The 140,137-nt window shown below is 33.4% G+C and overlaps 16 protein-coding genes and 2 pseudogenes across 30 annotated transcripts; 12 read left to right on the top strand and 6 right to left on the bottom strand.

Moving 5' to 3' along the window:
• The first annotated feature begins 2,436 nt into the window (after positions 1-2,436).
• Positions 2,437-9,637, top strand: LOC118053969 (uncharacterized). 2 transcript variants are annotated; one of them, XM_073412295.1, is made up of 8 exons: positions 2,437-2,595; positions 2,682-2,880; positions 2,969-3,208; positions 3,762-3,873; positions 3,971-4,145; positions 5,015-5,255; positions 5,514-5,830; positions 9,402-9,637. In XM_073412295.1, the coding sequence occupies exons 2-7, from the start codon at positions 2,697-2,699 to the stop codon at positions 5,804-5,806; spliced, it is 1,245 nt and encodes a 414-aa protein (XP_073268396.1). In that variant the 5' UTR covers positions 2,437-2,595; positions 2,682-2,696; the 3' UTR covers positions 5,807-5,830; positions 9,402-9,637. The 2 variants fall into 2 exon arrangements, with proteins under 2 accessions (XP_073268396.1, XP_034921289.1); XM_035065398.2 differs by lacking the exon at positions 9,402-9,637 and having other exon boundaries at positions 5,514-5,854.
• A 1,956-nt stretch (positions 9,638-11,593) lies between these two features.
• Positions 11,594-16,601, bottom strand: LOC118053965 (ubiquitin receptor RAD23b). Its single transcript, XM_035065395.2, has 12 exons — positions 16,416-16,601; positions 16,167-16,328; positions 15,287-15,322; positions 15,107-15,183; positions 14,973-15,014; positions 13,421-13,598; positions 13,206-13,346; positions 13,048-13,119; positions 12,493-12,540; positions 12,298-12,407; positions 11,978-12,056; positions 11,594-11,865 (listed from the first exon to the last, which is right to left on the bottom strand). Exons 1-12 carry the CDS (start codon positions 16,479-16,481, stop codon positions 11,749-11,751), a joined length of 1,128 nt encoding a protein of 375 aa, XP_034921286.1. The 5' UTR covers positions 16,482-16,601; the 3' UTR covers positions 11,594-11,748.
• A 10,318-nt stretch (positions 16,602-26,919) lies between these two features.
• LOC118053964 (uncharacterized) lies at positions 26,920-34,795 on the top strand. The gene is made up of 21 exons (XM_073406177.1): positions 26,920-27,384; positions 27,851-28,105; positions 28,339-28,463; positions 28,949-28,993; positions 29,081-29,162; positions 29,253-29,321; positions 29,425-29,595; positions 29,698-29,763; positions 30,403-30,471; positions 30,570-30,701; positions 30,810-30,877; positions 31,123-31,269; positions 31,508-31,620; positions 31,757-31,959; positions 32,029-32,085; positions 33,577-33,699; positions 33,786-33,834; positions 33,919-33,965; positions 34,085-34,146; positions 34,252-34,303; positions 34,429-34,795. The coding sequence occupies exons 1-21, from the start codon at positions 27,226-27,228 to the stop codon at positions 34,450-34,452; spliced, it is 2,118 nt and encodes a 705-aa protein (XP_073262278.1). The 5' UTR covers positions 26,920-27,225; the 3' UTR covers positions 34,453-34,795.
• A 1,696-nt stretch (positions 34,796-36,491) lies between these two features.
• Positions 36,492-38,845, top strand: LOC118053993 (deoxyhypusine synthase-like; annotated as a pseudogene).
• Positions 38,846-39,891: 1,046 nt separating this feature from the next.
• LOC118053992 (fasciclin-like arabinogalactan protein 14) lies at positions 39,892-40,866 on the top strand. The gene has a single exon (XM_035065420.1). It carries the CDS (start codon positions 39,892-39,894, stop codon positions 40,864-40,866), a length of 975 nt encoding a protein of 324 aa, XP_034921311.1.
• Positions 40,867-43,292: 2,426 nt separating this feature from the next.
• LOC118053963 (putative glucose-6-phosphate 1-epimerase) lies at positions 43,293-47,877 on the top strand. Of its 2 annotated transcripts, none has more exons than XM_035065388.2 (9): positions 43,293-43,592; positions 44,038-44,112; positions 44,979-45,035; positions 45,116-45,276; positions 45,586-45,726; positions 46,008-46,110; positions 46,216-46,315; positions 46,848-47,093; positions 47,617-47,877. In XM_035065388.2, the coding sequence occupies exons 1-8, from the start codon at positions 43,476-43,478 to the stop codon at positions 47,075-47,077; spliced, it is 984 nt and encodes a 327-aa protein (XP_034921279.1). In that variant the 5' UTR covers positions 43,293-43,475; the 3' UTR covers positions 47,078-47,093; positions 47,617-47,877. The 2 variants fall into 2 exon arrangements, with proteins under 2 accessions (XP_034921279.1, XP_034921278.1); XM_035065387.2 differs by having other exon boundaries at positions 43,294-43,592; positions 47,568-47,877.
• Positions 47,878-50,537: 2,660 nt separating this feature from the next.
• On the top strand, positions 50,538-51,584 carry LOC118053991 (uncharacterized). Its single transcript, XM_035065419.1, has one exon. The coding sequence runs from the start codon at positions 50,538-50,540 to the stop codon at positions 51,582-51,584; it is 1,047 nt and encodes a 348-aa protein (XP_034921310.1).
• Positions 51,585-54,037: 2,453 nt separating this feature from the next.
• Positions 54,038-56,467, bottom strand: LOC118053962 (uncharacterized). The gene is made up of 2 exons (XM_035065386.2): positions 56,054-56,467; positions 54,038-54,522 (listed from the first exon to the last, which is right to left on the bottom strand). Exons 1-2 carry the CDS (start codon positions 56,133-56,135, stop codon positions 54,326-54,328), a joined length of 279 nt encoding a protein of 92 aa, XP_034921277.1. The 5' UTR covers positions 56,136-56,467; the 3' UTR covers positions 54,038-54,325.
• A 6,653-nt stretch (positions 56,468-63,120) lies between these two features.
• On the bottom strand, positions 63,121-69,570 carry LOC118053961 (ribulose bisphosphate carboxylase/oxygenase activase, chloroplastic). The gene is made up of 12 exons (XM_035065385.2): positions 69,093-69,570; positions 68,904-68,989; positions 68,065-68,074; positions 67,351-67,413; positions 66,881-66,994; positions 66,472-66,533; positions 65,805-65,859; positions 65,392-65,593; positions 64,835-64,941; positions 64,670-64,725; positions 63,722-63,814; positions 63,121-63,590 (listed from the first exon to the last, which is right to left on the bottom strand). Exons 1-12 carry the CDS (start codon positions 69,421-69,423, stop codon positions 63,483-63,485), a joined length of 1,287 nt encoding a protein of 428 aa, XP_034921276.1. The 5' UTR covers positions 69,424-69,570; the 3' UTR covers positions 63,121-63,482.
• A 2,996-nt stretch (positions 69,571-72,566) lies between these two features.
• LOC118053960 (E3 ubiquitin-protein ligase RSL1) lies at positions 72,567-74,345 on the bottom strand. Its single transcript, XM_035065384.2, has 2 exons — positions 73,251-74,345; positions 72,567-72,994 (listed from the first exon to the last, which is right to left on the bottom strand). Exons 1-2 carry the CDS (start codon positions 74,099-74,101, stop codon positions 72,922-72,924), a joined length of 924 nt encoding a protein of 307 aa, XP_034921275.1. The 5' UTR covers positions 74,102-74,345; the 3' UTR covers positions 72,567-72,921.
• Positions 74,346-75,226: 881 nt separating this feature from the next.
• On the top strand, positions 75,227-77,621 carry LOC118053959 (uncharacterized). The gene is made up of 4 exons (XM_035065383.2): positions 75,227-75,886; positions 76,410-76,798; positions 76,918-77,159; positions 77,293-77,621. The coding sequence occupies exons 1-4, from the start codon at positions 75,555-75,557 to the stop codon at positions 77,389-77,391; spliced, it is 1,062 nt and encodes a 353-aa protein (XP_034921274.1). The 5' UTR covers positions 75,227-75,554; the 3' UTR covers positions 77,392-77,621.
• Positions 77,622-77,878: 257 nt separating this feature from the next.
• On the top strand, positions 77,879-81,747 carry LOC118053958 (uncharacterized). 3 transcript variants are annotated; one of them, XM_035065381.2, is made up of 6 exons: positions 77,879-78,878; positions 79,047-79,351; positions 79,850-80,304; positions 80,421-80,668; positions 80,930-81,072; positions 81,161-81,747. In XM_035065381.2, the coding sequence occupies exons 2-6, from the start codon at positions 79,194-79,196 to the stop codon at positions 81,432-81,434; spliced, it is 1,278 nt and encodes a 425-aa protein (XP_034921272.1). In that variant the 5' UTR covers positions 77,879-78,878; positions 79,047-79,193; the 3' UTR covers positions 81,435-81,747. The 3 variants fall into 3 exon arrangements, with proteins under 3 accessions (XP_034921272.1, XP_034921271.1, XP_034921270.1); XM_035065380.2 differs by lacking the exon at positions 77,879-78,878 and having other exon boundaries at positions 78,896-79,351; positions 80,424-80,668; XM_035065379.2 differs by lacking the exon at positions 77,879-78,878 and having other exon boundaries at positions 78,896-79,351.
• A 3,932-nt stretch (positions 81,748-85,679) lies between these two features.
• Positions 85,680-89,196, top strand: LOC118053957 (4-coumarate--CoA ligase 1). The gene is made up of 5 exons (XM_035065378.2): positions 85,680-86,815; positions 88,006-88,204; positions 88,329-88,542; positions 88,642-88,744; positions 88,859-89,196. The coding sequence occupies exons 1-5, from the start codon at positions 85,820-85,822 to the stop codon at positions 88,967-88,969; spliced, it is 1,623 nt and encodes a 540-aa protein (XP_034921269.1). The 5' UTR covers positions 85,680-85,819; the 3' UTR covers positions 88,970-89,196.
• Positions 89,197-90,046: 850 nt separating this feature from the next.
• LOC118053956 (histone-lysine N-methyltransferase, H3 lysine-9 specific SUVH1) lies at positions 90,047-94,606 on the bottom strand. 2 transcript variants are annotated; one of them, XM_035065377.2, is made up of 4 exons: positions 94,478-94,606; positions 92,161-94,338; positions 90,617-90,640; positions 90,047-90,444 (listed from the first exon to the last, which is right to left on the bottom strand). In XM_035065377.2, exon 2 carries the CDS (start codon positions 94,219-94,221, stop codon positions 92,221-92,223), a length of 2,001 nt encoding a protein of 666 aa, XP_034921268.1. In that variant the 5' UTR covers positions 94,222-94,338; positions 94,478-94,606; the 3' UTR covers positions 90,047-90,444; positions 90,617-90,640; positions 92,161-92,220. The 2 variants fall into 2 exon arrangements, with proteins under 2 accessions (XP_034921268.1, XP_034921267.1); XM_035065376.2 differs by lacking the exon at positions 90,617-90,640.
• A 5,133-nt stretch (positions 94,607-99,739) lies between these two features.
• LOC118053954 (cytosolic sulfotransferase 15-like) lies at positions 99,740-100,920 on the top strand (annotated as a pseudogene).
• Positions 100,921-109,444: 8,524 nt separating this feature from the next.
• LOC118053955 (cytosolic sulfotransferase 15) lies at positions 109,445-110,950 on the top strand. The gene has a single exon (XM_035065375.2). It carries the CDS (start codon positions 109,619-109,621, stop codon positions 110,576-110,578), a length of 960 nt encoding a protein of 319 aa, XP_034921266.1. The 5' UTR covers positions 109,445-109,618; the 3' UTR covers positions 110,579-110,950.
• A 1,894-nt stretch (positions 110,951-112,844) lies between these two features.
• LOC118053953 (protein NCA1) lies at positions 112,845-116,473 on the top strand. 3 transcript variants are annotated; one of them, XM_035065373.2, is made up of 8 exons: positions 112,845-113,012; positions 113,188-113,475; positions 113,586-113,817; positions 114,159-114,304; positions 114,940-115,027; positions 115,116-115,262; positions 115,731-115,880; positions 115,970-116,473. In XM_035065373.2, exons 2-8 carry the CDS (start codon positions 113,204-113,206, stop codon positions 116,024-116,026), a joined length of 1,092 nt encoding a protein of 363 aa, XP_034921264.1. In that variant the 5' UTR covers positions 112,845-113,012; positions 113,188-113,203; the 3' UTR covers positions 116,027-116,473. The 3 variants fall into 3 exon arrangements, with proteins under 3 accessions (XP_034921264.1, XP_034921265.1, XP_073260847.1); XM_035065374.2 differs by having other exon boundaries at positions 112,849-113,002; XM_073404746.1 differs by lacking the exon at positions 112,845-113,012 and adding an exon at positions 113,085-113,108.
• Positions 116,474-116,653: 180 nt separating this feature from the next.
• LOC118053952 (uncharacterized) lies at positions 116,654-137,223 on the bottom strand. Of its 8 annotated transcripts, none has more exons than XR_012167992.1 (31): positions 137,035-137,222; positions 136,525-136,780; positions 136,266-136,423; positions 134,744-134,809; positions 133,823-133,940; positions 133,608-133,717; positions 133,390-133,485; positions 132,089-132,212; positions 130,597-130,664; positions 130,226-130,312; positions 129,869-130,021; positions 129,690-129,779; positions 129,434-129,493; positions 129,213-129,331; positions 128,995-129,082; positions 127,058-127,162; positions 126,876-126,980; positions 126,738-126,790; positions 126,530-126,593; positions 126,308-126,442; positions 126,077-126,189; positions 125,907-126,000; positions 125,382-125,601; positions 124,669-124,799; positions 122,193-122,339; positions 121,892-122,020; positions 120,507-120,605; positions 120,220-120,258; positions 119,067-119,182; positions 117,861-118,417; positions 116,654-117,057 (listed from the first exon to the last, which is right to left on the bottom strand). XR_012167992.1 is itself a non-coding variant. In XM_035065370.2 (31 exons), exons 2-31 carry the CDS (start codon positions 136,763-136,765, stop codon positions 116,987-116,989), a joined length of 3,240 nt encoding a protein of 1,079 aa, XP_034921261.2. In that variant the 5' UTR covers positions 136,766-136,780; positions 136,982-137,222; the 3' UTR covers positions 116,654-116,986. The 8 variants fall into 8 exon arrangements, 7 of the variants coding, with proteins under 7 accessions (XP_034921261.2, XP_073260839.1, XP_073260843.1 ...); XM_035065370.2 differs by having other exon boundaries at positions 118,377-118,417; positions 136,982-137,222; XM_073404738.1 differs by having other exon boundaries at positions 118,377-118,417.
• Positions 137,224-140,137: the final 2,914 nt, after the last annotated feature.

The raw sequence follows: 140,137 nt of genomic DNA, 5'->3' as shown, positions 1-140,137 counted from the left end.
GATCGATAATCACTCACAAAAAAGATCGAGAAACTACAAGAGAAATCAGTCCGGCCAAAAATACCCTGCCTAAGCACTTCAACAAACAAAGAGCTTAAGCAGTGAATTGTTCAGACAATATCCAATTGAAAGATCCAAGTGGGCCAAAAGGAATGACATTTATAACAACGACTTATTAAAGACCGTCAACAATGCCCGCATATCAATGAACTTGTGTTCTATCTAGTAATAACGAGCACACCGGCGAGGGAGCTGTGTGTAGAGCAATGACTGTGGATTAGTGCTGATTTCACAAGCAATCACGCACTGACATGAGTCATAAGACTGCGTGAAAACAGGAAACGAATGCAATGGCACATAATGCCTGACTATAGATCCAATACCAATCTATCATTAATCCAGAGCAAGCAGCAACAATGAGCACTTGAGAAACTCCAAAATACATGTCAAAATCAGCATCCACAAAAAGCAGATCTTTTTCTTATAACCAGTCAGTAAAGTAGACAAGATTAAGAATCAAAGTCATATTTTTGCACATAGATGGGCCATCTGAGCACTGCCCATCCCAATTGATTTGAATAAATTTCACATTGACAGCTAGCTATGGTTCAAATTCTCTAAAGATTTATCACATTAATAAAGGAAAAAAATATACAAAAACAAACGTCCAACCAAATAGCAAAACACCCACATTGCAAAAATCAAACATAAAGCTCCCAAATTTCACATCCATTAAAAAAAAACAAAAAAAATCTGGGAAACACCAATCAGATCTGAAGAAAAGAATCAGAAACTTGCGGTTCAAAGAAGATCAATAAAATCAGGTAAGAGAAGCTATAGCTTTTATCTTTCTAGAAGAAGCTTGTATCGTTTTACCTTGTAACAACGATAATGTCTTGTTTCTTCTCCGTTTTTCTCGGCAAAAAAGAGAGTGAAAAGGAGAGATGGCTTGGATGAACGTCTATGCAACTCCCCTTCCCTTCACTGCCCTCAAATAGGAGAGGAAAAAACAAAGAATCGTTTTTTATATAGGAAAAAAGGGACGACTCCTACGTGAAAAGTTAGTGAGAGACTGGCAGATTGGGCGTCAAAGGCTTTGCTTTGTGTACGATCGATGTTGGTTTGGTTTTATGAAGGTTATAAGTTGGGCCATAAGAGCATCATGCTATGCTTCTTTTAGGTAGGTTGGCGTTTGGAAATTTCAAGCGACGGATTAGGATTTAGGACGTGTTCCACATCAAAACAAAGACAAGAGGCTCTCCTCCATATACCATCATTGATTAGTACTCCCACGTGGACAGACAATGTATTTATTGCACAAGAGCCGATGTATACTTGTCATTCTCGCGATACATTAAATGTTCACTAGATTTGCAGGATGTTCAATGAATCGTGAAATTAGTCGTGGTACGCGTAAACTGGCCCGGATACCCACATAAATTATAAAAAAATATAATTGTTTAAAACTAACTATGACTAGGTTCAATAAAGTCTCACCTTGGATTTTTTTTTAGTATAGAAAATGGTTGTGCAATAAATACATGTTTTATTCCCAATATATTTGAAAGAATTCTCGTTGGGGTGTGTTTAGTTAATATTCTAAATAAAATGAATATATACAAAAAAAAAATAATAGAAACTTATTTGATTAGAGAAATGAAAATAAATATATGAAGTAAATTTGTTTTTATAATAATTTTTAGTGAGTTTTTATCCTTTTAAAATACAAAATACAAGGAGGCCTATTTCTATTATTTTTATTTTTTATATCTCGAGATTATAAATAAACACTTCTAAAAATAAAATTAATCTAGCAAGATGCATTATCTCTCTCAAAATTAAAAAAGGGCTTTTAACTAAAAACTTAGATTGAATAAATTTTCTCTTTGTTGTTTAAATCAATTGTTAGAAACTTTTAGATAAATAGTTAGAAATAAGTGGAATTTGTAGAAGATGAAGGTCAAGGGCTTCAAATTCATGTGAAAGCCTAGACATGTTGATTTGTTATATTTTTAGTGTTTATGGTGGTTTAAATATTTATTACAATCATAAATTGTTGTATTTTTTGTAAGAAAAAAAAAATCTATCCCCAGTTAATAATCCATTGATGCAAGGAAAATTGTAAAGATAAAACAATTGAAGTTGATATTTTATTTATAGAATTAAGATTTTTAAATGGTTGCAATTGGTGTTCTTATGATTTGGTGATCTAAATTCTTCAGTCCTTCTTTCCAATTCCATTAGGATAAAACATCCAAGAGAAAAATTCAAACGAAACTAGATGAATGGACTAAAACTACCAAGATTTTATTATACATCATAAGGGCTCGATTGCACAGTTGATAGTACAGGGCTTAACGTGTAAGGATCTTTAAAGTACAGGGACTAAAAAGGTTATAAGAAACTATAATCCCTACCGTACATAAATTGCGACTTCACCCGCACAACCACGTAATCCAACGGCAAGCATAACGAACTTTCTCGGAAAAGCAGAGAACCACGCCGTAGAGGCCAAAAGCACCAGTCTTTCTTGAGCGAGAAAACAAAAATTCGTAATCAAGGCATTAAGAACACCTCTTCCTCCAATTCTCTCAGGTACCCACAATCTAGTTTCTCCTTCTCAAATTAGGGTTTTAATTTTTTTCAATGAAGTTTTGATTTTTTTGAAATACTTTGCTTAGACTGTTGAAAACAAGATGTGGGCAGCTTCTTGCCTGGCGTCATGCTGCGCTGCCTGCGCGTGTAATGCATGTACGACTGTAGTATCTGGGATTAGCAGACGATCCGCCAGGATCGCCTACTGCGGTCTCTTTGCTTTGTCTTTAATCGTTTCCTGGATTCTCCGGGAAGTTGCGGCTCCTCTCATGGAACAAATACCTTGTAAGCCCTTTAATTCCCGTTGTTTTTTACCAATTTAATTGTGATGATGATGCTGGTGCTAACAATTTTTGCTGGTTCTGAATGGTAGGGATTAATCATTTTCATAAGACGCCGGATAGGGAATGGTTTGAGACAGACGCGGTTTTGCGTGTTAGTTTGGGGAATTTTCTTTTTTTCACTATATTGGCTATTATGATGGTTGGTGTGAAGAATCAGAAGGACCCACGTGATAGTTTGCACCATGGCGGATGGATGGGCAAAGTTGTTTGCTGGTGTCTTTTGGTGATCTTCATGTTTTTCCTTCCGAATGAGATTGTCAGCTTCTACGGTAATTGGTTGTGACTTGCTGGGATGCTGTTTATGTATTTAATTGTGGTTTTGTTTAGTAGCTTTGTTGTTTCAAAGTGTGTTGGCTTGTCATTTGTCAAGAGGTTTTTTCAGTTTGTTATGCAATTTCTCGAGGACTTGTTAAGACTTAAGTATACTGAATGTCAATGGCAAAAAGGTTTCTGTTTACGTACTCACTTAAAGGGTGATATATTTGCAGGTCAATGACCTACTACTTTGAGGAAAAAAGTATTAGCCAATTTGAGTAGGAGTGACAGAAATGAACTTATTTTAGGACTTGAATATCCTATATTGTGTCTGTTAGTTGGTTCATATTACTTTCCAGATTCTGTTTGGGGTCATTGATAGATATTAATTTGAATTATTGATATGATGTTTGCTAAGGCGACGCCTAATCTGAAATTCTTAACTTGTGCTAACTGATGACATGCTATGGCAGATTGATTGTCTGCTTTTGATGTTCCTGTGTCTTTCTTTTCCTGTCAAACATTTTTTTGTCTGACAAACTGACAAGTTAAATTTTTTATTTGCAGAGTCAATTTCCAAATTTGGCTCTGGATTGTTTCTTCTTGTTCAAGTTGTGCTTTTGTTGGATTTCATTCATGGATGGAATGACAAATGGGTTGGATATGATAAACAGTTCTGGTTAGTTTTGCTTTTTCTTTCTTTTCTCTTAGTTGTCTTCTTGTTTCCATTCCACAACCAGATTAACCAATTCTATTTTGCAATTTTATTTATATAGGTACGCCGCTTTATTTGCTGTGTCGTTTGTCTGTTATGTGGGAACATTTGCCTTCTCAGGACTTCTCTTTCATTGGTTCACTGCATCTGGACAGGACTGTGGACTAAACACTTTCTTTATTGTTATGACCCTGATCTTCGCGTTTGTTTTTGCTGTCATTGCACTACACCCTGCAGTAAGTTTAATTCTTTTTGTGTTCCAACTTCCAATAAATCCAACCATTATGACTATTCATTTTACCTTGTCACAGATGTTGGTGAAACTGATACATTGTAAGAGGGATGTGATTGATGCCACAATTGTTTTGTTTATATATGTTCTATTCTAATGTAGTTTGAACAGGGTAACCCTTCAAAATTATCAAAAAAATGGCTAATCATCTCTCATCCAAATCATCAAGAATTACAGTTGAACATGTATTCTCCAATAATAATAATAATAATAATAATAATAATGCAATTGGTCCAGGAATGATACAAAAATGAGAGCAGGATTTAGCTTGATCAATTAGACCACTGGTCCTATGACCAATGTCATGAGATTTTAAGCTTTTAGTAGTTCTAAGTCACGTTAACCTATTATGGTTATAGGATGTTTTACTGGCCAGTCCATTTTTATTTCATAAAAAGGCTCTCTTCAATGTGTTAATAAACTTTGGAGTCCTGTACTCTTTGCATATGTAAATGCAAGATGTATCTAATATTGTCTCTGTATCGAGAGACTTTATGTTTTCCATGAATGATAATGTAAATGTTGGAACTTATATTGATTTCCCAGATGCAACTGAATTCCTCATGGTCTGCAGGTATAAAGAAACTGCTGTGTCATGCTCATTTTATGTGTTCTTTGTCAAAGAAAATCCTGTTTTGAGTTCTCTCTCATGAGGATGCATATAGTTGTTCTATTTGCATGTTTGATAATTTCAAATTATTGTTTGTTATGTTAGTTTTGAGATGCCTAGAGTGCATAGCTTCACTTGCTTCTTTCCTGGTAATAGAACTCTTGGTTTGCCGTCTCATAGGCTGTCACTTTCTTGGTACACAGGTAAATGGAAGCGTTTTGCCTGCTTCAGTTATATCCTTGTATTGCATGTACCTATGCTATAGCGGACTTTCCAGCGAACCAAGGGAATATGAGTGCAATGGTCTTCACAGGCATTCAAAAGCTGTTTCTACCAGTACTTTTACCATTGGTCTGCTTACAACTGTTCTATCTGTAGTCTATTCTGCTGTCCGTGCTGGATCCTCTACCACCCTGCTCTCCCCACCAAGTTCACCCCGTGCTGGTAAATCTTTAGCAAACATTTCAGACTTTTGATATGTAATAAAAATGTTTCTACACCTGAAAGTTTCCAAAACTTAATCTATTATGTCCGTTACTGATATGAGGTAATTGAGACTGCCTGCTTTACTGCGGATGTTTTTTTTTTTCTCTTGGTTAGGACCTTATGTTAAATGTGCTTTCATGAGACTTTGTTATCACTTCCCCTATCCCATTGATATGACAATTTTTGCTTGGAATCTGACATTGGCTTCTGGGTTAGGTGCCGACAAACCTTTGCTTCCACTGGACAGCAAGCCAAGTGAGCAAGAAGAAAAGGAGAAGGCTAAGCCAGTCACATATTCTTATACCTTCTTCCACATCATCTTCTCTCTTGCGAGTATGTACTCTGCAATGCTTTTGACTGGATGGTCAACCTCGGTTGGGGAGAGTGGAAAGCTGGTAGATGTGGGGTGGCCCTCTGTTTGGGTTCGTATTTTGACTGGGTGGGCAACTGCAGGTCTCTACATCTGGTCTCTGGTTGCTCCTATTCTGTTCCCAGACAGGGAGTTCTGAGTCTCCTACTCTCCTGGGTGGAAAGTATTGTAGGAAAAAAAGAGGAAAGTAATACAATGTTAGTGATGAAAAAAAAAAAGTGCAAAAAAAAGTTGGAAAAAAAAGGTGAAAAAAAATAATAATACACTGCATTACTATTGTAATGCATGCGCAATGGTGTGGATGAACAGTAATTTTCCCACGTCCTGCTTTGTGTACTAGACACTTGACCCGCGCGATGCCGCGGGTCAATTTTTTTTACATAAAAAAATATTAAAACAAATAAAAATTTAAAAGTTTTGGGTTTTTTTGCAAAGTTATACCCAAGAAACTTGGGTTTGACTGCAACACCTGATCTAAGAGTAATATTTATAATATTAATAATAAAATTAAACTTACATGACCCAAGTTTAAGTGAGTCTGGCTGCAACACCAGACCCAAGAATATTGGATGTGGGTCTAGATATAAGGTCGTGTCATAAAAGTGTGATAATTAAATAGATTGATTAAAAAAAAACAAAGAAAAAAAATCAACAGAAAGGAAAAAACTAATAAAGAAAAAGGAAAAAAAAATGAATTAATTGGGTTAACCCTTTAAACCAGGTTATCCCGTAAAACCTGTGATTCACATCATGAAAGTTTGATAACTAAATAGAAAATCAAATAACGGGTTTACCCAGAATTAACTAGGTTAACCCATCAACCCAAGTTAACCCGTCAAGCCCAGGACACGTGTCATGAAAGTATGAAAGTCTGATAATTAAATTGAAAGAAAATTAACTTTAACAAACTAAACTAAATGAAAAAAATAATTTGTCAAATCAGGCTAACCCATCAAATCCGAGATCCGTATCATGAAAATCTGATAACAAAAAAAAAAATAACATTAACAAACTAAATCAAACAAAAAAAAATTCATTAAAAAAAATTACAAAGAAAAAAAAAAGGAAAAAAATAGTTATATAATATAATACAATGTAATTATATTTATAATTATAATTATAATATAATAATTATAATAATATAATATATTAATAAGTAAATATATTAGTAAAAGGCGTGACATGCCCGCGTGATGCCGCGGGCTTGTGGCATGCTTGTGCATTATTGTGGATTTGTGAAAAAAATCATATAAAAAAATGTTACCATCCACAATATTTTAAAGGAAAAAACTATAAAGCTATATTCTCAACCAGCTCAATATTAAAAAAAAAATCAACAAAAAAAAATTATAAAAAAAACAACAAAAAAATGAAAAAAAGAAGATGACAATATTGGAAGAAAAAAAAAAGCAAAAAAAAAATAATAAAAAAATGAAAAAAAAAAACATGTGGGGAAAGTTAAAGCTAAATTTTCAACCAGCTAAATATTAAAATCATTTAAGAAAACACTGTAGCAATCTATAATGTTTTGTGAGGAAATATACAACTATAATTCTCAACCAGCTCAATATTAAAAAAAAAATAAAGATAATTTTGACAAATTTTTTTAAAAAAAAACGAAAGGAAAAAAAAACATCCATGGAAATACTATAACAATCCGTAGTGTTTCATAAGAAAATCTACAGTTGTAATTTTTAACCAGCTCAATATAAAAAACAATAAAAACCACAAAGACCATTAAAAAAAAAAAACATAACAAAAAAAAAGTATATGGGAAAACACTGTAGCAATCAACGATGTTTTAAGAAAAAAAAGCTAAATTGTCAACCAGTTCAATATGAAAAAAATAAATTTGACAAAAAACATATTTGAAAAAAAAACATCGAAAAAAAAAACATGTGGGGAATGTAGCAACGCAAAAATCATGTGGGAAAACACTGTAGTAATCTACAGTGTTTTAAATAACTACAAAGCTAAATTCTCAATCAACTTAATATAAAAAAAAAAAAAATTAAAAAAGATAATTCTGAAAAAAAAATTATTTAATAAAAAACCATGTAGAGAAACACTACAACAATCTAGTGTTTTAAATAAAAAAATTAAAAAACTAAATTATCAATCAGCTCAATAATAAAAAAATAGAATCAACAAAAATAATTATGAAAAAAAAATATAAAGAAGAAAACAATTTTGGGAAAAATAATAATAAAAAAATATGAGGAAAGCTAAAGCTAAAGCTAAATTCTCAACCAACTCAATATTGAAAAAAATAAATTCGACAAAGATAATTTAAAAAAAAAACACGTGGGGGAAACACTGTAACAATCCATAATGTTTTTTTTTTTTTGAAAAAAGCTACAAAGATAAGTTCTCAACCATCTCAATATAAAATAAAAAACCTGACAAAGACTATTTTTTTAAAAAAAGTCAATTTTGGGTAAAAAAAAAAAAGAAAAAAAAACATGTAAAAAAAAAGAAACAAAAGCGAGAAAAAAAACACGCGGGGAAAGTTACAGTGTTTTAAAGAAAAAACAAAAAAAACTAAAATTTCAACCAGCTCAATAGCAAAAAAAAAATAAAATCAACAAAAATAATTATATATAAAAAAAATATGTAAAAATGACAATTTTTGAAAAAAAAAGAAATAAAAAAAATAAAAACAAAACATGTGGGGAAAGCCAAAGCTATATTATCAGCCAGCTCAATATTGAAAAAATAAATTCGATAAAGATAATTTTTTAAAAAAATATGTGGAAACACTGCAGCAAAACAAAAACCATATAGGAAAAATATAGGGAAAACATGTAGCAATTCATATTGTTTTTTTTAAAAAAAAAAAAAACTACAAAGCTAAATTTTCAACCAACTTAATATAAAAAAATAAAATCTACAAAGACCATTTTGAAAAAAAAAAAGAATAAATAAATCATAAAAAGAAAAAAAAAAACAATGTATGAGAACATTATAGCAATTCACAATGTTTTTTTTTAAAAAAGCTAAATAGTTAAATTTTCAACTAACTCAATATTTAAAAAAATTAGTAAAGATAATTTTGAATTTTTTTTTAAAAAAAAGAAGTCAATTTTGGTAAAAAAACAAAACATGTAAAAAAAATGAAGAAGAAACAAAAGTGGGAAAAAAAAAGCTCCAGAAAAAAAAAAAACAAAACAAAAAAAACAAAAAAAAAAGGTACAGAAAAAAAAACAAAAGCATAAAAAAAACAGAAAAAAAAAACAGAAAAAAAACTGCTACAGAAGAGGGAAAAAATATATATTATAATATAATATAATAATAATTATTATTATTATTATTATATTAAGTATAATTAAAAGACGTGGGGAAGCTACAGTGCTTTCCCATGCCTTTTTAAAAAAAATTAGTAAAGATAATTTTGAAATTTTTTTTTTTTTAAAAAGAAGTTAATTTTGGGCAAAAACAAAAACATGTAAAAAAAATGAAGAAGAAACAAATGTGGAAAAAAAAAAGCTCAAGAAAAAAAAAACAAACAAAAGCATACAAAAAAATAGAAAAAAAAAACAGAAAAAAAACTGCTACAGAAGAGGGAAAAAAATATATATTATAATATAATAATAATAATTATTATTATTATTATATTAAGTATAATTAAAAGGCGTGGGGAAGCTACAGTGCTTTCCCCGCGCCTTTTAGAGTTCTTTAATAATATATATTTCTATTCTAATTCACTAGGTGTACAATGTTTTCAATGAATGTAGGTGAACAGTGTTTTCTATGATTTGAATGAGACGTCAACAATGCACTGTTAACTTCACTGTTTGAGAACGATGGAGCATAAGTGAAGTTATTTCCAAACGTTTTTCAAAAGGAATGGAGATGTTTTAGATTTCCCCCACCAAACAATCATATAAAAAACATTAAAAGAAAAGGTTGGAGCACGATTTCCTTTATTATGTGATTCATCTTCTCAGTTAATACCCAAAATGTTTTTTTTAAAAGAATTTTTGTCATTTAAATTTTTTTATTTTCTATTTAATATTTCACTTAGTAGTTTACTTTGAATTGAGTTTAATGTTTTATTTTGTTTTGGTTGGTTTTACAAGAGAGGCTCTTGTTGTATTAAAAATAAATTTTGATATTGAGTTAATGCTTGATTAGTTGATTTGGTAAAATAAAATTTAATTTTATTGATTCAATATAATTAAAACTTTAAAGCCTGATTTCAAATAAAAATAAATATTTAGTTTTTTAAAAATAATAATAATATTTTTATCTCTGCTTAGCAACTTAATATTCGATTGAAATCAACATATTTATTATTATTATTATTATTATTATTATTATTTACTAGCATAAATAATCATAGTCCCACTTAACTCGTGACCGCGAACTTACACCAAGTCGACTTCCGTGACTTTTGTGTCAGATTTGAAAACTATATAATAGATAACTTTTAAAACCCATGACACTACTTATTGAAACAAATCATTATACATAAGATCTAAAATAAAAATAAAAAATAACAATTAAAAGAATAAGAGTAAAAATAGAAATAAAAAATAAATTAAAGAAAAAAACAATTCGATAATCAAATGGTTAAATTGATAAAAAAAAAAAAATATTAAACATAAGGATAAAAAATTTAAAAAGAATGAGGATCAAATTATAACTCAAACTGGGTTGAATAAGTCAGTTTTATTTCAAGGAAATATTAAAAAAAATTGGCAATGATAGTAAAATGAATAATTTAAAAAAAAAAAAATAACCACGATAACCTAGAAAAACAAATACATGGAAGTATATAATTGGATAAAAAAAACTAGGCTCAAGTAAATGAAGATGTTGCATGACAAACATATAACCTAGATAGTGAGAAGCAAGTCAAATTAGGTTAACCATAAAAATCTATGAATCAGATAATAAGATTGAGATAACCTGACAGATCACTTTTTTAAAACTTGACCTGACTCAACAATTTCACTTATGACCCGAGTGATTTAAGACATAGGTCAAGTCGGGGTCCAACAAAAAAAAATTGACCCGGTATAATCTGATCAAACAACTTTATTAATTAAGAAATTAACTTTCAATATTTATGAAATTCACCATAAAACCTATTTGAAAAGGTCTAAAAGGCAATTGGGTTCAGGGTTCATTTTTCCTTCATGGAAAGGGCAAAGTTGACTTTTAACTATATATTTAAAGAATGAAAAAAAAAATATTCTTGGTCGACAACTTTTTTTAAAAAATTAGAGGTAATTAAGTAACTTAATTATTTAAAAAATTATGAACAAGATATTTATATCTTGTACAATTATTAAATGCCTAACAGACCATGTAAAAAAACCAAGATATACCCTAAATTAGGGCTTATTATTTTCTTGGGAAGGGCAAAAACATCATAGCGGTGAATAGAAAAATGTATTTATTTCTATAGGAAATTTTCCTTCCAATTTAATTGTTTTTTTGTGTGTTTTTGTGCATAATTATTAAAAATATATATCATATTGACAAATCAAGTATTTTAATTATTTAAAAAAAAGAGTTGAATTTTCGCTAATGAACCAAGCAAAATAAATTGACATCTGAAATTTTAAGGAACGCAGTCTCAATCAACCAAGCACAATTAATTGACATCTGAAATTTTAAAGAACGCAGTCTCAATAGAGAGCACTTTTGATCCCCACAAGTTTCTCCCTTCCAAATTCTAATTCACTCTTGAGCACGCCGGAATATATAGTGGATAATTGCCTGTGTTGTGGTGGAGAAGGGAGTTTAGAGGTGATAATGACAGCGGCAGCCGCAATGGAATAGTGGTAGCAACGTGCACCTAATCAAAGTGCATTGAGTCCTTATAAGTGCATGATCTATCCAAACCATTGATTGTGAGAAGTAATTCATTCGCTATCATATTTCAGCTAGACATTAGAGAGTACAAGAGATGAAGAGATAATTTAAGGCAGCTTTTATCAAACGCCATTCCAAAACCCATTATCAAAATTAATTTTCAGGATTCATAGTTAGAAACTATAAAGTAAACCAAACACTACCAAACTAAAGTTTATCACAAGGACAAGGACCCTTATATAAAATCAAAACTACAAATCAATCTTCAAAATCTGCACCATTTTCCAGTAGATAGTTGGCTGCCAGCTCCTCGTTGCGATCACAAGCCAAAAATGCCTCGATGACGAGGGCTCTATCGAATCCCATTGCCACAAGCTACAACAGGGGAAGAATAAGTGTATGTAAACACAGAAAAACAGCAAAAGTGTCAGAACAGAAACCAAACAAACAATACAGTTCAGAAACGGAGTAAACAGAGTAGGCATACCCGTTCAATAGCCTCTTGTTCAGCTGGGGTCACGTTGATAGCATGGGGCATATCTTGGTCAGGTTGATCGAATATATCCCTGAGAAAAACCGATCATGCCATACTGTGGCATCAATATTCTATCATAGAAATTATGGGAAAAAGATTTATGTAGCAAATATGAAATATATATATATATATATATATAAAACTATCAAACTCAAATGATGATGAAGACCTAATTAACCACCATCAGCCAGATCGCTTTATCTTTTATGAACCAAGATACTTGCTTAGAAGACTTTTCAGATTTCACCATATACACCAATTAAGTTACTCACCCTTCAGAACCATCAAGCGGTTCATTTATTAACTGAAGAAACTCTGCATTATGCTCTTGAATCATTCTTAAAAGCTGGGGGTTTTGCTTTCCAAGCTCCTGGAGCATGGGCTGTAACAGAAGTAGCTGATTTAACTTTGAGACAACAAATGTCATCATAAAAAATAAAAATAAAAAAAGAGAAATGAAAAGGTACCTGCAGGATTTGTGGATTTGCTTGAACCATTGAACGCAATGCTTGAAACTAAAATGCAACAAAGATGGAAAAAACAAAATTATTTGACGTCAACGTACAAACTTGATAATCACTGGAAATCCTAAATCAAATAGTGTCTATGGTTATTTGGCAATAGGCAGTAAATGAAACATAGAAACTTGATAAACATTATAGATCCTAAATAAAGCAATATCAATGGGTAATTTGGCAATTGGCATTAAATGAAATTTAGTATCCACCCCGAAACCCATCTAAGCATATCAAGCAAAACAGTTATACACTTTAGTTATAAATCCATACCTACATATTTCCTGCCTTTATTCATGATTTTCTCACAATTTATTAAACTATTTTTAGATCCAATACCATGAAAGAGCAAGAGAAGTAACTTTTTGTGATAAGATAAAAATGGCCCAAGCACATGCACATGCACATGAAGATTGGTGTGAGATGTGAAGACCAATGGGTTTAGCATTAAATGCATTGCATTTAAAATCCAATACAAGAATAACAACAAGGTGTAAGGAACCATACTTGTTGATTGTTTCTAAGGAAATCAAGAGAGCCAAGTACGAGGCCAGCATCGCCTCCACCACCAGAAAGTGTCTGCCAGACAGGTTTCAAATGAATAACAGTAACAAACACTATACAGCTAATACATGATAAAAACCCTCTAAAATCTGAAGCTTTACCTCAGGAAACATATTCAATGGAGAAGAATTAGGTCCTCCTGGTGCAAGTGCAGGTGCAGCCGGAGCTGCACCTGTTTCAATGCCCTGATCTGCAGGAAACCGAGCCACTGGGACAGCAACTTCTGCTGTTTCTGGAATGCCCTGAGACAGAATACTGGTGTTAATGCTAATCTAAGCAACGATTGCTACAGGCTACACACAGGATTTAGACTTACAGAGTACAAGTAGTCCACTGCCCGCTCTGGGTTATTATAGGCAGCTCGAAGTGCGCGAGTAACTGTTTCTTTGTCCCAGTTTCCACCACCTATATCCATTATTTGCTGAATAGTCTGCTCCAAACTACTGCCAGCAACTAAATTGGAAGCAGCTTGACCATAGGTATCACTCTGTGCACTGCAGCAATTACACAGTATTATCACCATTAGAATAGGCAAGAACAAAAGCTGCGGATTATAGATAACATGTTTCTTAAAAAAGGGTAAATTTTATAAAATCACCCTCAACAAGATCAGATTGTTAGCCCTCAATTGTACACAAAACAAGAATTACATCGAACTGAGCTGGATCAGGCATTTACAGCATGCACGCACTAGTAGGTTTTAGTCAATATCGAGAACCAAAAAATCAACATTTTCTTCAAGAAATGCTAATGGCGACATTAAGAGAATAAAAAGAAAATGTATACTATGAGATTGTTAGAATAAGATTTCCTTAGAATATCACACACGGACTTAAAATCCGTGTAAGGAGGGTAACACGCATCTGACCACTCTAATCAATTTTGGTATTGACAGATATTGTCTCTCCTTGACCACATTATCCAAGAACTAAAAGATGGCAGAACTTAGACCAGCAGCAAGTTACCAAACAAAAAAACCATGCCCTCTACAATGTCTAATCTGGTTTTTTACAGAAAATTTACATGGGCCTAGGATTTATGCTTTAAATGAACTTTAGCTTCTTATATTCAGGACAGCTCACACTGACAAGTGATGGAACTATCCATAAGAAGCCCTTTGAATCAATTGGATTGCTGATAATCCTCTCTGAAACATGCATGGTTGTATGGAAAATTGTCATGCCATCCCTAATAGCAAAGAGTAACTTTGTTATGTAATTTCAAACAGGAGCTTCCAACTCTGGTTAGAAGTTTGAGGACATATCTTAAAATAACAAGAATATATGCGCAGAACAAAATCTCATCCTCTTAATGAATAAAATCCTGTCTTCAAGTTTCTTGCTATGTAATTTTAAAGATCTCATATATGTTCCAACTTTGGCTTGAGATGGTGAGAATAAAAGGGAAAACTTATAAGCAAAGCAGACCACTTGAGGTTGTTGCTAAATTTCCAAGGCAAGTACAGAATTCTTCCTCAATACAAAACATATAAACCAGTAGCACCAGTGTCCCCCACAGCAAAGCTGTCACCAGGAACTAAGTTACACCTACTAGACCGGTATAATGCATTTACTACCAAATATTATGGCTTGAGTTTGAGAGAAGAAAAAGGAGAATTGCACTATAAGCAATGCAAACCGCTTGAGGTTGTTGCTAAATTTCCATGGCAAAGTATATGATTCTTCCTCAATACAAAACATATAAACCAGTAGCACTGGTGGTCCACAAGTCAAAATAGGCCGAGAAATTAACCAGTAACTAAGTTTCATATACTAGATCGATATCGTGTATTTACTAACAAATATTATGGCCATATTGTCTTAAAATAACCAAAATATATATAATGCAACTAGAGATAAAGCATGTACTTGGCTGTTGCTGTGTCAGAAGCAGATGCACTCTTTGAGGCCCTGCAATGACAGATTTATTATATAAGAAAGATAAATTCCGTTATTTCAGAATAGTTAAAAACAAAAGGTATTTGTGGTATATATAAGCTTACTGTGCTTGTGCATCAGGTGCGGGAGCATCAGGAGTCGAATTTGAAGTTGGTGTGGTGGTAGGTGGTGTAGAAACAGGCTGGTGTACATAAACATAAGAACGGGATTAATTAAAAAGAATAAAAAATATACAAGAACAAGACACTACCAGGAGAAAGGTAAAAACCAAGGATGAAAAATACCAGGGTGGATGAAGTCCCAGCTGCAGCTGTTTTACTCTGTAACGATAGCAGATTGATGGAAGTAAATGTTAAGGGTCAAGCAAAAAACAGGAGCATTAAAGCATAAAGTCCACAACTGCTCATGCAGTTCATGAACAAAACACATAAAAATGATGTTGATAACAAATGTGGATAAACACAAGCCAATGTGCTTGCAAAAACTATGCAGTTTCTACAAAATATTAATTGGAAAAGGCTAACAGGGCCCCTTAGGGAACTCTTTAAGTGATTAGCAGTTAAAAGTGGTTAAGTGTTGTAATAATTAGACAACTTTGATTTCAAATTTTCATCTAACCACCATTACCTACCCGTCAATTACAGGTTAACAGCCACAGATTTCATTTCCAAATTTGTAACGCTGTTGGATGAAATGCTCGAAATTCAACTGGTCTAATTATTAAAACATTTAAAGACCGTAAGCTACGACAAATAATTCGGATACTATCAAGAGATCAGTTATCGGTAGTTATTAATTTTACACTGGATTTACTCACAAGGAAACTACAAAATCTCTCAGCTCCACATAAGAGTCTTTACCTGAATATATTGTTCACCAAAACAATCAAAATACACCAGTAATGCAATACATGATCGCACACTAAAAGCCACGAACAAAAACATCCTAAATTTCATACAAAAAAATCCCAAAACACCAAATACAAGCCCCGAGGAAGTTCACATTGACGTCATCAAAATCATCAACATAAATATAGCAGGGATTAAATATTAACAAAAAAAAAACTACCAAAATAATCAATTAAACATTAAAACCATAGCATAGGATTAGCAAATTAAAGACTGGAAAAAAAGAAAACAAAAGTAGAACAAAAAAAACTATTACCTTGCTAAGCATGACAACAAGAAAACCATCTTCGGTAACCTTATTATCAACTAAAGTAGTCTCATCTTTCAAGACTTTCCCATTATGAATCAACAATTGTTGTCCACATGGGTAATTGTCTTTTCCTTGCACGTCTTCGATATTCTTCTTTACACCCATTACCTTGACATTTTTTAAAAATATTATTGCTCAAAAAAATAAAAAGAAAAATGCAGTGCTAAGAATTATAATTAAGGTTTAATTACTTACAGTGTCGGTGGGTTGAACCTTAATTTCGAAATGGCTGCCTTTCAGTGTCTTGACGGTGAGCTTCATTGTGGCGGGGAGATGCAAAACCGACAGCGTTGTTAGGAGGAAAGAAACCCTAGAGAGGATCAGAGTGGGCTGGTTGTGGCAGGTGCAGCAATTTATAAAGAGCTACCAAATTAAAAGAAAGAAAGAGGTGAATGCGCGAGTGGATTTTTGGGTTTAATTTGCTGCCTGCAGCTGCACGCTTTGGTCACGTGACTTCAGCCATTTAAAAAAAAAACAAAAGAAATAAGAGCTACCATAAAATATTAAATAGGATATTGATGGCCAATTCTTAAAATTTGTTTTTTATTTTTTAATTTTCTACTCTTGCAAGAATTTTAATTAATTAGTGCAGAAAAGGCATTAACCATGTTATGTTTTCGGAAGTAAAAAATGTTTTGAAAAAAAAAAAATATATATATATAATAGTGCATTCAATAATCATGCATTTTTTTATATAAATTTCGAGATATAATTTTAATTTTTTTTTAGGATAAACACATTTGAATGTATCTTTTTAATTAAAAAAGTGTATTTAATATTTTAATTTTTTAATTTTTTATATCAGTATATTAAAATTATAAAAATAAATTAAAAAATTAAAACACGCCAAAAAAACATAATCGTACTTGGAACACTTAAAAATTCTTGATGGTATATTAAAAGGCAATTATGATATCAAATGTTTCTTATAATTTATTAATTTTGTTTATATATTAGCAGTGTAACTACACGTGTGGGATTCAAACTTAAGATATCACTCCTTTTATCTTTGCATGGGTATTATTAAGCATATAATTAAGCAATATTCTAATACACTAATTCACTTACTTATATTAATTAATATAAGATTAAATATTTACAACAATAATTATACAGAAGCCGTGCATTAGGATTGGAGAGTGGTAAGACATAATTCAATGGAAACATGGATCCCAAATTTGTTCTATGAAACTTGTTACGATTTGGATAAGGATATCTTAAAATGAATCTTTAACATTAAGTTTTAGCCATTTATAGCTTAAAATTATTTCCTTGTCAGGAAAAGGACTTGGATTCTCCAACGCATCAAAATTTTCAAATTCTATGCAAGAGTTAATTAGATATGCCAAGTTTAACGGTTTATTTTTACATTTTAAAAATATTTTTAAAAATATTTGAATTTATTTTTATTTTTTTTATTTTATATTAATATTTTTAAATTATTTTGATGTACTGATGTAAAAAATAATTTTTAAAAATAAAAAAAATATTATTTTAATATATTTTCAAATTAAAAATATTTTAAAAAGTAACTATAACCACACTCACATACATAGTAATTATTGATTGATTTTTCTAGAAATACTTATGTTTATAAAAAACAAAAAAAAAACAAAGAAAAAATAATAATAATAAGAAAAATATTTTTAAATTTGGATGAAAATATTCTTATAATTTTTTTATAGTTAAATATAATTTTATCTTTCATAACCTATCTATGTGTATTTATTTTCAGAGCACACTAGAGTTTTTCTATTTAGATTTCGTTTAGAGTGTTTTTTGGTACTACGCATGTAGATCACGTGACTGACGAAAATTAACTATTTTTGTATTTCTCCGTTTAAAGATTATTGCCAAATATGCTCCCTTCTTTTAAACCTGTGACTAGACTTGTTCACATGCTAAAAGCCCATCATCCAGGCCCAAGGTTTTGATAAGGTCTGGACAAGGATTTTTAAACTCCAGGCTCCGCCCAATACAGTTAGAAATAGAGCTTGCTCGGGCATCATTTATTAATAAAAAAAAACAAAAAAACAAATTCAAGAATGAAAATCTAATCTAAATAGCAAATCAAATCAAATTAAATATTAAAATATAAAATAAAATACTAATAAAAATATAGCAATCAAAATAATAAAAATCGAATCTAAACTTTAAAAAGATTCAAAATTCAAATAAATAATAATTAAAAAAAAATGACCAAAATTAATAAGATGGAAGACACAATTGTTTTTTTGAAAATTTCAAAGGTGATTTTTTAGGGAATAAGAGAGAAAAAGGAAAGAAAAAATAAAAACCTCTACTTCAACCTAACCAAACCTCCTTTGTGAGCATATGTCATACCGCCAAAAATAGAATGACGCATCACTCCTAACGTCGAGGTGGAAGTAGGATTTTGGTTGTTGTACGGGCTCTCATGTGCCACTTGAATGGCGCGGTGGCTGTCACGCGCCAATAATTTTTTTTAATAATATTTTTAAATCTAAAATTAACAAGATATCCTGTCAAAATTCAAGAATAAAAAAAATCTAAAAAGACCAAAACACCCTTGTAATTAGCCTTTGATTTTTCAAATTCCAAAGGTAATTTTGCCATTTAAATATTTTAATAAAAAAATGATAAATAAACCCCTTTATCCATGTATACTCTTACTGCTTTTTTTTTTTGTTATTATTATTATCTTAAAAGACAAAAGAACTCCTTACTTAAGGATTAATTTTTTGTGCTTCCAAGGGCAAAATAATAATTATATTGCAGCAAAAAGAAATTTACATACCATTTTACCCCTAGTCAAATATACAATATCGAATGTATCTTATGAAAACATATTTATACTCCTAATTAAATGTTTAGTAAGTTTTTTTAACAAGCGCAAAATCATATTTACATTACCTCAATTTACAATAATTTGTGTCATGGTGAATAAAAAGATCGATGACTTAATATTGGTTTTTTTTTTTAAAAAAAAAAAAAAAACTCTACAGCCTTCGTAACATGCATGTTATTGAATGGTTGAAATATCCTAGGCGGTAGCCATGAGAGAAAGAAAGGATATTAACAGCGTGTTTGTCAGATTTTAAAAAAATTAAAATTTTTATTTTTTTATTTTAAATTAATATTGTTTTAATGTTTAAAATTGTTTTAATAAACTAACATCAAAAATAATTTTTTAAAAATAAAAAAATTATTTTAATATATTTTATAATAAAAATAACTTCAAAAAATAACTACTACCTATTATAATTCAATAATCTCACCTCCACTAACATCCGCTTGAGTTTGTCACATACTCTGTCACCACCAATTGAGATCCCATTAATACCGCCATATATAGTAAGATAGTCGAGCTGGATTATCCACGATCGGCATAGTTACCGAATCACGATTATACTGTGGAAGTAGACACAGATCGGAGTAAAGTTTAGAGCATTCACCTGGCTAACAAGTGAGTGTTCACCTCGATTAATTAAGACCCAAGACTCCTGTGACCCTTCCTCTTTTTGATCCACGTTATCATCTTCCTGGGAACATCCGAAAACCATCCGGTCAAGCATGACTGCACTGGTTAACGTCGATGACTCATCAGAAGCTAGCCACCTCACCTCTGGTGCCATGTCCGCACGCCTAGCTAGGTCATCTCACAGTCACAGGAATAATCAGTACTGTTGCGATAAATAAACTTCCCTTCTTTGCAAAAGGGATCATCGCATCTAATAAAACGACGGGGAGATGAATTGCTGGGATCTTACATGGGAAAACTCTCAATCTTAATACAATCTTTTGCATGGATTGCATCGCCACGAAGTGAGTTCATCAGAACCCGTGTCGACCAATAAGAGGGGTGCCTGCAGCTTGAAATACTGCTACATAGGCTCTATCTTTATCATACAAAAAACTAAAATAAGGAATATAAAAAAATATAAAAAAAAAATATTTTAAATTTTGAACTTAATAAAAATATAAAAAATCTTAAATTTTTTTAAAAGTGTTTTTGAAACATAAAAACAAACAGAGAAATTTTTTCCCGAGATGCTTTGATATATTTTTTTTAACAGGCCGTGAGTTTTTTTTAATTTTCCATTTAGGTTTTTTTTTAAAAAAATTATTAGTTTGTTTTTAAATTATCATTTAATATTGAATTTGATGATAAATTACTTTTATATTTTTTAATATTAAATTGATAATAAATTAATTTTATTTTTTATTATATAAATAAGTTAATATATTTCTTTAAATATTTTATAAAAATCTCTCGTTATAACTCAATAGATTGAAGCTTGCATGTCTTATCCTAATATCACGGGTTGAACAACAAAGGAGCAATATAACATCAAACCAATAATAAACAATATATTGTTAATGAGTTTTTTTAGAGTTTATTTGATATGATGATAATAATTGTTTTTTTAAAATATTTTTATTTAAAAATATATTAAAATAATATTTTTTATTTTTTAAAATTTATTTTTGATATATCAGAAAACATAAAAAAATTAATTTAAAATAAAAAAATAAAAACTTTTCAATTTTTTTCAAAATCTTTTTAAAACACCAAAACAGAAGTTATATATATATATATATATATATATATATATATATATATATAAAGCGGGGAGACCCAGCGACGATAGGCGACTCGAGCCTGCATGCTAGGAGCAAACTCAAGTTACAGTTAGCGAACGTAACTTGAAACAAGTGTCAAACCCCGGTCAACACCTCGGGAACATCCAAAAACCATACGGCCAAGCATGACTGTGCGGGTTACTGTTCTTAACTTATCAGAACCCACTTCACCTGATCACCTCTCTGATGTCTCCTCCATCCTCCTGATTTATCTGATAGATACAAGAATGATCCCTGTTTCGACAAAAAGAATCTCTCTGTTGTGCAAATGGGATCATCACAAGTAATAAAATTAATAAAATGATGAGAGGATGATCTCCTGGGATCATACATGGGAGATTTCCTACGCTGGATACAGTTTCTGCATGGATTTCAATGCCACCAAGTGAGTTCAGAACCCGAGCCAGCTTGACATACTGCTACATAAGATCCAAAATAAGGAACATCATAATCAGTGGGGTAATCTTGAGGCTCAAAACGAGAGGCTCTGATTTTCTTGATCCTTGATATGTCATGGCGTATAATACGAGCTTGAACAAGGGATTTATGGTCCAGGAACATGGATTTGGTAAATAACTCTTTGTTTATATACAGGAAGGCTAAGGGAGGAGGATCGATGATGCAGACGAGATAGGGGAAAAGATTGGATTCTGCTGTGTTGGCTGACATAAAATGATCAATCGTTTGTGATATATATATTCTTGTATCATTGAGAATAACAGTGCTGATTTCTCTGCTCGATGATAAAATCACAAGAAGTGGAGAAGATATGAGGATTGACAAAATAGTTAGAAATTAATAGATATTGAAAATCGAGTTGTTGCAAAACAAATTCGAGTCCCTCTGGTTAATTTGTTCCACGTTAAATAATCAGTGTTTTTTTTTTTTAAAGAAGTAGTGGCTAATTAGTACTGAAAAAGATAATATTTTATTAATCCAAAGAATAATTAATATATTGTATGCACCATAAAAATTAACATGGAACATCATTAAAGTTCCATTATTAATTATAAATCTTTTATAAGAGAAAATATATTTTTTAAAAGGAGACTAATGCAGGAGTTTTTTTTTTAAATATACATATATAATATATATATATTTAATTTATTTTTTATTTTGTATTATTATATTTATGTATAGAGTTTGTAAGGCTTCTCTATTACTTTGCTTAATTTCTAATTAATATAGAGTTGATTGACCAAGATTTTATTGATATATTTTTACCAAAATATATTAGATAAAAAAAACATATGAGTATAATTTTCTTGAATCCTTGGGGTGTGTTGGGCTGGCACATGCCAGCACCAAACACGCCTCAATGGAGGCGCACTGGTCTGGCCAAGTTATATTCTTGTTGGGTATGATGTTAATCAGACCTAGCCATAATTGGACTTGGCATTGTGTCAAGTCCAGACGTATTGATCAAATCCAAGAGATGATTGCGTTTAAACACCATTAATTCCATAAATTTTTATATAAAATTTTAGAGGATTAATTATTTCTCAACAAATAGACTTAATTAAATAAATTTATACTCTACCAATACCATTAGATGTATCAAAGTCTTTCATGACCTATCATATCTTCATTTTTTAGCCGGATAAAATATATGAAATACAAATCAAAATATTATAAAGGTTAAAATTACATTTTAGTCCATTATCTCCGCAAAATAACAAGACTCATGAGTTATAAATATACCATAAGACCTTCAAAACAAAGGTTTATGATTTTCATTTTTATTGTATATATATTTTCAAAGAATCTCTCTTTAGAATATTATTGTATTTTTTTCTCTAAAAATATACTTATAATTTAAGCATAAGATAGTCTCCACTTCCACTAAAAAAAACCATTTAATTTGTAAGTACTAGTCATAAGCTACATTGGCCTACAAAGTATCATGTATAAAATATCAACTACCTTGACTAGAAAAAATAAAATAAATTATTAAAATAAATTGATTATTCGATTATTCAATTTGTAAACCTTCATCTTGAAATACTTGGATTTTTGAGACTTCATTGATTTTTAAAAACACTTAATATTCGTATCGTATGTTTTGATCACTATCTTTCAATTTGGGAGAATTCTGCGGTCTCAGATTGTAAGTTAGTGAAAGAACTGCTTGTTTGTTCATGTCCAGTGTTGAATTGATAGTAGCTCAACAGATTGAAAGTTAATGAAATAACTACATAAGAATTTAAGATGGAACATCATTAAAGGTTCGTTATTATGATTTTTTTTATATAAAAGATTTAATTAAGAGATATTTTCTGCATTTAATTCTCCTCTTCTTTCTATTTTTTATTTGCTTGATAGTGATTTCTCTCTGTAATTTTTCCCCCTTTTTATTTCCAAGAGCGTGCTTCGTTAATTTATTGTGATCTTTTTGCTACCTCTGAATAGAGAATAAACCAGACATTTCAGAATTATTTATGTCAATAAATACAAAAAATAAATAAATCATTAATTAATAAATTATTTAATTGTTGATGAACAAAAGAATTTAAGATGGAAAGTCACTGAATTTGCATTCTTATAAAATATTTATAAAAGAAAAATTAGTTAAGGGAGATTATTTTCAATTATTTTTTCTCTTTTACTATCTTTATATATTTGCTTGATTGTGATTTGTTTCCTGTTTTGTTCTTATTTTCCAGAGCTTGCTTCGTTAATTTATCCTGATCTACGGCAACGCTGAATGGAAATAAATTATGGTGTCGTCTAATTATAATTACATTTATTATTAATGGTAGGATCCACTGCATCCATGGGTCCTATACCTTCTAAATTGTAGCCTTAATTATTATTAATTCACATTTCTTTTTCTCACACTGTACTGAAAAAAATAAAATCCCCTTCTAGTTTCAGTTTTGCGGTGGGATCACGTAAGGATTACACATATAATTAATAATTCTATTAATTGTATCAATTAAAAAGATAAAAATTCTTTGATGGTACAATTGATATTACATTAAATATTATTAATGCTGATAAACTATAAGAACTAAGTACTAATGTTTTAAGTAAATGAGTTGTCAAATTTGGAGAATATATAATAATTTGATCAAATATATGAAAAGAGCGAGTAACGCATTAGAATGTGGATTTTACATGATTTATTTGTTTGCAAGTAAATATTATATTGGTAGCACTTGCTTGTTGAATATTATAAAATTCTCCTCTTTCTTTAATTATGATATTTATTTTGAAAGTAGATTATTGATAAATAAAATTATATTTTTTTATATTTGAAATAAATAAAAAAAATAAATTATCGATAAATTGTGTATTTTCTTAAATTGAGGGGTAAAAAAAGCACTTTTCAATGTTTGGTTATGTCATGGAAAATAAGCTGGAAAATAATTTATTAAAATTTTATTTTTTTTCAAGCTTATTAAAATAATGAGAAACAAATCTTACAAATTAAAAGATTGAATGAGAATGAAATTGAAAAAAATAATAATTTAATAAATTATCTCAAATGAAATAAATAATAATCAAAATAATAGAGATTAAATTTAAAAAATAAAAAATTAAAAGATAAAGAAATTAAAATAATAATAATTAGCATTTTATAAATTATTTCAAATAAAATAAGTAACAATTAAAAGAATGAAGACCAAATTTGATAGATAAAAAATTTCAATTAAAAAATATAAGGGAAAAGAAAATAAAATTATAAAAATTAAATTGTAAGGGATGAAATTGAAAAATAAGTATTCAAAACAATATATATATATATATATATATATATATATATATAAAGTTTGAGGACCAAATTTGATATAATCAACAAATAATATGATTTTTTTTAATTTTTTACAACTTCCAGAAAGTGTTTGCCGCCCAAAATAAAAGGAAAATACTTTTCTGAAAACAAAGTCAAATTTTTTTTTACTGGAAAGTATTTTTCATTGATCGAAAAATATTTTCCATTGATTAACTTTTTTAATAATAAATAAATATAAAAATAATTTAAAAATAATTTTTTAAAATCACTTAGAAACAAATACACCTAAATGCCAAAACATTCCCACGGTCCTGTTTTCTTGGGCAAGTAAAAAAAGAGAAATAATTAGGTGAAACTACAATAATTAAATGAAACCAATTAATATCGATTTCAACTATTCAATTTTGAATAGTTAAAATACTAGTGGATTAGTATCTTTTAACACACACGTACATGAAGTTCTCATGAGTGTCAGGTGCTTGAATATTAATCTAGCCACACGTGCAATGCATCTAACTACTATCCAATAATATTTTGATCTTTCTGTCTATATATAATATATAATTATATATAGATGAATCCCTTTAATTATGTTTTCTCACAAAACAAAAAATACAATTACCAAAATATCAAACACAACACTGTGACAAAGTGTGGTATATGTTATTAAAAATTTCGTTTAGACGCCTATTTAAATCGGTTGCTACGTTTAATCAAAACTACGTATTTTATATTAATGTAAATATACTAAAAAATAATTTTTTATAAATTTCGATTCTAAAATCCAAAATTAAAGAAATTTTTTTTTTCTTATTTAATTCTTTTTATCTAATCAAAACTAAAAATATCTCCAATTAATATTTTTCTTTACTAATTTTTTAAAATAAACACTTAAATTAACTGATATAATATCATTAGTTATTCTTTAAGTACTATAAAATTTCTCTCATGATATATATATAAAAGAAAGATATATTCCGAATTCAAGATAAGTTTATATGAAGATTATAGTTTGAAATTGTTTTCTAACCACTATTCAAGATAAATAAAAAATCTATTTTAGGAAAATAATTATCATTAGCATTTCTTAATAATTAAAAAAACTAATTAAATCACTGGAAAGCAAAGCTCAGCGGATAACTGAGAATCAGCAAAGGTCTGGCCATAACCGACGGAGGAGGAGCTGGAGCTGGAGCTGTCAGTGGTGGAAGAATGATCGGTAGTGGTTTTTTGTGGTGATATTAATACTATCAAGATCACTGAAAAAATCATCTGTGCCATTATATCATCATCACTAGGAAAATCCAAGAGAGGTCGTCTGCCGTGAAATATATGCTGGCTGGAGCTTTTCTTCTTCGAAAAGAACCTCTTTTTATATATATATATATATATATATATATATATATATATATATATATTCTTAGACAAATTTTGATGCACTTAAACTAAGGATATGGAAGGAGTTTTTTCTTCCTCAACTTACTGACTTCTTTTCTTGGAATTGATATTTAAAGAAATTTCTTCTTTTTAATATAAAAGATGGATGTGAAGATGCATTTTGAAATTCTTAAAAAATAATTTTTTTTTTTAGTAAATTGACTGATACCGTTTACTAGTTAAATAAAAAAAATATCAGTAATTACCATTACGTGATCCATTAGTGTTTGTTTTAACACTATAATCTGATTATTAAAATACTTTTAAATGAGAAAAAATTAAATTTATATTCTTAAGTATTTTTTTATGATATTAACATGCTGATGTTAAAAATAAATAAATAAAATTTATAAAAATATTATTTTAATATATTTTTAATTAAAAAAATTCTTTTAAAAAATATCAACCCTTTTTTTATAACTAATTAACTCCAAAATACTCCATAACAACCCAAATTAAACCCTAGATAGTTTCCTTAACATAGATTTTATTTAATCGAAAATAGTAGTTTTCAAAACTTCCTATCTTAAAATGAGTGATTGAATGAGATTTTTCAGTTAGTAAATCCAAAAAGAAAATAAGATAAGATTAGCATTCGTATTCCTATTGCCATTTATTTACAATTAAACTAAGAAAATAAATCAATCTTTTACTAATTATCTTAATTAATCACCTTAATTACTTGATGCCATTTAATCTTCACACGACACCTTTACTCAAATTCAAAGTTTAATAATGAATCCCTCTCCTTTAAGAAAAAGAAACCTAAAAAATAAAAAAATAAAAAATCGTAACCGACCATAAAAAAATAAGAAAAAAAAAATCAGGTGGCCGGAGTAAATCCATAACAAGAACAACAACATATATACATAAAACCTACGTAAAATAACATTAAATAAAAAAAAAAAAACTAAGTACCAGTTTGAGCGGCGATCCGTTTGCCTCGCCTCTCTCTCAATCTCACGAGAAAGAGAAATCTTTGAAGTCAACAACCTCGTCATTAATGCACGATCCTCTTCCCTTTCTTTTCACTCCTCGTCGTCACCTCCACCACCATGTGAATATCTAGCAATATCTCTGCTTCTTAGAAACGTTATTATTGTCATGGATCTTCTTCTTCAAATTACGAGCTTATTTAACGTGTGAAAGAGCTTCTTCGGTGTGATTTTTTGCAGGGTGAAGGAAAATAATAAAGGGTTTTGTAAGACAATGGAGAAGAAGAAGTATCCCATTGGATCCGAGAATTATCTTCTTTACGAAGAGGTTGGTCAAGGTGTTAGTGCTTCTGTTCATCGTGCCTTGTGTGTTCCTTTTGATGAGATTGTCGCCATCAAGATTCTTGACTTTGAACGCGATAACGCTGATCTGGTAAAGATTTTTTCTTTCTTTCTTTCTTTTGTTCTTGAATATTGTTTTCTCGTGATCATATATATATATATATATATATATATATTAGTTGTAATTGGTTAAGATTGGATTTTTATATTCAAATTTCGTTGTCAATATCATAGCTAGACTGAAACCTTGTGTGTGTGCGTCTCTTGTTCTGCAGATACCTAAAAGCTTGCAAATATTAAAAATAAAAAAAATGATGCACTCGAAAATTGTGGGCTATCGCATTATGCGATCATTAGAACAAGGAATAAAATTTAATTTTTTCATGTTGGATTTTAATTGCACAGTATGATTTTGTAGGAAAAAAAATTAAAAAAAGTATGTTTCCATTTTTGTTTTGAAGTTTAATACTTGCAATAAGGTAATAGTGTGTTTTAGATCATTTTTCCTTGTGTTTTTTAATGTTAATTTTGGTTTATATGTACTGCTGTTCTGACAGAGTAATATTTCACGGGAAGTGCAAACAATGATCTTGGTGAACCATCCTAATGTTCTCAAATCACACTGCTCCTTTGTCAGTGATCATAATTTGTGGGTTGTTATGCCATTTATGTCTGGGGGTTCTTGTCTTCACATATTGAAGGCAGCTTATCCTGATGGTTTCGAGGAGTTGGTGATAGCAACAATACTACGTGAGGTATTGAAGGGAATAGAGTATCTTCATCAACAGGGCCACATACATCGCGATGTTAAAGTAGGTAATCCTGTCTTTAGAACTTCATTAGCTCCAAACGATCTTATCGCCTAATTATATATCTAATTACCTCAAGAAATGGGACTTATTTGTATGTGCTGTCGTTTCAATTTCTAATGTTTCTGTCAATAGTTAGAACCTGTTTTGGTTTCTGGAATTAATGTTAGTTTCTTACACAACTATAAGTCATTTATTTTAGTTCTCTGATTGAGATCATGTTATGTTTTTTGAAGGCTGGTAATATTCTCGTTGATGGACGTGGCGCAGTCAAGTTGGGAGATTTTGGTGTTTCTGCTTGCCTTTTTGATTCAGGAGACAGGCAACGCATGAGGAATACATTTGTTGGGACGCCTTGCTGGTATGATTTTAAGAATTCTAATATATATTTTAAATTCTTGATTTTGTTTTCGACCCACTTATTGTATGTTACAGTAAATAAAAGCTAGCCTTAATATTCATATAATTATCAAGGCTTAAAGTATGTTCAATGGAGTCTACTGTAGAAATATTTCACTTTGTCAGGAACCTTTTTAAATGATATCGAGAGATTTCATAGAATTCAAACTGTTGGACGAAATGATAAAGGAATACTCCAAAACATATCTACACAAGTTTTGTATTGGATTGATCACGATTCACAATGAAGATCATACCTATACGATTTTGACAAATATAATCCATTTTGTTATCTTAGAAAAATATTTATGTATTTATGAGAGGGCCTATCTTGAAATGAATAAAATGAAGTCTTCAAGAGACAGATAATTTGCAAGGAGATAAGAAACAGTGGTGTGAATACTGCAATAGTACTTGTGCCTTATACCTCTGTCTTTTGTTTTTCAGGATGGCACCTGAGGTCATGGAGCAGCTTCATGGATATGATTTCAAGTAAGTCCACTCTTTTTTCAAGAGTTTCTCCTCCTCACAAGGTTTCGATTTCATGGAGTTGATGTTTTGCTGACAATTTTCCCACAGGGCTGACATCTGGTCCTTCGGGATAACTGCTTTGGAGCTTGCGCATGGGCATGCTCCTTTCTCAAAATATCCTCCAATGAAGGTGCCTAGACTCTACTAAAACTATAAGTAACATATTTTGTAAAACACCATGAATTTTATCTCAGTCCGATTTAAATTTTCTCTTGTAAAGGTGCTGCTTATGACCTTGCAAAATGCACCCCCAGGCCTGGATTTAGAAAGGGATAAGAAGTTCTCTAAGGTATGCTTTTAACAAACTAACTAGCAGAGTTTCATACTAAAAAAGAAATGAAAACTAGCAGAGTTTCATACTAAAAGATATGTCTTTTGTTCAATCTCCCCAGTCTTTTAAGCAGATGATAGCAAGTTGTTTGGTAAAAGATCCTTTGAAACGACCTTCTGCGAATAAGTTGTTAAAGCATTCCTTTTTCAAGCAAGCAAGGTCGAATGACTATATCGTACGGACATTATTGGATGGATTGCCCGATCTTGGTGATCGTATCAAGGCTTTGAAGGTTAGTGAGTTAAGTTTTAAGGACATTACTGCAACAATAAATAGCATTTTCTATTCTGACTTGCATTCGTGAACTTAAAAATTGCCTTAATTTGAAATGCAGAGAAAGGAAGAAGATATGCTTGCTCAAAAGAAGATGCCCGATGGGGAAATGGAGGAACTATCACAGGTTTGAATGTTTTGTTGTCTAAAGCAGATATTAATTTGATTTCTAGTAAAACTACAATATTTTTCTATCTGATTTTTTCCCTTCTAATTTGTATGTTGATTTATTATGCTTCTTTGAAATTGTAGCAGTGTATTTCTACATTTCAAGTGTAGATTTCCTTCTGCATATTTTTCCAATATTCAAATGCATTTTTGTGTTCCATTATCAATCATCACAATTTTCTAATAACATAAACTGAAAGGATGGCTATCCTATAAAGTAATGGAGCTTTCCAAGTTCTCGACCATCTTGAGTACTCTTACAGAGTTTTCTTCAGCTTGTCAGGTTTAAGATTTGTTTTTTTTTTTTTTTGTATTTATCAAATAACATGATATTGGGCGTGGCTGTTGATTTCTGTCATGTATTTAACTTTCGCATGCCTATTAATCACTATTTGTTTACAGTATCAGTTTTGTGGTGTTAAGTTGTAGTCTGTCCTTAGTGTTATGGCTGCAAGCTGATCTTAACAAGTCTATTATAGTTTTGTTCATGGATAGTATAATATACATCCAAGGATGTATTTGTTCACTTACATACTGCTCTTTTATTTGCAGATATCTCATTATACTTTAGTAATATCTTGCTTGTAATCCTATGTAGAATGAATACAAACGAGGAATTAGCGGTTGGAACTTCAACCTTGAAGATGTGAAGGCTCAGGCTTCCTTGGTACCGCAATGGCTGATACCGTCTCAGTTAAAATCAACTTGGTAACAGTGGTCAGGATTCCCTGTCTCAGGCCCTCTTTTTTTTTTTTTTGGCTTCAGATACCAGATGCAGAGGACCATTCGACCGATAGTAATCCGGGAGGAAGCTCGAGTTCTTTGTCTACACTTGATGCAGTTGAAAAGCAATCAGAACCTCGGAATTCTTCCCTAGGACAAGTCACAGAAATGATGGTATTTTGATATCTGGTTCTTGCACAGCTTGTAGAGAGATAGGTGCTTCAATTTTCATCTTCTCATTTACTTGGTTTCTTTGGTTCTAATGCTCATAATTTTTGACAGGAGGATAAAGACGTGCAAAATCGAGCTGCACCACTTCCATCAGTCAACTCCGCAATAAATATTACGAGGTGTGTCCCTAACCTATGCTTTTATCTTTATTTATTTGTTTAGCCACTTATAAGAAGTAATCAGTGAGCAGCAGTGCTTCTGCATGGAAAAGCTAATGCTTAGCATTGTCTTTAAATAAAACTCAACCCAATTCCAAAGTGCTTGTGTTTATATTTCTCTGTAAAATTTATATCTTTAATTGTCAGAGAATTCGTTAGCTATACATTGACTGAACTCTAATAAGAATCTTATGATTTGTTTTCAGAGTTAGAAGTGTAAAATCCGATGATGACTCAATCAATGCAAGTCCATGCCATGAACGGCGTGTTTCGCAAAATTCTTCACTTTTTTCAGATCGTGTTGAAGGCAATGCAACTGAAAGGCCAGCTTCTGATATCAACGGAAAACCTAGGTTTGACAGCTGATTCTGTGTATTAATTCGAACTTGGAATGGTTTAATTCTTAGAACATATAATCTGTCTACCATCCTAGTAGTTTTACTGTCTTGTTTCATTTTATCATTGATTGTATTCTACATTCTTGGCATCCCATATACTCTAATATGTGACTGAATATTCTTTTTCTCATATGAAAATTTATTTTTAACATCCTTTGGCATGTTCTTACCAAGATTTTCGGAATCTATACAGTGACAAGTTGCAAAATCAACCACCCAATAATTCAAATATCAACGGAGCAATAATTAATCAAGATGGAGATGATGCACCTTCTGAAAATCCTTCAAAGCCATTCAAGTCATCAGGCAAGTGCTTAAATTCTTGTCATTGTTGTAGCATTTCTTTTTCCTGTGCAAAGAATTCCCAGTTTCTCATTGATTGGTACATGATGGCTTTCCTGTCTTATATTTTCTTCTTTCTTCTTGCATTTTCTTCTAAGAGGGAAACAAGTTCCCAATTTTGCATTAATTACTGTATCATACCTCTCTCTCTCTCTCTCTTATGAGGAGATTTCACTTACCCGTATATTCAAAGAGCTGTTTGCAGGGGCAAGCAGTGAGGAACTAGATGAAAAAGCAAAGCCTCCAGTGGTTCAGCAAAGAGGACGATTCAAAGTTACTTCAGAGAATGTTGATATAGAAAAGGTGACTGAATTTCAGTATTGACGTCCCTTCTTTTATTCAGATGGGATATAACTCGACTTTCCTTTTCAGGCGATCTCACCTCTGGTTCTGCAGAAGAGTCACAGCATGCAGGTTCGTAATTTTGAGGTCAGCACATTTGTGCCATTGTACATCTTATTATCCTTTGATCTTTTCTAGTTTACGTTTTATTGTTTTCCTACAATTTTTTTAAAAAATAGCATGTGAATAAGCTAAAAATCAATGGAGATAAATTAACTTCTACGAAGATTGATTAGGGTAAACTTAGTAGAAAGGTGATAAGTAGAACCATAAATCCCAAAGGCCGCTTTAAATTAACTCTCAAAAATTTAAGAAACGGTAAATCAATTCTACAGAATCTCAAGCAAATTCCTAGAGAATAGCTTTTATATATGATCTTTTGACATGGTATTCTCTGAGACTAGACACCACCTTTTTATTCATACTCAGAAGTCGAAACCTAAGTCAAAACCATTTAGGTTTTCTACTTCTATATGTACTTACAAAATAGTCAGACATGTCATTGTGTATTTATGATTTTTTTGAAGAGTTTTGGAGAGTCAGGTGTGTGAAATATGTGTTGAGCGCATCTGATACAACGTAGTATTCCTTCAACACAGAGCTTGTTCGATAACAATTGTAGGAGCAGAATGTTGCACACTTCTAATGTTTTTTCAGTTTATTACTGGGATAGAGCAAAGCCATGGCCTAAAACAATTCTCAGGTCTTAAGTTAGATGGTCTTGACTAAAGATGTAAGACAATTTATCCATTCAGATGAAATAAAATCCCAATTTGATTAGATATCACCTAAATTTTTAGATAGTGTAAGCATTTAGTGGTCCTTTTTCATTTTTTCTTCACAGTTTTTGGGATGAACTAGTTAACTGTCCTTCAGACTTTTTTTGCAGTACAAAGTGTTTATTCATCACATATCAAAATATTATATTATAGTTGAGATTTAATGTCAAGATTTTAATTTTCTTTTTCAATATTTAACATTAAAGCACATATGTGATTTTTTTTTAATATAATTATGATTGTGTTGGATTTTTCAATATTTAGTAAAGTTATGGAGTGATAAGTAAATTCTTATGAAAAAATAAGAATTCCATAACTTTAAAAGTGATTCCTTCAGGTACTCATATAAAAGGCCACAAACAGAGGCTTTGAGGGGGCACACGACTTAGTGCACTCTTACTAAGCTAGTTGCAAAGAAAATTTAGTTCCTTTCAGGTTTTTTTTATCTGGCTAGGCCGAGAGGGAACACAGTTTCTTTCTAACTTTTTGATAATTAGTACTCGTTTTCCCATAATTTTGAGTTTTATGTGTCAAAATCTTCTTTTATACATTGTCTAGGCTTCCAGCTATTGACTGTCAGCTTTTTCTGAAGATTGATTCCCTATTTATTGAAATACTGAACTGGAGCCTTTTATATCACAGTTAATTTATGAGGAAAATTCTCCCCAGAAAGCAGGTTTTTGGCCATTTAGTGCATATGGAATCTGTGAATAGAATATAGTTCCTGTTACTCAGGTTTCTTTTGATCGAAGCTGTACAGTACCTTCCCATTCTCATGAAAATGTTATGGGTTATGTAGGTGCTCACCCAACATCCAGGAACGCCGTCGCCATCACCATCAGAAACCATACCATCAACTGTTTTGGGTCATCCTGTGTTTCCATTATTGCTTTCTATTCTACAGACAAATATTACTCAAAGGGTATGTATTATAGACTATAGTTTCATATTTTTCCATCTTATGAAATCAAAATTTCTGCATTTCTTGACTCCCCCCCCCCCCGACAGGATGATATTCTGCATCTAATGAGGCAACTTTCTGGAGGTGACACTGCAGGTGCAGCAATTCCTTGCCTTTGGAATAAGCTATTTTTCTTTAATCTGTTCGGTTACCTTACTTGAACCTGTTTTGTTTTCTTAGGCAACCGCGCAACTGATGGGGGATGGGCAACGATGGAGAAATCTTTGGTATGTAACTCTAGTGTTGATTACTTTCAAAGGCCAGGGATGATTTTCAGCTACATTAATTTTCTGAACTATATTGTATTTTATTCCTGAAGCTAAGGAATTTTGTGTGGATTTTGCAGTTAGAAGCAGCTCATGATAGGGAGAAGGAATTGCTTCATGAAATAACGGAGTTGCAATGGAGGTAATTGTAATGCCATGCAGATGAATTTACATCATGTAGTTTATCTTCACATTTGTGTAAAACATAACATCAAGTATTCGTTAAAATCTTCTTCTGTAACTATAGGCTTATACGAACACAAGAAGAGCTCCAAAAGTATAAAACAGAAAATGCTCAGGTTGGCATTTGATACCCCTTGACCACCCTTAGTTGGCCTTTTTGGTCATGGAATAGGCTAATAAAAGGATTTCAGGTATGATTTCTCTATCCAAATGGGAGCTTGATGATCTTATTTTGATGCAGAACAAATTCGAAAAACCTTGCTAGCTACACCGGCGAAGCTCACGGAGGAGACAGTCCCTAGATTGATCATATTTTGACACAGAAGAGAACTAATTGTTGGTAGCTCGTTATTATTTTTGGATTGCAGATTTGTTTCAGCATGTAATATTTTAACCCACATGTGCAGATTCACCATTGATGGAATCTCAGATGTAAACAAGAAAAAGTTTCTATTTATAATCAACTTGCTGGTGTAAATCCTCCTTTTACAGCCTAGTAGTTGGTGGTGGACATTCACCTATGTGACCGAATGTATTTCTTTGCCAAATCTTGAATTGAGCTTTCCAATTTTGGATACTATGATTTTAATGCACGCACATTTTTTGCACTATGCTTTTTACTGTGCTCGTTGTTGCAAGTGATATGCATGGAAGTTCATCCCATATGCCAAAAGTCCTGTGAACATTCAAAAAATTAAAATAATATTATTTTGATTTTTTATTTTTTTAAAAATAATTGAGTGTGTTTTACTGATTAAATTAATTTTTTGCTTAAAATGAATTTTTTTTTAATGTTTTCAGATCGTTTTTGATGTATTGATGTTAAAAATAAAAAATTTTATTTTAATGCATTTTTAAATGAAAAATACTTTGAATCGCTACCATCAAATATAACTTGTTTATAATGAAATATTAACCAAATATAACCTTATATACCAAAGGTAAATTTGGTTCTAAAAATTTACATAAATCACCAAAAAACAGTCACTTAATCTGTGCTTCTATATTTTATTAAAACTAATCAATTAATCCATATTTTGTTTTATAAAACATAACTAAGTAGCCCCTTCTATATTGAAATACTAACCAAATATAATCTTTTATATATCAAAGGTAAATTTAGTTCTAAAAAATCACTAGCTTTACAAAATACACAAATAATTTATATAAAAATTACAAAGATATCACTAAAAACATAGTCACTTAATCTTTGGGTCTATATTTTATTAAAACTAATCAATTAATCCTTATTTCTTTTTTTATAAAACATAACTAAGTAGCCCTTGACTAGCATTCATCATCCTCAATTTAGTAGTTTCTTTTATGTTAATTCTCTAATTTCTTCTCTTCTGTTTCTATTTTTTTTTTTATTTCTATTTCTTAAAAAATAATTAAAAAAAAAACAAGTTCAAAATTAAAAATAGATAAAGAATATAAAGATTAAATGTATAACTTCTAAACCACGAGAACTAATGAATTAGTTTTATTAAGCTAAAGGACTAGAGAATAATTAACCCTATTTTTTAAGTAAGAAAAGCATAGGATTCATGACTTCAAGCCTGTTTGTTTTTGTATTTTAAAAATATTTAAAAATATATATATTTTTTTTATTTTTTGTATTTTCAGATCGTTTCGATATGCTGATGTTAAAAATAAAATTTAAGAAATAAAAAAAAAATATTATTTAGATGCATTTCCAAGCGAAAAAATATTTTCCAAAAAACAATCACTGCTACAATACAAAATGAGTTTAAAAAACCTGTTTATTTTTGCGTTTTAAAAGTACTTTTGAAAAAATCTAAACTTTTTTTTCTTTAAATTAGATTTTTTTTTGATATTTTTAGATTATTTTGATATACTAAAGTTGAAAATGAATTTTAAAAATAAAAAATATATTATTTTAATGCATTTCCGAGTAAAAAACAATATTACTATAATATCAAACAAGCTCTTCAAAGCAGCAGCAACAACAACAACAATGCTGTCAAGAACTTATCATAAGCCTTACTAGATAAAACTTTATTATGTCAAAAAGCAAGGTGATGAATCAAGATTTTATTAGTATATCTTTACCAAAAAAATTCTAAATCAAGAAAAACTTAGAGGCATAAATTTTCCAGAACACAAACATACTCTAGTGAAGGTGTATTGGGTTTAATGCTAGCTAAACCCAGCCACGATTGGGTGTGGTAGCGTGCCAAGCCTCGTGTTGGGTTTGGAGCTGGCCAGACCCATCAATAATTAGGCTTGGTAATGTGTCAAACCCTGAGCGTTGAGTCCAATGTTAGCCAGACCCAGCCATAAATGGGGTTGTCAGTGTGCCTAGCCTAGGCACATTGGGTCTGATGTTAGTTAGACTCGAGAGATGATTGAGTCTAACACTATCAATTCTATAAATTTTATATAAAATCATAGAAAAATTATTTCTCAACAAATAAAGTTAATTAAACAAATCTATATCTCACCAAAATCATTAGATATATTAAAGTCTTTCATGACTAGCTATGTCATTATTTTTTAGTTGAATAAAACAAATAGAATACAATTTACAATACAACTTAAAAGTATCACAAATGTAAAATTATATTTAATCCTCTCTTCACAAAAAAACAAAATTCATGAATTATAAATACACCATAAAACTTTTAGAACAAAAATTTATAATTTTCATTCTTTATTACATAATATATTGTTGAGTGCATCTCTCTTTAAAATATTATTATATATTTTCTTTTAAAAAATATAATTATTTTAGCATTATAGAGTCTCTATTTTCATAATTTTATTAAAAAAATTTTTTTTCAGGTATTAGTCGTAAATTATATTAGCCTGCCAAAATATTAATTACAACTATTAACTAAATTGACTAAAAAATATAGATAAAATTATTGTTATAAAAATATTCAATTCCAGGTTTTCTTCCTCGTTTCTAGTGGGTTCCAAGCTTCCCACCCTTGAAGCTTGACATTCAAGTTGTTAATGACATGGTGAGTCAGTTAGTTTCATTGTTTTACAACCCTTGAAGTTTTGTGGGCTCTCTTGTTTTGGAGTTTTTGGATGATTCCAAGTCTTTTTTGTGTTTGATTTTGATACCCAATTAGTTTATTTTATGAATATGTTGCTTGTTTGAATTGAAGCTAGACTGGAGGCTTGTGGATGAAGAGATAGCGGAACTTTGTAGTGAGGAAGAGAGGGAGTTGGCTTATAGAGAGTCTGTGAGAAGCTAACTGTTCTTGGGTTTTACATCAAATCTTGTTTCTTCAGGTGTTAGAGATACAATTCGATATCTTGTCAAGCATCATATGGTGAGTCATTTCATGGTTTGATATTGCTTGTTATGTAATTGTTGTCTTGCGTTTGATGGAATGACTTAAAGAAAGAGAATTCGATTCAAAAACTTAATCTTTTCATGGACTGCATTATAATTTAGAGAATTGAAAAAAAAATCAGTCTAGTAAGTCTTATTTGTAAAATGACTGCAGGTTGATGTACTGCTTACAACGGCAGGTGGCATGGAAGAAGATCTTATAAAATGCCTTGCATCAACATACAAAGGTGACTTCTCTTTACCTGGGCCTCAATTACACTCAAAAGGGTTGAATCGCATTGGTAACCTGTTGGTTCCTCATGACAACTACTGCAAATTTGAGGATTGGATCATTCCAATCTTTGACCAAATGTTGAAGGAACAAATCGAAGAGGTGTTGCTCTCACTGTAATAACAGCTATGTATCGGCTGAGTTTGAGCTATGTACCTGTTGGTTCCTACATGTAGATTTGAGCTGTCAATCAAACTTGTATTTATTTTGCAATCTGAGATAGGAAGATAAAAGACATGACTATCATGACGTATGAGAGGAATAATCTAGAAAATCCGATTAATTATTCTTTTGCATGTTATTTGTGCTATGAGAACAATGACATGAAAATTTGTGTGAGTTGATGTCGTTTTGGATGTTTTTCAGAACAGCATTCCAGTATTCTGTCCAGGCTTAACAGATGGTTCTCTGGGCGACAAGGTGTACTTTCATTCTTTCCGCAGCCTTGGTTTAATTGTTGACATAGTTCAAGGTTGGTGTTTGCAGCTACAACGTTATTTCTTTATGATAATTAACAGTTGAGATACAAACACTATACTAAATAGCACTTTGAACAGATATCAGAGCCATGAATGGTGAAGCTGCTCATGCAAGTCCTAGAAAAACCGGTATTATCATTCTTGGAGGTGGGTTTCCAAAGCATCATATATGCAATGCCAATTTGATGGGAGTGATTCTGGAGCTCATCCTGACGAGGCTGTGTCAAGGGAGGAATTACGAAGTTCTGCTAAAACTGTTAAGGTATGGTTTGATTTCCCCTAATTCGTCCTTTGTTTGTACCATTTCAGGTTTTTTTTTATCAATACCACTTGCAGATCCCACAGTTAGCCACGAGCATCATAGTTCTGTGTCTTATTTCCATGTGTTAAGAATTTTGAGATACTGTAGCAGTTTTTTTTTTTGTCTAATGATGTTCTTTTGTCAGTGCAATGATAATTCATCTGCCTCTTTGTTGCATTTAACCAGGTCCATTGTGATGCAACTACCGCTTTCCCTCTCCTAGTTCACGAAACATTTGTCCAGAGGAGAAATAGTTCCCGCAGCGATGCTCAAAACTAAAAGCTCTGTGCAGTTTTTGGCCAGGTGCTGACTCATTTTTTTTATACTGCAATTGAAGATTCCTCAGGATGGTGGTAGTGGACTCCCAGATTTTTTTTGGGTTCCCAACGTTGAGGGATATGACAGAAGACACTGCTACCAGCCGCCTCTCACCATTGTTTCCCTCCCAAAGAAAAATAAATTTAAGATGTCAACAGAGTTCAGGAACATTGGGTTTTCCTTTAATTGGAGGAATATTCTCCCCTCAAACTTTTTCTTGTAGAGTAGAGGAAGGCGTGTGGCAAGAATAATAACTCATGACTGCCAAAATGGGCTTTCTGACAAAAGGGAGAGAGATTTCTGACATAAAACAGCTTTAGACCTAACTAGTAACACCTGAAATACAGTCCCTTTAAGATTCCTCTGAAATTTTATGCAAAAATTGCAGAGTTTCTGATTTCATTACAGGGATGCTGTAGGAACATGTACCATGTATCTACTAGATATAAAAAAGATCAACCATGATGATTGATTCTCAGTAGAGTTTAGTTCTATCTCAAGATACAAAATAAATAAATAAATAATAAAAATGACATGTTTCTCTGTCATTCTTGTTTTAAAAATACAAATATCCACTCCAAAAGTCTTGGAAACATATTTATTTTATCCTTGATTCTGTTTTTTTTTTTTTAACAAAAGTACGATTTCTATCTCTTATATATTTGTCCATTCTATTTTGAAACATTAACAAGAGACACAAAAAAAATATATATGGTACAGGAGCGATCGGACACTCGTATTCTAAGATAGCCCATTTTTAGGAAAAAGGAAACTACGTGCCTGACGACATGAACGGTAAACTTGGCATAAGGCTCTACAAATCGAAAGAAGCTCCACCACTGACCCTCGTTTTCAACCAAACAAAAGTGGCAACAGACTCGGTTAAAGAGAGGAACTTCTCTTGACAAATATAGAACCTTTCTTCTTATCCACTCATTTGCATATAAAAACTCCATTTGCCTTCAATGTAGATATCACCTCATCACCTGATGACCAGTTTTCAAAAGATGTCTCTCAAATCCTCTTCCCTTTATGCTCTTTGTTTCTCCTTCTGTCTTCTCTTCAATGCTGTGAGAGCTTCTAACATCACTCAGATCCTCAGCCAGTACCCTGATTTCAGCAACTTCAGCAGCTATTTGACACAAACCCAGCTTGCCGGTGAAATCAACAACCGCCAAACGATCACGGTCCTAGTGGTGGAAAATGGGAACATGTCTCCTCTCTCTGGAAAACCAGACGGTGAGATCAAGAACGTGTTGAGTGGGCATGTAATACTCGATTACTATGATGTAGCAAAGCTGCAAAAATTACAAAATAAAACTGCAATGCTCACCACCCTTTTCCAGTCCAGTGGACAAGCCAAAGGCCAACAAGGGTTCTTGAATGTCACGGTTTTGGGTTCTAATTCAGTTGCCTTTGGATCAGCAGTTCCAGGATCCAGCCTTAGTTCAAATTTGGTTAAATCTGTTTCCTCTCAACCCTATAATATTTCAGTCTTGCAGGTTAGCAATATCATTGTCCCTGAAGGTACAGGCAATACAAATTCCACCACTTCACCTGTTCCTGTAGGCCCACCAAAAACTTCCCCAACACCAGCATCGAGTCCAAATAAGCCACCATCCACCTCAAATCCTCCACCCAGTAAGGCACCTGCACCATCCACAGCAAAACCTCCGCCCACTCATGCACCTGCCCCATCAATGGCGAAGCCTCCAGCTGCCAGCGCACCATCAGCCACTCCGCCTGCAATGTCTATCTCGCCGGTGGGAGGACCTTCACCAACAACTGCCGATGGCCCTGCTGCAGATTCTCCAGCTTCATCCCCTCCAGCAATGGATGGTCCAATAGCAGCAACTCCTGCTGCTGATGGCCCTTTGGCAGACGCTCCCTCAGACCCCAAATCTGATGCATCTGGCATTAATACTGGAAATAAGCTTGCTTTATTGGCATTGATTCTGCTCTCAGCATTTTTTCTGGCCTAGATTACGTTAATATGAAGTTAGAAAGATTAATCAGGTTCTTAGTCCTTTGGACTTGCCAAATTGATGGCAAGTTGCACGTACGTCAACCTTTTTACTTGATATCATTTATTTTGTTTTTGGCATTCAGTTTCAACTGGACGCGCCTTCAAAATTGTCTGTAAACCTATCCCAGAAAGGAATTAATCATTTGAAATGAACACTTGAATCATTGCAGAGAAGTAGAGCCATGTTTAAATCGTTGTATACTGCTTTTTATATTAATCAAACTGTCTATTTTTTTTTTAATCTACAGCCCCTATAGCATTTCTTTTTTAAGCTTGAGGACATTGGGGACTCATTTTTGCAGCCAAATTATTGTCACTGACAAGTGATAGGATTGTCATACCTTTAAACATATATATAGAGTAGATTGATAGGTCTAAGCTTACAAAAAAAAAATTCTGGATAAGTCAAACGAGTTTGTTAACAGAAATTTCTATAATTTTTAATTCAACCATTGAATTGGCTGAAATCTTGAGATCATGTTTACATAGCCTTTTTTTTTTTTTATGTAAATAGCTTAATGTGTAGTGTGCTAGCCGAGATCGTTTTCATACCCAAATAAGGTCCAAGAACTTTTGCTCCAATGATTCTTTCCCTTGCAAAGCTTGGAGCAGATGCAGTTGTGCATAGCATCTCCAAGTATATCAGTGGTGAAGCTGATATAATTGCAGGTTTTCTTTAGTAGCTTTAACTTCGTTGTGGAATCACAAGCTTTTTGGCGATTTAACATTTCCCAACTGTTGCAAAACATGTATAGGATTACTCATTGTTAACAACACGATTGGTGGAATCTTAGGATATGGATTTATGGGATTAAAAACTCATTGAATCATCACCGAATCTGTTAAAATTCTTGTCTCCAATTTTAATTGATGGCAAAGTTTCTAGCTGTTTTTTCGTGGTTTAACTTGAAGGAGAGGCTTAACAATCATAATTAGTTTGAATGCATGGAGCGATAGGAGGTTTGAGAGGGATCGAGATGGACTAGGCAATCAGATTTTTTCCTTTTCTTTTTCAATCTTGGAATTGGAAACCTACAGCATGCATAGCACCAAGTCTTAGCTTGACTGGAGCTGGATAAACAAGTCATGATTCTTGGCTTCATTTTTATTGCTTGATTGTTACTGTAATGTTTGTCGTTCTCCAGAGTTTTAAAGCTGGTTTAGTAATGGGATTGTTTAAATAACTTTTTATGTTAAAATATATGTTAATAAAAATTTTTTATTTTTTAAAAATTATTTTTAATATTATCATATCAAAATAATTTAAAAACACTAAAATTATATTAATTTAAAGTTAATAAAAAATAAAATCAAAATTAAAATTTTTAAAAATATTTTTAAAATATAAAAATAAACAAACACTTAATATTCATAAACTTGTGTTATTGTAAAACCCTATTTTTATTTCATCTTGTATCATTTTATTTGATCTTAGAAATCTCTGTTATAATTCAATAATTATTAAATTCAGATCAAGTAAAATGCAGGAAGCAAGCTGATATCAATGAGGGATCCTCCAAAAACACTCTAAGGCTTCTTCTCCTCCTCCTTCTTGAAAAGACACTTCTAAGATTTACTTTGTTTTTAAATATTGTTTTAACATGATAATGACATTTAAGGTTGTTTTTGTAAGTGTAGTGGTATAAAAAAATATTTGTATAAAAGAAAAGAATTGTTTGGTGAGTGGTATAAAAATGATTGATATAAAATAAATAAAAAAGTATTCAGTTAAAAAGACAAAAATAAAAAATAAATTTATTTTAAAAATAATGTAAGTTTTAAAAAAAAGAAAACCTTCATGTCTCTGTTGTCTTTATTTTATTTATGAGATAGTAATTATACTCTAAGTAAATTTTATGTGATTTCATAATGGTTAATAACTATTATTCACACACACACATATATATATATATACACACACATACAGTACTAGAAAATAAAATAAAATAAAAACAAGACTTTAGTTATTTTACTATTTAAATTTAAATTATAAATATTATTAATGAAAGGACTGAAAAAAAACAACTTTCCTGCAGAGCCCGGCCCTGCCAGACCCCTCTCTCCGTCACGGCGCCACTATATATATATATATATATTCACCTTAAAAAATTAAATAATAAAAAAAAGCTAATAATCTGCTTAGATATAGAAGTGTCGTATTTTATTTCAAGAATTATCACCCGTACAACATTTTTACAAAGGATAATATATAAAAAGAAAAGTAGAAGTAGTAGACTGCTCGACATAGCTTCTGTTTGAGAGTGAAGTGTGTGTGTGTATTTTTTTTTTAATATTAAATTAAAAAAAATTTGATACTTTTTTTTTATTGTTTTGACTTGCAAGTATTAAAAATATAAAAATAAGCTATTCTGATATAAAAAGCTAAAATATTTTTGAAAAGCTCCTGGAAAGAGACGGATTGATCCCAGAATGTTTTTCTTTCGCTTTCTGTCTTCTGTCCTTTCAGTCCCCATCTGACAATTCCTCCAGTGCTCGATCCTTAACGGATTCATAGTGTTTTTAATATTCTGCATACAATAGAGGTGTCTGTGTACGTGTGAGTACATGTCTGTGGGTAGGAGAAGAGGGATGTCTCTAGAGACCAAGTACGTGGAGCTTTGTAAGGGTATTAATGGCCTTGACAAGATCGTCTTGCGTGAGGTTCGTGGCTGCTCTGCGGAGGTATATTTTCTCTCTTTATCCATCTCTTGATTTGGCGTAATTAATGAAACCCAATTGCCCTTTTTCTTCATTTCTTTGCAAATCTACTGTCATTTCTTTTATCCTTTTTCTGGACATTGATTGGTTTTTTATGTTTTGAAAGACCAATGCTGCTTTATTCAGGATACTAGATCTGAACCCATTTGAATAGGTTCAATGTTATGGGTGATTATGAATTCAATTTTTGTTAAATTTTTAGATTTGATAGTTGCTGTTACTGGAGTGTATCGAAAAACAAGAAACTTTGGTGGTACTGAGCTAGAATATTTTTTTTTATCCCATTACTAAAGGAATCGTAAATGTCCCCACTTTCTTGATCTCAAGTGCATTCTTTGTGTGCTGTTTGCTATAATTTTCAAGCAGAAAGCATAGAAAGCTTGTTGATTAAGAGTGGTTTGATGACCAGGTATACCTGTATGGAGGTCATGTCACGTCCTGGAAGAATGAACACGGGGAAGAATTGCTTTTTGTTAGTAGCAAGGTACTTCCTGTTACTGTGATATATAAGCTGTATAGATCAGCGCATGATGCATTTCAAAAATTCTCTTGATGCAATTGTTTCTCTTTACCATCAGTTGTAAGAAGTAATTTACTCTCAGTTGTTCAGTAATCGGTACCATTCTGTTCCAATGGTTTTTCTATTGTGGTTTGTTTTCTTAACATCATCTTTTCGTTGATAAAGTACAGAATATTAGAAAGTGACCATGCACTTGTGTTTGTTGAATTATTAGTGAAGTTGCTTCAAAAATTCATTTCGTAAAAACATGGTGCTACTGGAGAGTGCTTGCAACTTTGTAGTGAGATTGGTGCTAATATAACTAGAAGGTGACAATTTGTCTTGTAACCAAATCATATGTATATATGTCTCTATTTGTCATCCACTGGAGGAATATCCATGAATTTATTATGTCATATGAATTTAATATATATCCTTGAGACCAACAATGAAGGGTTTAATGTAGGATTTATAGCATACAACTGTGGAAACATATTCTCATATTTCACTCTTTGCAGAGGGGAAGTCTACTGACGTGAAATGCATGATAGTCAATTTATACTAAAAGTCTAGGATTATTCTAGATACACTATATAATCTTTTTAATGAGTACTCAACCTAGAAGACCTAAAATGCATAAAACCTTCGATCATAACTCCTAGGAAAATGATTGCTTCTTTTTGTGGGTTTGGCATCATATAAGCTTCAGGCATAATAAATTGCAATTTTTATCCATCTTCAATGTAAACTGCTCAAAGATGATGGCGATCAGCCATATGTCTTAGTCATTTCTTGTGCCCGGGCTTGGCTAATGCATTCTTTCTTGTAAACTATATTGATGGTTTATGCAGGCTATTTTTAATCCTCCAAAGACTATTCGTGGAGGTATTCCAATCTGCTTTCCCCAAGTATGTCCATCTCTTATGCTAACCAATCATGTTTTGCCACTTAAGTTATTCTTTCAAAGTAAATTAATTGGCATGTGCAGTTCAGCAATCTTGGTTCTCTTGAACCACATGGATTTGCAAGGGCCAGGTTTTGGACCATTGACAATGACCCCCCGCCGTTCCCAATAAATAGCTCCAACAAGGCCTTCATTGACTTAATACTTAAGCACTCTGAAGAAGATGTGAAGATCTGGCCTCACAGGTGCGAGACTCAGGATGGAGTGTTATACAGTTCAACTCGTCATGTCCTGCATTACTTAAACAACATTTGAAGCAAATTATTTGTGTTTCCATCTCAAAAAACAAAAGCATTTAAAGATAAGTTCAGTAAGATAGACCAGTGTGTAACTTAAATTTTTTTCTGAAGTTCGATCTAGTTTTATAGGAACAGATATTATGTAATGTCATGGTGTGCTATTGGTACTTGTATTGTTTTATGCCTTGTGATATTTTTGGCTGCCAGTTCTAATAGCCAATTAAGTTATGCTGAATACATACAAATTATTCGCAGATATGAATTTCGCCTACGTATTACTCTAGGGCCTGGAGGAGATTTGATGTTGACCTCACGCATTCGAAATACAAACACTGATGGGAAATCATTCACATTTACATTTGCGTATCACACATATTTTCATGTTACGGATATCAGGTTCTTTGACAAGATTTATTTATTGTTGCTGTCTTTAGAGCTTTTTTTTTAATGTTACATAGTTTATTGGGTTTTCACTTATTTTGCAGAGATGTTTATCTTTGTTCATTGTATACTAATCTTTATCTTTTTTATTGTAAATCAACATTGAGCAGAGATGTTGATGCATAATTGATGAATTGAACAAAGTCATAATTTTGGTCTTTTTGATAGAATATATTGCTTGCATCTATGTGTTTTAAATTTTTTTATTGATTTAGTGAAATGGTTCTTTTGTCTAGTGAAGTGCGGGTAGAAGGACTAGAAACACTAGATTATTTGGATAATCTGAAGAACAGAGAGCGATTCACTGAACAAGGAGATGCAATAGTCTTTGAATCAGAAGTTCGTATCTGTTTTCTAAAGAAATGCCAATTGTTTTTTTGTGTCCTTTCAGCATCTATTCATACAAATATTCTGTGTTACTTAGTTCTATTCTTTTCTATGAAGGTGGACAAAGTATATCTCAGCACACCTACCAAAATTGCTATCCTGGACCATGAAAGGAAGAGAACATTTGAATTGCGGAAAGATGGACTTCCTGATGCTGGTGAGTGAAATTTTGTTTGCATGCATATCTTGGTGATAGGCTGCTAGCAACCGATGTTATAGAGACTCCATTAAGATTGGGAAATGTATAAACAGTTTTCTCCTGCAGCATGAGCTGCTATTGCCTGTTGTCATATGTTCATTTGTCAAAAGTAAATGTTCTTCTAAATTTGTAATAGTTGGCACATACCTTTGAAGGTTTCTCACAGCAGCCAGCGGATTGGAGCTTGTTGTTTGAAATTTTATTTAGATTTTGTCACCCAAGGGTCAAAGTGGAGGAGCACTCTAATTGTATCTTTGTAGAAGTGTCATGTTAGGTTTCCATAAACTGTGGTCTTGACATCATTAAATGACAGTATTTTTATGTTCCGTGTTGTTTCAAAATAATCTTTGTTTTAAATGGTGGAACACATGCCATTATGGTCAGTTGTGGATGAACCTGGACTGATTAAGTGAATGGAGGACGCTGCAGGTTTTCTGTACAAACTTTGAAAACTTTCAGTCAATATAAGTGTAGTTATTTTCCCCTGCAGTGGTTTGGAATCCCTGGGATAAGAAAGCAAAGACAATACCTGATCTTGGTGATGACGAGTACAAGCATATGCTGTGTGTAGAGGCTGCATGTGTGGAAAACCCGATCACTTTGAAACCTGGTGAAGAGTGGAGAGGAAGGCAGGAGCTCTCTGCTGTTCCTTCCAGCTACTGCAGTGGCCAACTTGATCCACAAAGGGCATTCTTAAGTGACAAGTTTGGGCTTGCATGATGCATCTTTTTTACAGGTACAACCTTAACATTGAAACATGTAAACCGGGTTGAGTATCATTTCTTGAGAAGCAATAATGTTAAGAACGGGAGAATCTGACAATCAGTGAACTTGAGCATCTCAATACCCTGAATTTATAGGGATTCACGATCTTAGGTGTAAAGTTCACACACGTCCCCTCTATTTTGAGGTGTGAGCATTTTGCATTATGCTGGACCTCATTTTGGTTGTTTACATATGAATGTGTGATTGTGCATGTCTTTTGAGTACTCGAGTTAGTCTTCAAGCGCAATTTTGACTTGTATTTTTTGGCATGTTTTACATGGCACAAAAATAATTGAAGGATATGGATTTATAAAGTTGATTTTTCACCTTGGGCAATCGTAACCATATAATATTTTCCTCTACTTATTTATACGAAATTCTAGAATTGTGCTCCTCTTCTTGTGTGTGAAATTTTAGTCTGATAGTTACAAACAAATTTTTGCAGGTGCCCTTTTTGCATCATGCATTTATTGCTTCCAGTGGATTCTTGCCAGGATTTTTGGAGGCAGGGTTCAAAAGGACAAGTAAACATCAGTTGTGAAGAGATCTAATTTGTATTTTGTCAACTTCGTTGACCTCTACTGAAAGAAAAACGAATGAGTGGAAGAAGAGAAGGAAAGCATCTAAAAGTTTCTAGGTTTCACCCTATTCTTTTCACCCCTTTTTTTATTGTTTCGTTTTGAAATGATTGCATTTGTTTTAGTTGAATAATAATATCCTTGGTTTAATGAAATTCTATCGTTTTTATAATGAAATCTCAACTCTGGACATTGCAAGTAGCAGGATTCTAGTTTTGGCTGAGTTGGTTTCATAATTGCAGATACTTCGCCAGCCTACTTGTTTCACTCTAAAACTCATCATGGTTGATCATGATATGTGAACCCAGCTATGAAAAAAACTTTTTTCTGATGAATTTCTTCTATAATCTGTTGGTTATCTTTACGTGTCTGGCAATGAAGCCATCATCGAGATAACAAGCATGGTTCAAGAACACCAGATTCTGTTGTGATGAGCTACAATCTGATTTGTATATCGTCATGGTTATGGATAATCTCAAAGTAACTTCTGTTAGCAGCTTTCACATGAATGTTGTTGAGAGCAATCTCCAATCTAATACAATCATAATTGTCTGCTGTTCTTGTCGAAGTAAAGTTGGTTTTTGGGATGACCTTCCACAGAATCCACACTAGCCATAAAACTGATGTAGGATTCGTGTTCTTAGAGTTTTAACAGGCCAATATGGCATGCTCAGGATTGATGCACGAGCTCCAAGCTGCGATGTATGAAAGAAACAAGTGAAAACTGCTGTAAAAATAATTATATTGATGGCTTCAGATAAATCTTCAATATTAATATTGTATTCTTTTTTAAAAAATGAAAATGAACTCTACCCTTATCTCACAAACATTCTAGTTGGATAATGCTATTTATCATAGATTTAAAGACCAAAAAATAATATCAATGAGCTTCTAACTCATAGCGTTGATTTTATGGATGTGTTTTTGTATATTAATTGAAAAATAAAAAAATGTTGTTCATGTTTAATAAAAAATTAAAAAACATATAAATTAAAAAACAATAATTAAATACTAAAACAAAAGGATAATCTATCTGACAAAGATGTAAATATTTAACCCGACCATTATTATTTATGTGTGTGTGCTTTTGTTTATTTTAATTTTGATTTTTTAAAAATTATAATATTTATTTTTATAAATATATCATGCAAATACAACTTATTTATATATAATATAATAGAAAAAAATTAAAGACAAGGTACAATAATTTTTTTGAAGTACAAAAAAGTTCTTTAAAAAATAAAAAGATTAATTACTATTTAAAAAAATATGAAAAAAAAAATTAACAAATAAGAGAGAGTATTAATTAAAATTTAAATAAATTATTTTTTTAAAATGATGGTAACACATTGTTTGCTCCAATTTGTCTTTTTAAGTAAACAAAATATCGTAAATTGTGACATACAACATAATGCTTTTTGGATAATTTTTTAATTTATTTAAACTTGAAATCACTTAAAAAAAAATTATATAAATCTTAATAAACTCATTTTCAATCGCAAAATATACTCTAAACAATTTAAACCAATAAATAAAATATTTATCATGCTCTATTTTTTCTTGCATAATTAAAGAGCAACATCATCTTCACGAAACTATTCTTAAAAAGAAGACCCATTGACACCAATACCATGATTGGCCTTAAAAGTAGATAACATGACCTTTTCCTTCTCAATATTTTTCAATTATTTTTGTATTTTTATTAACATTGAAGGACTGAAATATAAAAAAAATTAAATTTGATATCAAAATATAAAATGATAAAATAATAAATACTAAATAATATACTAGCATCAAGTTAAAGTTTTTCATGCCGAATGCAGAATGGTTTTTTTTTCTCATTAAATTTATTTCTTGTTCTTTTATTTCTTTTAATTACAAAACAAAATTTTATTTTACAAAATCAATCTTTAATTTATATTTAAAATATTTCATAATATTTTGTTTATGTGATATCATGCAAAACAAAATAAATAAAATATTATTGTATAAAAACATGGTAATATAATTTGGAAAGACGAGATTGAAAAGAAAAAGAAAATGATGAAAAAAAAACACTGTAACTAACCTACTTAAAATGTTACGAGGAAAAACACTAACAGGTGGAAAAGATACCTTTATTTAACAGCTAGAATTTCCAGTCTGCGGACAAGAAACTGAAAGGTGAAATAAGAGATGGGATCCAAAACGGTGAGGTTTACTATTATTTCATTTTAAATAAAAGTTAAAAATGTCACTGAAAAACCAACAAAAAATTCGACGGAGAAAGAGAAAACCTCGAAATGATTTGAAATCCCAAGAAAATGTGTGTGAATTCTAGGGAGAGAAAGTGAAAGCAAAGAATTATTAAGCCAAGCTGCCAGCACTTTATAGTTTTGTGCAAGAGAGAACGAAGGATGGTAGCCAGCTAGCTGCTGCTGCTGCTGCTACATCGAATTTGATTTCTTTCGGAATCTGAAAAATCTTCCAGCTTCATACAAGGTCAGACACCATTCAAAGCTTTCTCTCTCTAGAATCTCACATCTCCCCTCTTGTCTTGTATCCATTTCGCAAAACCCATTATTTTAAGCTCCGTAGCTTTGCTGGGGGGTATCTGAAAAGTTGAAATTGATAGCTTCTCCTTGAAGAAAGGAGGGGTTTTCTTTATAGGAGTTATATTGAAAGTGTTCAAATTTTTGGTAAGATCAATGAAGGGTTTTTTTCGTTGTGAAGTTTGGCTGTTAATGTGACTAGGGTTTGGCTTCGTCTCGTGAATTTTAAGTTTTGGGAGGGAAAGTAACAGTGATTTTTGCTACTCTTTTGTCTTTTTGGTTTTTGTCGACTATGTGGTGAGAGAGATGCACCCGTCATCTCAGCATTCGCGGGTAAATCTCGCGGAGTTGAAAGTTCAGATAGTGAAGAGAATTGGGGCAGACAGGTCGAAGTTGTACTTCTATTATTTGAATAGATTTTTGAGTCTGAAGCTGAGCAAGGTTGAGTTTAATAAGCTCTGTGTTTCTGTTATTGGGAAAGATAATGTTCTGTTACATAATCAATTTATACGTTCAATTTTGAAAAATGCTTGTAATGCCACTGTCCCGCCGCCGCTGCCAAGCCCTGATAAGGAGGTTCCTACATCTGCAAGTGACTGGTCCTATTCTTATCCGAATGGGAAGGCGGATTTTTCTTCTCATCAGTCAACCATTACAGATGATAATATAGCTTCAGAAGATGGAATACAGAAGCTGGTGCAGCATCATCAAGAAGGGGAAGTTTCCCTTCAGCGTCCTGCAAAATTATCACAAATAAAGCAGTCAACTGATGGTTTGGTATCTGTACATAGTAAAGAACAGAGTGAAATATCTGAGATATCTACTCCACTTCAGGCACCACTTGGAATTCCATTTTGCATCGTGAGTGCAGGTGGTTCCCGTGGGCCTTTGACTTTAGCAAGCAATGACAGATGTGCTAGCTCGTATGATAGTGGTGGATTGCTGGATACACAGACACTGAGAGAACAAATGCAGCAGATTGCAGCAGCGCATGGCCTTGATGGTGTATCAATGGACTCTGCCAATTTGCTGAATAGCAGCTTGGATGCTTACTTAAAAAGGTTGATCAAGTCCTGCATTGAACTCACTAATAGAAGGCGTGGATGTGATTTGACAAAAAATAATTCCCAGGAGAGCCATTCTGAGGGGAAGCTTGTTAATGGCTTTCTTCCAGGCCATCGTTTTCAGGTGCAAAGTAGCAATAGGATTTTAGGTGGAATGCAAGAACAGAGATCCCACTTCCTGATATCTTTACTGGATTTGAAAGTTGCAATGGAGCTTAACCCACAGCAGCTTGGAGAAGACTGGCCCTTGCTGCTGGAGAAAATATGCACGCACCCATCAGAAGAATGAAGTCCTAGAGAAATTATGTTTGGGATGTGAATAGTTTGATGGCTAGTCCAAAGGAGCAGATTTGTTGTAGTCAACTCCTTTCCTAGCCTCTTGAATTAGTTTCCTTACCTTGTCATACAACTCTGCCTCCAACAAGATAAACTTGAGCCAGAGCAAGAGAGTACCACGTTTTATAGCAACCAATCAAAGGTAATCAAAGAACAGAATGCCCTTGCTTGGATGCTCTGTTGTATTCTTAGCATAGTTTTTCTGCTTTTAGTTGAGAGAAATTCTTAGAAACAGTTTTGCAGGAATAATTTGTCTAGCTTGTTAGGAAGGTAAAAAAAATGCAATTTGTAAAAGTTCCTGTACATGTATTATCTACAGTAGAATTGTTGGGGTCCTGAATAGTAACAAGTTACCTATTGCTGATTGTTGCTGATTTTAATATGAACCAGGAAATTAATTGTTGGCTTTAACTCCTCTTTGAACTAACATACATTTTCTTTCTTTTTGTCAATTGATACTAAAATTTGTTTTCATGCACACACACTCATTTCCAGAAATACGATCGTGAAGTTTCTTCATTTCTATCTCTAATGTTTCCATAGGAGAGGCACTCCCTGTCTCTAATATCATAATGTGACTTTTTAAAGTATTTTCTTTATAAACTAAGTAGTTTTACTTGTGGACTAGAACCTGGAATCCTTCTCCAAGAAGGTTCAAGGGTCTTAATTAGTTGATGACAGCCAAGCGAGTGTAGTTGTGAAGGATGCTAAACCAACAAAGAGGTATTAATTGTAGTTGTGAAACGTGCTAAACCAACAAGTATTAACTCTACTTGAAAGCCCTAAAGAAGACTTTGGAAAGTGACAATAGCCCCTTAGACATACTAAAAGGTAGTCACAAGGATCAAGACTCTTTCCATGGTATTAGGGCCATAAACCATACAGTGTGAGGTGGATTGAGAGTTGAAGAACAACAAGCAGTATTTGTTAAGAAATAAGTTGCGAATTAGAGTTTTTTACTATTCTATAATGAGATAGATAAAATAATGATTATGTTGTTAATTATGACATTAACAAGGCTAGTAATAACAATAATAGCTAATATGATGTCATTAGTGATGTCCTTATTAATAAGCTAGACTAAAAAGAGAACATTCTAAAATTGTTGATTTAGGCTATATGTATCCTTTTAATTTTGAAGCTTGTTATTATCATAAATAATTTATGAATACTACAACACATGATGAAGAAGTGATTGTCATAGCTTTCCCCCCGCATGTTAATAGTGATGTGTTTGTGCTTGAGACACTTTTCTCGTAGAAATGGATTTCCTATGTGAAACTGCAAAATGGTTTCCATTTGATGACTATCTTGTTCAGAGTTACCGTCTAATAAAGACCCATCAATGGCCGAAGGAGGAGGAGCCCACGCAAGGGACTTCTGGCCCCTGTCTTACGGTTCATGGTGGACTTTTCTTCCTCAAATATTGAAGTGAAAACTATGTGCTTTAACTTTTGAAATATTGGCCGCCAGCAGTTGTTACTTCATTACTAGTAGATAATATTGTCATGGTAGAAGATAAACAACAATCGACAGTCTTCCATGTGCACAATCACCATTCTAGAGCAGGCCAAGATGGCTTTCTTTATCATCACTATTTTGGAACACATTGAAATATCTCGACCTTGCTCTGTAGATGAGAAGACGTAGATTTCTTGTTTAACCTCTGCTCTGTTTTTTGCTGTTATATTAATTTTCAATTAATCAATAGATATCAGTAGAGCATGAGAGATGAAAATTAAGATAGTTTATTGTGCTTTTGATCCATGGTAACCCTGTCTTTTCACGTTACCATTTGCAAGAATCAAAGGCTTTCTTAAACTCCCCTTGTAGCAATCAACAAAACCACGGAGCCCGTATGCGTTTATTTTTGCTTTGCCCATGTTTGCTTTGTGCAAGTGTTCATCATATGAAAAAACACTCACACAACTCAGTGGCATGATTGCTTGTGCAAAAATTTCAAGAATTCTGCCCGACCTGACGAATATTCTCTGTTTGTAAGCATCTTGTTGTTTCCTTTTGCCTCTCCCTTTAGACATTTCAGAACGTGACGGTTTCTTTCAAAATTCCTTGGTGCTACAGTTACTCTTTTAGCATCTTTCTTGTAGAGAGGAAAATGATAGTCTACAGGAAGTTAATCAAATTCCATTAGTGTATGGTGTATCCGGGCGATGATACTATTAGCTTTACAAGAAACTGACAGTTTCCTTTTCTCTGTGTATGGTTTAATCTAATGTCTCTTGTTCAGAAATGCAAAATCATGTTATATGGATTATTGAGCATGGTATAGATTGCTTTCATAACTGGCCTGTGTTTTAGCAATCCCCCCCCCCCTCCGTTATGGATAGGGGGGCTGGTCGTCCATGTTCTCACATTGGATTACTGCTAGTTTCTACCATAGTATCCTTTCTTTCCTGACATTGCTTGTGGGGAAGCTTTCATTTATGGCTGTGGGTCATGACAAAACATTGTGTATTTACAGAAGGCACATTATGTAACTGATAGTTGTTTACTCGCTATAAGGTAAACTTGACACATTCATATTGAACCGATTTGGATACCCCTGCAACAGCTCTGTACCATGCTACCGCAATGACGGCCGTTGGATAGGAAAATGATGAATGAATGCCCATGTCGAGTTGAAAGACAAAGGCAGCATATTATTCTTACATAATATCAAGCAGGAGTTTTGTATCAGGAGTGATTTGCAGAGAAGGATGAGGCTGCACTGTGGTTAGACCATACAAAAACTCTCCAAAAAGGCCGTTGCTTGCGCTTTGGATGACTTGCCATCAGCTCTGATTCCGATCTCCTTAGAATTTCCCACATCACTTGCACATCTTCATATCCACATGTCTGTACATCATTGTGAAGCTTCAGAAGATTAGCACCTGCTCAAAACAGAGGGAGAAGAACTTGTGAGTTGCACATGTATTTTCTACTGCTGAAAAGGTATCATAAATGAAGCTGGGACCCCATTGCTTGACCGTATACCTAAATAAAATAAATGACATTAACCATCCGATACCTCCAAAGTGATTGGGATATACAAGACTATTCTGAAGTTTGTTTTGGTACAGGATTTATTGAGGTTTCAGTGGTGGTCCTTGCTCCTCCCTAGCACCAGAAGGATTAGGAGTGGACATGGACCCATCTGGGGAGCACATATGGCCACTGAAGTTGTGACTAGAAAAAACACTTTTGCTGCTGTCAGGACCATTACTGAAATGACCTGAGCATAAAGTCGCACTAAAAATGATGTTGATCCTATTGCAGGGCTCATCTTTCGGCTGCTGATGTTTCCCGGAAGGCATTTGTATGTTTCTTTATGCTGTTAATTGACAATTGCATCTCCAGCTTTTGATATAGAGTTTTTCTAATAGATGGCAAGTACAAGAAACAAGGCAGTTAACAATTCCCTATCAATTTGATGGTAGCCATGACTCCTGGAATTCAAGCTTCATCTTTTTTTATTTGTTTGTTTTTAAGTGGATTGATACTAGTGGATGATGCTAGTTGTTGGGAGAATCTTATAAGCTATCTATCCTTCATTTCACTACATAAATAATTGAATAAAAACAGAATTCGTAGATTACAAATCTTCTTGTAATGAATGTTACAAGCTTGTGGAAGATCCATTCATAATTTTTAAATAATAGTAATAATTCTATTAAAAGGAGAAACCTTGATTAATTCGGACGACATATTTTTTTTTTTTTTTAATCTCTTCCAAGTTCCTAACTTTTTTATAAACTATAACTACTATGTAAATGAAAAAAATTATATCGATCCCATAAAAAAAAAAAATCACAAGAATTCTTTTTTTATTAAAAAATATTTTTTTTTTCTTTCTTTTTTTCTTCGAATTGATCTCTCTCGTATATCATAAATACTCAATAATTACAGCCTAAAATCTCACGTGAATTTTAAGTAATTAATTTTCCTTATTCGGGTCACTAGCTAATAATTGCTTGATTTGACAATTCTGTATAGTGGAAACAGTCTCAGATTGTCTGTCTTCAAGTGGATTTCTCTTTGTGGATGTTTTCATCACAAATGGAATCTTCCAAAAAAATAAAAACATAAAAATAATTCATGAACAAGTTTTCTAGCAGCTTTGAGCTGCTAATCAAGCTCAATCAACAATAAAATCTTGCCCCACATCACTGAATTCTTTTTAAGCATTAAAGATAATTATGCTGTGAAATATGAACACTACCAAGACTAAGCATACTTCTTGATTGTTTATTTCCAAACATTGGATTTAGGCTCTTTGAAAAATAATTTCTGCAACATATACAGATTGAAAAGAACAAATAAACATAAATTAAGAAAAGGGAGCTAACCAAGAAAAAAGCTGCAGATTTACGAGGGAAAAATAAAAGCTGAGGAGAAAGAAAAAGAAAGAAAGAAGAGACAGACCATTTTTGCGAGCTTTGACACGAGCAGAAACAGAAAGCCAAACTCTCCTAACAGGGAAGATCATCTTATGCCACAAATCCATCAACTTATCTTCAACTTTAATTTTCTTCGTCCTGGCTTTCCTTCTCCTACTGAACCCACCAACAACTCTCACAGCTATGCTCTTTAACCCGGCCAGACCTTCCCTTTCCTTCTCCTCTTCTCACTTTTTTTTTTTTTTTTTTTTGGGGGGGGGGGGGGTTTTTTCACTTTCAACAAGCACCACAGACAGACAGCATACAGCCCTTTTAAAGAGAGAGACAGAGCGGGTTTAGGGTTGAGAGAATATCAGAGTTTTTGTGCCATTTTCATCAAACTATATAGTAGTAGGTGTTATTATCAACGTGCACCGACAGGCGACGGACGGCATTTTATATATATATAATATATAGAGAGAGAGAGATGTAATAAGGACTTGTCCTAATTGCAAATTAGCACGTATTTATTTATTTATTTACTTATACTTGTTTAATTTAATTAAAATAAAAACAGTAATCTAGTCATCCGTCATCGTATGTTCATGTGGGCTCCGATTTTTTAAATTTTGATTTCAAATTTCTTGCCTCTTTAACAGTCAGAAAACGGTCCTCTTATTGGGAGTAACAAAACTTTGATTTTTTTTTTTTTTTTCCAATTTTAACACTCATGGATTTTTTTCAAGTTAATATTCATGTGTTAAATTTAAATATTCTTCTAATCAGTTTTCATATAAACTATATTGTACTTTACAGTATAAAATTGATAAATTAATAATCTCAATTAAATAATATTTATGTCCAGTCCAATCTTAATAATATTTTGATTAATTTATAGATTTTTATGATTCTAAAAATATTAATTTCATGGAGTATATATTTATGTGCTAAAATATGAAGAGCATAATTCTTGGCACAGCCGACATGTTAAAAGAGATATTTATTTATTAAAGTAAAGGGGGTTACTTGGCCAGATAAACCTATTCTATTCTTGCTAATAATTAACTCAAAAGCAACACGTGGTGCAATTTGTATGGGTATTTGTGGGTTTAATTAAAAGATTTCTTTCGGCTTTATGTGTGGATTGATTTTGCTGGTTAAGCAATTGACTCGAGAGAGACACGTGTCAGGTTTAGAGTGAGAAGTCCAATTAGAGGGTGGTTTGACAATTTGAAAGAGCAGTATACTTTCAGGATTGGAAAATTACAACTCAGTCCCTATATTTTCAAGAAACTAATAACTTCAGCCACATTAAATCTTTGTAATTTTTTAGCAAGAAGGAACTGACTTCAATGTATTTAAAAAAAATGTTTTTTTACTTTTAAAATATATTAAAACAATAAATAAAGAAATAATTAATTTTCTTAGATATTTGAATAAGATTATAATTATTTGAAAGGTTAAATGATATTTTTTTCATAAAAAATAAAACTAATTGCTAAATGTAATTAAGTTTGTGACAACACATCATTTTAGGTAACAATATAATACATAATTCTCAAAATAAAAGGGGCCAATTTATTAGTTTCTTAAATCACAATAATTAAATTTTAACGTACTTTTCCAGAAAATTATTTTATTTTTGTGTTTCAAAAATACTTTTAAAAAATTTTGAATTTTTTTATTTTTTTATTTACTTCAAATTAATTTTTTTGTTTTTAGATTATTTTGATGAGCTGATTTCAAAAATAATTTTTAAAAAATAAAAAAATATATATATTATTTTGATATATTTCTAATTAAAAAACACTTTAAAAAAAAAACTCTACCAACATTCTCAAACATGCAAGAAAAGGAAGACCAATGAATTAAATATAATTAAGAATTGGATTTTGTAAAATTAAAACCCAGAAAAAGGAGCAGTGTCGGCAACGTTGGAGTCCATGTGGTTTGAAAAATAATGAGGGAATGGTGGATATATGGTATGAAAAAGATTGGTCACCTTAAGCTTAATTTGAAAAGGATATGGCTCCATTCATGTTTTGGCAAGTAATAATTTTCAAAGGATTCTTTTTTTTTTTTTAATTTATTTCTTTTTAAATCTTGACCCACATCTCTTTCTTTCTTTTTATAAATTGAAAACCATTTGTCTGCTTTCCTTTTATTTCCTGTTCTCTTTATTTTTCTCTTTTTATTTGTCTCGACTTAATTGCGAAATTTGACCCTAACTTCCCAAGATATTGTCAAGTAACTTTTCAATTAAGTTTTGATTAGTGTTTGAAATTATAAGATATAAATATACCTGTTTCGGGAGATAAAGACAAAAGTATAAATAAATTTGTTTTTGAAATAATTTTAAAATGATTTTTTTTTTTTCAAAACAAGAGATAAGGACAACATGTCTTATTTATTTCTATTTTTTATATATATTTCAAGACAATAATTAAAAGCTATTTTAATTAAAAAAAATCAAATGGAAGATTTTATTCTCATTTCTATTCTATGTTATTAAGTTTTGCATTATCAAGTGAAACAAGTAAATAGAAAAATAGGGCTGTAAAACCCATTAATAAAAAATAAAAATAAAAAGCATGTAGCATGAAGAAATCTATAGTAATTTTCCACGCCTTTTAAAATATTAGTTAATAATTGCCATCCGACTCTTTTTGTGTTTGGATCGTTAAATCCAACAAGGTGAATTTTTAACATAATTAATCTTGAGTATTATATAATTAATAGGCTCTTCACCTAATTAATCCTAACCTGCATAATGCTTATTGTTAATCCTACGTGGTCCATACGTCCCATCTCCTTTAACCTTTATTATTATTATTTTCAATCTTTCCGTATTTTATTTTTGAAATCCAAAAGAGAAGTGGAATAAGTGGATGTTTTTTACTGTGATAGTTTTTATATTTCTGATTTTAAAAAAAATAAATTTAGTTGTACGTAGTAGAGTTTTTTTAAAAGAAATATATTTAATTAAAATTATTGTAGAATAGATTTTTACATATAAAATAAATAAATAAAAATTAATTATTTTAATCTCTACAAAACTATAATATTTGAAATATATGTGGTTTAGAGCAAGAACAAAAAAAATATCTGACTAAACTAATAATTTTCTTTCTATTATTAGATAAGAAGACCAAATGTTATCTAATTTATAATTTTGCTATTATATATTTTATCCCTTCCTATTGGAAATCAATTGTTGAAAATATTAAAAAAATATATTTGGGGATGCTAATTATGATGATTAAGAAAGAAATTGTTGGATTACAATCATGATATTCAACGTGAGGAGCCAAAAGGCGAATTGATTGTTCTAAAAAATATCATTTTTTATAATTTAGTTTGTCATTTGATCTTTACTTTTTTTTATATGAAAAAAATAAGAATTAAAATAAATTGGAAAGAGGAAGAAATGAAGAGAGAGAGAAAGACAGAGAGATTAAGGCTTCATTTGGGAACATAGTGCAAATTGTGTTCATAAAAATTTAATTTTTTTATATGTTTTAGGTTGTTTTGATGTGCTGATATCAAAAATAATTTTTTAAAAAATAAAAAAATATTGATATATTTCAGCAAGAAAAATATTTTTAAAAAGCAATCGTAATCACATTTTCAAACACACACTAAGTTATAAATTAGTTTTTTAAAAAATATAAAAATTGAATACCTAATTTCAAAAACACAAGTTAATTATTTTTGTTAGACTATAGAAACTAAGTCTCTTTTCTCTATGGTTAATGCATCTATAAAGTAAGCTTTTTTTATATAAAATAAAAATGCAGCCTCCTTTAGCTTTACTTTAGTGTATTTTACTTTACTTGATGTACTCTATGATTAACATACACAAGAACTTAATTGGTTCACCACATAAAATCAATATATTTTTCTTCGATTAAATCCACACAAAAAAAAATAAAGTAACCTCGAAGAAACATTCCGATATCCCCACGGCAAGCAAGAGACAAATACTCGGATATATTCTTTCATATGACTACTGAAACAAGAGAAAACAAAAGAATAAGAGTTTTCTTCGATTATTATTTTGGAATAGAAAAGATTGGTAGTGAAAACATGTTTATGTATATTCTTTTAGTTTTTAATGTATAAAATTCACAAAAATGTATTTATTTTATATTTTTGTACTCCATCATTCAATTATTGATGGATAGTTGCAAGAACAAAGAGTTAAGAAATGCGAGTTTCTGGGTCGAGCGATGGTGTAGAATTGAGTCAATATAGCATCATATCATTGCCTTTTCCATGATGGGTGTATTCGTCGGTGGAATGATGTTCAGAGAAATGGAAGGCCGCCATGGAAGCATCCCCATTCGAGCACCACGAAAAGAGAATGCTTTTATCGCAATTGCAACGAAAGCACCAAAAGCTATGCGTGCTTACTCAAGGCATACGGTCTAAACCAATCATATTTATTTGAATATTATTAATTAACTTGATTGATCAACTTGAACCCTACTGTTTCGACCCTCCTCTGACATTTTTCCTTTACAAAATCATCAGGCACGATGATTCCTTTCTCGCGCATACTTTGCGGCTCATTCTTTCCAAACTCAAAGCCAATGAGAGTGGATAAGAAACACCATTAGTGCCTGTCCTTCATCTCTGGCTTTATTTTTCTCTCTACAAAGTTGATGTTCATATCCCATATATCCCATGGCTCCAGGAGCTTCCAAGTGACAGCTCCCTTGGTGGCCTTTGCTTTTAAAAGAAAGTGAATATATTTTCTGAGGCAACGTCAGTGTGAGTGGGTGAGAGTTGACATGTTTAAGTAGCCCTCCTAGATTAAGCATTGGATTCTATGATTTGTGGATAATCTTGATTGTTCTTGCCACCAAAACTGATCAAGAGAATATAGTGTTCAACACACTTCTCTTTAAAAGACCTGCTCATGTTGAAAACAGTATTGTCGAGGTGGATAGATGATTTGTCCGGGGTTACATCACGGTTGACGCAGACATGGAAGTCCCAAAACACATTCAAGATGCTTTGTGTATAGATTTCTTGAAACATTTAGATTCTTCAAGATCAAACCAGATTCTTGTGTTTTTTCAAAAGAGACATTTAAAGAGACAACTGATGCATCCTGGGAATTGAAGGTTTGTGCTCTTTTTGTGCCCTTGGATATGCATGCAAACGTATATCAGTAAAAACTACGAGGCAAAATGGATAGGCAGGAATATGTGATTGAGCTCTTCACTCTTCGATGCAGCCATTGGCTACTGAGCATAAAGAATGAAGAATCCTTGCTGTTTTCTCAGAAAAATTAGGCGATGTCCATTTTGTTCCATCCATGGATGATATAAAATGAGAATTATACAAGTCCTTGATAGATGGCTCTTGTCCCCCCTCTGATGTGACTAAAGCTACAGCAAGTTCTGGGATTGTACCTCGTCCAAAACTCAACGAATCGCATGAATCTTTAGATGGAACCAACTTATTATCACTTAAATCAGATCACTGGATTCAAAATTAATGATAAGATGACACGGGATAATGATGAAATGAAGACGGGAAAGAGTGTTAGGGCATGTACTGACTTAGCCAAAAACCAGTAGCAAGGATCTCCTAAGCAGATGCACAGATCAAATCTCTGATTTAGTAGCAATTGCTGTGTGATCTCTACTGCTTAAATTTCCCCACTTTGTTATACGTAACGTTGTATAAATTACAACTGAATACAGAAGTAAAGAGGCAGCAAAAGCCTATCAGTTTCAAACTCTCTCTTTAAGAGAATAAGAGAAGAGGAAGGAAAGAACAAGGAGTCCAAGAAAAGGAAATCAGAAAGCTGTGTACAAGAAGTGCAATTCTCCTAATCAATAATAATAATAATAAATGCCAATCTCATAAAAAAAAAAATACAATTAAATGATTTGGAAAAAAACTTTTTCCAAGAACAGAAAAGTATTATGTTCAATTCTTGGCCAATTAATATGGAATTATAGAATTGGGTAAACAAAATGGATAAAAAAAAATTGGTTTTAGCCAATGTGATTTAGCATGATAAATATGTAACCTAGACAATAAAAGATGAGTCAACTCGGGTTAACTTTTCAAACATATTTCTTAGATTATAAAATCATGATAACCTAATAAAAAAAATTAAAAAAAATCAAAAAGCTATTTTAAAATAAAATAAAAAACTAATGTCGAACAATGAAATCAGAAAAAAAAAGAAAAAAAAAGATATTAACCTTCATTAACTTTTTAAATCTATGACCAAGGTAATTAGACTGTAAGTAACATACAAGGAGAAATTGTGAAACTCAATCCCAAACAAATCAAATGTTAAAAGATAAAATTTAAAAAAAAATCACACAGAAGAATCCAAAATAAAAAATATCGATTACAAGAATGAGGATAAAATTGATATAAGAAATAAATTTGAGTGCAACTATAGTTTTTTTTTTATTAGAGGGTGAAATTGAAAAGAAAAATAATTTTAACAAAACAACAACAAAAATAAAAAAGAATAAAGATTATATTAGAAAAAATAATAAATAACAAATCAAAATTGAATGATGAAATTAAAAATAAATAAATTTTTTACAAAAAAATCAAGCACAAAAATTATAAATCAAAAAAATAAAAATTAAAGTTGAATTATTAACAACAAACAATATTGGCATAAAATTTTAAAGAAAAGGAGAGAAAAAAATTTCACGAATAATAAACCACCTCACCACCACAAATACATGTCACATCAACAAAAAAAAAAGTACAAACTACACATCTATATCATGATATTGTTTTACTATTAAAAATTAATATGCGTTACTAAAAATGCATGAACACTCACAAGTATTAATATGTATGTTTTCACTTCCAATTTTTTTTATTTAAATAATATAAAATCGATGTAAAAAATTAAATTGCCTTCTATGAGCATGGTAATAACTCATGGACACTTGTCATTTTACAACATTTAAGAAGATGAAAAGTCAGAAATATATTTGTGTGCCAATTTTAAAATAATTTTTTATATGAAAGGTAATTAGATTCTTTTATTATACTTAAAAAAATTAAAAAAGATATATATCTTTTATTTTTTAATGACTAATAATAAATCGTATGAAAACAAAATAGCCTAAAAACCAATGCATTTGAATTTTTTTTGGAATGAAAAAAAAAATACACTCTTAAGCAGTAAATAGAAAAATATTTCTATCACCACCACTGAATTTGCTAACCGTTTTAGTTGTTTTGTTATTTTGACTTTTGAGCTCCATTCTGTCTGAGGCTTTTCTTGTTTTCCACAACTCAAGAACTTTGCCTGACTTTACATGGAAGTAAAGAGGAAACTAGCAGCAAGATGAGCAAGTGGCATCTTTCTTTTAACTCATCTGATAAACAAGTAGTTTCCTGCAAACGCAGCAGATGGAAACAAGGAATTCATCCATTCTTTTCTTCTCTAATCTCAGATGCTGCATTTTCCATCCTACTTTCTAGTCATCAATATTCTTCATGTATTCCTTTGAAAGCTTCGTCTCCATAATCAGCTGCTGCTCTCTTATGAGAGAGTGGCCTGATTCAAGTAAAGCCTCCATCGTTTGCTGCAACACGTGGAAGAACTACTTCATGCCTCGATGGTTAATGAAAAACAGAGAATTCGTGAAAAACAGAGAGATACTCAGTGCTCCTAATAAAAGACCAAAAAAGAAGAGATGCGATTCATATCCATTACCTCTGGGGGAGTAAACACAGGAAGTTTCTCATCCTTCTTTCGCCTGAGAAGTTGTTTACCAAGATTTTCAATACCTCCAATATCATCGACCCACTGCAATGGAAATCAAAATCGAAAACAGAATTATGCATACAAGTCGACTTGTTAGTACATGTCATAATAAGCGGGTTTTATTTTTCAAAACAGAAAACAAGTTCATGTTCTTCTTTTCCTCTTTGTAGCATCTAAACAACAAGACAAACGATAGACATTTCCCCATTCCTCCACTCCTTCCATCATTTTCTCCCTTTAATCCCTCCCCAGATTCCTGTCTCGAAACCAACATCGACATTGACAGTTGATAGCGCCCCAATAGCCACTTTCCTACCTAAGCTATGGTGGGCCACAAAACATTCGCCAATGGCAAAAGAAGGAAATCGGATAAGAATAGCGGAATGTTTACACTGGTTTTGGTGATTAAAACAGGACTTCAACCTATGGACAAGAAGAAACTTTCTTGTGAACCTGCTAATATGGTCGTAGTTTTCAGCTCAACCTCCCACGGTCCTTAACATCAGGTACGTTCGATTATCTTCTTTCCCTCCCATTCTCAGCCTGAACTTCCCATTGCCAGAAATTCTTTCATTCTTTATACCATGCATGCACATTCATACACTCTCTCCATTTGTTTTCCATCTTATGGACTTTTGCTCTTCTCAGGATTCTGCTACCTCATTATCCCATTATCTTTGCTATTCCAGATACTGGTGTATTTGTATATTTTTCAGAGACTCAAATATATATATATATATATATATATATATATATATATAAATGCATGCTCCTCCTTATCGAATTTTGAGAACATAAGGCAGACAGATAAAAGCTAGATGGAAGAATATAGAGACTTTTGAGGAACTGATTTTGAATTTTCACTGGCATTCCAGAATTCAAATAAGAGTGAAATACCTTAGAAATTGACCTGTCGTATGTTCTGGACCTAAGAGCTCCATAGAAATCCAAAGCTGCAAAAGAAAATGAAAAAGGAGATAAAATAAATAAGTCAAACCATGCATACTTTAATTTTTAGTGCATTCTTTTTTACCATGGAATCCATCAATAAAATGGAGGTACCTTGATTAGGAAATTTGTTCACAATGCTCACAACCTCATCTCTGGATATGCCATCCTTCTCATACATTCTGTGAACAATATTCACAATATCTTCCCGGTTAGGCTGCCTGCATCATAAAACAAATACTTCTGGTGTGGATAATACAGCTCAATCAACTCCACAAAATCCCTGTATTCCAAAAACCACAAGATCACTTGGAAAAAGAAAACAGCAATATGTGTGATGTGGGTGCATCATGCATGCAGTAGTGTGTTCACCACATTCAACATCTACTAATTGGATTGTGTTTAATTGGGTTCGTAAAACATCCATGACACATATAATGCATGAGACATGCCTATCTATGAGCACATTGTTTATGTGCATGTGAATGCACTTTTCAGTGTGTAAAGATACAAACTGGTGCCTTCTCCAAATGCGTCTTGATACTTCATTGGCAATAAGTACTAATGAGAGCTAGCAAAAACAATGTTTTAAAAAATGACTGGTTCTTGTACAGACGTGAACAGTTCAATTTCTAAAATGAAACATTAAGATTCCTGAATGAGTTATATACCAGTAAAATTTGTCCATCCTTCCATCACGAATCAAGGGAGCATAAATTGTTGAAAAATCATTTCCAGTAACAATGATTGGAACTCTGTTTGTGATATCTGATTCTTGCCAATCTTGTCCAATACTAACCCTCGTAGGATTATCTGACAAATTCATTAGAGTCCCCACAACGATTTGATTATTGACTGTCATTTGAGTATTTCCTGTGTAAGTACACAAAATGGTCATAAAATTTTACAAATAGAAAATTGCAGAAGAGTGAAAATTTTGAAATGTTGTGTCCAAGACTACAAAACTGGACATGCTAATACTTAATGGAAGAAATCAAGTTAAATGCTGTTTTCATTAACTGGCTGTCATCATATAATTCAGTTCAAATCCCAAGTCCAGATCTAAGCACAGGCCATAGCTTACCAAATCTACCAAGGCCAGCATCAATGTCATTGATCATCAAACAGCTCATCTTTCCCTGCATTATTTAACGGAAAGCTACTAAATTATATTACTGACTCAAAGAAATTGATATGAAACAACAAGAAACTTCTATCAGTGATTCAAAACAAAACGTTGACCATATTTAAAGCAGTTTGGCAACCCCACCAGAAAGAAAAGGGGGGGAACCCCACCCTGTCATCTGGCAGTAAAACAGACAGCACCTAAGCATTACCTTAGCCCAAGAAAAACAATAAACTAGAACATCTTAGAAGGTATAAACCCAGAGGTCATCTCTCACCCATCTATATGAAAGAAAATGAACCGATTTTAACAGAAAGATATCAAAGTGTGTTTGACAAATATGCAAGCAAGTTGAGTTTTCATCTTAGCTCAATATAACATTTTCTAATTTATACTCATATGTACAGAGAACTTAGTCTAGGCTCGTAATATTAGTGAAAATTGCTGCTTCCTGTAACAAACAATTTGTCAAAGTACTCAAACAAAATAGTAGATTGTGAGACCAGCGCATCAACTGCAGAAGTAAAAGGACAAAAATCATAGTGTGAATCACATATAACAATTCTATTAACTTCAAATCCCTATACATACATATACCAACAGTGAGAGTGGTAAAGCTTCTAACTTGGTTTTGGACCACTTGGGAAGCAGTTCTATAGCGTTCTCTGATCAATCTTCCTGGTTCTCCTGTAAGCCGGGGAAAAATTAATTAGCAGGGAATGTTGTAATAATTGGAAGCGGTTAAATACAAACATATAAATTCTCCCTCTTCATGCGAGAGTGTGTGTCACTATTCCACACATCATTCTATCTATACAAATTTCTCACTTGCAGCCACCTACTTTCTTGCTCCCATTGTTTTGAGGATTATCTTCAATTCAACCATCATGTATGGATTGTGTTAGCTAAGAGATAATTGTTGTGTGAAAAGAAAGGTTGAAAGCTATCAGGCATTATAATTTAGCAAGATGTCCAAACCCAAAAGTATCTTTATACATCATATCTATTAAAAGCATGATAGAAACCTATCTTACCAGCTCTTTCTGATTCTAATTCTCCTGCAGACATAATTACAGGTTCAACTCCCATGGTTTGAAAAATAAGTTCAGTCTGAAATGATTTTCCTTGGCCTTTTCCTCCCCAGATACCTGTAAGAAAATGTTAATTCTCAAATTACTTTCAAAATTATATAGCGAAACATGAACTATGTAGCCATCCTACTCATATAGAAGAATGCAAGCACCCACATAATTTTCAGAGTAGAACTGCTTCAAACAGAAACTCAATTCAATATATATGCATCCTATACTAAGAGTTGAAAAATATTTTTTCATGGAAATATGTTTAACAATATATGATTTTAGAATAAGTTAAGCATGTCTCTGAAGATATTTTTTTAGGTTTTATAGAAGGAATAAAACATGAAGAATGAACACCGACAACTCTAACCAGCACTGCTCTTTCTCCAAAACCTTGACAATGAAAAAATGCTACAAATCAATACCTAGAATCAAAGGAACTTTGACGTTCAGACGATGAGCTAGGTAGTTCTTCACAATATGGCACACTGCATTAAAAGCAGAGCATGTGTAGAAGAAAGTCAGTAGTATTTCTGGTTATTCAGCACATTAAAATGTTATATAAAACATAAAACAATGTTATAATAGTGGATAATAAGGTATTCACCTAACACGTAACCTGTATATGTACCCTTAAATTCATCTATTATCCTTTAACAACTTGAGTCATTAATATTAGGTGCAAATGGAAACCCTAACCAAAAATCGCTTCGACAAGTTGGAGTTCACCAAAACCATAAATATGATCCCAACATATCTTATAGATACAAATTTTACATGACTACCAAAAATATGATATTGACTCTAGCAAACATTTCTAGAAATCATCAGCAACAAATGATACAAAGATTAACAACCACATTTTATTGTCTTTTGGATGTATATCTTGTGGTGCTCATATCTGTCTTTTGACATGTATTTCACTTATACTTTGGCATAAAAGCGGAAAGAAACGGAATCATAAAAATCTATCATTCCCCCTTTCATGTAAATACATAACAATTGGAAAATGATGTGATATATATCAAACAATGAAATCACAATATGACAGGTGGGCAGGCCACTGGTAATTTCATTTTCACCAGCTTTTCTTACTGCAACATAGTTTCTTCACCTTTGCTCAAATCAACAGAACTTACCAACTTTATCCTGTCACAAACAAAGCAGACATAAAGAATTGATGAACGTATGAACTTCATGAGCATAGACAAATCAAGATGAAAGGAAAAATAATAAAAAGAAAGTAACCGCATATTCTATATTTCTCCAAATTTTTTTCTTCTGTTGAGAATCAAGCCAAGTGCAACAATAATGAATGCTATGTTTTCAACAAACGGACAATACATACAGATAATGTGGAGGGACAACATTCCACATGTCACCCATTAGCTCCAACAACAACTTGCAATAAGAGTTGAGAGAGTTTATCCGAGTTTGAAATGCAAGAACTTTCCCTTGATATTGAAGATTCAAAAATAAAACCTCGATCAACCTCACCCTTTTCTTTCCACTAGACCAAGAGCTAAAGGACATTGGTCTAAATGCAATGCTGTGAGATGTTTGACTTCTTAAAAATTCCAGTTCTTTAGTGGCTTGGATGGATAATTGGAACGTACTTTGGCTTAAAATCCAGCACATATACATTTCACCCTGACCTTACTCTACAAGCATAAATTTCATCCGAAAGGAAAGAAAACAAACAGAAGCTGGTTGTTGCAAAAAAATGAATGCTAAGCTCTCCACAAACGAACAATACATACAAATACACAGGGTTGACCTCATCCCTTTCTTTCCACTAGAGCAAGAGCAAAAGGCCTTGTATCTAAATGCAATATGGGGCAATTTCGTTTACATTATTAGTGCTCGAAGGTATCAAAAGGGATCGTTAAAACTTTTGGGGTAAAAATCCACCACATCATACATTTTATTATGCACAGACAAACACAAAAAAGAAGAAAGATAGCTAAGCGGAAATTACCAAGAACAAAGGAGCAATGTAATAATCCCCTTGAAGATGCTCAAATGATCTTGTCACTTTTTGACGGTAATCAAACACAATATCAGCTGCAGTTAATAAAACACACACAAGCAAAACAAAGAACATGAGTTGATTCTCGACGAAATTAAATGAAGCTCAGATAAATTTTGGGAGCAACAAGAAACCCACAGTCTTTGCCAAGAAAATTTCCAGCAAAAAGAGAATCAACAACACCAACCCTAGCTCCAACCGCAATGTTCATATTATCAGCTTCTTTTCCTAGCCTGTAAAGATAGTCTTTTCCCTCTGAATCCTTAGCTTCCCATGATGATTGCTGTGATAATCTTCTCTTTGGCTCTTCATTCTCACTGTTATCATCAACAGGAGAAGGTGATGACGTCGGCTGTGATGGTGATTTTGAGCAAGAAACAGTGATCAAGAAGGGTGATATTTTCTTGGGACTGGTAAAGAAATTTTGTGTCTGCAAAAGAGATGATGATGGGGTATTGAAGAGAGCCATTGATTATCAATTGTGTTTTTGTTGCTGACGTTGTTGTTGATGGGAGATTGGGGTTTGTGGTTGAGGTTCAGTTATGGAGTTATTTGGCGCCACAAGTGTAGCTAGCCATGAAAATGAATGATGTCTGGTTCACTGCTTTTGTACCTTTATGTGTCCAAATTTCAGATAACAAGTCTTGTTTCGTGCATGGGGTCCAGCTTTTCAAGTTGGTTTCTTTGTACTCGAAGAAAAGCAACCTGCACTCGCTGTTTAACATATTATCTTTGAAAATAATTTTAAATCAAAAAATTATTTTAATATAATTAAAATAAAAAAAAATTAAATTATTATCATAATTACAAACACATCCAACCTATTTTGGGTCGATCTTCGTCGATTAAGAGAATAAATCCCTTCTCTACCAATGTTACACCTCAGTCTATAGGTTCTACTAGATATGATGCACGCTCTTTGTGGCAAGCTGATTAAAAAACAAATTCTGTAAAAAAAGTATTAGGCTAAAAATTAAGTTTGGAGTCATTGGTTGAAATAACAATTTAAATAATACAAAAAAAAAATAGCAATTAAATGAATTAGGAATAAATTTTAAAGACAAAAAAAAATTGATAGATTAAAAAAATCATAAAGGGGTGAAATTAAAAAATATTTGTAATTTAATAAATTATTTATAAACTAAAAAATAGTAGGTGAAATCATTTATACTTTTATAGTTTATTCTAAAATAATAATAAAAATAATCAAAAATATATGGATCAAGGGAGAAAAAAAATTAAAGAGATTGTTTTGAAATTTTGTAGTGGTGGCACAAAACTCAAGGAGAAAAGAAAAAGAAAAAAGGAAAACAATAAATGATTATCGATAACAAACCGTTGTCAATCCTAGAAAACATGTATTATCACCGTGTAAAGAACATTAAATATCTTTTAAATATTGCCCCGAAAAATAGTGTTTAGTGGTTAATGGTCCTCTACCAACACAAATAGGACTTAGATTTGAATTTTAAAATCATGATAGAATTTATTGATTTTTTAAAATATAAATTAATATTAAAAAAATAATATTTATCATCGATTTAAAATAAAAAAGTTAACATATCTTAACATGCCATTTATACTACAAGTTAAAAAAAAATTGAGTATATATCTCTTAAAATCTAAAAAATTCAAATAATGATATAAAAATAGGAGAATTACCCCTAACTTTCTATAATTTGGTTGAAATTAAATTCATCTATAGATTTTTGGATATTTGAAGTGAGATAAATTGTGTTTGAATGAGAGAAAATTTCTGATCTATTTTTTATTTGAGTTTTTGATATATTATATATAAAGATAATTTTATTTTTTTGTCCAATTGTTTTTTAAAAGAAAGGGTATGTTCAAATAAAGCCTTGACACATAGGCATGAAGGAAGTCCGCATGCTTGGCATCTATTTTTTTTTTTAAATAAGGGACATATGACATGTCATTAATATTAATTAAGATTTTCTCTTTCTACCATTAAAATTCTAAAATCTCTTTCTATTATCTCTCAAACAAGGAATTGGAAAAAAAAAATGATAGGCGGGACCAAAATTAATTTTTTAAAAATCAAAGGGATTGCAAAAGAAAGAAATAAAAAATTACAGTGACCAAACTAAACTCTTCATGCAAACTTTAAAATTATCACCTACTTTTACTTTGATTCTCCAGCTTTCAATCCTTCAATTTGTTTAATCAATCAGGGCTAATTGATCATCAATATGTCCATAAAAGAAGTGAATCGAGAAGAGGAAAAATTTTATGAACAAAGTGAAAAAAAGTCACCCATTTTTTTATTTATATAAAAAAAACCACATAAATGACATGTTGTTTTTCATCTATAAAACTTAAACTAAGAGTATATTTGATAGTGTGGTAGTGATTTTTTTTAAAATAATTTTTCATGCCGAAATACATGCTAATAATATTTTTTTTATTTTTTAAAAAATTATTTTTAAAATTAGCACATCAAAACAATTTAAATCATATTAAATTTAATAAAAATAAATTAATTTTTAAAAAAACATGGTTTCTACCCGTTTCCAATCGCTTCCTTTCCTTAAGACACGCACGCTCATCAACTGAGCTCCAATATCCAATATCATTCCATCACTAATCAAACACGCTAACCTTAAAGTAACACGTGTACTGTCGTCTACTCAGATACGACACGAAGATATTATTATATAATTAAAAAATATATTAATTATATCAATAGTTAAACCGCATATTTTAGTCGTTTTGTTTTATCTTAAAATATACACTGAATTAATTATTGGAGTGGTTACTTTTGCCGGGGCATTTCTTCGATGCCACTAACTTTTGGTATTCGACTTTAATGCTCATAGAGTTTAATAACATGTCGATTTTAAATTTATTTTTAATATACTGATATTAAAAATAAATTTTAAAAAAATAAAAAATATTATTTAATATATTATTAAATAAAAAATACTTTAAAAATCAACGTTTAAAATTTTAAATAACAAACATAAAAATAGAAAAACTCAAAGAAATTAATGGATGGCTTCCACAATGCCTCTGCCTCTGCCTTTCCTCACCAAATTCAATCGAGAAGCATCATGGTCAAGTGTGATCGAAAGAAATTTACAGGATGGGAAAATCTTCAGGAAATTAATGGATGGCTTCTACAATGCCTCTGTCCTTTCCTCACCAATATTTACAGGATGGGGGTGAGAAACTCGTGGAACGGGATGAACATAAATGAAGGTTTTCTAACTATGGATCTTTGGTGCAATGGTGATGGCAAAAAAGGAAGAAGAAAAGCTCGCTGCAACTCGGGCAAGATAGCTTAGAAAATGGCTAAACTCTCTCACAAGTCACGGGAAATAGTTTTCCTAGTTATGATCATGTGAGTGATATCCTTAAATCAAGAGTTGCAAGAACTTGACAGGCATTATATACTCCTCTGAAATGGATGGAAGATTCTGGATGAATCTCACAAAGCCTAAAGTTAACAATTGCATCAGGGAGAACAAAGCGACAGCACTCAATTATATCAAATTTGTCATCAAAATCTTACTTAAGTTGCAAATAGCATTGATGGAGAGCCTTGTCTGAAAGGAAAAGAAAAGATAAAAAAACAGCAAGAACAAAGCGAAAGAAAAAGAAATAGACCGACAGAGGCTGGAGCATTAGAAATTTCTTAATACGTTTTGCAGTCAGACCATTACAAGATGCAAATAGCAATGATGGAGAGACTTGTCTGAAAGGAAAAGAAAAGAAAAACAGCAAGAACAAAGTGAAAGAAGAAGAAATAGACCGACAGAGGCTAGAGCATTAGAAATTTCTTAATACGTTTTGCAGTCAGACCATTACAAGATACAAATAGCATGGCAACTGTAGCTTCATTCCTTGACACACCTTCTTGCTGAATACCTAAAAACAACTTACTAGTAGTTTCTTCTTTACACCGTGGTTGATGGTTATACCACTTCTCTGAGGCTTGGTCTGCTTCTTATTTCCTAGTGCATCCTCCATGAGTTTGGTCCCATTGTTCTTCACACCCATAGCAAAACTCAAACCTACACCTGCATTTATGATCATATGTTAAGAAAAGAAACTCCAATGTACTTGCATAGATATGTAGTTCAAAGTTACTAAATGCTGTTTATAGTTGCAGTTTGAGGCATCTTTCTCCATGCTCCTATCTATATAAATCACAATGTTTGGTTAAAATTAGCAATGAGTAAGAGATCATCAGTGACAGAAACTGTTGTAATTAAAGAAGAATTATGTAGTAATAAACAAGTTTTGAATTGTAATGACAACGAAAGACAAACTGACCTGCAGACCATGTGAGGACAACCTTCTGTTCTTTCCACATAGAACTTGCACTTAGGACATCTACCCCATTTCTTGTCCTTAGCAAGTTCCCTCACCATGAGATCTTCTCTCCCTCTCTCGTCCTCATTCAGCCTCTGGTACTCATCACAATCAACCCCAGGATGCCAAGGCACAGAACACTGAGCACAGAACAATCTATGGCAGAAGGGGCACTCAGATTCTCTAATTGTTTCTCCTTCATTATCATCAACCAACAAAGCTGAACAATCCTTGAATGGACAGTAAAACCTCTGGGATGCATTAATCACCTCTTCACATAATGCCTCCTCCCAGAGATCAATCACTCCCCTAGTCAGTACAGGCCTGCAGGTGTCCAATTCAAGGACAGCCCTGCAGCTCAATCCAGGGCAAGTAACTACTCTAATGTTGTCTTGGACCTTAGCGGCCACATGTCTGCTTATGCAGTCATTGCAAAATGAGTGAACACAGCTCTCAGTTTTGAACATTTTATCACTCTCTTTTCTCTCAGCACAAATCTCACAGAAAGTTAAAGAAGACTCACCGGCTTCTAAATCGATGATCTCCAGACGCATAAGCTGATCTGAAATAGAAAGCACTACTGGGATTCCTTCTATCATCATCGATGATGGCCCAACGCTTTTCATTTGAGAAACGATGACAGAACCCATCAAAGTCTCCTGGAATTGCAACTCTTCTGCATATTTGGCATCTGATACTTCAAAGATTTCTCCTCCTCCTCCTTCTCCTTCTTGCTCTTCATCAAAGAGCGCCGAGAAGTAAAAATCATCAACAAAATCAAGCTCAGAGGGGGCAAGGGATTGTTGTGCCATGTTATAAAAAAATAACCACCGGTCACTCTATGGTTCAAGATCAGATGGCGTCACTGTAGAAGTAACTTCGCTTAGAAGAAGTCTCCTGCCACCGGAAACCGCTGGGCTAACTGCTTAATACAGGGGGTTGATATTTACCTTTGTTTGACATGACCTAGGACTCTGTGCAGTGTGTTTGCCACTTTATTGCAAAGCTTCCTTTTGCTTTCCTAAATCCTGGTCCAAGAAGACTCTTCGGTTCACATTCTTGCCATATTGCATATTTTCAAAGATTCGTGAGGTTAATGGTGCATTCGGTCCCTACACTCTTGATTTTCTCTCCTTGATGTCCATACTCTTATTATTATTATTTTTTTAATGTTTTTCATTGTTTTTTTATAGTCTTGAAGTATAAATAGGCTGATCACATATTCCATGGAGAATATTTTATCTATATATATATTATATTTATTTTGTTAATTGTCAAGTAACATCATATATTATTCCATCATTTGCTCCAAATTTAAGAAATTACTCAATTTTTTTCTAGAGATAATCGAGGACAGGTCTTGTCTTTCTAGACTTTGTTTATTTTTACGTTTTAAAAGTATTTTTAAAAAAAATTATTTATTTTTATTTTTTTATTTACTTCAAATTAATATTTTTTGTGTTTTTAAATTATTGTAATGCGCTGATGTCAAAAATAATTTTTAAAAAATAAAAAAAATATTATTTTGATATATTTTCAAGTAAAAAACACTTTAAAAAACAATCATAACCATACTCCTAAATAAGCTATTAATGTCATCTCCTTACTTGGAATTATGTGCCATGTGATCCTTCCATCAATTGTCATGCTTGTTAATAACTAATGACTTAAGAAATGAGTAGTTAAAGGATGATATTAGAGTGAAATACATATTGTAAGGACCAAAAAAAGATATAATTTCTAGCAGGGGATCAAATACGGCACCAGCCCCATTCAATAGAATTAATTATGCTCTTATGTACATGAATCAAACTTTTGGTAGTTAAATTCATTATTCGGTTCAGTTTCAATTAATTGGAATTATCTCAAAATAAAGATATAATTAACTCCTTTTTCTTTGTTTATCTACTCCCATTTTTTATGTTAGACAATAGGCCATAACGCGTGCCTGACCCTGCACTCCTTGACTAGGAAAAGCCTTGGAAAGCAAGTGAATCAAAGCTACAGAAGTGTTAAACCCTCAAGGAAAGTTGTCCGAGAAACAACTTCCGAAGTAACCACAAAAGTGTTAAAACCCTCGAAGGAAGTTGCGCAAGAAACAGCTTCCAAAGTAACCACAAAAGTGTTAAAACCCTCGAAGGAAGTTGCGCAAGAAACAGCTTCCAAAGTAAGTTCTTGACTGATATTTAAGTGGTAGATGTTGAGAGACAATGGTGCATTGTGAGAGAAAAGGATCAAGGTTGAAGACAGACTCGTGATAAGAACATGGCAACAGCACCCGCCTTCTTTGATTTTCTTATTAACAACGATGAAAATTTACGTGCTCTGTTAGAAGCTGGATTTGCTGAAGAATTACAGTTCCAAGAGGCTCCACAGGCTTCTTTGATCATTTGTCAGATGTCAAGCATGGTGTCATCATCAACTCCATCCAAGACCAACATGGAAGCAATTTCAGGACACAAGATTGAACCACCACCGCAGGTGATAGAAAAGGGTGAATCATCCCTGAGTTCCTGTGACATTTGCCTGGATAGGAAAGAAAAATATCAGATCATTAAAAATGAAAGCTCCGGTCAGATACTCTGCTTAGGCTGCAGGTCAGTGAGTTCTAAATTTGAGAACAGCATATAGTAAATTTTTTCTCCAAAACATTATTGCAAGTATGTCTTTATTATATGAGCTTGTTGATGATGTTACTACATTGAGCTATACCCACTTTTACATACCATCATTCCTTTAGTCCTGTAGAAGTTTACTGTGCATAAACAAGCAATATCCTCTCAAAGGGTTTGATCCATCGAAACTAAACTATAACTTCTCGAAATATCGCTACAGATTCCCACTTTACGGGCAGACTTTACAGATGAATTTCAGAAGAGTGCTGATTAAAACTTCCATATTAATCAGCAACAATTTACATAAAGGGAAAGAGATGAATGTAATTTTTAGCTATTAGTAAAAGAATGATTTATCAAGTTCAGGAGCCTTTTCATTTGTCTGTTCAGTTAGGCAGAATTTTCTTTAATTTGTTTTTCCTCGAACAGAAAAGTTTGTCATCACCTAATTGAGTTTTGTTTCATGAACTGCTGTATTCTAAATTTTTTGATTAATTTTTCACAGCAAAACTTTGGAACTGTCAAAAGAAGAATGGAGCAGCAAAGAGTTGAGTATGGATATGGGTTCTGGAAATGACACTGCCAAGGGTGCAGTGAAAGCTGTCAGTCTCGACCCAGCACCAGAAGAAGGTGAGTTGGGGTTTAATGAAAGTAAGCATAGGAAAGTGGCTGAAACCATTGTCGGAAAACAGCAGGGTCCACAGAGTCCTAATCCTAAAGCATGGGGACATACAGACGTGGATAAGAATCCAGCCATTCCAAGTAATGGTGATTCTGAGATGCCAGCTGACAGAGGGAATGGAGGCTTCAAAACACGCTCCAGACATTTCAAGAACACTGCTGCACGATCTTTAGATAGGCCACCTGCGGGGAAAATAAGTAATACGCGAGGAGGTATTGATCGTATTCAAGTAGTTTTATCTTCTCAATTATGTGCCATTGAATCTAAAATTCTGCCAATAAATCATATATACTCTAAAATATAAATGACATGCAGTGCCATTGATCTGCAGGCAAGCCCAAGGTGAGATCTGAAATGAGATCATACCAAGAAATGGCTGTGAACCAGATCAGGAAAACGACTGACAGTCACCAGTTTATCTGGATGAACAACAAGGTAGCCGAAGAACAAAGGCACCTAAAACTTCTTGAAGAATCAAATGTCATAATGTGGGGGAGGCTGCAAAATGCAATGAGGGAAATTGATGTTTTGAGACAGAAAATCAAATTGCAGCAAGAACAGCACATGGAAGAGGTAACAGTCACCGAAAGCTCATGAGCTTATACCTGTTTTGACCTGTTTTGCTTACATGATTTTGATTTTAACTGGATAATCTCTGCGTGTCCCTTCATCTATTCTGACTGATCGTCGCAACTCTTTTCTTAAGACGGACTTTCAAGAACAATTTTTCAAGGACCAAATAAAGATTATTCTTGAAGAAAGAGATACAAAGGGAGAGGATCCTCAGAGCCCAGACGAGGAGTAATGGAGACATCACAGTCAAGACATGGCTCACACGTCTGTATAGTCCATGATGAAGAAGGAGGATAGCTCAATTTTTATGTTATTGTATTTCATTTGGGATTATTTATTGGATTTAATTTTATTATTGTAAGATATTATATTTACGGGAATATTTGGGATTTTATTTTGATTTATTTGTTGGGTTTAATTTAGTTATTGTTGAATATTTTATGTAATGTGGTATAAACTTAATTGTTTGTTTTAGATTTAATATTTGTATGTTATTTTTTTTTAATATTAGATTTTTTTATAATTTAATAAAATAGCGGATTTCCCCTCAGTTAAATATTCTCTTGTCTTCCTGGTTTTTTCTCTTTACTTTTAATTATCGGACTTTTTCTTCTTTTCTCCTTTTTTTTTTTTTAATCTTTTTATCCCGCATCAATAAATTTTTAATTATTTTCATAAGTAAACAATTCATGAGCTTGTTCATATTCTCGAAAATTCAAAACACATCGTAAACCCTAGATTTGTGAACATGTGATCTAAAAAAAACAAAGTTACGCTCAGCTAAAGACGCCATTGTTTTGACCAAAACCTTAGCCCCTGTTCATCTTCCACACACAGACCAGCCACCCAACCCTCTTCCACCACACGGCCACGACACGCCAACAGACAAGCTCATCCACGCCACAAATCCAGTAACTAAGACCAAACCAGAAGGAAATTGTTTAAAGAAAACAAACCTCTTTCCCATAAACCTCCCTGGTAATAGAATCAACATTCACTGCTCTGCTGCCTAAGAACCCACCAGCCTCGCCCACTGCCCCCTGCGTATCACCTATAACAAACCCAACAGCAGCCCCCAAACCAGACCGGTCCACACCAGCAGAAGGACAGCAACCATCATCTCTCCATCTGCATTGGGTCAAGTTTTCTAACCATGTTGCATCATGTGAATTAATTAATTAATAGAATCTCTTAGTTGTGTTTCTTATTAAAAAAAAATGTGATCGCATAGTAAATGTACACGATTTAAATTTACGAAAAGAAACAAGTAATGTTGAAAATGGATAAAAAGATTAAGAGATTTCTCTTCATTGACTGAGACAGAAGAGGCCTAGCAAAGATATAATTTCTAGCAGGGGATCAAATATAGCACTAGCCCAAATCAATAGAATTTATCATGTTTTTATGTGGATGAATCAAGCTTTTTGTAGCTAAATTCGTTGTTGAGTTCAGTTTCAATTAATTGGAATTATTTCCTCCCATTATGTAGTGTATAAGGGATGATAATTTTTTTTTTTATGAGTGATGCAAATCCCCCTTTTTTGGTTGCTCTCCTCCCTTTTTTTTTTCCCCTTTCCACTAATGATAGGAAAAGGACAAAAGGCCATAACGCGTGCCTGGCCTACACTCCTTGGCTAGGAAAAGCCATGTAAAGCAAGTCAAACAAAGGTACAGAAGTGTTGAACCCTCGAGGAAGTTGCCCAAGAAACTGCTTCCAAAGTAAGTTCTTGACAGAGATTTAAGTAGTAGATGTTGAGAGACAATGGTGCATTGTGAGAGAAGAGGATCAAGGTTGAGGACAGATTTTGTGATAAGAACATGGCAATAGAACCAGCCTTCTTTGATCCTCTTATTAACAATGATGGTTACTTTCCATCTTTCTTGCAGCAAAATGAATCAGAAGATGAAATTTTACGTGCTCTGTTAGATGCTCAATTTGCTGAAGAATTACAGTTCCAAGAGGCTCTAAAGGCTTCTTTGATCAGTTGTCAGATCCCAAGCAATGTGTCATCATCAACTCCGTCCAAGACCAACATGGAAGCAATTTCAGGACACAAGATGGAGCCACCACCGCGAGTGCTAGAAAAGGGTGAACCATCTCTAAGTTCCTGTGACATGTGTCTGGAAAGGAAGGAAAAGTATCAGATCATTAAAAATGAGAGCTCTGGTCTGATATTTTGCTTAGGCTGCAGGTCAGTATGTTCTAAATTTGAGAACATCAAAAATTGAATGTTGTGTCCAAAACATTATTGCTATTATGTCTTTATTGTATGAGCTTGTTGATGATGTTACTAAATTCACAGAAATTAGAAGATTACAATATGTCATACAAAATTGCTCTTTCACCTAAAATCCCAAAATAACTCAATCTCTAGCCACCAAAATATAGAGAATATAAGCATTCCCAGAGAAGTCTTATCCTAAAATATGACAACTTTAGCTTTTTATATGGATTATATACATGAGTATTTATTTTCTCACTTTTGCCCGCAATTTAAGATAACCCAAGAAATGTAATTTTTGGCTATTAGTAAAAGAATGATTTATCAAGTTCAGAGCCTTTTCATTGGTCGTTCAGTTAGGCAGAATTTTCTTTAATTTTTTGTTTCCTCACACAGAAAAGTGTCATCACTTAATTGAGTTTTGTTTCAAGAACTGCTGTTTTAAAAAATTTGAATATTTTTTTACAGCAAAACTTTGGAACTTTTAGAAAAGGAATGGTGCAGCCAAGAGTTGAGTATGGACACGAGTTCTAGAAATGACACTGGCAAGTCTCTCGCTGTTGATGCCAGTAATGGTAATCCGACACCAAAGACTGAGCCTGAATTAGTAAGTCCTGGTGCAGTGAAAGTTATAAGTCTCAACTCAGCACCAGATGAAGGTGAGTTGGGGTTTAATGAAAGTAAGCAAGTGAAAATGGCTGAAACCATTGCCGCAAAACGGCAGGGTCCACAGAATCCTAATCCTAAAGCATGGGGACATACAGACATGGATCAGAATCAAGCCATCACAAGTAATGCTGATTCTGAGATGGCAGTTGACAGAGGAAAAGGAGGCTTCCGAACATGCCCCGGATATTTCAAGAGCACTGCTGCACGATCTCTAGATAGGTCATGTGTGGGACAAATAAGTAACACGCAAGGAGGTATTGATTGTATTCAAGTAGTTTTATCTGCTCAATTCTGTGCCATTGAATCTAAAATTCTGCCAATAAATCATATATACTCTAAAATCTAAATGACATGTTGTGCCTTTGATCAGCAGGTAACCCCATGCTGAAATGTGAAATGAGATCATACCAAGAAATGGCTGTGAACCAGATCAGGAAAACGACTGAGGACAGTCACCAGTTTATCTGGATGAACAACAAGGTAGCTGAAGAACAAAGGCACCTAAAACTTCTTGAAGAATCAAATGTCATAATGAGGGAGAGGCTGGAAAATGCAATGAGGGAAATTGATGTTTTGAGACAGAAAATCAAATTGCAGGATGAACAGAACAAGGAAGAGGTAATAGTTACCGAAAGCTCATGAGCTTATATGTCTTGCCTTTTCTGATAATTCTCTATTTAAACAATCACTACTGTCCATGAAAACCATGCTAGTTATTCATGATGAGTTACCTCCATATTCCTTACATGATATCTAGTGCTAGAGGTGCAGCTTCTCGTTGCTTTGACCTGTTTTGCTTACATGATTTTAATTTTAACTGAATAATCTCTGCATGTCCCTTTATCCATTTTGACTGATCATAACAATTCTTTTCCAAAGATGGACTTTCAAGAACAATTTTTCAAGGACCAAATAAAGATCATTCTTGAAAAAAGAGATAAAGAGAGCCCAGATGAGGAGGAGCATGAAAATGCCCATGAATCCCATGAAAGTCCTTGGAATACGGAGGATGACAAATACGGGTACATAACTGGCACCTTTATTGCTAGATATAAATCACAATTTTTTGTTTCAGTAGGGTTCTCTTCACTCCATCATTTCTTGCTACAGAGTGCAGGAAACTGCCATGTCCAGAGTGAATAAAAAGAAGGAGAAGGAAGTAGCTGAGAAAGGTAAGCTAGTAGAGGGACGAGGAGGACAAGATGAAGGCAAGGAAGAGGAACAGGTCAGTCTAGGAAATCTGTATGTGAAACTCATGGAGAATTCTCTTGAAACAGAAGACCCCAGTAATGTTTATGATTCTGTGATGGAGAAGAAAAGGAGATTGAGGAGCATTCGGGATGAGAGAAAAAGGCTTCTGGCTGCATTAAGGTTGAAGTTCTAAACACCTGTTTCAGCCCAACAGCACCTCCTTTTCGTTGTATTCGGCCTTGTTATCCATCACCAGTCTGTAAGCAGGACAATTTCTTTGCATTTGACGAGATTAACATGCAGAGAAATGCAATTTGCCTACCTGCATTGCGCTAAATCAATTATATTATGTTGTGAATAATTGTGTGGAACGATAAGTAATGTTGTGGCTACAATTATGCCTAGAACTTGTATCGAAGTTCCCTGAGGAACTATGACCGTTGCATGTATTGCTCTTAGATGTATGATTACCACTTATTGTATACATGTTTTTAATTGTGCCTCCACTCATTTAGTAGCTGAATATTATATTTTCCTGCATGACATGGTTATAAGAGCAGGATTTGGTGAATATAAATCTTTTTTATTTATCAAAATAAAATGATATTATTTTGATAAATAAAAACTCGATTCGAAATGAAAACTCTAAGTCAGCGGGCTGCAGGTCACCGAGACCAAGTTTTATAACTATATTGCAATTAAAAGTTGGACAAGAGTACATGATTTGTAATTTGAACTAATTTGAGTTTAGGTGATAAGGAAGAGACAAGGAAACTACCTGGTTTTGGATGATTATGCTAATGCCAAGCTTAATTATTTTACAGGTTCAGATTTATTTTTAAGGAGATTGTTCTACATGTTCTTGTTTTTTTTGGTTGTTACTTGTTCCTTGGATTTCTCTTCATTGACCGAGACAGAAGAGACGGAACAAGATTCTATTTTGAGCTTTGAACTTGTATAATTTGATTCGATTATTTAAAGATGCATTTCCGTTAAGCTCCACCAACTCTATGTCGGGTCAAATTTCTAAGACGGGCCTATCGACTTAGAAAAAAAAAAAATTCACATGTGATAGTGGTGGAAAAAAAAATTGTAGGTGAGAATTTTCTTGTTTAGACTAGGTTTTCGGCTTGTGACAAAGTGCAGGTCACATAAATAATATTAATTTTTATTGTATGTGAAATGATAATTAAAAACTTGACCAATATATTAGAATAAATTAATTGACTATCTTAATTGTTAATAAATGGAAAATGAAAGTTAGAGTTACTTGTTCAAGTAAACAGGCAAATAAAAAATCATTTGCCTTACTCAAATGGTGATGTGGTTTCCTCATTCTAGTATTATCTAACTAATTTATATAAGAAAACAAAGAATTGTCAAGGACTTAATCAGAGGAGAAAAACAACTGAAAAAATAAAATGTAAAGACAACGACAAATTATATTAACCTAAGATCATACGTGAAATATACGACCTGAATAATAAACATGATGATAATGAGTTAACCTAACTGGTTAATTATATTTCTTTTTCCTTCATTTATTCTATTCCTGGTCGAACCTTCATTGATTCTTAGTTGACCACAAACTAGATTCAATCTAAAAGCAAATAAAAGAGGTATAAAAAAACTTAAGCCAAAACTTTAAAAATATATCATATTACATCGTAATCGACTTTAATGAACAAATAAAATTTAGAATCTAGATCAAAACATGATCCCAATTAGGCATAGTTTTCTAAGCTAAGTGATAAAAAAAATTAAAATGCATTTTTTTCATTTGAAGTTAAATAAAAAAAAAATCAATGATAACAAATGGCCAAATTGCATTTTTTTTTTTTAATTTAGGGGGGAATGCATTAAAAAAATTCCTAAATGTTGTGCTACAACCCATGAAATTAGTGATTCGCGCTAGTAGCTCAACCGAATTTATGTTGCACCTAAATAAAAAATAAAAAGAATTGCAAAACAAAGCCCAACAAAAAAACCCAAATGCACTAGCCTGATAACCCAACATGCTTGGGCTTATGGAAAAACTAATTTTTATTTTTATTTTTAAAGGGGCGGACCTCCACCCTTTGATTAAAAAATAAATAAATATCAGGTAACACATTGCTTGTTGAAGCAAAAAACATGTTGTTTGTTTGTTTAGGATCCAACCACCACAGTGCTTGCTAGAAAATCGAGGCAAGGGTATTATTCCCTCAAAATATTTTTTTCTCAACTCATTTTAAGTAAAAAAAAAAAAAAAAAAAAAACCTCATAAAAACTCAAAACACCTAGAAACCAATTAAATAAAAACCTAAAAAACTCCAAAAAAGCCCCTAAAACATGAAACCAAAATAAGTTAGATTTGTTTTCCTTGAACATGATCTATTTTATTTAGATAATATTAAGATTTAAAACAACCACTATTGAACTCATTTCATCAAAAAAAACTTGTAGACATTAATATCAATCAATTTGGTAGTCGGAATATGCAAAAACAATGATTCTCTTTCTACATCGGATTTCGGTAAATATTTCTCTCCTCTTAAAAAACCAGGGATTTAAAAATAACAGAAATGAAATTATATATCAAAATTAAATTTAGAAAAATATAAGGGGGCGAAAAAGTCTAACTTTATAGATTAGGGGATTGAAGTGTATTTTTAACAACTTTAAATACATCACTCATTTTCAGCATCTTTTCTATATCGGTCCCATCCTTTATTTTTATTCTATTCCTAGCCAATAAATTTGAAGCAATTGGGAGGTAATTTTGCAACCAAAAGAAGCAAATGAAAAAAAGGTCAAGGAATAAAAGTGAAAAAAATATTAATGACACCGCTCATGTTCATCCAATGTTGAACAATGATTAACGTCATTCAAAACACCCAATGTTTTTGTTGTTTATATGACAAGAAAAGAAAAGAAACAAGCGGTGTTGAGAATGGATAAAAAGATTAAGAGGATTTCTCCTCTTTGACTTAGACCCAACAAGTTCCTCTCTCGAGCTTTCGTGTGATTTGATTCGATTATTTAAAGAAGCATTCCCTTTAAGCTCCACCAACTCCAACTCAGGTCAAATTCCTCCGACGCCCATCGACTTGGACAAGATTCTGCATCCATCGGAAAGTTTTGCTTCCTCTCGATTTTGCTGTAGAATTGGTCGTACGGGATCATCCCTGATCCTTTAATGACGGTGGCATGAACACAAAGCAAAGAGAAGTTAGGTCACTCCTCCGTTTATATATATATATATATATGTATATGTATATGCATGCATGAGGACCATGGCTATGATGAAGGTTAATAGGGGTAGTTGTGATTGAGATTTGTCCAGCACTAGTTTTTGTTGGTGTGATTTCTCATGATGACGGGAAAATTTCATATACATACATACATACACATACATACATATACATACATACATACATATATATATATATAAAAAATGAATAATATAATTAATTATTCTCTTTAATTTTGTAAAATAAATTAAAAAGGTCAAAGTGAGGTGACCAGTTGTCAAATGACCACACGGTTTGGGGCATGATGGTTTTTCGAATCACAACTCAATTTGAAAACTAAAATTAAAAAAGATTTAGATTATCAAATTATTAGGTTAATTTATGGGTTGGCTAATCAATTATTGTTAATTAAAATGATAGTATTTTGATAATTAAATTAATTTTTTATTGGATTTAAACAAGTTAATTAGGTCACAAAATATCTAATTAAATTAATATCTTATCTAATGTAAAGAGAAATATAACATGACTAACCTCTAAAAATCTCAATTTTCTCTTATAAACTCGTATAATTGAGCTAGATTTTACTGTTATTATCATATTAATTAAATTAACATCTTATATGATATAAAGAGAAAGTTTTTATCAAATTTCTATTATAAACAAGTCAAATGACTACTAGACTTGGGGCATGATGATTTTTCAAATCACAACATAATTAGAAAAACTAAAATTAAAAAAAAAATTAAATTATTAAATTATCAAGTTAATTCACGGGTTGTCTAACTAGATTTAACAGCTATTATTATCGCCAAGATAACTATTAAAATTAATTATTATTTTTTTTCTAATAAAGCACTTCCTAATTTTTAAAATATATGTCTAAACACTAGTAATAAAATTTATTTGTGTATCTTAGGCAGTAGGTGAGAGGAGAGACACAGGTGCTGACAAATAAATTAGTGCATAAAATATAATGGATTGGTGGTCTGTGAAAAGACAGGTGGAGGACAAGCCACCCCTCTCAAGTCAAAAGGCCACTTTCACAACCAACCCAAATGGGAACCCACCACCGTTCCCCGCCATTAAAATCCCTAATCTCACCAACCCAACTCCACAGATTCTTCACCAAACGCAACTGATTTTTCAATCAATGTTTTCCCTAAATTACCCCCCCAACAACTCCATAATACCCAATTTGTCCTTTCACCAACCCCCGTCCTCCCTGCCAGCCAATTCTATATCAGCAGGAATGCTCTGCACTCTGCTTTCTCAGGTCTCCTACCATTGAAAAACAGAGAGCACCTAAAACTCACCATCTCTCCCTCTGCATCTTTAGCCCGCAATGGACGCCATAATGAATCCACAAGAAGAATTCATCTTTCGCTCAAAATTACCAGACATCTACATCCCGAAAAACCTTCCCCTGCATTCATACGTTCTTGAAAACTTGTCTAACCATTCATCAAAACCTTGCCTGATAAATGGGGCGAATGGAGATGTCTACACCTATGCTGACGTTGAGCTCACAGCAAGAAGAGTTGCTTCTGGTCTTAACAAGATTGGTATTCAACAAGGTGACGTGATCATGCTCTTCCTACCAAGTTCACCTGAATTCGTGCTTGCTTTCCTAGGCGCTTCACACAGAGGTGCCATTATCACTGCTGCCAATCCTTTCTCCACCCCTGCAGAGCTAGCAAAACATGCCAAGGCCTCGAGAGCAAAGCTTCTGATAACACAGGCTTGTTACTACGAGAAGGTTAAAGATTTTGCCCGAGAAAGTGATGTTAAGGTCATGTGCGTGGACTCTGCCCCGGATGGGTGCTTGCACTTTTCAGAGCTAACACAGGCAGACGAAAATGAAGCGCCTCAGGTCGACATTAGTCCCGATGATGTCGTAGCATTGCCTTATTCATCAGGGACTACAGGGTTGCCAAAAGGGGTCATGTTAACGCACAAAGGGCTAATAACCAGTGTTGCTCAACAGGTAGATGGAGACAATCCTAACCTGTATTTTCACAGTGAAGATGTGATTCTGTGTGTGCTGCCTATGTTCCATATCTATGCTCTGAATTCAATAATGCTCTGCGGGCTGAGAGTCGGTGCCTCGATTTTGATAATGCCAAAGTTTGAGATTGGTTCTTTACTGGGATTGATTGAGAAGTACAAGGTATCTATAGCACCGGTTGTTCCACCTGTGATGATGTCAATTGCTAAGTCACCTGATCTTGACAAGCATGACTTGTCTTCTTTGAGGATGATAAAATCTGGAGGGGCTCCATTGGGCAAGGAACTTGAAGATACTGTTAGAGCTAAGTTTCCTCAGGCTAGACTTGGTCAGGTATGCATGCCCCCTTCATTTTTCTTACATCATATCTACAGTTTTTTAAATTTTATTTGTTCGTTTATCTCTATCATTTTCCCCATTCTTGTTTGATCAACTGAAAACTACAATCCTTAGAAAGGGGGGCATGTTTTTATCTGGTTTTAAACGTATATTCTCCTAATTTAATGCTTGGTAAAATCTGTTCTTCAATAATTTAGCGTTTACCATATGACCGGAAATATTTCTTTTCTTCTGGGACGACAGAAAGTACGCTAATATACTCCTCCAAATTAGTGATCAAAGAAAATCCATTTGCGAAAAGGGGCTGGAAACCAATAAAAAGAAATCTATAAGACATGATCATAGATTTTTTTTATTGAAGTAGGTCCACCATCTCCTATCTCAGATATGGAGCCATGGACTCCATGTCTCTGCCCTGTATCTGAGCTGCACAAAGCTGATGGGCCGGCTCTGTTATAGCATACAGGAACCGAATTTATTACTCTTGAATCGACATTAATTAGTGTCTCTTTCTTCATTAAAGTTAATAAATGTGTACCATTTCAATGGAATTTAGACAGACCTTGTCGGTTTATTTTTCCATTAAACTTTAGGAGCGCCGTAGCTGTGTCCTACTCAGTGCTTACAAGTTTTAAAACCTGAAAAATAGGTTATATTCTTAGCCTTTTAAGGATGTGTTTATTTTTACGTTTCACTTTGTGTTTTACGGTATTAAATTGATTTTTTAAATGATTTTAATATAATAATATAAAAAATAAACCTAAAAAAAAATTAGTTTAATATATTTCAATTAAAAGACCTAATACAAAAGCACTCTCCACCGTAATACAAACATAACGATAAAATTTCTACCATTAGCTTATTTATAAGAAGATAGTTTTTTTTTTAATACTTAGGGGGTTGAAGGGTCTATCTCACCATGAAATTAATGTAATCAATATCACATATCTAATTTTTAACAGATCACCTCCTCCTCCTGTGTATAATCAACATTAATTTCATAGGCTATGGACTAAAGGATGGGAGTTTTCCAGCTAAGTTCTGATGCACTTGTGTTTTGGATCATTCCCGTGTCTTGCATGCATGAATTGTGCTTTTATGCATCCAAGATTTTAATGTTAAAATAGAAAATATGCATATCAGAGCAAGGCTAATCAATGATTTGATTTGATTTGATGTAACAGGGATATGGAATGACCGAGGCAGGACCTGTTCTAGCAATGTGCTTGGCATTTGCCAAGGAACCATTCGACATAAAACCAGGTGCATGTGGGACTGTAGTCAGGAATGCAGAGATGAAGATTGTTGACCCAGAAACAGGGGCCTCTCTACCGAGGAACCAGCCTGGTGAGATCTGCATCCGGGGTGATCAGATCATGAAAGGTAAGAGAAAGTCTCCCCATATAAAAATCAGATAATTGAGTCTTAATCTTATATTGATTAATTTTTTTAAATATATACATATATATAATTCTGAAAAGCTGTGTGGACTTTTGTACATGTCCAGGATATCTTAATGACCCTGAGGCAACCTCAAGAACAATAGACAAAGAAGGATGGCTGCACACAGGCGATATCGGCTACATTGATGATGATGATGAGCTTTTCATCGTTGACAGATTGAAGGAATTGATCAAGTATAAAGGGTTTCAGGTTGCTCCTGCTGAACTCGAAGCTTTGTTAATAGCCCATCCAGAGATATCCGATGCTGCTGTAGTAGGGTAAGTGCCAGAGACCAGCACCCTAGCTACCACTCTAATGCTAACCTGTTTCTTAACCCTAGAGTATGAATCTCACATGGGAAATAATTTCAATTTCAGATTGAAAGATGAGGATGCGGGAGAAGTTCCTGTTGCATTTGTAGTGAAATCAGAAAAGTCTCAGGCCACCGAAGATGACATAAAGCAGTATATTTCAAAACAGGTAAACCCTACTCTTCGATCAATTTATTTCTTATTAATTCAGAGAGCGAGAGAAACGACAAGCTGTGCTTCCACTAGTTGCTGACAAGGATACAACATGATCATGGTGATGCAGGTGATATTCTACAAGAGAATAAAACGAGTTTTCTTCATTGAAGCTATTCCCAAGGCACCATCTGGCAAGATCCTGAGGAAGAATCTGAAAGAAAAGTTGGCAGGCATATAACTGAAGATGTTACTGAACATTTAATCCTGTGTCTTATTTCTTTAATACTTGCGAATCATTGTAGTGTTGAACCAAGCATGCTTGGAAAAGACACGTACCCAACGTATGAACATTACTGTTCTTGTATACAAGCTCTTTAATGTTGCTTTTGTAGTTGGGAAAACATAAGTTCTCCTGTCGCCATATGGAGTAATTCAATTGAATATTTTGGTTTCTTTAATGATAAATCAAGTGATCTTGCCAAGGAAAGACACATCATGGAGTTGGTGATTTGTTCCACCAGCAGCAGAAAGCAATAAAGCAACCTCTTCAACATAATTGCTTGTCATTATCAATTAGACAAACAGTGGATGGAGGGACAAGTTGCTTTCACCACCGAGTCGAATTGGTCCATCCATTCCACTGGTGATAAAAATTATCGATGACGACTTTAATGTCTATAGCAACAACTTAAAGCTATCCTAGCTTTTACAAGCAAAAATATATATATATATAGGTGGAATACAATATAAAATAACACATTAATTTATAGAGGTAAAATAATTCTTGAACCCCTCATTTCTATATATATATAAAAAAAAAACAACTCATTGACTATAATAAATACCTCATAAATCCACCAAATTCAATATTTATAATTTCTTCTTTCTTAATATTTTTAGCATGTATATATCTCTAAAATATCATTATATTTTCTCTCTTAACAAAGTTATCCACTTGCACATCTAAAAATTCACACATCCATCAAAGATCATATTTTACAATTACCGGTTACAAGTCACCTCAGAGTCACCCGAGTACCTAGAACCTCAGTACTAGTCACCCGAGTACCAAACACCTTACCTAGAAAGAATAGATCAAATTACTAGAACTAAATAATTAACCTCTAATTCTACCACGAAAGAACTTTATTCCAAAGCATATTTGGATTTTAAAATCTTCAATCCTAGCACATCCATTGTTGTTTTAGGATCAAATTTATATGACTATCTAAAAAGTATAGAACGGATGTTTTACAGAGTTTTTTTAACTAGCATACCTCACACAATATTCTTGCATGGCAGAGCGCATGGGTCATGAAAAAACCACTGCTAACATTGAAAAGGAAGAAAAGAAAACCTTACAGGTTAAGATCTGATTATTCACAGCTACAGAAACATCGGATCTTCATCAACCATCAGTCTGGCGTTCCGCATTGGTAAGGTGCAAAATATTTTACAGTTATAGGCACGAGTATACACATACTGCTACAGAAGCTTCATCAAAAGCTTATTATATTACAAGGGATTAGGTGGTCTGCACAAAATTTGAAAGCCCCAAAGACTTGAGAGGTCGTGCGACATGAAAAAGGGTCTTTAGTAGTCTGTCCTACCCAGCTCCATATGATGACAGAGAAACTGAAAAGGGATCCCTATTTGACTGTAATGCTGCGCAAAAGCACACTTCAAAAGGCATAGTTTTAGCATCCCCTGGGACTGCATTACAAGAAATGAAGTATGATGAGATGTCTCAATGATGCAATGGAGATTTAGAAAAAGGTGAAGAAAACAGCATCACAGCAATTCTGAACAAAATCATAGCTACAATCACTTTCCATTACAGAATATGAGAAAGGATGGAAATAGTTGCTTCCAAGGTTCACATTACCAAAAATGTGTGCTTGCACCAGGCCTGTATAGATACAACCAACCAAAAAAGAATAAAGACATCGAAGAAATCATACAAAATGGAAACACACAAAATCCAAGTTGAAATCAGTTTCTATTGCAGTTGCTTGCACCATGCATGTCTAAACATAACCAGCCAAACAAGTTAGGAGAGATCATATAAATTGGCAACTCCAGCAGCATAGGCAAGAAGAATAATTTCTGATATTCAAGATGGTTGGCAACTCCAGCAGCATATTAAAACTTCTTGCTTTCTATCAGTTACATGTTAAGTGGAGAAAATGCTTAAGCAAGTCCGGTTTTCTTCTTTTGGGTCAATACCTAATCTAATTGCAGCCACTAAAGCAATGTGAAATGTAAGGCAGGCAAATATTTATGACACTAGCACGGAGTGAGTCATTTGTAGTGTGAATTTGAAGGAAAACAGCTTACTGATATGCTAATAACATACACCCTGAGTATCTTTAGCTTGGGATGCTATTAGGAGTTTGGAGGGATAGAGCATTAGGGGTTTGGTTATTAATGAAACCGAGGTAAAGGTATGGCTGAAATTGAAACACTTGGTTCTATTGAATTGAGAGCGCGGTTTTATGGGAAGAGAAGAAAAGGCAACAGATAGATGGGTGGGGGGGGGGGGGTAGAGAGAAAAGCAGGGGATACCTCAGAATCAAAAGCAATAAAAAGAAGATTGAATTTACTAGAAACTTTTAACAGGGTCTCACTGGTCAATGTTCAACTGAAGATACTTGAACAAAGCAATCAGGGGATAGCATAGAATCACAAGCAAGAAAATAAAATCTTACATACAAAGGTTTCACACCAATGACTCCTTGAAAATAGAGGAAAAAGCCATTCGCCTATCAAGATTTGATTATCACAGATCCTCATTTAGCAAGAGTTTCGGCCATAAACAACAGTTGGTATTTTTTAATAGATTAAGAATCTAACTACTGGAATTAAAAAGAGAAGTAAGACAATCATAGACGATGCAATCCATCATCAAACAGCAAGAATAAAATTGGCTTCTACAACATTGTAACAGAATTATTCATGATCTGCTACATATTTCATGATGTTAACTGTCCACTTAAGAACATGTTTCTGGATAGGATCACCTTGACAGTGATCATAGCGTTGCTTCCAATAAATATAACTTTTGACTATACAAAAGCTAGTATTCAAAATATTAAGCTGTCTTGCATAGAAAACTTATTAAATTAAAACTTTTTTATTTATTGAACATCACTATATTATGCATTTGAATAAGTTCAAAGATTTAGTTGATTAACATCTTTAAACACACTATTTTTTATTTTCCCTCAAATTATCTGTGTGATATGGTCACAAACAAGCTTCTAATTCTTGCATGCATATAATACCTTTACAATTCACAAGTGAGTTGAACCCAAAAAAGCACACCAACATGATGTAATTGGCATGATGGAAGTGAGTAAACCATGCACAATTATGAGCATCAGAAACAACTAGCTACAAGTAAAAATAAACACGGGAAAGACTTCAAACCTTTTCAGCCCTGACCATGCTTGCAGCCACCAGAACCCACAAACATGCACATGTTAACCGTCAACCAAAGTAGCCCCGGCATATTGGAGCTCCACATAAACATTTCCTTCTTCCACGTGATGTGCTCCCACCATCAGCTGCAGCCTCACCCGAGCGAGATTTCCCATAATCAAAAGTCAACTCTGTCATGGGGGGGATGTGTCTCATTGCAAAAAAGGCAATGTGGATAAAAGATTCATTGTTGTTTTCATACATAATTGGCTGCCAGAAAACATTTGGATAACAACTGTGATTCATGAATCGAGCTACATTTCCAACATTCTTTGAGCTTATGACCAAGGGAGATGGGACATTGGGTTCCTCGATAGCTTCAATAGAACCGTCCTCCTCTACTAACCCAGGTTCATAGTTCCACTTGAAAGATTCATACACATGGGAGGTATCAAACACATAACCATCACCTTCTTCTCCAACCTGGCTAACCTTTTCTATCACTTCACCAGCATATTCACAGATAAAAGTACCAGCACGAAAAGAATCCCATGACCGCAGGCCCCAACCTCTGTCCTTTGTTTTGAACACTTCCAAACGAGCTTTTAAGCCAGTCTGAGATGCCCGATTTTTGCAATTAGGAAAGCATGGACAAGTGGGACCACATTCATGTATCATTGGAGCCCGGCAGACTAAAACTCCATTGGCAGTGTACGGGAAGTTACCTTCATTTTTTCTAATGCAGGAGCAGTTCAAATTGCCTGGTTGGCATGCATTTCGACAGTTGCAACCATAAGCAGGCTGTGTTAATTTAAATGATTTAGAATACTTGACAGTCGAGACATATGTGAAGTAAGCGGGCCCCTTCTCTTCATCAACATCGTTTACGAGTGCAACAGGCATGCTTTCAGCCCCTGAAGTGATATCTGGAAGAATTAGTCCAGCCCTTGAGGAAAGCCCTTCCCTCCACTTTTCAATTGATTTCCAAACACCAAAGGCATCTGGCTGCCCAGGAATTCTAGCCAACTTATACTTGAATATATTGCAACCAGATTTTGCCTTCTCCACCCACGACTCCTGGATCCTAAAAAGGCCATCATATAAATAGACCTTTGACACTTGATTGACAGAGTCTTTCATACCGCGAATGACTCTCACCTCATTGCCCCGGCGCAAACTCCTCTCTAATGCAAGGTTACCCCTCTCAAGCTTCTGATCAGTTGCTCCTTTATCCTTGTTGGCAGCCCCTCCCTGCCCACTGTATATTAAAACATCCTTATCCTCTGCATCATCGTCATAATAACCAGACGAAACGATACTTACAGCCAGCGGTTCTTCCTCTAAATCATTCCTTACAGACATGTAGTCAATCCCAGCCATGGATGGAGCATGCAATCCCAGTAAGCACATTTCCATTCGGAAAAAGAAAATATCGCCAATCTCAACTCCAGGAACTGTTCCAATTCTCTTCCTCATATTTGTTCGCACCTGTTTAGTCATCAAAATATTCCCTGCTTTCAGATCCGCCCGCCTAATAATCCCAGCAGGCGATTCCTTGGCATCTTCTAATTGACTAAGCCTTCTCCTAAGTGCATCGAACCTCATTTGTATACTATGAACTACTTCCCTGTTACCATCATCCCTTTCAGACAAACTAACTCCTACAACAAAATTATTCTCATCAACAGACAAGGTAAAATCCAAATCTTGAATCTTCCTCGCTCTTTTCTGCGAAGAAGACTTGGGTTTCCGCTTAGCTGAGCCCGTGCTACCATCATAGGACTCATACTCTCCATCAAAATCATCCTCGTAGGACTCTGTAGCTCGAAACGAGCGAAGGGGAGCTGCAGGAGTGGTGTGTGTCTGTTGGTTAAGGTCAGGTGTTGCTTGTGAACCCTGTGGTGCACTAAAAGGATAAAATGGTGCAAACCCAGATGAGTAAGGCCCAAAAGGTGGTGCATTGGAACTAGAAGGAAACACCGGTACTAAAGTACGCAGTGGTTCCACATCCAAAACTCTTGTCTTATCAATTATAGGTGTTGAATTATTACCTGATCGACCTCCTTCCATTGCCACTTAACACAAACAAAGACAGCTCACAAAATACCAACAAACATCAATAAGCCACGGTGACCTAAAAACAAAAAAAAAAAAAACCCAATTCACTGCATGCTTGATTCTCTCTTCCTGCAACAAGAAAGAGGAAATTAAGGTCTGCATGTTGTTAACATAAGCAGAAATTGAAGATCTCTGAAGTTATTTGGACCCACATTTTGAAATTAATCAATAAATTACAACAAAAGAAGAGAAGGGTTAGATAATTTACCTCTCAAAAATTTGTTGAATGCTTACTTAGGGCTTGTAGAGAGAGAGGGGCAGAGAGAGAAACTGAGAGTAATAGAGACGGGTTTGTGTATGAAGAGACATGATCTCACTTTGCTTTGTCCGATGTTGTATAGAGTAAGGAATAACTATATCTTTGACCTTAGAGTTTTTATAATTTTTCACTTTCACCTCTCTTAATTTTAAGTTTTCAATATTACTCCTCATGATTTCCTAAAAGTTCAATAATTTCATTGATATTCGATAAAATAAAAATAAATTAATATTATTCGCATACTTTGTTCATAGAAAATATAACAATAGTAATTGCAGCTCGTTAACAAAAATGGAGTGACGTGCAATAATGTTTAGTATTCTAGTGTATATTATTATTTAAAATAGTTTTTTTATTTAAAAATTTATTAAAATAATTTTTTTTTATTTTAACATTAACATATAAAAAAATTATTAATTTAAATCTTTTTCGAGCAGAAAACACTTAAAAGAAGTTGTGCTAAATACGCTTATGAAGTATTTTATATTATGGTTGCTCTTGTTTTTTTATCCATAATTACACAAAAAAATTATTTGGTTAATTAAATCATTTTTTATTTTTCATTGAATTCCACACATGATTGTATTTTAAATGTTAAAATAATTTGTTTTTTCATTCATAAAGATTTACTTTTCATTTGTTTTTCATGTAAAAAAATTATCTCACAATAATTTTTATCAAATATATATTTTTTAAAATTAAAAATTAAAAATACTTTTTTAAAATATATTTTTTAAATTGTAACTGCGAGAGCCACACAATGTCAATAAGTATGATTTAGCATAGCGACCTAATTCTTGACCAAGTTTTTGAAAAAAATATCATATTAAAATTAATTTATTTATTTAATTTACTAGTCATTCGATCCGGTAAAATTTATGTTGATTTAAAAAAAAAACACATTATAAAAAATAAACAAAGTTTAATATTTTTATAGGACTTGTTTGAAAGTGTGGTTGTAGTTACTTTTTTAAAATAATTTTTACTCTAAAATATATTAAAATATTTTTTTTATTGTTAAAAAATTATTTTTTAATATAAGGGAACTGATTTCATAAGTTAGCCCACTAAGACATTTTGGGCCACTTGAATATTCTTAACAAGAAAGGAAATGATGGGCCGAAGGAAGCAAACTTTTGAGCCTGAATCTTTAAACGAGACAGCCTCAAAATTAAAAACTCGAATGACAGTAAAACGGCATACCAGAGAGAACCTCACGTACCTCTTTCCTCCGCCGTTTATGGCTGAGTTCTCGAACATCACCGCGGCGGAGCTAAAATTTGAGAACCAAGTTATTCATATGGTGTTCAATCCTCATAAAATCCAGTCACCAAGTATTAAAATCTCGAATTTGTTCTTCATACGTGCTTTAAATTTTGTATTTCGGTTGTTTCTTATGTGGTTATTTTTCAAATAATTTTTATTTAGAAATTTATTAAAATAATATTTTTTTATTTTTTAAAAATTATTTTTATATCAGTGCATTAAAATAATTTAAAAACATCAAAACAATATTAATTTAAAAAAAAATTAAATTTTTTTTAAATATAAAAATAAACAGGATAAATTAGTGATGTTGGCTACAATTTCAATAAAAAATATCTAATTTTCTACACTATAGAGTCATAGGCTTCAATATTCTCCCTCGCGAAAGGATTTGTTTGTATAATTTTAGAAACTCATTTGAAGATTTTGTAAAAGGGTTTTGTGTGGAGAGGGAGGATGTAAAATCCTTTTATTTTATAATTATCGACTCAACAGTTTATGAGAAGAAAAAAGATTAAGATTTGGTGATAGTTGGAATTATTGTTAAGAGCTTGAACTTTCTTATTAACTTTGTTAGAATGTTATGTAATGAAAATGTAGTGGTAAATGGTTTGTCAAGAATGAGATAACATGAGATTATTTTGGATTGTTTAGTGAAATAGTTATTGAAGGTGATTTAACTTGATCGGTTAATTTTTTAACCTGAAATTAACCTAAATTGGATTTCAATTTAAATTTTTTAGAAATTAATTTAGTTAAGCCTAGATGACCTAGTGGGTTAACCTTAATCTGGTTATTTCAATCAAATTCAGATAAAATCCAATTCTATCTACTCGAATCAATTTTTTAAAATTAAAATGACATTGTTTTTTATGAAAAAGATTGACCTAGAGATATGCAAGTTACCCCAAAAACTCAAGTAATCTAGACTTTAAGTCGAGTTAAACCCTAGATTATATCTTGCAACTATGTACGTATAAAAGGATGGATGTAACTTGAAATTAGTTATGTAAACATCTTTTTGTCACTCATCTTGGTTTTCTATCTAATTTTTGGAGATTGAACAATGCCACTTTAACAAAACACTAAAAAATATGGTTAAATTATTGCAGTTAAACCTAAAACATATTATTCATTAGAATAGTGTTTGTTTTTTTAATCTTTTTTGTTCAGTTTTTCTTTTTATTTCACCATTCAACAACCCAATCCTTTTTTATTTAGTTTTTTTTATTTAATTTTATATTTCAATATTAAGTTGTTTTGAGAATTATGCTTCATATTGTTTTTTTTTTTAATTTTCTTTATATTGAGTTATATACTAATCTTATAGATTTAGTTTTTTTTTTTTTTTTTTATGATTTCAACCTTTAAAATTAGATATATTTGGAGTGGGGCTTCATAATTTATTTTATTTTATTTTATTTTTTCTTTCTATAAATTTATCTCGATCTCATTGTGAAAACCCAATAAATTATAATTTGAACAAATAAATAAAATACTTAATAGATTAAGTAAAAGGATTTCAGGTGTTGTGAAGGAATACAATATAATAAAAAAGGAGGTATTAAGGTGTAAATTAAATAAAAAAGAGAATTGTGGGATAAAAATAGAAATAAGAAGTAATAAGGGCCAATGTGTATATACAAGAAATAGTGGACTATAAATGCCTCATTTTTCTCTCTTAGTCATCGGTTTGAAACAAAGAGAGGGAAATTTTTCGACTTGAATTTTTCTTAATTTCATCAATAGAAGTGTGTAATTTAAGTGATTAACTTAGTTAAACAAATCAAGATGGTGATTGTAGTGTTGTGAAAAAAAAAATTCAAGTTAGGATTTAAAGAGTAAGAAGAAGAAAACTTGATTTTTCTTGCATTCTTTCCTTGAATCCTTATCAAAGTAAAGTAAAGAACATGCAATTAATTTCTCTAATTTTATATTTTCATGAAAGAATTGAATTATTGTGGTTACGTGAAATTGGAGGTTTATGACATTAATTATGGGAATAATGTAAATTATGATTGAATCATGTTAGAAAGCATGAGTCATGATTAGATAAGTGTTTAATTTTAAATTGAAGAAACAAAATCAATTTCCCTCCTTTAATTAGAGGTTTGGGCCAACAAAGAAAATTCAGGAGCTTTTCAACGCCGCTTTATTGCTCAAGACACCGATATAATTGTAGCCAGCATGCCGAAATCAGGCACTACTTGGCTGAAAGCCGTCGCTTTCTCGGTTGCAAAACGCCACATCTATGGCCCCTGAGAAAGTCCTCTACTCACGACCTCACCCCATGAATTAGTACGTTTCTTCGAGACAGACCTTTACTCGAAAGACCAGCCCCCAGATCTTGAACAACTTCCTCCTCCGAGGATTTTCGGTTGTCACTCCCATTACGCAAGCTTGCCGGAGTCCATTCGGAATTCCAAGTGTAAAGTTGTGTACATATGCGGCCTTTTTTATATATATATATATAAAAGTGAAACGACATCGTTGTTACTATTGGTAGATATAGAATGACCTTGCTGCTGCTGCTGCTGCTGCTGTTCTTGTTGGGCATGGGGCTGCATCATATTCATATGATTTGAAGAAGAGGGATTGAACAATTTATTCAGATCAAAACCTCCTCCCCCCCTATTATTCCCCCACCTCCTTGTTGCTGCTGCTTTGGATTACCAGGTGAAGCTATTATTAAGCAACAACAAGAAGTGATCTAATAATATAATATACAGTGATTGGAAACAATCAATCAGAAGGAAGAAAGAGATAAGAAAAAGCTTACAGAGTGGAGGAATTCTTGGATCCATTCAAGTTTTATTTTTTTTTCAGATCAGATCAAAAAGTTTCTCCACCTCTCTTCTCTCTCTGTTTTGTCATCCCAGACCAGGGAACCCTTTTCCTTCCTCACCCTTGTCTTTCTCTTTCTGGGACTCTCTATTTTTACTTTCGACTAATTCTATTCAGGTGCCAGTCTTCCACGCCACCTGTGGTTTCCGAGCATGGTCGTTCTGCTTGGAACATGTCTGCTACATCTCCAGCGTTCTCATGCCCTCGCCTCGAAGCAAGGCAAAAATCGAGCATTAAACTCAAAAGAGGATGAGAACCCTGTTGTTTGGGGGACATTTCAAAAAGATGGAAAGAAAAAGTAGAGTCTTTTTTTTTGTTGACCCAAGTTAATTTGGGTCAACCCATCTAACCTGTGAACCGATCATTTGACTGGATCAATCAACGGGTCGGTTTCAAAACTATGCTCTAAACTTATGTCCACAGCTTACGCGGTCCATGCCCCCTCTGTCAATGCCGGCTAATAACTATACTGTCTCTAAATATTAATTTTAAAAGTTTGAAAAGGCTTGTTTAACATAAGGATGAAAAAAAATCTATTTTTTGGATTTATCTGAAAAAATATTAATTTTAAGGACCCGATGAGCTTTAAAAGCTTTTTCAATCAGGTTCTTACATGTCAAGAAGCTGTTCTTTTTTAAAAAAAAAAAAAAAAATTACCAAGTATTAGTGTACAGCATTAAGTGGGCACGTATAACTTAAAAGTTACGTGCCTAGGTGGGAAAAAAAGAGAGAAGGGGAAGCTTCGATTTAAGGGATGAGGATGAAACTACTAAGAATTGAAAAGTTTGAGGACTTATATAGGCAACTTAGCTAAAAAAACAAACAAGAAGATATGAAACGCAAATACACCGAAACACAAGATAGTACTTATTTGCATTTTCTTCATATTTTGACTAAAATAGAAGAGTAAGAGCCACCAAATTAAGTGGATACAAAGTTTTGTGGAACGTACCGTGCAATTATGGTGTTTTAAGATCATAATGCGTGCATGTAAATGGATTCGCCTCCTTTAAATGGATTATTCTCCTATATAAAAATGGTGATTGACACAATCCTGCAGACACAGGCAAGTGCTTGTCGAGTATATTATAATTCAATTTGTTCTGAAAGCTTAAACGTGCCATTGATCCATCGAGTTCTCCACTTGCACCATTCCTCACTGTCTCTCACACAACAATTATCATTTTCATGGAGACAGTCGAAGAAGATAATGTCCAAGAACTTCTACTCACCCTTCCAAGTGAGAAAAACTGGGATGGTTCTCCCCTCCTTCTTTTCAATGAGACCTGGTATCCAGCCAACTCCATTAGAGGTGCAGTTTCCTTTCAGCAAAACTTCAGGCACAAGACTCCGACGTCATACTAGCGAGCATGCCAAAATCAGGCACTACTTGGTTGAAGGCCCTCAACTTCTCGGTTGTAAGCAGTGATCGCTACAGCCCCAAAGAGAGTCCCTTCATCACTGCCCCGCCACATGAACTAGTACCTTTCCTTGAGGTGGATCTTTACTCGAAAAGCCAGAACCCAAATCTTGATTTTCCTCCTCCAAGAATCCTTTCTTGTCACACACATTACACATCTCTGCCACAGTCCATTAGAGACTCCAACTGTAAAATTGTGTACGTGTGTAGGAATCCTTTGGATCAGGCTGTCTCTGATTTTGTTTTTGTTCGAAACAGAGCACCAGGCATCGCGAACCCTTTATCATCACCATCTTCATCAATAATTGATGAAGGTTTCGAGAATATCTGTCGTGGTGTCCAGAGTTACGGACCCTTTTGGAATAGTGTGTTGAGCTATTGGAAAGCGAGCTTGGAAAGACCAGACAAGGTGTTGTTTTTGAAGTATGAGGATCTGAAAGAGGATATTATCTTGAACTTGAAGAGGTTAGCAGAGTTCTTGGGCTTTCCCTTCACCGAGGAAGAAGAGAAAGAAGGTGTTATTGAAGAAATTTCAAGACTCTGTAGTTTCGACAATCTCAAGGATCTGGAAGTGAACCGAAGTGGTGTCCGTTCTTCAGGATTTTCAAATAGTGCCTTCTTCAGGAAAGGAGAGGTGGGAGATTGGGGCAATCATCTCAGTCCTTCCATGGCTGAACGTTTCTGGAAGATCGTGGAAGAAAAGCTGGATGGATCTGGTTTAACCTTCAAAATCTCTGTTACAGGTGAAACAATTAATGAACCGATTTGTATAGGATGGTGCAGGGCAGGTTGGATGGTGTTCTTAATTGCTGTAGAAGAAGAGCAGTCAGTTTTACTGCTTAACCATGGAGAGGGAAGATGATAAAGGGTGGGAAATGGCGTGTTGAGGGAGCTCCTTAATTCTAGGAATTCAGTCATATTTTCATTGTAAAATTTCTGTATATCTGCATGCAGTCTGTTACATGCTTATATTGCTAATAACGGGTTCTCTTTCTTGTAACAGAATGAGCCTTTGTAAAACGATGCGTATGACTTACCTAAACGGTGAGTTTAAAGGAAATGAAACGGTGCGTTTAACTAATAAAATGAAACGATGCGTTTAACTACTTTGATTCACATTCAACAGTTTATTTTTTTATGTAAGCCCGCCATTCTTTCCCTCCAGTTCTTCAGCTTGTAACAATTGCTTCCCCTAGAAACCAACCTTGTCCTCAAGGTTGAATTGTGGAAATCTGAGCTTTAAAACTTCATTGAATTCCCAAGTGGCATCTGCAGGAGGACGACCATCCCAGTGAATTAGCACTTGAGAGACCGCCTGATTGTTCTGTCGAGTCATTCGCCTGTCCAAGATAGCTCGAGGTTGTAATGCTGGTTCCTGATTCACCATAGGCAGAGATTGTTGCACCACCCGATTACCCACATGCTTCTTGAGTTGGGAGACATGGAATACAGGGTGAATCATGGATGTTGATGGCAATTCGAGCTTGTACGCCACAGCCCCTACTTTGGCAATTACCTGGTATGGCCCATAATATTTAGCTGCTAATTTTTGAGATGCTCTGAATGATGTGGTCTGTTGTCTGTATGGTTGAAGTTTGAGATACACATAATCATGAATTTCGAAACTGCGGTCGCTTCTTTTCTTATTTGCCATTGTAGTCATCCTGTTCTGTGCAATTTGAAGTTGTGCCTTGACTTGTTGAATCACTGCTTCCTTAGTTGTTAGGTAGTCATCCACTGAAGCTACTGCTGAGTCTTTAGAGAAATAGGGAATGTGTAAGGGAGGAGGGAAACCGTATAATACTTCGTAGGGTGTCATCTTGGTGGCCGAATGGTAGTTGGTGTTATACCACCATTCGGCTAAAGGCAGCCACTTTGCCCACTGATTTGGACGTTCCCCAGTCATGCACCTTAGGTAATGTTCTATACATTTGTTTACTACTTCAGTCTGACCGTCGGTCTGCGGGTGATATGCTGTAGAATGATGTAGATTGACCCCTTGGTTGCTGAATAATTCATTCCAAAATCTGCTAATGAACACTGGGTCTCGGTCACTGGTAATTGTGGCTGGTGTCCCATGCAATTTATAGATATTATCCATGAATGCTCTAGCAATGATGGTTGCTGTATAGGGGTGGCTGATGGCCACACAATGAGCATACTTACTAAAACGATCCACCACGACCATGATCACATCTTTTCCCTCGGATTTGGGTAGCCCTTCCACGAAATCCATGCTAATATCAATGAAGGGAGCAATAGGAATAGGCAATGGTTGGAGAAGTCCAGGACTGGCCACATTCTCATGCTTGTTCCTCTGGCAAACAATACATTCTCGCACATGCTGCCTAACGTGTTTTTGTTGCCCTTTCCAGTAAAATAGATTGCTTAGGGTCTTAGAAGTCACTGTCATGCCTGAATGACCACCCACAGCTGAGTTGTGAAACATGGAAATAATCTGACTTCTGAGTGCCCTGTTATTGCCCACGACCACCTTCCCTTTTCTGTTCAAATGGTCATGAACCCAAGTGTAATGTGGGTGGGACGTCGCAGAACTTTGAAGGTCCTTGAGTATAGACTGTATAACTGGATCATTAGCATAAGAACTTCTGACCTCTTCCATCAATGTTGTAGAGATAGTAGATGTAGTTAAAGCAAATAACTCTTGACTGGGAATCCTTGATAAGGCGTCAGCTGGTACATTCTCTCGTCCCTGTTTGTATTCTATGTCATAGTCATAACCCAGTAGCTTGACTACCCATAGGTGTTGAGCTGGCGTGGTCATTTTTTGGTGAAGAAGATATTTGAGGCTGATGTGGTCAGTGCGAATTTGGAAGTGCCTGCCCCATAAGTAATGCTTCCACTTAGTCACGGCATGTAATATAGCTAGCATTTCTCTTTCATAGACTGAGAGGATTTGTTGTTTGGGACCTAATGACTTGCTGATGAACGCGATGGGATGGCCTTCTTGTAGTAATATGGCCCCTATACCTGTCAAGGAAGCGTCAGTCTCTACCACGAATGCTTTTGAAAAATCTGGCAGTGCCAACACAGGAGCACTGGTCATCAAGGCTTTCAACTGGTTGAATGCCTTAGATGCTGCTTCATTCCACCCTTTCGCATCCTTCCTGAGCAGTAAAGTTAATGGCTTACTGATGCTTCCATACCCCTTCACAAACCTGCGATAATAACCTGTTAGCCCTAGAAAGCCCCTCAGCTGCTTCAAGTTTTTAGGTATAGGCCACTCCACAATGGCTTGAATCTTTAGAGGATCTGTTGCCACGCCCTGGTCAGTGATGATGTGTCCTAAGTATTCCACCTGTGTATGACAGAAGAAACATTTAGTAGCCCTGGCCACCAAGTGATGCGTCCTCAAAAGATCCAACACTGCTCCAAGTGCACATAATGGTCCCTCAGAGTCTTGCTGTAGACAAGGATGTCATCAAAGAATACAAGAATGAATTTACGCAAGTGTTGTCTGAAAATTTCATTCATAAGACTCTGAAAAGTAGCTGGAGCATTAGTTAAACCGAAGGGCATAACCAAAAATTCATAATGCCCGCTGTGAGTCCTAAATGCAGTCTTGAACTCTTCCCCCGCAGCCATACGAATTTGATGGTAACCTGACTTCAGGTCAATCTTGGAAAAAATAGTAGCTCCCACCAGTTCCTCTAGCAGTTCCTCAATCATGGGGATGGGATATTTGTCTTTGATTGTGAGCTGATTCAAAGCTCGATAGTCTACACACAATCTCCATGTTGAGTCCTTTTTCTTCACTAGAATAACTGGAGATGCAAAAGGACTGTTGCTAGTTCGAATGATGCCTGTCTCCAGCATGTCTGCCACCATCTTCTCTAAACAATCCTTCTGTAACCCCGAATACCTGTAGGGTCTAAGATTCACTGCTTCACTTCCTGACTTGAGAGGAATTTTGTGGTCATGATCTCTCATGGTTGGCAATCCTTTAGGCTCTTGGAACACATCCTTGTAGGCTTCCAGTAAACCCTGTAAGATTGCATCTGAAATACCTTGAACCAGTGGCTTGTGTGATTTGCAATCTTCATCTAATTCCCTGAACTGTAAGCTGTAAAGTAAATAATCCTCTCCTGGTGGATGATCCTTGACTAAGGCACTTAACTGCTTGAGTTCAATGGTTTGGAATTTGGGTGGGTTTTCTCCTTTCAACAGAACTCTTTGTCCTTGCCAATCAAAGGACATCCACAGATGTTTGTAATTGCACAAGATATCGCCTAGCAGAGACAGCCATTGAATGCCTAGCACCATCTCACAATTGCTGAGGTCGATGATGAATACATCTGCCTGGAAGCTTATACCCTGCATCTTCCATCGTAGGCCTTTGCACATGAACTTACAAACCATTTTATCACCATTAGCTGCCTGGACAGTCATTGGCTTGATGGGAGTTAACTGAAATTGTAACTTATTGACTATAGTGGTATTTAAAAAGTTATGAGTGCTACCCGAATCAATAAGAATACACACAGTAGTTTTGTCCATTTTTCCATTGACCTTCATTGTATTGAGACCCACAGTTCCTTCCAAAGCATCTAGGGAAATGTGGGGAGTGACCTCTCTGCTGCTAGCTGCTTCTTCTATGATTTCTTCTTCTGGTGACCCTTCTTCCTCCTCCAATACACTCAGAGAGTATACCTTTTTGTTGCGACATCTATGCCCTGGTACAAACTTGTCGTCACACCAGAAGCACAGACCCTTCAACCTTCGGTCCTCAAACTCTTGGTTTTTGATGAACCTGGTGGGTCTGCTGGGGTTTGAGTAATTGTTCTGGTTGGCAGTAGCTGTCCCTGAGGCTGGTTGTGGTTTGGACATATAGGTTTGGGAGTTCACTGGGTTCTTTGTGGTCTGTATGGGGTAATTAGGAGGGTTACTCACAACAGGATTAGTGTTTATGCTAGCAACCTTTCGGATGTAGCTGGGAGATTTTCTATGAGTAAGTGTGTTAGCTTGCAATCGGGCTAGATTGTATGCATGCTTAAGTGTTTTTGGCTCGAACATTTTAACAGTATTTTTGATTTCCAGGTCTATTCCCCCTAAGAATATGACTAGTGCCTGCTTCTCGTTAACCTCAGCTTTGTTCCACAATATATCAAAATCTTGGATATATTCTTCTAGGTCTCCACTTTGCCTCAGTTCCATCAACTCCTCCAAAGGATCCTGCATCTCCCCAAAACGATAACAAATAGCTTCTACATAGTCTTCCCAAGATGTTTTTTGATCTCCCAGACTCCTGAGGAAGTTTTGATGCCAGTATAATGCTACCCCATCAAGGTAATAAGAAGCTATTTGCAATTTTTCCTCATCAGCCACTTCTTCTATTTCAAAGTATTGAGTACATTTGAACAACCATTTGTGTACATCCCCCCCATTGAAAGTTGGAAAGAAATGTTTGGGTTTATGTACCTTGTAAGTAGCAGCTCTGTCCTCCTTTATCTCCTTATTTCTCACGTCTCCTCTGTCTGTATGTAGCTGTGGTCTTTCCCTGCTACTGCTTGAGCTGCCTGCAGTTTGAGAAATCTTTTGCAGGGTGAACTCCAGTTGTTGAGCCATAGTGCCCATCATGTTCCTAATGTCATGAATCTGGCCTCCCTGATTCTCGATAGTCTGATCTAACCTCAGTGACTGGCCTTTAAACATATCGATCAGCAACTCATATTTCTGGCTATGGTCTTGGGACACCGCTGCGAGTGAATCCTCGATACGTTTAAGATCAGTTGCTCTGGTCTCCGGAGGCATGTTGGATAGCCGTGAATCGTTAGCTCTGATACCAGTTGTTACAGGTGAAACAATTAATGAACCGATTTGTATAGGATGGTGCAGGGCAGGTTGGATGGTGTTCTTAATTGCTGTAGAAGAAGAGCAGTCAGTTTTACTGCTTAACCATGGAGAGGGAAGATGATAAAGGGTGGGAAATGGCGTGTTGAGGGAGCTCCTTAATTCTAGGAATTCAGTCATATTTTCATTGTAAAATTTCTGTATATCTGCATGCAGTCTGTTACATGCTTATATTGCTAATAACGGGTTCTCTTTCTTGTAACAGAATGAGCCTTTGTAAAACGATGCGTATGACTTACCTAAACGGTGAGTTTAAAGGAAATGAAACGGTGCGTTTAACTAATAAAATGAAACGATGCGTTTAACTACTTTGATTCACATTCAACAGTTTATTTTTTTATGTAAGCCCGCCATTCTTTCCCTCCAGTTCTTCAGCTTGTAACAATCTCTCAGTAAGTGCTACCAAGTCAAGAATCGCTCTGTCAAACTTCCTGCTTTGCCCGAGTCTTGATCTTTTCAGAAAATATCAAAACTTGTGTTGTTTTGTGCGAGCCTGTGTTTCAGTTTCCTGCTTTCATTCTGTGTCGAAAATATTTGTTGAGAAAGTTCATCTCGTCATATCAAGCACAGTAGTATTTGCTTTAAGATTTTTATTATGAAAAATAATGTTTTACCTCTCAATGAGTCCATTTATAGATGGATTGTACGATTTGGCAGCTAATTTAACAATTATTATCAAGATACATAATAGTTGTAATCATCAGGTAATCTGCAATTGTTGCTTGTCATGAGGCTATTTTGTTGACGAGAATTTATGAAAAAAAATCAAAATGTATTAAAGTTTCCTTTATAATTTTCTCCTATTGTAACCTTAGAATTTGTGAGTTTTAGGTATTTTTTTATATTCAAGTTTATAAAACTTTAGAGATTAAGTATCCCTATCCACGCAATAAGTCACATGTTCACATGGTTTCATGATTTTCATCCAGCATGTCCGGCGAAAGCATCTCCTGAGTACAAGCAATATATATATACTACTTGGATACTCGCGCTGCGTGGTGGGTTTATTTTTTATTTTCATAAAATTATTGTGAAAAATTATAATATAAAAAATAATGTTCTTTTAATATTAATAATAATTATTTTTCAAATTTATTAATTATTTTTATTAATAATATTAATTATAATAAAATAATAATATTTATAACACAAAATAATACTAATTTTTATATGAATATTTAGAATTATAATAAAAATATTAATATTTATAACATAAATAATTATATTAAGAATTTCAAGGATGTTTACAACACAAATAATAATATTTTTTATATGAACATTTTAAATTATATAAAAATAATAATAATATTTATAACAAATATTATTATATTAACATACACATGTGGTTAAGCGTGGATGTGTCCGGCCCAACTTGGGGGTGGGCAGGGACGCGTCCCAACTTGGCATTGGGCGTGGCTGCATTCAACCTTACCTTGGTATCGGGCATGGCTGCATTCAGCCCCAACTTGGGGTTGGACGTGCACGTTGGGCGTGGACGCGTCCAAACTTTTAATTATAATAAAAATAATTATAACACAAATAATACTATTTTTAATTTTAATACTTTTAATCATAATAAAAATAACAAAAATAATACTATAATTTTAATACTTTTAATTAAATAAAATAATAATAATTATAGCACAAATAATACTATTTTTAATATTAATACTTTTAATCATAATAAAAATAACAAAAATAATACTATTTTTAATATTAATACTTTTAATCATAATAAAAATAACAAAAATAATACTATTTTTAATATTAATGCTTTTAATCATAATAAAAAATAATTATAACTAAAATAATATTATTTTTATTATGAGTAATAATATTATAATAACAATGAGAAGCAGACGCTTGACGCTAGGCGACCCTTCCATAGCAATCATACCTGAGCGCCATGTGGCGCTTGGTAGTGCTTGGGTGAGCATGACCGCGCCGACCCCATGTATAGACCCGAGCGTCACATGGCAATAGGGTGGCTTGGGTAGAGCCAGTACATTTGGGTCATGGTAAATGGCCCGATTATCTGGGTTCTAGCGTCATAACCCTAGCTCAATGGGTCTTGCCTCTTGCATGACCCAATTTTATTGGGTCTTGAAAAAGATTTTAAATATTTTAATTTTGATTATAATTAAAAGTATTACTATTAAAATAGTATTATTTTTTGTTATAAATATTTTAATTTTTCTTATAATTAAAAGTATTACTCTTAAAAATAGTATAATTGGTGTTACAAATATTATTATTTTATTATAATGAATAGTATTTGCATTAAGAATATTATTATTTTTATTAAAATTTAAAATATTCATATAAAAAATAATATTATTTTATTTATAATTAATAGTAGGAATACTATAAATATTATCAGTTATGGTATAAATATTAATATTTTTATTATAAGTAATAATTTATAATAACAATGAGAAGCAAAAATTATATCAACACAGATATAGCATGTGAAATCAAGTAAAAAACTTGAAAATAGCAAGCTCAATTAAAATCGTTCAAACTCGATAAACTCGGACCGAGCTTATCGAGTTTGACAAAATTAACAAAAATTATTTACTCTTCTCAGTCCTCTCCTCTCCATCCTGTTTGTCTCGTAAAAATTCTCCTTTCCCCTTTCCCCAAATCTCACATTCTCTAATTCTCAAATCTCAACTCTAGCAGTAGCAGACTAACATCAACAATGCCTTCCACTCTCTTTCTTTCTCTCAAAACACCTATTTTTTTCTTTATTTCGTTTGTCTTTGATCTAATTGTCTCTGCCTCTCCAATCTCCAGTCTTCAATATACAAAACACCCATGTTCATGGGCACCCACCCACCATTACTGCAAGTGTAGCAGTCACCAGAGAAAAATAAATTTGGGATGGGCTGAGAGGCTGGGTTGCTAGGAGGAGCTTTTGGTGAGCTTTTTTATTGCAAACGTGGTGTCGATGCTGCATCTTATGATGTGGGATTTGGTGATGCCGATGGATTTGATATTTGAGGGTTTTTTGTATTCTCTTGATAATGAGATGGTAATGGTTGGTGTGAAAATGATGGGTCTTGACTTTTGTAGATTTTTGATTTTTTCTCTTTGAGTAGGTTTGGTTGTTGGAACAAGAACACTAAAGGTTTGTTTGTATGATATCTCATTTTTTAAGAGTAAATGTTCAGTTTAAAACAAAATTTTCTCTTATAAATCATAAAATTTTTCATTAACTAGTAGAAAAAATTACATGGAGAATAGACATAATATAGGATTCAGTTTTTGATTCTCATGATTGATCCTTTGTAAAAATTTAATGATTTCAACAAATATTTAAATATATAAATAAATCTTCTAAGCTCTAACAAGAGTGTTCCCATGATATTTTTATTTAAACCGTGTTTTTTAAGATACTTGATTTCTATATATAAAAAAAAATTCTTGTGCTTTTATAATTTTACAATTTAAGTTTATTTTGTATTTTTTATGCTGTTATTTTTGCCAACCTTGATTGCCTCTGTTCATGAGAAAAATGATGTTTGACACTTGACACAATACAGTCGACGTATGCACGTGCTTTGCATGTTATAATTTGCATATAAATGATTGTTCTAAGAGCTTAAACTTTGCATTGGTCCCCACACACACACACAAACACACACACCCCAATCCTCACTGTGATTCACACATCAATCATCAATTTCATGGAGACAGCCGACGAAGATAGTTTCCAAGAATTTGTACTCAACCTTCCTCGTGGGAAAGACTGGGACGGCGCTCCCCTCCTTCTTTACAATGATACCTGGTATCCAGCCTACTGCATTAGAGGTGTCGTTTCCTTTCAACAAAACTTCCGGGCACAAGCCACCGACATCATAGTAGCAAGCTTGCCGAAGTCCGGTACTACTTGGTTGAAGGCACTCACCTTCTCGGTTGTAAACCGAGATCGCTACAGTCCCGGAGAGAGTCCCCTGACCACCACCCCACCTCATGAACTGGTGCCCTTCTTTGAGAATGATCTTTACTTGAAAAGCCCGAACCCAGATCTTGATTTTCCTCCTCCAAGAATTCTTGCTTGCCACACACATTACACATCTCTGCCACAGTCCATCAGAGATTCCAATTGTAAGATTGTGTACATATGTAGGAATCCTTTGGACCAGGTTGTCTCTTATTTTCATTTCCTTCGAAACAGAGTGTCAGGCAGCACAAAACCGTTATCATCAATTGATGAATGTTTCGAGAACATATGTCGCGGTGTTCAGAGTCACGGACCCTTCTGGAATAGTATGTTGAGCTATTGGAAAGCGAGCTTGGAAAGACCAGACAAGGTGTTGTTTTTGAAGTATGAGGAGCTGAAAGAGGATATTATCTTGAACTTGAAGAGGTTAGCAGAGTTCTTGGGCTTTCCCTTCACCGAGGAAGAAGAGAAAGGAGGAGTTATTGAAGAAATTTCAAGACTCTGTAGTTTTGACAATCTCAAGGATCTGGAAGTGAACCGAAGTGGTGTCCATTCTTCAGGATTTTCAAATAGTGCCTTCTTCAGGAAAGGAGAGGTGGGAGATTGGGGCAATCATCTCAGTCCTTCCATGGCTGAACGTTTCTGGAAGATCGTGGAAGAAAAGTTGGATGGATCTGGTTTAACCTTCAAAATCTCTCAGTAAGTGCTACCAAATCAAGAATCGCCACTGTTAAACTTTAGGCTTTTCCTTGGCCTTGATCTTTTCAGAAAATATCAGAACTTGTGTTGTTTAGAACCGTAGTAGCTGCTTCCGGTGGGGATATCTTCCAAGAAATCCACCCCGGCCCTGATTTTCTCCTCTGAGCAAATCAAGATAAAAGGATCTCGCTTAAAAAGCATGCCAAATCTCCTCGTCACTCCAGCCCAAACTCTTCATCACCTCAATTTTCTTCTTCCGGGTCGATTCACTGGTAGATAACATCACTCTAAGAGCGTGTATGAAAACAGTAGCATTCGGTCATGTATGATACCTTTACTCTGTAAGTTTGATCAAATTAATCCTTTTTTATTTTAATTTGGTAAAACAAACTTATTTTCCTTCAGTTAGATACAATTCGAGACTCTTCTCACAATTATTACATCGTAGAATTCGCACGACAGTTCGGTTGATTAGATCCTTGAATGATGGGGCTTGAATCGTTTATAATTGGAGTTAGAAAGTTTGATTTGACAAAAATTAAAGCGAAGAATTTGTCATGAAAAGCTGTTCAAAATAAAGAGACCATTTTAGTATCTCTTAATCTCAACTGAACTCGCAAAGATGGGAATAATTTGCAATTGGGTATAGTTACAAGTTAGTCTCCAAACTATAAGCATTTTTCCAATCCAGTCTTCAGACTATGAAACATGTCATTATCAATACAATTTTCAGCTCCATTGAGCAAATCTAACGTTTGATTTGTGAAAATAATATAAAATTAGGATGCTTTATCATCCTTCATTTTTCTCGAATCATACTGGATTTACAAAATCTGTATATTTTCTCTAAAATTCCCCAGAAATTCACTTTTCTTTTAGAAATAAGAGTTTTTTTTTTTTTTGAAAAATAGGTTTCTTATATATTATTGGTAGAAAATTAGCAACCACAAATTGTTTCAAATATGTTTATACAAGACCATCTAGGTGGTGGCCTAATGGTAAGAGTCTGGGACTAAGAGGTTTGCTCCCTCTGTGGTCTCAGGTTGGAGCCCTAGGTTGCTCATATGATGGCCACTGGAAGCTTACATGGTCGTTAACTTTAGGGCCCGTGGGATTAGTCGAGGTGCGCGCAAGCTAGCCCGGACACCCACATTAAACTAAAAAAAAAAATATATGTCTACACATGGTATCACATCAAATGTCTCAATTTCTTTTTATCATTTCCATTGACAAAGCATGTTTCTTTGTCTTTCACGTGAGATCATATAGAATTATATTATCGTTTTTTTTTTTTTTTTTTGCATTACAATTAAAATCATGTTTTTAACTTTTTAATGTTATATTTATCCATATCAAAAACATAATTTTAAAAATAAAAAATTAATATTTTAATATATTTTCAAACAAAAAAATAATTTAAAAAATAATATCTACAACATTATCAAACAGTTCCAATATATAAGATTAAATCACTTATTTTTATATAATAATAATTTGTTTTATTCATTTGATGATAAATGCTACTTAATCCAAGACCTCATTGTATTTATTTTTATTTTTTTGAAAAAAAAATCACCAGACAGATAAATAATAGTAATGTTTTATATGCATTGGTGAGATTACCAAAATTATTTGAAAAAAAAAAAACATCTAAGAGTATTCATTATTAAATTAAATGATTACATGTATCTAGTGCTTACACAAAAAGGGCATTTTTCTTATAATCTAACAAAAATTGTGTAAAAAAAGGGAAAAACAATAAATAGGTAAGAGTCAAATAATTTATATGATAACTGAAATTCTTTATAATTTGAAGCTAACAATGGAAATAATTATTTACAAGAATTTATTTCAACTATATTTAGTAAATTGAATTGATTTGATTTGTTAATTGAATTTTTTTCATATAAAATAAGCTTTAAAATTTAAAATTATAGAATTCATTTTACTCGAGTCAGAAAAACACATCAATTATTTAATTTATTCTTATTCCTAAAAAAAATATTTCAAATATACTTGCTAAAGAGAAAAGGAAAGATATTGGCGAGATTAATTTTTAATTAATTATTTATGAAGTAAAATCACACCTTCTTTTACCATGATTTGCAAATCTAAAAAATTCCCCATTTTAATTAGTGGTAGGATTTTTTTATATTATTTAGATAAAAATTAGATAAATAATAGAAAAATTATTTAATTTCTACTTGAATCTAAAATCTTTAAACCACCTTCGAGAAATAACACCGTGGCTGATTTGTACTTATTTATTAGAAAAAACACCAAATAAACGAATGAACGAACGAACGAACGAAGCTGACATCTTCCATTTCTATACTCAAGACGATCGGGTTCGGGTAGATTTTTGAGGTGTGTGAAAGAGAAAGCAGCTCAAAAGAAGAAAGAAATACTCACAACCCCTAGTGTCACGGCTAAGTCTGGTATTTTATTTATCTGTCCTTGTCTTCCTTTATTTATTTTGCTTTGCTATGAATAATCATATTTGGTAGATTGCAATTTCTCCTTAATGGAAAAGGGTTTGATTTTAACTGTTTGGATTCAATTTGGTTGAAACCCATGTTTTATTTTTGGTGAATTTGATGTGTTTTGATGCAGAATTTGATTTACCAAGATGACCCCAGTTTGCCCTTTTGTGAAAGCTTCAAGGCCTGATGATGGGTCATCAAGAAAACCAGGGGAATGTCCGGAAAAACATGCGGCCGAGCATGAGGGAGGAGGGAAAGCAAATAAAGAATCTGTTGGTGCATCTGCTACCGTTTCGCCGAAATGCCCTTTCGGATATGATTCTCAGACATTTAAATTGGGACCTCATAGTTGTATGATATGCCAGGCACTTCTTTTTGATTGTAGTAAATGCGTGCCATGTTCTCATGTTTATTGCAAGTAAGGAGATGACAGAATGAAACTCTATGCTATGATGTTTATTTGCTTTTGTCTGTGTTTCATAGTGGTTTGTGTAATGTTTGTGAATCGGTTTCTTTTTATTGGATTAGAGTTTGTATTTCGCGATTCAAGGACTGTCCATTGTGTGGAGCTGATATTGAGAGGATTGAAGCTGACACGGATCTCCAGAGTGTAGTTGATCGGTTCGTTGATGGTCATGCTAGAATCAAGAGGTCCCATGTTGACATGGATAAAGAGGGGAAAGTAGGTGAGAACAAAAAAGTGATATACGAGGATGTTTCTTTGGAGAGAGGTGCTTTCTTGGTGCAACAAGCCATGAGGGTGAGTTGAGCTTGTTATTATACCTTCACCGAGTTTCCATTGTCCTTCTAATAGATGTTATTTTTAGGTTCCTTGGGATTATCCATAGGAGTGAAATACTCAACCAAACTTTTTTATATCAACATTGTTATTTTGTCTTAGATACGATTACCTCATCAAAATTGTCAAGATATTCTATATTAGCAGAAAGCTTCTCATAAATTTCTTTTCCATTCTCCTGCTTTCTTCTCCAGTTCAGAACTTGTCCTTAACTATCTTTTATGTTCTTGGTTGGTGTCTAATTAGTTGTTATTGCAACTTCTAGTTGACTGTTCTCTTGTTTTTTGACCTTTCATGTGTAGGCATTTCGTGCACAGAATGTGGAAAGTGCTAGATCAAGACTGAGTCTTTGTGCAGAAGACATCCGAGGTCAGATAGAAATAGCAGGGAACACATCGGAACTGTGTTCACAGCTTGGAGCAGTGCTGGGAATGCTTGGGGACTGCTGGTCTGTCATCTCTCTTTTTCTTTAGTTTGTTGCTAGTAACTCATTAAATGCTGCAAGCTCTTGTGTTTGGAAAGCTAATCTTGTTGGAGTAAGTACACGATGGTTTTAAGGACAATGGTAGAATGAAAAGGGTTAAACAGCAACATCTGAATTTGGCTAGGGAATTGAGATAAAGGATTCCTATAACCAACTCCAACTAGTTTGGGACAAAGTTAAGGAGAAAAATAATTCTGATATGGTATTAAGATTTAGTTGAATTGAATGGAGAAATTGAAACTGAAATGGGGCTGGGGAAAACAAGTTTTTTTCTCAGTAAGATCATATATTTATTTTGAATTTTTTTCATAAGCACCGGACTGTTTGGATTAAGTTATAAGCATCAAACTAAAATTTATTGCTTAAAAAAAGATGTTCACATAAGGACACTCTTCACATGGTTAAAACCTATAATCTGATCTTGTAAATGATAGTTTTAAGGACATGCAACCGATATTAGAGGCTATCTATTCTAAATCAGTATGTTTTGCTGATTTCTTAAAAAATTCTTATGGGTTTCAATGTCTTCTTTAAAAGTAATGGTTGGGTCCTAATTAATTTACTTTGACTAAAATCTCTACTTATCATGTCTATTCCAGTCGATCAATGGGCAATGCTGGCTCTGCAGTTACTTACTTTGAAGAGAGTGTAGAATTCCTATCAAAATTGCCTGCAGCTGATCTGGAGGTTAAAATTTCACCAGTGGCGGTGCCTGTTATTGTAGACATGATTTTACCCTGCCAACCCTAATTCTTTTGGAATTCTTTCCCTACAGATCATGCATACACTTTCTGTTTCACTTAATAAAATTGGAGATCTCAAATATTATGACGGGGATCTGGAAGCTGCAAGATCTTACTATATCCGTTCTCTTAATGTGCGACGCGATGCCATCAAACATCATCCTAGTGTTTCATCCCAGGTCAGCATCCATTTCTTTTTCTCCTAGCACGTGTCATCTACGTTGTTTATTATCATTTATCATGCTCTATGACTTGAGGTACAGGTGGATTTGTGATACGTTCTATGACTCTCGGAGGTGGACTCTTGTATAGCAATGAGAGGGACCATGGCCTCCCAGTTTTGAGAATTTTCATGACTGTTTGCATGATACTCTATAAAGAGCATTTTTCTCTGCATGCCTGCCTTCCTAATGAAAGCATAAGAAACGAGCCCTGGTAGTGAAAGGAAGTCTTAGTTTAATTTTCCAAGCTGATATTGATATTTTGTAACGCTTCTGAGTTTCTCCAACTCTGCACCTTGTACTCGTCTTTCTTTCCAATCCACAATGATGTGATAAAACAACATGTGTGCTTATGCTTGTTTGAGAAACTTCATGTTTCCAGGCTTCCTTTGTATTTAATATTCTCTATTTATCTTTTAATTACAGACCCTGGATGTGGCTGTTTCCCTTGCAAAAGTTGCCGATGTGGACAGGACTATCGGTAAAGAGGATGCTGCAATGGATAGATTTCGCGAGGCCATAAAATTGTTGGAATCCTTGACATTAAAGCCTGAGGAAGCTGGCCTTGAGCAACGGGTAGGCATTCTATGTGGGTTTGTTAACTATCATAATTATCTGGAATCTAGATCCTAAGCAAGGGACTGATAATTAGTTTGCAATCGCAGCGTCTTTCAGTGCTGGAATTTCTTAACAATCAACTTGCAGAGAAACAGTCTGGCTGAACTTCCCCAAGCCTGATATCATGCAGAGGAGAATCAATCAACACAAAGATAATCCTTTTTTCTGTATGTATGGAGAGTTGACTTTTATTTGTAATAAGCACGGTCGAGCAGACAATGGCGATCATCCATGGATTCAAAAGCTTTCTGAGGAGAGGCAGACCTGGAGCATGGGTGGTGGCCACATCCCATGCTATTTCTTTTGCAAATGTACCCAACCTGGATTTTGTATTACACAAGTAATTCGAGAGTGTTACCTGCAAGTGGTCTTCGTGCGACACTTATGTCTTATGGCCATGGATCAGATGAGCGCTGCCTTTGATGTGCGAATACGGTTCTTCCACTCCTTGTTTTAACTCTGTTGATATGCATTTTTTCCTTGTGAACAAAAGTAACTTCCTGGGCCGTCCCAGTTATTTTAATGGAATGCACATAAATAATTTGCAGGCTTGTTGGCTCCTAGGTTGATGTTTTTCTTTGTACATATATTTTATGATGATTTTGATGTTTTTATGTTCAAAATAAAAATAAATAAATTATTTAGATATATTTTTAAATGAAATATTTTTCCTGGCACTATAATATCAAACATATATTTAGTTTTTACTAAATTATTGATAGTGATGTGGGTTTGATCAATTGTTTTTCATGTAAAAAAATATTTGCAAATGTGTTTTCTAATAAGAAAAAAAAAAAAACTGTACAGGAATTGATGTAATATAACCTAATCAACTTGACAGGTGTATAGATTGGACAGCATTTTCTGAACCCGCAGTTGGAAAGGTTCTTCTCAAAGTGAGAGGCATGTTTATGGAAGAGTATTGGTATTGGATTTCTGTTGGGGCACTTCTTGGATTTGCTATGCTTTTTAATGTCCTTTTCGTAGCAGCACTGACCCAAAATGGCGCCCACGGACCCTGTTCCACTTCGAACCAATCTCGCTGACCGGACATCAACTCCCACCTACTCAAAAGCGACGATTATAACAACATCAGCACAAAGCCCGCCCTGTTCACGTCCACCGTGACCTGCCACTTGAAGAAGAAAGAAAAAACTTCATATTATCATGGCATTCACGACTTTAAATGGTGAGTTTTACTCTTAGATTGAAGGAGTTTTGGATATATTGAGATATATTATAAAATTATAATTTAAAAGATTTAAAAGTCGCTATCTAATATTATGGATTACTAAAATACCTATTAAACTGTAAAAAATATTTAGATAACATACTGGATCAATCAAGTTTAACCTATTAAATCCACAACCTATATCATGAAATCGACAATTTCTTAAAAAATAAATCAAAATAAATTATGAAATCTAATTTTTAAAGCAGCACACATTGAAATGAAATTAAAAAAAATAATTAAAAAAAGATAAAAAAAAAACAATTTCAGTTAACATGCAAAACTCACAATACAGATTACATGACTAAGATAACCATATAAAAATCAAATTAAAACAAACTATAAATTCTATGCTTAATAACTCAATATTGAGAGATAAAATTGAAAAAAAAAACATAAAAAAAAACAAAAAATTAATTAAAATCAACTTGAGTTAACTTACAATCCAGATTATGATCTAAATTATGAGTTTGAGATAATTTCATAAAAAAAAAATTAAAAAAAATTATAAAATTTAATTTTTAATCAAATCAATATTAAATAATAAATTAAAAAAAAACTCAAATTAAAAATTAAACTTTATAAAAAAAAAAATTAAAATAAATCATGAAATTTCAATTCTAATAAACTCATTATCAATTTGTGAGGTGAGGTGACCAATATATTCAGCAAACATAACATCGTTTTGGACTCGTCAAAACATTTACCTGTAGCTACTATATTGATGTTGTGGGTCTAAATAATATGCAACCTTGTCCGTCCTACATGGATTGTAATAATTTCTAGTAACATCATGGACTGCCCAGCTCTGGAAACTTTCGCATGAAGTGGCTTGTGCATGCTCCGATCAGTTCCAAACGTGGTGAGAGAGGAAAAGAAACCACGGGGAAGTTCTTGCTTTTTTGGTTGACAGTCGAGAGCATAAAACCACTTATGATCTAACCCAACACCGTCCGTGTGCCCCCATTAATTAACATCCATTACACACACACACACAAACATATATATATATAGGTATATATATATATATATATATATGTTGTCACCAGAATTGATGCTCCATTCAGGGAGGGTATGCCGATGTATGGAGGAAAAACTTTCTTGTACAAGAAATTAAAAATTGAAAACGATGACTTGAAAGGAAAAGTTTAACATCTACATTCAATTCGAAAAAGGAAAAAACAAAGAAAAGACGGCAGCCATAATTGACTGGATGAACATACCTCGTGAGCACGAACGCTCTGCGCCGAAGTGGGCATCATATCTACATAGGCGACAGAATCAAAAAAAGGTAAAAAACTTGAAGAATTAGTGGTTATAGGAAACAATTTCCATGATAGGAAGGGAAAACAAGAATGACTGAAATTTCATCCCTTCTCCTTTCTATTATCAACAAATACAAAGAATAAAGTAGGGGTTAATGTACAAAAAAATCTATTTCCAACTGGCCCACCTCTAAAACACCAAGTAAACATCATGATTTACATCTTTGTTCTAAAAAGAATCGATACCCTAAAATTATCTATCAAACCACAACCACCTCACCTTTTAATGACCCCCTTGGCATAGTACCCTATCTAAATTTCTAGTATCATCCCTCTTAAAAACTTTTGAGAGGAGGGAGGGTCTACAAAAATAAAATAAAAAAATTCACACAACACCTTCTCCATAGCAGACATTTGGGTTATACAAAATATCTGCTTCACGTGATTTGGGTAACAAAGTCTAAAGACTGCAGAAGAAACATGTTCCTTGTCAATGAGCAACAAAACCATGTGTTTGTGTACAACTGTGTATGGAGCATGCGTATGGCAATTCTTCAAATCAAAATCTTCTGCAGGTGTAATTCAGTCCCCAAAGCAAAGCAGAGCAACAAGCAAAGACATTGGAACTATTTGACACGAAATTCATGCCTGAAAACCGTCAGATTTTGAGTAAATTTATCCCTGTTCTTTGAATCCAAGCTTCGAGTAACATCTGCCATCAGTTTATCAAAACAAAGGGCAAGCCGCTGATGTTGATCCACAGGCTGCAGTATTACGCAAAGAAAGTGTCAGCAGAGGGATGGCATTTTAGAAACAGGAGGCAGCATAATAGATGATAGAAAAGCACCATTAATTTACAGTAGTTTAAACTGTTCAAGTCCAACCCCCACAACTAAATGCAGCCTCCTATTTACTCCTAATAGCTTACTCTGGGATTGCATGAGTTTTGTGAAACTAAAATGTCATGTAAACCGTGCTGGTCTTTTCCAGTTACGAATATGATATGAAATGAAATGACTGTCTACAATTTGACTATAAACACCTGGTGGTCACCAGAAACTATGAACAGTTGTGGCTGACAGGTAATCATTGGTCAAAAAGGTTTATCATAACCTCTGGACAGGAGTAATATGAGGGGGTTTACCAGCTTCTAAGCCCTATCAAACATCAACAGAATATGCACCAAAGCAAACTACTAACTAAAGTGTCAGACAAATTCTATCCATTGCCGCTAGTTTTGGGGACAGTTTTCAGTATAAATTTGACCTGTAATAAATTACATTTACATAATAGCACAGTTACTTGGAATTTAATTCCCTGTCAACTTGTTTACCTGCCCAGAATTTATTTATTTTTGTTGTATAACTTCAAGGTTATCGGGTTTCTTTATTTGTATTTCATTGGTATGGGGGCTAGGAGACAGGCCATTGGTTGTGGGTCAGGTGTTACTTGTGTGCGAGAAATAACTCTAGCTTCGATACATTATTTTAGTCCACCCAAATAGAGTTCACAAAGTATAATAAAACACAGTATAGCTATAACAAATACAAACTTGAACCAAAATGACTATCCTATTTAAAATGGAGAAATGATATTTGACAAGAAAAAAGAAGATTCAGTTTCAAGAAGATTGTGAGCCATTAGATGATCTTAATTTGGGACCCAGTGGCAAGTCCTACTAATCTAATGACTTATTCTCTTCAAAATAATAGTTGCATAACCAGGTAGACACTAACTACAATTTGTTTAAAAATTAAAAGAAAAAACACCTTCATGTCAATAAGTGCAGTAAATATTTTACCTGTGAAGCCAAGATTTGAGCTTTCAAATCAGAGAATATCTGCAAAGTGATGGTGCTTATCTCAGACAAATATTAAAAAGAAAGGACAGTACAAACTCTGTAACTAAACAAGCAACTCAAAGGAAGATCCAAAGTCATCCAAATCAAATATATGAATTGCCACAACCATGTTAACTTCCTATTGTCAAATAATAAGCAAACATAAAATAAAAGTTGTAACTCAAAGAAACTGAGTTTAGAGAAGACAACTATCAACAACAACACAAGGATTTGCCATAGACTATTACCTGCTCACTAATGATAGTTAAGCTCAGCATGGGTCTGCTAAGACTCCACTGGTTGCCACAGTCCTCAAATAAAACAATCTCAAACAGAGTCTTCAGTATCTGCAAATACAAGGAAACTATTCAAGTTACCCAAGTGTTCAACATGCAAAAACAACAGCATGAAAATAAAATCTAAAACTGCACAAAATTAAGCAAATAAGAAGAAAGCTCCGAAAGACAAAGCATGTTATATGAAATCTTTATTTGGTGCCAGAAGACATCGTCAACAACTAAAAAAAATGTGATTTGATTCACATCAAAACATGCAAAAAGGAGCTCGCACTGAACAGCCATTGAAATATAACAGATGGTTCAGCTTACAAGAGATGTCAAATATAGCATGTATATCACTTGGATATGCAACTGATAAGAACCCCGATAGCAAATAATAAAAATTAATTAACTGATGCACACATCATTTGCTAAGGTCAAAACACCAACACAGTAACAACCAAGCAAGAGCAGTAAAAGACTCAACAGCCTGAGAGTCATTTAATCCCAGTGGATGAGTAACAATTACCAGGGAGTTGCATAAAAAAGCAATAGGAAAAGAAAGGAACTGTTTATTCTGTAAAAGTAATGAAGAAAAGTGGCTTTCTGAAATTTTTTTCTAAAAAAACATACAATATAAAGATCTCAGAATGAGTTGTCCACTGTTAAATTAAAGAAAAAAAATATTAACACAAGGTAATAATTCAGATTGGCATTTTCTCTGACTTATCCTTTATTTCCACCCTTCCTTGCTTCCAAACAAGGGTTAGTAGTTAACCATCCATCCTCTTTCTGTCCTTATACCTCGTCACAACAAACTCTCATCAAAGAAGGGAAAGAAAATTATAGCTTCTAAGGTCTTGCACGATCAACATCTAAAATATTTCTTGCTGTGAAAAGAAAAACTCAAAAATCAACATACAATATAATGATCTCAGAGTGAGTTATCCCCTGTTACATTAAAGAAAAAATACTAACACAAAGTAATAATTCAGATCCACATTTTCTCTGACTTGTCCTTTATTTCCACTGTTCCTTAGTTAACCATCCATCCTCTTTCTGTCATTATACCTCCCCACAGCAAACTCTCATAACAGAAGGAAAGGAAAATTATAGCTTCTAAGGTCTTGCACAATTGACATCTAAAATATTTCTTGCTGAGAAAAGAAAAACTCAAAAATCAACATAAAAAAATCACCATATACAGATAAGTGAAAATTCTTTGGCAGGCAGGCAGGGCACCACACCATCAAGTACACAACAGAAAAAAAAACTTATGCCAGACTCGTTTAGCCACACAAGACTTGAAAATAATGTTAGGGAGGGGTACTGTAATAAAGAATAGCCTGACTAACCTCAGGAAACAAATTGGGGCAGTCTGCAATATGACGAGCAAGATTAATAGCAGTGGGGAAGGTGGGTACCTCCCCCATTGTGATGTTGTTGAAATAATAAGCAGCCAAATTGTCAACAGCAGATGCACACTGAAAAGTTCAGTTTTTTAGCTTAAATGCAGGGAATCAGCAGAACAAATCAAATATAAATGGTATCACATTCTGATATGCCATGAGTGTTGGCATGTCATATCGCCATGCATAAATGACAGGGTAAGCTAGTGAGAGGAGTGATGCCATCTGCAGTATTGGCATGACATACCTGTGATGAGATATTTGTATCCAGACCTTTAAGACCTGATTCCAGGGAACCAACAATATGCATGAAGGTGTTTGTATCCAGATTCAATATGAAAACAATGTGGCTGCTGAATAGAACCTCCAAGAATGCAAAGTAAGCCCTTGTTAGCTGCAAGGAAATGCCAAATACATGAACTTGCCATTAGAAGTGGAAAAATAGAATTGCAGGCAAAATTGACAAGAGAATCAACCAAACACCTAATGGTAAGCTAAAAATCAAGCATCAGCCAAAATAAGGATAATAAGAATAAAATTCTGACAACAAAAAATGGAATCTGAAAAATTTTTGAAAAAGAAAGAATGCAAGTGCAGACATGTGCATACAAGCACAGTAGAGTCACGGTAGCAGGTTTCTAGGAACAACACCTGGAAGAAGGAAAACATAAGGATCAAGCAAAGGGTTCTTAGGAGTTACGCACCTAAGATGGATTTCATCACAACATTTCAAAGCATAATTGCTGGGAAATTCTTTCATAAACCCTTTCTAAAAACAAAGAACTAAAGGCATGCATATTCATATACTACTCCTCACAAAGCTATGTCATAGTTGCATACCTAATCCGACAACAATCCAAGACTCCTAAACAAAATAATATTGCCACTCCTGTTTAGAATAGGAAGACCCAAATAACCAAAAGTTTTAGGACAGATAATAAAAAATAAAAATAACACCTAGGAATTCCAGCCAATATGGAAATTACCCTATCTTTGAAAAATTACATAAAAATACAAGAATTTTGCTTGAATTGTTGTCTGCATCAACCACGGAGGTGCTGAACAATCACCAAGTGCAAACAGTAAAATAATGCACCAGGTTGATCCACGTTGTCATCTAAATTTGCAAAATATTTTAGTGTGTGCAAGAAATGTCTATAGTTCTAATCTGGTCATAAAACAATGAGAATATTGAGGAAGAGTGATCCAATTCTAACCCTGTGCAAGAAATATACCATCCTAATCCAATTGGATTAAAACTTCGAATACTTAAAGCCAGAAACGCGCAGATTCAACTCTACATCACAGATTCCTAATTCTGCCGCAAACACCCTGACCTCAGAAAGTCTAAAATAACCAAAATGACAACCACAGCTTCACACAACAGCTTCCACAAAAAATATATTCAAGAAACAAAGCAGCAAATAAGTTCAACTGCAAATGGCATATATAAAATTGATTCACCTTTTCTATCCACCAACAGTCACAATCTTAACCAGGCAACTTCTTGCTGGCCAAGAAATTGAAAGAGAATTAGTTCCATTACTGTCCAATTCTTCTTGCGAGATTTTTCAATAGCATCTCTTTCCATCAAGAACATTTTATAAAACTCTTGGACTCCCGAACAAGCACCCATCTAAATATCCCTTCCGATAAGTTTAACCCTTTCTATGAATCTCTATTGACACATTCCAAACATATGGAACTTGCCAAAATATCCCACTTAACTAGCGCCATAACTCCCTGCTGGACAAAAAAGGAGAACCAGGAATTGAACATTTGGTGGTAATTTGCCACACCAAGAATTGTATCAGAAAAGAGTGAAAAAGCATTACCCACAAAAAAGCTCGCATTAAGCATAAAGTCTCAGATCCTTCCTAACAAATTTCCACACCCACACGTCATAAGGCTCTATTAATTCCTATGAATTCCAAAATATGCTCCTCCCTGTATTTGACTTGAATAACCTTTCTCCAGATATGATACCTCTCCAACATAAATCTTTAGATTTTTTTTCAAAAAAAGACTCAACAAAGGCATGAGAATTTGATTCCCAACCCTCCTGTACTAACAGAAAAAACTAACAGGTCCATTTTTCCAAATGACCTTTTAATCATTATACTACATTTCTTCAAAGTAACCTACCTTTGGTCCTTTCCTACCTTCTTTGCTAGAATAATGAACAGTAGATGGCAACATAAAATACACAAAACTAGAAAGCATGCTATTGATAGGTATCAGCCTTGCTTCCCTTAAAAAAGATAATCCCTCCACCAACCTGCTAACTTCCCAAACTTCTAAATAATGAGATCCCGGGTAGTTTAAAAACCTTTGAAGTTTGGATATTCATCCCATGGGGAAGAACAAATAATCCCACCACGGATAGCAACAGCCACTAACCTTGCATCAATATGTTAGCCAATATGTTCCAGGGAGCCCCACCAACTAAGAGAATCATCTCAGTCTTAACTAAATTAACCACCTCTACAACCAGATAAATATGCCAAAACAAGGTGTGCTTAAAATGTAGTGTAATAGAACCCCCAAGTCCTTAACAGAAAAGGACATGCAAACACACAAGCATGTGTACATACAAAACTAAACCTTGCAGGGTAACAAAAACAAGCAAACACAAATCAATAAACTAATAGGGAATGTAGAGGAATACATGATGCAGGAAAACATCAATGGAGTGTGAATAGCAGCCAATAAGTCCTACATACCTTTCGAAATGCCAATATATCAGCAAGAGGAATTGAGAGCGTCATCTTTAGAGCAATATCAAGTGCATCAGAGAGTGCTCTATCACCATACAGTTCAAAGACACCAAAGTTGACATAGTTTCCAGCGAGAGCTGCCAATAAGTGGCAAACACAAGAACATCAACACGCGCGCGCGCGCATATTTGGAAAGTTGTGGTGTGGTTCAGTGAATATTCAGCCAGTAAGGAAACAAATGAACAGCAAAAAGTCATCAATTAACTCAACTTACTGCCATCCCTACCATTCAAATATAAGAAATACACATTTGCAACAAAGAATATAAATTACAAATGCCACAAAACAATATAAAAATGAATCAAACTAGGATTGATCATAAAAATTACTGAGTCTCATTAGACATCTATGGAAAACAGATGGGTAGCAGGTTGATAACAAGAGAAGTTCTTTTCAAGCAAATAAATAAAGTGCTAGACAGTAAACATTTGTATTTTTTCTATGTAAACATCTTCAGGCATGTGCATGCACAATTCTTCAGTCCAATGGACCTTGATAACTTCTCTAAGAATAGTTTGTATATAAAAATTTATCAAGTAAATATAAAATACCAGCAACAAACTCAATGCAAAAGGTAAGTAAACAAAATTCAAGCAACCTTCATCAATCACAGCATACAAATCCACCAATTAACAATAATAAGAGGGTCATATATTAACCTCTTGAGAGAATGGTTAGGCAAATCCATATCCCCTTGTATTTGTAGCCATATATGTCAGCAACATTTGGAAGAGATGAAATCCTTGTTCCATAGGCTACAATTACTTTGCTGACTTCCCGGAAAAGAAGAATGCCATTAGGAGATGACGAATCAAAAGTTAAACGTTGGGCCTTGTTCAACACAAATTCAGCCATGAATTTTAATAAAGGGGTTGTCGCCTGCAGCACCAAATCAAATAATGACATTTCTATATAGGAAACACTGAAATCAGACTAACAATCTATAATATATGGATAAGATAGGCAAAGTCACATTTCATTTGCTCTCTTCCAGCACCTTATTGCAAGAGATAAAGTAGTCAGTGGTTCCAGAACATATTACAAATTTGACTAAAAAATTGCATGGAAGATACACAAACAGTTTCATTAGAAGATTCTAAAAACGGCTCTTTAAGTTGAGAATTAGATAAATCATGATAAAAAAAATGTCTCCTAAGATGTCAAATCTCTCTCATATTCCATACCTCCGGTGTGTCTGTCCAATGCGAGATGCCTTTCAAGAGAAGCGGCATGTGAGCAGGATACAGCCAATCAAATAAAAGCCCATACGTTCTTCGACTGAGATAGCAGAAGAAAGGACATGAAACCTAACTGTTCATCAATCATAGACCTCATACCTAAAATATATACCAACCTATTTGTGGCCATAGCAATTCCTCTAAGATCCCTCATTAACCCAATTAGTGCATACTTCACCCCATCAGTCCGAAACATCGAATCAGGAGTTGTTTCCAACCTTAAAAAAACCTAAAACACAATAAACATTATTAGGTAATTAATGAAATTATAGGAAAAAAGCTTTTTCATTCTGAGGAATTGACAAGATTCTAGAAAAAAAAAAATTAAAAGGGGGTTGGAAGAGTACTTGCAAAAGCGGTTCCATCGAAGACTTGAATTTCACCGGGCTATCCTCCATAAATATTAACCAGCCAATAGTATAATAGAAGGTTGTTCTGCTACGAGAGCTTCTATATTCTTCTAAGAAGGGAAAATGTTCCCTCTAAAAATTCAAAATGAATATTTAATATTAATAACAAATTAAAAGAAGAATGATTAAGCAAACAATCTGTGTCAGATCTGGAATTACAGTATGGTTGGCAACTATAAATTTGATAGCATCCAGTTTCAGAAGCAGCTTTCCAGTCATATACCTAAACAAAAAAGGTAATAAAAATAAACAGATGAAGAATGCCCAGTTAGACAACCAATCATTGTTGATGAAAATAAACTAACTTTGTCAAAACATAACAACTAACACTACTACTTTCAGCCAAACAAGGAAGCAGTATACTAACCCGGATGCCAGCTCCAAGAATAAGCTTAATGTATGATTAATGACCTCCTCACTCTAAATCAAGCACAAACAAAGGCATGAAAAAAAAAAAATTCTGAATGAACACAAATCAAGGAAAAATCCAGAATGAAGCATTCACCTCTGTATAACACTTTAAATTTGTAGCTATTTTTGAAACAATCACATTTAATAGTAGTAGATGATCACTGAGTCCAAGAAGTTCAGACAAACGAGCATATAGCTGCTGCAGCACAGAGAAAAGGACTTGAGAATAGTGACAAGTGAAAAGCTTGTAACAAAGACAAATAAGAACCCCATTACCTTAGACGAGTGCACAGCCTGGTCGCCAACATAAGACTTACGGAAATGCTGAAAGAAGGTAAGAATCGCTCGATCAAGTCTTTGCTTGCTTAATTCACCATATCTCTGTTAAATACAAGGGTAATGAGCATACCAACAAAACCAATGCCAAGGTTGTTATTAAGAAATCGGTGGAACTTAGTTCGAAGATAATGGAACCAAAAATGCCAAAAATGCACGACCCCGGAGATGGCAAGCAAATGTATTTTTTTAGACCAATGATTTCACAAGATCTTTCTTCATAGCTTTTTGGGGGGAAAAATACAAAGACCATTCTTCTCTTAACAAAAAAGGAAGGAAAAGGCAAATATGCACCTATGCAAATTATAGGTGTAACTTCATGCATATATAGTAACTGCAGTTATAAACAAAACCTTAGGCAGATCAAGTGTTAATGATAAATTGATAACCAAGAGGATAGACATGACAGCATATTAAACATCTCATGGAATCCCCCTACGTTAAACTAGAGTGACAAAGCAAAATAAAGTATCAACTTTGAGCACAGGAATGAACAGTACAATATTGTAGCTAAGTTTCATAAATTAAGTGGTGAGCCATGTTATACATATTCCAAGGTAACCCCAAGCCTGTCTGAGAATATTTGCAAAAGAGAGAATCCTATCTCCCAACTGGTTAAAGATGCCAGAGCGAGGAATTCTACAATGATATTACAATAACCCATCACCCCATATGCCCATACCACATGACAGCAAACAATTAACAAATTGAAATGCAAGCAACAAGTTGCCAATAATGACACATTTTAACCCTCCAATAAACTAAAACATAAATTTTGTAGCTTGAAATCTCTAATATGAAGAAACGAGAAAATTTTCAGTCTCCAAGACCAACGGTGGCAGGATAGTTTTGACAATGAGCAAACATAAAAGAAGATCGTTTCTGGCATGTGGAAAACCAATTAACTTAAATACAATGAAGATGATGTAATGACCACATTATTAGGCAAAAGGTCAAAACTGACAGATTCAAGTCAAACCAAGAAGGGTGTTGGGCAAGGTTTAATGAACTTCAGGAAGAGACTACCAAGGGCTTGTAAGAAGAGTTGATGATTGTTGATCTATTAGTGGTTTTATTCGCATCTTGCTGGAGTTGCTTTTTGACACCAATATATTGGTCTTTGAAATAAGTCTACTAAAATGTGCATCAAAGCAATTATATAGAAGCAAAATATGACAATGGGTCAATGCATCATTCTGTTCAAACCTTATTTTTTAGCTTCTAGTGAGTAGTTCACTTTTTTTAAAACCAAAAGTGAGTGGTATCTGTTTTTTTTTTAAGAAAAAAAAAGGGTTTAAAACAAGTCAATATCAAATAATACAGTATTTTTCCAAAATCTATCCTTTCAATGTGTTCATCTGCTGGTTTGTGAGATGATATGCCCAGTACACCTAAGCTGCAGAGCATCACAATGTCAATGTCCATGAAACTACTCGGTTTTGATTCAGCAATAATTTTTAGAACCAGAAGATAAGATGTAGACCACATTGCTCTAACATACATGAAACTTTAAATCAACACAAATAACAATAACAAAGTATACTCGCATCTCAGAAACAAAGCTCCAACCAAATTGATCAATTTTTTTACATGCACAAACTATAAAAGGACTAATAAATTGAATAGTAAAAATTAGATTTGCAAATTAATAAATGTACATTAGAGTGATTCAAACACGAAAATGGTGTATGAATGCTGTGTGTATAAACCAATATTTGAATAGATAACATGATGCAGCAATCATTAAAGATTGTGTATCAATGCTGTGCTAATGCATAAACAAAAGACTCTCATATGCTGTTTAAACAGAAAACGAGAAGAAAAAAAATTTTACACTACATTCCATTTCATATTACAGTTCATTATTGTCAGTATACCTGGCTATGTAGCCCACTGTCAGTAACATTTATTAATTGCAAAACACGAGCTGAAAGTTCTGCATCAAGCACTTCTTGCGACTCCACGCTGCATGAGATACACAGCAAATACATTGGTAATTGCAAATACATATGCATGTTATTCCAATCACAAATTGCAAAAAAAAAATATATATTATATATATATATATATGACAAGAAAAAAGAAAACGAATTACCTACAGCCAGTAGATTGTTTAATTTTAAGAATAGCAGCAATGATATGAACAATCCAAGAAAGTTTTGCTTCAATAACAGCAAGTTCATTGTTATCAGCAGTCTGTAGCCGTGCTCTTTCCTGTATAAGCCATTCGAAAATAATGTTTAAGATTATTTATCATGTTAAGTTCCAAAAATAGTCAACATTCAAAGAATATCTCATCAAATACACTTAACGTACCGTGTATGATTGCAGAATAGGCTCCATTGTGTTTATTATATAAAAACCGCTGCTTTGATACTGCAAAAACAAAAGGGTAGAAATAATCACAACAAACCCCTAGCCTTGATTGGCTGATAAGATCAAGAGTTTCACACACATGCAATTCATGAAACTAAAATTAATTTTATCTGGAACTTCAAAACCAAGAAAACTCCAGGCTGGATAACTGACAGGGAGGCCATCACATATTATATATAGAAACTTCAAACCAGACCTGAAATCTGCAAAGATAAGGAAAGCAATCTAGCTGATCTTGAAGAAGCTCAACATTGTCTAATGGATCTTCATCGTCAGTGAATCCAGCCTGCAGAAAAAAGAGCAGCAAACAGGAACTCAACATTTTATGTAGAATTTTAAGAAGAATCAGAATATCAATCCTAGAAACAAGCAGACCTGCACAGAGTTAAATCTTGATGTTATAAAGCCTTCAGTAATTTTGGGCACAAACTCATCAAGCAAACTAGGTGCCTCGCCCTTCAAGTATGGTACAGATGTCACCAATCTGGACCACAACCCTAGAAGATAATATACACTGCTGCTGGCCCACTGGTAAGACATAAACTTAATCAGCAGATAAGTTGCAAAATGTGTAGTATGGATTCTAAGCATATTGTTTCAGGCACATGAGCAAGAAATGATTATGGTTGCAAGGAACAGGCATCCTGTTGTTAAACATAGATGCAGTTATATCTCATGAAGGCCAGGTATGACTAGTTTTTTATACAATTCAGGCTATAAACACCAACCCACCTGCCAAGACTGCAAAGACTTTAAAGTGAATTCTGCCACCAACTGTATCCAATCACTGTAGCCTTCCACGTTCACAAGCTCTGACAACTGCAGTAAATTTTATGTGTTTCAAAAGGAGTCAGGTTTATGGAATGCATAATTAAAAAGCATCATGCAAAACTATGAACATATGCCAGCAAATCCATCTCATGCACATGCACAAGTAAACAGCTATACAACATCAAGTGGCAGTCTCTACAGGCACGTGAGTGTGTCCACACAAACAAACCTATAAGTTGAAGACCAATAGCATGGGAAAATGCAGAACAAGAAAACAAAACATAGGACAAGTAAGAGACTGAATTTAAAAATGTTATAATACAATAAATTACCTGATAATTCACTCTGAAACGTCCAAGAAGACGACAATACTCATGATAATTATCATGATCAGCAAGACCTAATAACAACAATATCACGCCAAAATCAGTGAAAGAGAAGCAAACTGGGGGGATGGACAACACGTGTAAAATTTGAGATAAGAAAAAGGCTAGCTGATGGCTACAAAAACAGAATTAAGGTTTGGAAAACCCAGCACAACTAAATTACCACATTCCTGTACCATTTACACACCTGAATTGACACATTGATTCCTGGGACTCAAAATCCCTTTAGAATTAAAAGTGAAAGCAGTAAAAGACAACAGAACTGTTTAACAAGTATTCACTAAGCAAGATTAAAATCTAAAGACAAACAGATTGAAAACACTTGATACCAACATAGTTACAGAAATTCCTCTCAAGAAGTCCACATGCCATTTAAAGCATGCTTTAACTTGGACTAATACAAATTCACATCATAATTCATATAGGTGTGTCTAAGTTTACGCATGCAATGACCAAATAGTGGCTAAACCTTTAACTGATGCGATCCAAGCAACACCAAGAGATCCATTAGAGGTTATGGTTGGTGCAGTGAAAAGACTTAGGGCTAAAAGGTTCAAAGAGGCTTTCAATAGACTTCTTCAATGGGCTAGGGTGAACTTCAAGAAAATATTAAATAATAAAAAACAAGCCTTGGTTAATTTAATTCATGTTCAAGAAGGATTTGTAGGTGGGCACTCCGACATTACAAAAAGATTGGAATAAGAAGATTCAAATTTGTCAGTTTTGACCTTTCACTACTGTTTTGGTCCTAATTAGAGTTGCTTAAGGAATTTTAATGTGATTCTAGATGCATTGGAAAATAGACATCCATATCTTTCCAGTGATATATGGCATGCTTTCTAATTCATTTTGACAAGAGAAACATGCATTTTAAGTTGAGCTTCGATTATGCCAGTAAATTACGAAAACGACTTTAGACTTATTTAAATTAATTGAGCTATAACTTAAGTTCTCTAAGGCAGGTTCTTGTTGGATCAAGTTGCAAACCATTCAAATTTGATTTTAGCGTATCTTGGAAGATGTACGCATCATTAACAGCGGTCAATTTTCCACACTAAAACTTATTCTCAACAATGAAGAGAGGGAAAACAAAAATAGAAACCCACACAGAAATGCATGGAATTATATTGAATTTTTTAAAGATAAAACAAACTTATATTGCGATATCCTCCAAATAAAAACAAAATCTTAGTGGAGAATAAGAAATCCTCCAGAGAGAAGACACCACACAAAAAAAAGGAGGTAACAGCAAAGAAACCAAAACCAACAAAATAATAGGAAATCCTTCAAAGAGAAGACACCCAAAAAAGAAAAGAAAAAAAGAGGAGGTAACAGCAAAGGAACCAAAACCAACAAAATGAATATGCATTATATTTGAATAACCATTTGGTAAAATTGAATGCTCATACTAAAAGGAAAAGGAAGAAGGTAACATCACCTCGTCCTGTTTGTAGAATTTCCTTGGTTCCTGTCATCAAATGGGCCAAAAACTTGGAACGGGCAGCATCATTTGTGAACAAAGAGCGACGTACTGATGCTAATCGAACCAGGCATTCCAGAGCCTAGAAACAAAACCAATAAGAACCCAGAGCAGTGAGGAGTAAAGCAGCAAACAAACACCTAAATCCACATCTCAAAGAGAAAAATAATGAATAACCAGAAAAAATTAAGACTAAATTTAACATCCAACAAAAACTAGACTAAATATGAGGTAAAAAATATTTCCATTGTTCAGTTACATTTACATACATGACAGCATCTTTCAGTTTATTTACATCCAACATTTTTTTTTATCATTGGAAGTGTAAAATACCATTAAAAAAAGCACTATAAGTACCAATACTTTATAGAATGAGATGAACTACATGCAAAAACTCCAATATGCACCATGTACAAAGTTACAAAACTACTAAACGATCAGCATGGTTAAGATGTCCTCCTAATTAGCAAAATTTGTAATGTTTGCCAACAATTTATAGGCTTACGTCCAAACATTAAGCAAAGATTCTTCCCTCAGAGCTCTTTTGCTTCCATAAGCAAAAAAAAAAAAAAAAAAATTGACTAAAGAAGGATGCATTATTAGCATGGGAAGAATGCACAAGATGAGATAAAAATAAGAGATCCTCCAAAGTAACAAAGAAGATCAAGAAACCAAACTCAATATAGAATAGACACCAATCCCGCAAAATACTAGCAAGAACAGCACCCTTGAAAGCCCCGAAAAGATGCAAGGAACATAACTAATCCTTAAATTTTAGCATTCCAATAACAGATGAAGCCGCGCCATAAAATCTTCCTCCAAGACACAAAGGAAGTCAACAAATCCACCATCCTACTTGGAATTCACCTCAAAACCAAATAATATGATTTCTTCCACAAAATAGCCAACATGCAAACCCACATTCATTTTTGTGTATAACTAAAAAAAATGACACGACCTCCATGCATTTAACTCCACCATGACCCACAAGAAACCCATAGTTCTACACACCAAGACCCAAAAGATCCTAACATACAAACATTAACAAATTCAAGATCTTCCTCACAAAGATTGATTCAATGTACCAAGATTTTAAACTTTTAGCATAGACTACTAGCTAAAAAGAATGATGCTAATACATAATGAAGCAGAAAAAGAAGAATATTACAGGAGCTTTACGGATCACGGTCAATACTCTAACAAATGAATCATAAAAATTTATAGTGCATCATAGGAAAAGAAGCAACACATCAACTAACCTCTTTTGAACGAGGAGATGTTGTAATGGCATAATAATCAAAAAAAATCTGCAAAGTTGAAGGATCCTCTAAAACAGGCCTCCAGGATGACGGTATCTACAGAATTGCCATATATTTGATTGTAACAATCCAATCCATAAACAGCATATATAGCACATTTTAGTGTTATGTAATTACAATTTAAAAAATCATACAGTAATAGAATAAGTAATCAAAACCTGAATAGTACCAAACTCCTCTGAACTTTCATCAATTGATGTCCCAACAAAATCAAAAGACAAACATTTTAGCGAAAGAGAAAGTGCCAACTCTTGCAATCGACTCATAACTGTACCAGAAATAATGCAAAATATCAGAATGACTAATAATGAAATTAGCTATAACTGGCACACAGTTGATTGGTGGGGGGGCATAGGAAACACTAAACCATTACCGTCATTTTTCAGTTGACTCAATGATGTTAAAGAAATTTGGAATATTTGAAAAAGCGACTGGTCCCTAAAGGAGCAAGCTACCCTTCGATGATTTGTTGAAGGCAACCCTGAATTTGACTGAGAATTTGCACAATAAGAAATACAAAAGCAAATATCAGTAATCAGACAACATCACAATGGTAGTGGTGGTGGTGATGAACAGTGCTAACAATGAAAACAACAGCTAAGTGATAGAAAAGAGAGGAGATACGAGTAAAAAGTTCATATTCAAACTGCAAAAGTAAGATATTTATGTCTTGTTCTAGTGGTGAAGCTGATCTATGAAAACCATCACATAGCATATTGTAGAAAGGAGTTTTACAAGGAATGAACGAGTGAGATTTTCTAAAGAATCTGTTAAGTACTAGAAATAAGAACTAAAATAAAAATCTAAGCTTGGAGATATCAGGTCTTTCATTCACTTCAAGTATAAATGAGGTTTATTTGTTATCTACATACAATGCAATATTAAATATAAGTACTTGAAATGACAACATTCACTTGTCCCCAAAACAATGTTGTATAGAGTGTTTCAAAGTCGAAATGTAGTTGCGTTACTCCATTTTTTTAACCAAGTGGATGAAGCATGAAGCTCCACTTTGAAGCATGATGCAAGATAATAAAACTTACCCTCATATTTCTTCTTCTACCTTTTCTTTTCTTTCTTTCTTTTCTTTTTTTTCTTTTTTTTGAGAACCTTACCCTCATATTTTTATTAAAGATGTTGGAGGCTTAAAAGCTTATGGGGCCTCCTCATATCCAATGAATCATTAAACCCTAGGAAATCATCCCAAGAACAAGAACTAATTTTATTTTTTTAGCACAAGAAAACAGCTAGAATCATAGTATTGAGAAACTTTGAAAAAGTGCAAGAAACTAGCCTGGTTCATTTCAGACACAAGTTGATTCAGTATCTTCAAACCAATTTCATAGTGCTCCTTGGATGCCTGTTTAAAGAAGAGAAGTAAATAATAATTACAACAATGACAATGATAAATCTTTCCACACACACCTCATCAATAACAGTGTGCTTCGAAAAGCCATAATCAAGAACTGCATAATATAGAACAAAAGAATCAATATAAAGTGGGAACAATTTAAAATCTCCATAAGCTGCATATAGAAATTAGTTTGCTAGATAGAAAAGGGGGCCAATGCTAATTAAGAAGGAAAAGACAGTCCAATATGGGATATGATGAGAAGAACATATTTAAAACAGCAAAGCCATGTGCATTATTAACCATAAAGTACGACTTAAGCTTGCAATTAGAAAAAAAAAAATTAATCAACTTCATCTGATATTTATTCTTCATTTTTTCCAAAATACTGAAGATGGCCATTTGGACTAGCACAATGAAATTTTTTAAAAAAAAATTCAGGACAGGAACTACACTTTAACATGAGCAGGCCATGGGAACCTCCAAAATTTTAAAAACTTTACAGTTTTGTCCTTACAAATTGAAAACTTCTTAATTATATAAAAGTTGAGGTTTATCTCATAAAAAATACAAAATTTGATTTAGTATTAAATCACATTCCAATTTAGGAGCAAAGACATTAACAGTAACAAGACCTCGTCAAAGATAAAGATATGAATTGCTTTACCATCTAATACTCCTGTAACAAGTAAGTACACATCAAAATTCGAAAAGGAAAAAAATAAAATACAACAACGAAAAACTTGCATAGGTATCATCCACACCCCAAGCATTCCCCAAGAATATAAAAATAGCCATATTGGCTCAAGAAACATGTATTGCATACTGAAAACATGGAAACAAAATAATTGTTTTATCTTAAATTGCTTTCCCATTTTAGGGGCGAAGTTATCCTTAGCAGCGGCAACTGGGTGACGTAAAGCTACAAGATGGTTTTGCTAAAAATTTGTCAATTTAGGAGAGAAAAAAATTATCGTTGCATGGCGTCAGCAAGGGTAAAGCTACAAGTTGGTTTTGCTTACACATGCCAACTTAGTAGCAAAGAAATCATCAGGGCAACACATCGACAAGGGTAAAGCTGCAAGCTAGTTTGGAATAATTCTTGACAACTCAGTAGCAAAGAAATTATCATAGCAACACATCAGCAAGGGTAAAGCTGCAAGTTGGTCTTGCTTGTTACATTCCGATTTAGGAGCAAAGAAATTATCATAGCAACAACTCGAAACGGCCAAAGCTACGAGCTGGTTTTGCTTCTTTAATATTACCAAAAGGAGTAACTATGCATCAAAATTCAAAAAGCAACCAAAATTAAATATACCTACGAAGAATTCACATCGGTACCATCAAAACCTCTAGCACTTCACAAAAAAATAATAATAATAACCATATATGAAACCTTTAAGATCCATGAAACACGTGAGCGCGAAATAACACGCAGAAATGCACAACACGAGAAACATCCAACCTGACTCAAGAAATCAGTAGCCTCCTTTACCACTTCTCTAAATCTATCATCATCAAACCATCCAAACTTCGTAACACGACAGAGAAGTTGAATCAAAGACGCATTAACAAACTGTGGTAACGGTCCTCTAGTAGCCAAATAGTTAATCAAGTAATTCCCTGCCACAAAACAAACACAAAAAAATCAGTACACCACGAAATCAATTAAAAAAAAAGGCATACACACACAAAACTGAAACAACAATAAAATAAAATATTACTGATATCAAGACGGAGCTGTAAAGAGAGGCTATGATCAGTGACTTGTTTCAACAAACTAGAACTGGCGAGCATCAACGAGTAAGGCGTAGACGCATTGTCAAGAATGTACTGGCATTGCGAAATGTAATCGGTATTAACCGAAAAGCATTTCAATGCATTCTCGGCGTGTGCTCTCTCTGCAGAATCTTGCGAATTGTATAGCCTCTCGCACAATGCTTCTAGTTGCGCTAAACTCTCCATCGATAAAACCAAACCCTAAACACCATCATCAAAACATAAACGCGTTAACTAATCAAGAACTAACCAAAAAATCCAAAAAAAAAATCAATAATAGCTGAAATCGGTCAATTCAAGAATCAAGAAAAATAAATTGCTTGATTGCGCGGAAAAAAGTGAAAGTTAGGGTTCGAATAATCAGTGAAGTAAGCGATTTGAAGAGGAAAAAAAATAGCTTACAGGATATTTATTGAGGAGAGAAAAAATGGTCAGAGAGAGGATTTTGTGATTACCAGATGGATCTGAGATCTAGAAAAAATGGTGTTTTCAGTGTCTTTTATGATCAAGATTGTGGTTTCCTTTTGTGATGAAGAGAGAATCCGATTTTTTTTTTATTTTTTTTTTTTTTGTTGCTTAGGGGGTGACTCCTACAATGGTGAGCATTGTTGTGTTTGGCTTTGTATTTTCTTCTGTTTTTGTTTTACTTTCCTTTTTGGGTTTGTGTGTGCGTTGGTATGTTTGCGTTGTTTCTGAGCCGTTCGATTCGGTTGGTTGGGAGGAGGTGTGTTGGAGTGCACGTAGTGTTTACGCGCTTTTTTTTCCCGGAGAATCTTCAGTGATATTCAATTTAATAGCTTTTTTTTATGCATGAGAATTTATAATAAAAAGAGAAATATTTTACAAGAAATTAAATTGAATTAAAATTTTAGTGAAGTCAAGCAAAATGCAGCTTCAAGTAGTGTGTTTTTTTATTTATCTCCGTTGTCATCTTACATTTGTGAGCTAATATTGAGTAAAATATTAAATAATTTAATATTAATATCGATGATTCTAAGTTAAATGTTAATGGTATGATGTTTTGTGATTGATTTTTGAAAATAAATTTATAAAATAATTGTGTATTTATGATTTATTCATGTATTATATTACCTTAATTAACTAATACTAAGTAAAATACTAAACACGTTGTATTGATTAGTGATATTTTAATGTGAATTGTGATTTATTTGTTTAAAGGTGTCAAAGAATTCAAAAAAGTTTTCCAACTTGTTTCTTTTGTATGATGAAAAATAGAAAGGGTCAATTTTGTCATCTAAAGTATAAAAATAAATAAATATTATTTTGATAGACCATTAAGTGGGTGTTGTGTTTACAGGTGTGGTAATGAATATTTTTTAACATACTTTTCATTAGAAAATACAGTAAAATAATATTTTTTTTATTTTTAATAATTATCTAAAAATATAAAAAAATTAATTTAAAATTTTACAAAACAATTATTTCGGCCGCACGGCAAAACACCCCTTCTATAATGGCTGCTTCTACATTCAACAATCAAGAAAAAGAACAGTGTTTTCTTTCAAGGGCAGTGCGAGTTGAACTCTTGGATAATAGAATGCTTTGATGACCACCCATTTCACCATCTTTTATTCATTTTTTTTTATTTGTTTTTTTATGAAATGTGAAAAACTGAAGAAAGAACCGTAAAAAAAAAAAAAAAAAAAACCCTCTGCTGATATTCTAATAAATTAATTAACACTTATAGAAATAAAGTCAAGATTAATGATTAAATTAAAATATTAACTTGCGTGTGAATTAATGGTTAGATTAAAATGAATCTACAAAAAGGGATGTCAGTCAAAATACCATTTCAGTATAGTATGTGGATGAAATTCAAACAAATTAAGTGTTTTCAAGTTTTTTTAAAAAAAATTATGTTTTTCAACTGGAAACATATTTTTGCATGCGTAGACAAGCTCGTTGATTAAAGTTATTTATTTCATGCTGGTTACAATGTTCCCTGGGGTAGTCGCCAGCTCACCCATGTCGCCAAAACCTTTCCACGTGATGTATTAAACACTTTCTTGTTTTTTTTTTTTTGTTTTAAATGTGTTTTTTTTTTCAATAAAATAAAAATTATTTTTTTATTTTAAAATTATTTTTTTATATTTTCATATATTTTGATTTATTGATATTAAAAATATTTTTTAAAAAAATATATAGATTATATAGATTTATTTGTAAATGAAAAATATTTAGAAAAACAACTATTATTACACTCTAAAACACCCCAAAAACTACAAATAAATATGAACTAGCTTTTGAACATTATCATATATATATATATATATATATATATATATTTTTGTTAATTGTGGGTGTCCGGCTTACACGAGTCTCAATTTAATCTCTTGCGGCCCTGAAGTTAATAATCATAAGCTTGTTTGGAAATGCAGGCCAACCTCTTTTCCAAAAAGTTCAAAATTTTTTTGTTAAAAATTAATCTTTTATATGTTTTTGATTGTTTTGATGCGCTGATCTCAAAAATAATTTTTTTAAAAAAAATTTGATACATTTCAGCATGAAAAATACTTTGAAAAGCAACCATAAACACACTTAAATATGCCCCATATAAATTTATGTTTTGGATCGTTTTGATGCGCTGATCTCAAAAATATTTTTTTAAAAAAAAATTTGATACATTTCAGCATGAAAAATACTTTGAAAAGTAACCATAAACACACCTAAATATGCCCATATAAATTTACAGTAACTCTAAAATTTATGATATCAAACTGGCTACTCTGAAATGTAAACTCGATAAATTAATTTACACCCTTTAAAGTTGACATGGCCCCATATTTATCATTACTTTCATTTTTTTTCTCAACAAGTTATGAACACATCAACATTAAGAAATGAAAAGGTATCCATGCTCAACATTAAGAATATGGTCTGAGTTTTCCCTTCACTCGGCATGCTAACTTCAAGGATCGGTTAATCACACAACCCAATCACTGTCCTTGCTCCCATTAAAAGCTTCCGTTGCCCATGTTCAGGACGGGTTTGGTTGACTTTTACCCTTAAAATCCAGTTGACTCGACAATCGCAAGCCAACTCGAACCCAATTTATGAATCCCATTCCCCTACTGCATGATCCCACAACAAATAGAAAAATAAAACAAGAAACTATAGTATAGAAGTTCCGAGAAATGCTAAGAGTAAAATAACATGTAAAATAATTCCTCAAACAATAACTCGATAGAAATCCTCAAAATAAAAAAGTTTATACTAGCTTCAGTGTCTATGCTTCGCCGTGAAGTCATATTATTTTCTTTTTCATAAAAAATAATGTTCAAAACACGTCAGAAATCCTCAAGATGGAGAAGTTTATATAATGCAAGAAAATAAGCTCGGGCCTGGGCCAAGTGTTGGGTGGGTTAGGCCCGTACACCAAAATGGATTTTGTCTAGTCTCTGGCCATAAGCCCATGAACAATACCCGTAAACAAAATAGGTTTTGATCTCTTTCAAACTCAACTCATAATGGAAAAAAAAAAAAATCGTTTGACCAGTTGTATAACGTTTATTTTTTTGACTATCTTATATATATATA

This window comes from Populus alba, chromosome 1, assembly GCF_005239225.2.
Source record: "Populus alba chromosome 1, ASM523922v2, whole genome shotgun sequence".
Taxonomy (NCBI): Eukaryota; Viridiplantae; Streptophyta; class Magnoliopsida; order Malpighiales; family Salicaceae; genus Populus; species Populus alba.
Note: the sequence above shows the minus strand (reverse complement) of the source record. Positions and strands in the feature narration are given on the sequence as shown.

Excerpts from the sequence above, each read along its gene's own strand:
- LOC118053956 (XM_035065377.2), bottom strand. The coding sequence starts at position 94,221 with ATGGAAGGAGGTCGATCAGGTAATAATTCAACACCTATAATTGATAAG.
- LOC118053991 (XM_035065419.1), top strand. The coding sequence starts at position 50,538 with ATGCACCCGTCATCTCAGCATTCGCGGGTAAATCTCGCGGAGTTGAAA.
- LOC118053957 (XM_035065378.2), top strand. The coding sequence starts at position 85,820 with ATGGACGCCATAATGAATCCACAAGAAGAATTCATCTTTCGCTCAAAA. Across the intron at positions 88,205-88,328 it reads GGGTGATCAGATCATGAAAG|GATATCTTAATGACCCTGAG; the intron begins GTAAGAGAAAGT and ends GTACATGTCCAG. Across the intron at positions 88,745-88,858 it reads AGCAGTATATTTCAAAACAG|GTGATATTCTACAAGAGAAT; the intron begins GTAAACCCTACT and ends ATGGTGATGCAG.
- LOC118053958 (XM_035065379.2), top strand. The coding sequence starts at position 78,978 with ATGGCAATAGAACCAGCCTTCTTTGATCCTCTTATTAACAATGATGGT. Across the intron at positions 80,305-80,420 it reads AATAAGTAACACGCAAGGAG|CAGGTAACCCCATGCTGAAA; the intron begins GTATTGATTGTA and ends GCCTTTGATCAG. Across the intron at positions 80,669-80,929 it reads ATGAACAGAACAAGGAAGAG|ATGGACTTTCAAGAACAATT; the intron begins GTAATAGTTACC and ends TCTTTTCCAAAG.
- LOC118053960 (XM_035065384.2), bottom strand. The coding sequence starts at position 74,101 with ATGGCACAACAATCCCTTGCCCCCTCTGAGCTTGATTTTGTTGATGAT. Across the intron at positions 72,995-73,250 it reads TGTCCTCACATGGTCTGCAG|GTGTAGGTTTGAGTTTTGCT; the intron begins GTCAGTTTGTCT and ends TCATAAATGCAG.
- LOC118053962 (XM_035065386.2), bottom strand. The coding sequence starts at position 56,135 with ATGGATTTGTGGCATAAGATGATCTTCCCTGTTAGGAGAGTTTGGCTT. Across the intron at positions 54,523-56,053 it reads TGTCAAAGCTCGCAAAAATG|GTGCTAATCTTCTGAAGCTT; the intron begins GTCTGTCTCTTC and ends TGTTTTGAGCAG.
- LOC118053959 (XM_035065383.2), top strand. The coding sequence starts at position 75,555 with ATGGCAACAGCACCCGCCTTCTTTGATTTTCTTATTAACAACGATGAA. Across the intron at positions 75,887-76,409 it reads ATACTCTGCTTAGGCTGCAG|CAAAACTTTGGAACTGTCAA; the intron begins GTCAGTGAGTTC and ends AATTTTTCACAG. Across the intron at positions 77,160-77,292 it reads AAGAACAGCACATGGAAGAG|ACGGACTTTCAAGAACAATT; the intron begins GTAACAGTCACC and ends TCTTTTCTTAAG.
- LOC118053961 (XM_035065385.2), bottom strand. The coding sequence starts at position 69,423 with ATGGCTCTCTTCAATACCCCATCATCATCTCTTTTGCAGACACAAAAT. Across the intron at positions 66,534-66,880 it reads ATTAGAATCAGAAAGAGCTG|GAGAACCAGGAAGATTGATC; the intron begins GTAAGATAGGTT and ends CCCGGCTTACAG. Across the intron at positions 65,594-65,804 it reads TGCTGGCCTTGGTAGATTTG|GAAATACTCAAATGACAGTC; the intron begins GTAAGCTATGGC and ends GTACTTACACAG.
- LOC118053963 (XM_035065388.2), top strand. The coding sequence starts at position 43,476 with ATGTCTGTGGGTAGGAGAAGAGGGATGTCTCTAGAGACCAAGTACGTG. Across the intron at positions 45,727-46,007 it reads TTTCATGTTACGGATATCAG|TGAAGTGCGGGTAGAAGGAC; the intron begins GTTCTTTGACAA and ends TCTTTTGTCTAG. Across the intron at positions 46,316-46,847 it reads AGATGGACTTCCTGATGCTG|TGGTTTGGAATCCCTGGGAT; the intron begins GTGAGTGAAATT and ends TTTCCCCTGCAG.
- LOC118053965 (XM_035065395.2), bottom strand. The coding sequence starts at position 16,481 with ATGAAGCTCACCGTCAAGACACTGAAAGGCAGCCATTTCGAAATTAAG. Across the intron at positions 16,329-16,415 it reads AGGTTCAACCCACCGACACT|GTAATGGGTGTAAAGAAGAA; the intron begins GTAAGTAATTAA and ends AAAAATGTCAAG. Across the intron at positions 12,057-12,297 it reads CCGCTTGATGGTTCTGAAGG|GGATATATTCGATCAACCTG; the intron begins GTGAGTAACTTA and ends GGTTTTTCTCAG.
- LOC118053969 (XM_073412295.1), top strand. The coding sequence starts at position 2,697 with ATGTGGGCAGCTTCTTGCCTGGCGTCATGCTGCGCTGCCTGCGCGTGT. Across the intron at positions 3,209-3,761 it reads TGAGATTGTCAGCTTCTACG|AGTCAATTTCCAAATTTGGC; the intron begins GTAATTGGTTGT and ends TTTTATTTGCAG. Across the intron at positions 3,874-3,970 it reads GGATATGATAAACAGTTCTG|GTACGCCGCTTTATTTGCTG; the intron begins GTTAGTTTTGCT and ends TTATTTATATAG.
- LOC118053955 (XM_035065375.2), top strand. The coding sequence starts at position 109,619 with ATGGAGACAGCCGACGAAGATAGTTTCCAAGAATTTGTACTCAACCTT.
- LOC118053992 (XM_035065420.1), top strand. The coding sequence starts at position 39,892 with ATGTCTCTCAAATCCTCTTCCCTTTATGCTCTTTGTTTCTCCTTCTGT.
- LOC118053952 (XM_035065370.2), bottom strand. The coding sequence starts at position 136,765 with ATGGAGAGTTTAGCGCAACTAGAAGCATTGTGCGAGAGGCTATACAAT. Across the intron at positions 126,791-126,875 it reads ATTTAAAGTGTTATACAGAG|AGTGAGGAGGTCATTAATCA; the intron begins GTGAATGCTTCA and ends TGCTTGATTTAG. Across the intron at positions 126,001-126,076 it reads ATTGCTATGGCCACAAATAG|TCGAAGAACGTATGGGCTTT; the intron begins GTTGGTATATAT and ends CTGCTATCTCAG.
- LOC118053964 (XM_073406177.1), top strand. The coding sequence starts at position 27,226 with ATGGAGAAGAAGAAGTATCCCATTGGATCCGAGAATTATCTTCTTTAC. Across the intron at positions 29,322-29,424 it reads GGGATAAGAAGTTCTCTAAG|TCTTTTAAGCAGATGATAGC; the intron begins GTATGCTTTTAA and ends CAATCTCCCCAG. Across the intron at positions 30,702-30,809 it reads GACAAGTCACAGAAATGATG|GAGGATAAAGACGTGCAAAA; the intron begins GTATTTTGATAT and ends AATTTTTGACAG.
- LOC118053953 (XM_035065373.2), top strand. The coding sequence starts at position 113,204 with ATGACCCCAGTTTGCCCTTTTGTGAAAGCTTCAAGGCCTGATGATGGG. Across the intron at positions 113,476-113,585 it reads TGTTCTCATGTTTATTGCAA|AGTTTGTATTTCGCGATTCA; the intron begins GTAAGGAGATGA and ends TTATTGGATTAG. Across the intron at positions 115,881-115,969 it reads AAGCTGGCCTTGAGCAACGG|CGTCTTTCAGTGCTGGAATT; the intron begins GTAGGCATTCTA and ends TTGCAATCGCAG.